Here is a 144,179-nt window from a genome sequence, read left to right on the forward strand (position 1 = left end):
GACAGCCCGCTTGGAGTTTTGCCAAATGGCACCTAAAGACACTGCCAAAAGGTGCTTCAACAAAGTACTGATTAAAAGGTCTGAATACATATGTAAATGTGATATTTCAGTTATTTTATTTAAATTAGCCTGTTTTTGCTTCATCATTATGGGGTATTGTGTGTAGATTTGAGGGGGGAAAAAACGATTTAATATATTTTAGAATAAGGCTGTAATGTAACAAAATGTTAAAAATTGGGGTCTGAGTACTTTCTGAAAGCACTATAAGTCATAAAACGTTTGGAGTAGCTCTTCAATCCATTCAATTCTAGTTAAGACATGTTGTTAGACCTACACATTTTTGGAGGGCAATTTTTCTGCAATCTAATGTAGTCTTTGGGTCAGGTACATTTTTCATGTTTCAAACATTTTAAATATGTATGGGTTCACTCCTGGGGTGATTGCGAAAATAACAAAGCTCAACATATGACAAATAGATCGCCATCTGTTTATGCATTAGCTGCCAAGTTTATTTCATTAAATACTGATCAGTAACTTTTGTTTTACACAACGATTTTGGAATGATCACCTAACGAAGTGTCTTCTAAATGCGTTTTGTCCATTATTATCTATGCTTAGTGTGGTCTACTGGTACCAAGACGAGTGTAGGATAGGCAGACGTTGATGCTCTACAAAGGAACTACTTTTGAATATATCTTGGCTCAGCACAGAAGCCTATTTGCTTTCATGAAAACATTTTCAAGAGGATTCAGATGTCATTAACTTCCACTTATCAACGTTAAGATATCTAGTTAGTCTAAGTATACGTGTGGGGGCTGCTGAGGGGAGGACGGCTCATAATAATGGCTGGAAGAGAGTCAATGAAATGGTATCATACACATCAAAGACGTGGTTTCCATGTGGTTGATCCACTCCACTGACTCCATTCCAGCCATTATTATGAGCCATCCTCCCCCCAGCAGCCTCCACTGTTGTACATTGACTTGCAAAGTGATCAGGGTTAACACATTTGATCAAGGCTATTCTTTATTGGATTGAACATCTACTTAATCTATCCTATACAATGTATTGATGTCTGAGGGTGGAGTGCAAAGCACTTTTTTCTTAAATTCTATTCACCTCTTCTGTCCCCCTTTCTATTTGATTGGTTTGTATTTTTGAAATCTAGGTCCTCATGTCACCTGGGAAATGTCACTAAACTCTCTTCCAGTGAGGCTGGCTGATCTCAAGAACATCAACAAATCCTGTTAAGGCTATCTTGGTATTTTTAGATTAGAATTAACACATCAAATATGTCTGTCTATAGAGTAGAAGTTAACTTTAACTTATGTGCTAATTCGTGCAGGGCTACTGTCCCTAAAGGAGGGAACCAGTTTAAATGCTGCATGGTAAGTAATTGCTCCATTTTCCATATTAAATCATTACTGTATTCACTCTTATTCCTATAAAAGAATCCAGTCATTGCATTACAATATGTTGTAGTGTTAAATCATCAAATAATATGATTGCCATTGTTTGGATTGTGTGGAAACATTTGGCTGTATTAGCACAATTTACCATATACATTTTACTCCGATCTCAGTGATTAGTCAACTCTGAAGTAATATTCTCTATTTACTAAGTGTTATGGTGTGTTCTTCACAGAGAAGATGAGCTCTCCTTACCTGTGCAAACACCACCAGTGTTGGGGTTCTCCTGCAAAACGGCACTCATCATTTTCAGTGTACTTTTCCATCCTCAGTAGGCAAACACTGTTTTCTGAGAGGCTGCATAGTCTGGCCGCTACAGAATGACCGAGAGAATGGGACAAAAATCCAAGCAAGCTGGTCCTGGGGCTCTGTTCACAAACACAAACAGAGCCCCAGGACAGCAACACAATTAGACCCAACCAAAATCATGAGAAAACAAAAAGATAATTACTTGACACATTTGGCCCGAAACAGAGTACACAGTGGCAGAATACGAGAGAGAGAAGTTGCATTAGAGAAACTAGTTTGGCTTCTCTGCAAGGCAGCACAGTTCCTCAGTGAGGTAATATAGTGCCATGCATGTACCTTTTTGAGTTTCTTTACAGGTCAGCTATTCTGGAACAATGTTACACAATCGAATTATGACACATACATCACTGTTCTGCAGTTGTAATATCGCTAAGATGTATTTATTTAACTAGGCAAATCAGTTAAGAACAAATTCTTATTCACAATGACAGCCAAACCCTCCCCTAACTCGGACGGGACGATGCTGGGCCAATTGTGTGCCGCCCTATGGGACTCCCAATCACGGCTGGTTGTGATACAGCCCAGGATCGAACTCAGGTCTGTAGTGATGCCTCTGGCACTGCGATGCAGTGCCTTAGACCTCTGTGTCATTCGGGAGGCAAAATAAACCAAGTTAAGGTTGGTCGTAAGGTATCTGCGTTGCATCATGCCAAGCCTATTTCACACAAGCTCTTAGACTGTTCACCAAAATCACACCCACTTGTTGGAACATCAAATAGCCATATTGCAAAACTATCACTATCAGATAGAGCAGCTGCTGAAGATGAATACAGTAGCTACCTGAGATAGGTTTTGTTTGAGGACATTTTAAATGTTCTTCTTTCATATGCGGCAGAGCGGTGGGTGAGTTTCTCAAGGAAATCTATTCCTCAAATATTTCATGTGTCTGCGCAACCACGCACTCAAGAAGGGATGGGGGTTTGTCGTCCTGGAATGTTTTGGTGTGCGCGCCCCCGATTGTGTCTGATCGTGTGGCGCGCCAGAGGGCGAGGGTACGTACGCGCGGAAGCGCGATTTGTCTGTATCTGGAGTACAAGGAAGGAGGAAAACTGGAAAGGGGAGTGATGGCGGTAACGAAATGACAAGTTCGGGAGTATAAATTACACAAGAGTTGCATTATGAGGAGCCTTCAGCACCTAGGATGAAGAAACAAGTATCGTAAGAGGTAAAATACAACGGAAGTTAATTTGCGTGCGGTAAAGCTCTGAAATGTTTCGCTCACAGTTTACTTGTAATTGGTAACATGAAACTGATCACCACAAAAGACGTTTGGTATCTAACGTGTTTTGCACAGTTAGCTTATTTTTGTGTTTCATCTTTAGCTGACTTTTATTGTCAGTGTTTGACCGGCTACGAATTATCATAGGCTCTTAAAAGCCCACTCACGTTCAATGATTAAAGAAGTTGGTCTACGACAATGTAGTGGTGAGGGAAAAGTAATTTGCTTTGAAGCCGCCGGAAGAATGCGATTGCAAGGTATATAGGAAGTTGCTTTGGATAGGCTCGAATAGTACTAACAGCTAGGTTTTGAATGTGTATTTTCCTCTTGTCTCTGTAGATGACCACCACATTACGCATGATTTAGACTCCCTGACCAAGACGCCGAATAATCTGAGGGATCCATGGCACTGGTCGACTGAGAACAACAATAGGGGAACAAGAAACAGTCAGAAGTTTAACTTCTATCGCCTCTTCCCAAGATACTCCCAGTAAATATTTGAAAATGATAAAAGCCGAGAGCAAAGGAGAAAGGGCGCTGAGGAGTGCGTCCCCGCATAGAAATGCTTACAAGTCGGACTTCCACGCTATTAAGTGTACTTTTGATGGGACGAAATCGGACGGTGCTGCAAAGTCATATGCAAATGGCTCTAACGACACACAGGAGGATACGAGGGGGAGGCATTTAGGCAATCGGATAAACAAGATAAAGAATATTTTCCTCCAGATGGATGGCCAGCAACAAGAGATTCAAGAGGTGAAAACAACGTTGAAAGCTGATTTGTCCCTGGTCTCTCCACCAAATATGCCATTTGCAGTCACCACACACAAAACAAGTTTGAGCTGTGCCACTAGCCCAGAATCTCCAAGTCTAGACAAAACCCCCAAGGGAGAAGATGTCGAAGTTGACAAAACAGCTTTGGCAGAGAAGTTCTCTTCGACCAGGAAACTCTTTGAGAGGACTATCAAAGAACAACCCGCAGCGGAGAAGTCTCCCAACAGAGTTGTAAGCCGGGTGCCCCTGGGCAGTGTGTCTGATGGGGGGAAAAGTACCAGGAGATTGTCAGGGTCCACTGAAACTAGCAACATCAAAACAGAGCCTGGTCCCACTCCAGTGACGAGAAGCCAGCCAGATGAGAGGAGCGATACTGAGGAGACTAAACATGTGTCCAGGGTGTCCCTGAAAGCTGGACCCATGTCCAGGCAGCTAGACAACTTCATTGTGGACAGTGACAATGAGGCAAAAGCCACAGAGATGTTGTCTAAAGTATGCAGTCTCTCAGATCGCTCAATGCCTACATCTCCGACAAGGGACAGTTTTAACAAATCCACCATTCCAACTAATGATGCAACTAACAAACCTACCTCCATAGTTACCGGTGTCATTCTCAAACCATCTTCCCCATTCAATAACACTACTCACAAAACATTCCCAACAACAGCCAATGCCACTCCAAAGCCCATCTCCCCAGAGCCCGTATCCCCAGGTGGCCAAAGCGCTTACAAGCGCTCCCCCTCAACCAGTGACGGTTTCAGTAGACCATCTGTGGGTAGCGATGGAGTAAAACCCTCCAGTCCACCCCCAGGGATCAAAAACAGCCTACTGTGTTTGCCAATAGCTTTTACAGTAGCAACAGGGCCAAAACCTCCAGTGCCAAGAGTGATGGGCACATGGCACGGAGTCCCACCAGGGAAAAGCCACCTACCCAGTCCTCGTCTCTCCCTGGCACGGTCCGGGCTGAGCTCGTAGTGGTACAGAATGAGTCATCAGAGAGCGAGGAGAACGAAGAGGAGAATATTGAAGACGATGTTTTTGAGGAAGTGCATGTTCAACCCCCAAAAGAGATCAAAGTTGAGCTAAAAGAATCGCCACCAAAGGCAATCAGTCAGAAGGATGACCACCGTCAGCTGATCTCAGAGAAAGATGACGGCAAGGAGACAGAGATTACACTGGAGAAGGAAGAAGGAAGTCGATTTGAGGAGTCACGGCATGAATTGAAAGAGGAGTGGAGAGAAGACACGAATCCTGTAAATCAAACCGTGGATTACGAGGAGGAAAATGCTGAGGAGGAACAGGACAGAAGGGGCAAGATTTCCCCAGTGGCATATGGTAGAGAGAACACAGCATTTGTGGATGATGGGGATACTGACCAGACCCTCGAAGAGGAGGATGAAGAGCAGTTCTGTGAGGAGGAGTATGAGGAGGCCCCTGGGCTTTCAGATGATGAGGAGGAACCGGAACCACTGAGGAAGATCAAGTTTTCAACGTCACCGATACGGGTAAGCATTGAGAAGAGGGAATGTTACATTGATAATCTGAAGTGAAGTTGATGTTAATTGCTTTCATTTTGGGGTCTTAGAGAATGTGAGCCTTACTATATGGTTTCTATTCATGGTAGTTAGCTAGCTTTTGTCTGGCCTAAAAGTTCTGAGAGAGGTCAATTGTACATGTGGTAATATACTGGACAGCTGGCACCCTTTTGGATCAAATTTATTAACCAATGAAGTCTGCTTTCGCTCAGGTTGTTGACTTATTTGTGGAGGGCATTCTTTGGTGCCTTGATTGACAGATCACACATAGGAAATGAGTGTCTTTGTTACACATGATGATGTTATGGCTGCTGTAGCACTGTATCAGGTGAAGCGTGTCATGGATGAGAACCCAAGCTATGGGGTGTTTAAGCTTCTGTAATTACTGAGGCATTGCCTAAAGCTGGTGTGTCTGAGGGTCACATATTTCTCTTGTTAACAATGTCGTGGATCTAGGCTAGTAGTAGTGGAGACATTTCCAAATATTAGTCCAGAATGCTCCACGCTGTATTTATGGAAACATTGTTGACATTACGTAAGGGGTCTGTGTGAACCCCAGCTGAATGAGGACAGTCGGGAGGGAACTGGAGTGACATGGTGGAACCCTGACTTAACTGTACTGTACAGTATAAACAACCTCATCATGGCTCTTTCAGTGACTTGTTGATGGCTGGTTGGAGGCCTACTCTTTGGGAATGATGATTTCCATTCACTGTGAATCAGCCTTTGAACATTAGGGTTGGGCAGTATTCAGACTTTCATACTGTTTCTGTACCATATATATAAAAAAATATATATATATATATGTATCTCTATAGTACCAGTCAAAAGTTTGGACACCTACTCATTCAAGGGTTTTTCTTTATTTTTATACATTGTAGAATAATAGTGAAGACATCAACACTATGAAATAACACATATGGAAGCATGTAGTAACCAAAAACGTGTTAAACAAATCAAAATATATTTTATATTCTTCAAAGTAGCCACCCTTTGCCTTGATAACAACTTTGCACATTCTCTCAACCAGCTTCACCTGGAATGCTTTTCCAACAGTCTTGAAGGAGTTCCCGCATATGCTGAGCACTTGTTGGCTTATTTTCCTTCACTCTGTGGTCCAAATCATCACAAACCATCTCAATTGGGTTGAGGTCATGTGATTGGAGGCCAGGTCATCTGATAGAGCAATCCATCACTCCTTCTTGGTCAAATAGCCCTTACACAGCCTGGAGGTGTGTTGGGTCATTGTCCAGTTGAAAAACAAATGACTCCACTAAGCGCAAACCAGATGGGATGGCGTTTCGCTGCAGAATGCTGTGGTAGCCATGCTGGTTAAGTGTGCCTTGAATTTTAAATACCTCACAGACAGTGTCACCAGCAAAGCAACCCCACACCATCACACCTCCTCCTCCATGCTTCACGGTGGGAATCACACATGTAGAGATCATCCTGCGTCTCACAAAGACACGGCGGCTGGAATTTTTTTTCTCCCAAATTTGGACTCATCAGACCAAAGGACAGATTTCCACCGGTCTAATGTCCATTGCTCATGTTTCTTGGCCCAAGCAAGTCTCTTCTTATTGATGTTCTTTAGTAGTGGTTTCTTTGCAGCAGTTCGACCATGAAAGCTTGATTCACGCAGGCTCTGCTGAACAGTTGATGTTGAGATGTGTCTGTTACTTGAACTCTGAAGCATTTATTTGGGCTGAAATTAACTTATCCTCTGCAGCAGAGGTAACTCTGTGTCTTCCTTTCCTGTGGTGGTCCTCATGAGAGCCAGTTTCGTCATAGCACTTGATGGTTTTTGCGACTGCACTTGAATAAACTTTCAAAGGTCTTGAAATTGACTGACCTCATGTCTTAAAGTAATGATGGACTGTAGTTTCTCTTTGCTTATTTGAGCTGTTCTTGCCATAATAAGGACTTGGTCTTTTACCAAATAGGTGCTGGTGCGCGATGAGACAAGGACATCCCTACCGACGCTAGGCCAATTGTGCGTCGCCCCACGGACCTCCCGGTCACGGCTGGTTACGACAGAGCCTGGGCGCGAACCCAGGGACTCTGATGGCACAACTAGCGCTGCAGTACAGCGCCCTTAACCACTGCGCCACCCGGGAGGCCCTAGAACATGTAAGGACTCTTGACCAACAAGATGTGTAGATGTTAATTCAACTTGTATGATCTAATTTTACTTACCGGTGCCAAGTCATTTCATGATAATAGTGGGGATAGTAAAACCAAGAATTCCCTATTCACTCTACTTTTTACGTGCGGAACTTAAATCCTTTTGGGAACAAACACATTCCTGCCCTCAGAACTCGCTCCTATCTATTGTGTTAATGATGCACCTGGTCAATATGCTCAGTTCACTGCTGGTGAGTGACTTGGAGATGGTAAGCTAGAGGGTATTCTTATCTGTGCATGGCATTCTCCTTTACCACTGGCACTCATGGGAATGTAGGGCTGGGCGATATCAAGTTAATTTGAATTTCTGTTCATTCCAAATGCCTGTATCGCAGAATAGTATGTACGCTTGTACTCACGTTGTCTTTTCGGTCTTGTTCGCTCCTTCTGTGCTGTGCACCTTCCCATTTACACCAGAGATCTGTATATAATGACGAGATGCCCCATGTCTCCGCCCTAACAATGGGAGTCGTTGTCCCAAAGGCGGGAAGGCAGGTGACAATCTTAGGTTCAAAATAAGAGCATAGAAATGCATTGGGCTTATTTTGGACAGATTTTGGCGAGACTGAAACCTCTTGCTTCGCCTCTTTCACCCAAGCCTCTTCTCCTACCACTCACAACAACAACAGATGGGATATCCCATCTTCCTCTCTGACAAACTATTTCAACTTGCTATTTGGATTTGAGGTTTGGTCCAACAGAATGGGTCACTACTGAAACAGATGTACCAATGAACATTCTGGAAAATGAATGCTCAGTTAGTCGCGCGCGCATTATGGTACCACGTATCGCTAGCAGATTTTTAGTCAAATAAAGATTGTTATACTAGCTGTGTAGTCTGTGTTTTATAAATGTGCAATAAGCTTAAAACAATTTATGTCATGAATTGGCAACTTGTTCTCATTCTTTAGAAACAAGGCAGGCCACTTGATTTCAACATTTGAACAAACTGGAAAGGCAGAAGGTTGTGTTCATAACAATATAACTGTTAACCAAATTAGCCAAAGTTGAAATACACTGCTCAAAAAAATAAAGGGAAGTGGAAATTATAAGCAATTAGCAAGACACCCCCAATAAAGGAATGGTTCTGCAGGTGGTGACCACAGACCACTTCTCAGTTCCTATGCTTCCTGGCTGATGTTTTCGTCACTTTTGAATGCTGGCAATGCTTTCACTCTAGTGGTAGCATGAGACGGAGTCTACAACCCACACAAGTGGCTCAGGTAGTGCAGCTCATCCAGGATGGCACATCAATGCGAGCTGTGGCAAGGTTTGCTGTGTCTGTCAGCGTAGTGTCCAGAGCATGGAGGCTCTACCAGGAGACAGGCCAGTACATCAGGAGACGTGGAGGAGGCCGTAGGAGGGCAACAACCCAGCAGCATTGCCTTTGTGCAAGGAGAAGCAGGAGGAGCACTGCCAGAGCCCTGCAAAATGATCTCCAACAGGCCACAAATGTGCATGTGTCTGCTCAAACGGTCAGAAACAGACTCCATGAGGGTGGTATGAGGGCCCGACGTCCACAGGTGGGGGTTGTGCTCACAGCCCAACACCGTGCAGGACATTTGGCATTTGCCAGAGAACACCAAGATTGGCAAATTCGCCACTGGCGCCCTGTGCTCTTCACAGATGAAAGCAGGTTCACACTGAGCACGTGACAGACGTGACAGAGTCTGGAGATGCCATGGAGAACGTTCTGCTGCCTGCAACATCCTCCAGCATGACCGGTTTGGCGGTGGGTCAGTCATGGTGCAGGGTGGCATTTCTTTGGGAGGCCCCACAGCCCTCCATGTGCTCACCAGATGTAGCCTGACTGCCATTAGGTACCGAGATGAGATCCTCAGACCCCTTGTGAGACCATATGCTGGTGAGCAGTGTATAAATATTAGCTGGCTACTCACTAGCACGTGGACTTGTTTATGAGAATGGTGTTAATTTTCTATAATGCCTGCTCCATTATTAGTGAATGGTAAAATTTCGAATAAAAAGGGTATTTTTTTATAGACCAACCTGAAAGCCTGTTCAGTGATTATTTGGGGGAAAAAAGCGGATATAACTATTTTGATAAATAATGACATTATTAGTGGGTCTTATGGTTGTGGAATGCGTACACTACCGTTCAAAAGTTTGGGGTCACTTAGAAATGTACTTGTTTTTGAAAGAAAAGCACTTTTTTTCCCTCCATCCCTCCAAAATTGATCTGAAATATAGTGTAAATGTTGTTAATGTTGTAAATGACTATTGCAGCTGGAAACGGCTGATTTCTAATGGAGTATATACAGGGGCATATAGAGGCCCATTATCAGCAACCATCACTCCTGTGTTCCAATGACACATTGTGTCAGCTAATCCAAGTACTATTTAATGAAGCTGCCAATTGAGGACTTGTGAGGTGTCTGTTTCTCAAACTAGACACTAATGTACTTGTCTTCTTGCTCAGTTGTGCACTGGGGCCTCCCACTATTTCTATTCTGAGCCAGTTGTTTTGTGAAGGGAGTAGTACACAGTGTTGTACGAGATCTTCAATTTCTTGGCAATTTCTCACATGGAATAGCCTTCATTTCTCAGAACAAGAATAGACTGACTAGTTTCAGAAGAAAGTTATTTGTTTCTGGCCATTTTGAGCCTGTAATCGAACCCCCAAACATTTGAACGTAGTGTACGTTCAGCCTAATTTCACAAGGTCCGAATTCATTAGATTATTGCTGACTGTTTTTAAATGCAGTGTATTTGACCTTTTAATTGTACAACAAAGCTTATTTAGAGAACGTAAATTGCCCATAGGTTTGAAAATATTGAGATAGGGCTGGGCTATATGGCCTAAAACTAATTTGTGAAAGGCGTCAAAATGAAGTGGGCTGGGCATGGGGGGTGTTGGGTGATATCTCCCATCAACACAGCTTATCAACAATTCTGTCAGATCAGGGGGGAAAAAATCACTTCAGGGCATTCCACAGCCTATATACTGGTCAATGTTTATCCAGGGCCTCGTGTGTTATCTCAGGGTGTGGATGGCCCCAATTGGCCTGACATAGGGTCCTAGGGAGGGGGTCCTGTGAGAGGGGGCCAGTAGCTGACCTGGAGGACGACACAAACAGTGTGCTGCATCTGTCCTAGGGACGACATAGCAGAGATTAGCCTAGCTTTACACTTCACGTCATTGTGTTACAGTAACGGTTCACATATTGATAGAGCTCAGTAACAGTGTGAGTGAAGAGAGATACACAAATGTGTTCAGAAATTCAAGCCATTGCAAACTCCATTATCAAACACTGTTTCAGTGAAGAATGCGTTACTTCTAAACTCCTGTACAAACGATGGATTGATTTATGATCACCAGTCTTTTTGTCCAGGTAACGCATCTCCTTGTAAGGGCGTCTCCTTGTTAGGACGAGGTCGTAAGTGTGACGTGATATCTGTTGGTTGACAGTGTTCTTCCCGTGGTTGTGAAATGGTGGATTCTTCCTTTTGGTCTTGCCCTGGCATGTGCTGCTCATCATTCTTCCCTCCTTGTTTCTCAATTCTAACAGGCTGAAGGTAGATAGCATGTCATGTGTCTGGGACAAAGTGTTTACTAGTTATTAATGAAAGATTGTTTTCCGCAAGCTTTTTTGCACCCTTCATTTTTTTAGCCTTCTATACTCCTTAGGGTGCCATCTGTAAAATGGTGGGTGTCCTATTTTAGATGAGTCATGATTGAACTGCTTCCAGACAGTTTGAAGTGGGCACGGCACTTTAGGTTTTCCTCAAGCATGCACTTCCTGAAAATACTCCACCCTGGAGTATCTCTTAACAACACGAGGATGAGATGTGTCTTCTGCTATGTGTTGACTCGAAAGTGGAATGCTTCCTCTGGTCTTTCCTTTAAACGTCAACGATGATATTACAAGCAGGGATGGCCTCTGTTACAATACTTAACAATTTGTTTCCACAATTGTAGCCTTACTTGCCTAGAGAGTAAAGTTATGTAAGCAGAGTTCTTTCCCTCTCAAACAGGCCTCTCAGGAGAAAAGACACTCTCCTTTTGCAATGGGGGTAATTTCGGTGACAGGTTGGTCCTTGCTGTTGGTGTTTGAATATCGGTTGAAAAAGGGGATTGACTGTTTAATCAATCCCAATTATTACAGTTTGGTCTTTTAATTACAGTTTGGTCTTCAACCGAAGCGTCTTTCCATTTCATTTTCAACACCAGTTTCTCCTCACCTCTAGTGGCACAATACAGAATGATTCTAGTTTACCTCACTAGTATTGCTTGACTAGGGTATTCAGTCGACAATGCCTCAGACAGTGTGCTGGTTTGAGCTGGCCCTGCCTGGAGTGGCATGGTGGGCCACTCTGGAGCCCTGGCCTGCTATCAGAGGAGAGTTGAAGTGCTTTGTGCTACAGCCTGCAGCAGGATTTAGGTCTTTGTGTGCAACCTGAGTCTGTACAGGGGACCTGTCGTCTGAGGAAGAAAGGTCTTCTTTGTCAAGCTGCTGTAGGAGACTTCCATTCTGAACATGTCCCTTGACCGAGGCTCAAAAGACAGTTAGCAGCTGCACATATGGAGAGTTACTGTTTGTTTTTCGCAAATGAATGGATTGTAAATTCGTTGAGACTAATTTTCAGACACCTGTACTCCTATCCCATTAGCTCTGTACTTAATCTGCTTGTTCTGCTTTGATGCATCTTTAAAAATAGAGGTTGTGCATTACTTAAGGAATCTCAACTTAAGTTGATGCTTTGTACCCATCAGAGGCTGAGTATTCCGGGCCTCCCGAGTGGCACAGTGGTCTAAGGCACTGCATCGCAGTGTTGCAGAGTCACTACAGCCTGGGGTCATAACCGTCCGTGACCGGGAATCCCATAGAGCGGCGCACAAATGGCCCTGCGTCGTCCGGGTTAGGGGAGGGTTTGCCCAGGGGTGCTTTACTTGGCTCATCTCGCTCTAGCGACTCCTTGTGTTGGGCCGGGTGCCTGCAGGCTGACCTCGGTCATCAGTTGAACTGTGTAACCAGTAAAATACTGCAATAATGCAATAAATACTGTAATAATGCAATATTTTCTTGTTTTTAAAATGTATGGATAGCCAGGGGCACACTCCAGCGCTCCGAAGTTATTTACAAAAGATGCATTTGTGTTTAGTGAGTCCGCCAGGCCAGAGGCAGTAGGGATGACCAGGTGTTCTCTTGATAAGTGCTTGAATTTGACCATTTTCCTGTCCTGCTGAGCACTCAAAATGTAGTGAGTACTTTTGGGTGTCAGGGAAAATGTATGGAGTAAAAAGTACAATATATTCTTTAGGAATGTAGTGATGTAAAAGTTGTCAAAAATATAAATGGTAAGTAGTTTTTTTGGGTATCTGTACTTTACACCACTGACTCCGACACATTGTTGTAGCTGGTTTCCGGGTTAAGCGAGTGGGTGTTAAGAAGTGTGGCTTGACGGGTCATGTTTCGGAGGACACATGACTCCACCTTCGCCTCTCCCACAGCCAGTTGTGGAGTTGCAGCGACGAGACCAGATCGCAATCACAAAATTGTGGAGAATAAAGGTGTAAAAAAATGACTATCTATAAAAACAACAACAAAGAAGCTGAGTATTCCAACCTGAAGTGCTATAATGGTTATTTGAAGGTTTGGCTTAATTACAAGGTGACAATTGTGTCAAAGTTACGTTGGACCTTTTTTGTTTACTGCCTGCTATACTACCCGGAGACTACACACTGGCTTGTTGACACGTGCACACTGTCATATTTCTGTATGCCAGATAATATAGGGCAGGCCACTTCTGCTCCTTGATTTACTGTAGTCTAAATGTCTGTATTGCTGCAGGTTCCTCAGTCAGTCAATGCATTAATGCAATGGTGGGGGGGAAATATCTTCATGTTAATATTTGGATAACAGATGGGCCTAGATGGGGCGTTGGATACGATATACTGCATTCCCATAGCAGCTGAGTCGGTAGTAGTCTGTTGCTGCAGCAGTCTCAACCTTCTGTACAGGCCTCGTGATAAATGGTCAACATAAACACTGGGGTTATACCATAGTCTTTTCCACACGTTTTATCTTCAAGATATCTCTTTGCGCAATCTATCGTTTTCTGTCATATTGCGTAGCTTTTCTTCTTACTTCAAAGAATAGCTTGGTGATCAATCAAATGAATTTGAATGCATGTTTTGGTGCGCTCCAAATGCCTGTATTGCAATCATCCTTAACATTCTCATCTGTTGCATCAGACTAATTGCTTTTTAAGGTAACTGGTTGTCTGAATTTGGACTCTATCATCTCACAACTGTCCCAGAGTCTGTTTGGAATAGGCTATTTCTTTCTTGACAAGCTGACCAATAGGATAGGTCAACTTTTCTACTATAGGGGATAGTAGGTTGACAAAGGCCAGTGATTTTGCTGTTCGTTACTCGTCTTGCTGGCTGAGAAAAATACAGTTATTCTAACATCTTCAAAGTGCACATCAGAATTCGGTAAGAAGGACCGCACATCGTTCATCCTCGACTTGAATGTTCTGATTATATGAATTACCCTAATCTAAATGTGATTTCTGTCATTCTGAGAACCGTAGGTGGATGCCCTAATCAGGTTACGCAACCTATGCATATGGGTACGGTCAATTTCTCAAATGTCCGGTAAATTAAAATGCTGCTGGTCAAATGTCCGGCGCCATGTTTTCCTAATTGAAACCCAGTCATAGACAGACTTGAAAGCGAGATCGGTGATTATTGCAAAAAAAACAGGTTAAACTAATTTGATCAAATACAATGATTAGTGGGTCTTATGGTTTTGGCTGGCTTATTTAGCCTCAATATAATTTTACAAGCCCTGAATTAATTTGATTATACCTGACTGTATAGCTGACTGAAATGCAGTGTATTGACCTTTTTTTAATTGCGCAACAAAGCTTATTTAGATCTTGAATCGACCATAAAAAGAAAAATGCAATATGATTTTCAGGACATATCTCCCAGCCCTATTTCAAAGGGTTTTTGAAATATTTGATTGTGTCATAGGCAGAGGTAAGGAAAGGGTTAACTCCTCTGTTCTCCGTACAGTTGGAATTGTGTTTTCTAGGTGTGGCCTAATCTGAAGAAAATTATGGAGTGGTGTGACACACAGAGCTATGTTCAAACTGTGAACCACAGGTCTAACAAACAGCACACCCGGCAATCTGTATCTGCTGACATTCACATTCACCTTGACACCAATGCTATGACCACATGTTGTAGAATTATAGTAGAGAGCGGTAACACTCCCCAGTTCCCGGTGTGTTATTATCCTGTTGTAGATACTGTGTCTAGTACCGAGGTAAGTACACTGTAGTTTATCCAGTTAATTCACTGTCCAGAGAGGCTGACTAAACTATTGTACTGTGCTGCTCATTGCTGTTGAAGTCTGGGTAGACATTTGGAGTTGGGAATGAGTTAATCTTCAGAGAAAAGGAAAATGGCACTGAGTATGGATCAACAATATTGTAGTTACTCCACAATACTAACCTAATTGACATTGTGGAAAGAAGGAAAACGTATGTATCCTGTTTGCAACAAGGCACTAAAGTAATACTGCAGTGAATGTGGCAGAGCAATTACCTTTTTGTCCTGAATACAAAGTGCTATGTTTGGGGCAAATCCAATACTATAAGGACAGACGCTGGAGATGAGAAGCAGGTACAGGGAGTGAACATTTAGCCAACGGACAGCGTCTGGACAGGGGAAACATAAACGACAATAATGCTGACACAGGGAACAAACTGAGGATCAGACAGATATATAGGGACAATCAACAAAGTAAGGGAGTCCAGGTGAGTCTAATGAGCGCTGATGCGCGTAATGATGGTGACAGGTGTGCGTTATGAAGGGCAGCCTGGTGCTGGAGAGCGGTAGCAGGCATGACCGTTCCACCTGGGCGAGCCTGACGGGCTGGCTGAAGCGTAGAAGCCCGACGAGCCAGCTGAATCGTGGAGCCCGATGAACTGGCTGAGGCATGACGTGGGTTGGGCGCCTACCGAGCCAACCGAGGCAAATAAACCACTCGGGCCAACTGAGGCACCCCCAGTTCCATCGGCGACGGAACCCGGACCCAACGTCACCAACAAAAATAAAAACATTTAATAACCAACAAACAGAACAGAATACGGACAGGGGAAACTTACGCGACAATGCTGACATGGGGAACAAACTGAGGAGCAGACAGATATAGAGGGGCAATCAATAAAGTAAGGGAGTCCAGGTGAGTCCAATGTGTGCTGATGCACGTAGTGATGGTGACAGGTGTGCGTAATGAAGGGCCGCCTGGCACCCTCGAGCGCTAGAGAGTGAGCGGGAATAGGTGTGACAAATAAAATAAATTACAGAATATGACTATCCATATTTTCAAGCTTAGTGGTGGCTGCATGATGTTATGGGTATGCTTGTAATCATTAAGAACCGGGGAGTTTTTCGGAATTAAATAAAAAATAAATGGATTGGAATGGAGCTAAACACAGGCAAAATCGTAGATGAAAACCTGGTTGCCTACTTTCCACCAGACACTGGGAGATTAATTCACCTTTCAGCAGGACAATGAACTAAAACACAAGGCTAAATCTACACTGGAGTTGCTTACCAAGAAGACAGTGAATGTTTCTGAGGGGCCGAGTTAAATCTTGAAATGACTTAAATCTACTTGAAAATCTATGGCAATATCTGAAAATGGTTGTCTAGCAATGATCAACAACCAATTTGATAGAGCTTGAAATTATTTGAAAATAATAATTGGCAAATGTTGCACAATCCAGCTGTGGAGAGCTCTTACAGATGTACCCAGAAAGACTCACAGACGTAATTGCTGCCGATGGTGCTTCTACCAAGTATTGACTCGGGTGTGACTCCTTATGTAAATTAGATAGATCTGTATTTCATTTGAAATACATTTGCAAAAAGAAATTTAAACATGTTTTCACTTTGTCATTATGGGGTATTGTGTGTAGCTGGTGAGAAAAACATAACTTTCATAAATGTTGTATTCCAGCTGTAACCATATGTAGTAAGTAAAGGGTTATGAATGCGCATCTGAAGGCACTGTACAGTGTCAATGTTTACGATCACTATGTTTGATGTACAGTTACCAGATGACATGTCGTCATACCCTGGGTTGTTATGAACAGAATGAATCTATGACTCAGATTGCCAATTATAATGGACTGTTTTTGGATAGCATAAACAACAACTGGAATTGTGTGATGGCAGGGATGCAGTGCTGTGTTCCAAATAAAACTATGTGTGCTTGCTGTAGTTCCTCAACGGCACAGCTAGGAGAGCTCAAAAAACACCTTATAGTTGAAGACTCTTCTTTGAGTCATAAAAGTGCATTGAGATTACTGTGCACACTTTGAAAAGGTGTGTGGCCACTTGGAGACACCAGTTTGAACTCATTCAAGCCTTGTCATTTTTTGTCTTAATGTTGCACCGACCCCACATTTTCCAGGAATGTTCTCATGATTTTACTCAATGTATCCAGTATATTTTCTGACTTATCAACAAATGCGGCGAAAAGTATAGTAAATGTACAATTCTCAAATCAACAGTGTAATGTTTGGATCCAGTCTTCTGTCAGGTGAACTGTCCCCAAACAATTTGATTTGTTGGTTCTAAGCATTAAACTTTCAAGTAGTTCTTTGTTGACTGTTGCTGGGTGCTATCGTCCTCCATCCTCACCGGCCTGTACCCCACCTGCCCTAAGAGCTCTCCTAGCCCCTTACACTGTCTGAATTTGTCCTGCTCGGTGACCTTACCTGGGACATGCTTAAAACACCTGACCAAGTCCTAAAGAAATGGGGCTCCCTAAATCTTTCTCAGATTATTACCAATCCCACAAGGTATGACTCCAAATACCCAGAAAAGGGTAACACTCTCCTCGATGTTATCCTCACAAATAATTCTGATAGGTATCACTCCAGTGGTTTCTCTAATGACCTTAGTGATCACTATTTAACAGCCGGTGTTTGTAATGACTGCTCAGTGAAACAACCTGTCCTGATTTGTCATTGACACTTGCTAAAAAACTTAATGAACTGGCCTCTGTAAAATGGTAAAGAATCAGCTTGAAGACTGTCGTCTGTCGAAGACGCTTGGATCTTCTTTTTTTAATATTTTCAGTGGTATTATTAACAAATACGCCCCATAAAGAAAATTAGAATTAAAAACAGGTTCAGCCCCTGGTTCGACCGTGATCTTGCAGAGTTACTCCACCTCAACAATTGCATTTGGCGAAAATGCTCAGGCAATTGAGAAATGAGTGCACTCAGGCTATCCGGAAGGCCAAAGTTAGTTACTTTAACCTCTCTGGGATATGTGGGACGGGAGCGTCCCACCTCGCCAACAGCCAGTGAAATTGCAGGGCGCCAAATTCAAAACAACAGAAATCCCATAATTAATATTCCTCTAACATACCAGTACTTTACACCATTTTAAAGATAAACGTCTTGTAAATCCAGCCACAGTGTCTGATTTCAAATAGGCTTTACGGTGAAAGCACACCAAAAGTTAGGTCAGCACCTAGTTACAGAACCATATTGCCATTTTCAAGCCAAGGAGAGGGCTCACAAATATCAGAAATAGCGATTTAAATGAATCACTAACCTTTTGATGATCTTCATCAGATGGCACTCACAGGACTTCATGTTACACAATACATGTGTTTAGTTCGATAATGTTCATCTTTATGTCCAAAAACCTAATTTGAAATTGGTGTGTTATGATCAGAAATGCATTGTCTCAAACAAACATCTGCTGAAAGTGCAGAGAGCCACATCAAATTACAGAAATATTCATAATAAACATTGATAAAAGATACAAGTGTTATACATTGAAATAACTTTAACTTCTCCTTAATGCAACCGCTATGTCAGATTTCAAAATGGTTTTACGGCAAAAGCACACCTTGCTATTATGTTTGGTCAGCGCTAGTCACAGAAAAACATCCAGCCATTTCCCAAAGAAGGAGAGGTGTCAGAAATAGCGTTATTCACTTACCTATATTCACTTACCTTTTGTTGATCTTGATCGAAATGCACTCCCAGGAATCCCAGTTCCACAATAAATGTTTGTTTTGTTTGAAAAAGTCCATAATTTGTCCAAATACCTCCTTTTTGTTAGCGCGTTTAAACCAGTAATCCAAATGCATAATGTGCGATCACTTGTTCAGATGAAATATCAAAAAGGTTCTATTACAGTTCGTAGAAACATGTCAAGGGATGTATAGAATCAATCTTTAGGATGTTTTTAACATAAATCTTCAATTATGTTCCAACCGGAGAATTCCTTTGTCTTTAGAAATGCAATGGAACGCAGCAACCTTTCACGGGAGCCGCGGGATCAGCTCACGGTACTCTGCCAGACACCTGGTTGAAACAGCTCTCATCCGCCCCCACTTCACAGTAGAAGCCTCAAACAAGGTTCTAAAGACTGTTGGCATCTAGTGGAAGCCGTAAGAAGTGCAATATGATCCCATAGACACTGTATATTTGATAGGCAATGACTTGGAAAAACTATAAACCTCAGACTTCCCATTTCCTGGTTGGAGTTTCTTCTCGGGTTTTTGCCTGCCATATGAGTTCTGTAATACTCACAGACATCATCAAACAGTTTTAGAAACTTCAGAGTGTTTTCTATCCAAATCTACTAATTATATGCTTTTGGGCCTGAGTAGCAGGCAGTTTACTCTGGGCACCTTTTTTTATCCAAGCTACTCAATACTGCCCCCCCCCAGTCCCAAAGAAGTTAAGGAGCAGTGCTCTCTCTGTGGGTCCTAACCCCAAGAAGTTCTGGAAAACAGTTAAAGGCCTGGAGAATAAACTTTCCTCCTCACAGCTGCCCATGCCCCTTAATGTTGATGACGTGGTTGTTACTGACAAGCACATGGCTGAGCTCTTTAATCACCACTTCCATTAAGTCAGGATTCCTATTTGGCTCAGCTATGCCTCCTTGCACGTCCAACAGTTAATCTCCCACCCCTTCAAATGCAACTATCAACACTTCTCCCTCTTTTTCCCCTGCCCCGCTACAAAGTTTCTCCCTGCAGGCAGTCACTGAGTCCGAGGTGCTAAAGGAGCTCCTTAACCTCTTGAAACTAACGTGCCCAAAGTAAACGGGCTATTTTTCAGGACCAGATAATAGAATATGCATATAATTGACAGCTTAGGATAGAAAACACTCTAAAGTTTCCAAAACTGTAAAAATATTGTCTGTGAGTATAACAGAACTGATATTGCAGGCGAAAGCCTGAGAAATCCAATCAGGAAGTGACTCTTGTTTAGAAACCTCTGCGTTCCTATGCGTCCCAATTGAGCAGTGAAAGGGATATCAACCAGATTCCTTTTTCTATGGCTTTCCTAATGTGTCTAGTGTCACAAGACATAGTTTCAGGCTTTTATTTTGAAAAATGAGCGTGAGCGACAACATTGCGTCAGTGGTCAGCTGGTGGCTCTCAGAGTGATATGTGCGTAATAGACAAATGCGGCCATTGTTTCTCTCGCTCCTACTAAGAAGCCAACTGACCCGGTTGATATACACTGCTCAAAAAAATAAAGGGAACACTTAAACAACACAATGTAACTCCAAGTCAATCACACTTCTGTGAAATCAAACTGTCCACTTAGGAAGCAACACTGATTGACAGTTCGAACTACTAATTTTGAAAATTACTCTCCAGAAATAAGTCTCTCACTGTTGCCGCCTGCTACCAACCCCCCTCAGCTCCCAGCTGTGCCCTGGACACCATTTGTGAATTGATCGCCCCCCATCTAGCTTCAGAGTTTGTTCTTTTAGGTGACCTAAACTGGGATATGCTTAACACCCCGGCAGTCCTACAATCTAAGCTAGATGCCCTCAATCTCACACAAATCATCAAGGAACCCACCAGGTACAACCCTAACTCTGTAAACAAGGGCACCCTCATAGACGTCATCCTGACCAACTGGCCCTCCAAATACACCTCCGCTGTCTTCAACCAGGATCTCAGCGATCACTGCCTCATTGCCTGTATCCGCTACGGAGCCGCAGTCAAACGACCACCCCTCATCACTGTCAAACGCTCCCTAAAACACTTCTGTGAGTAGGCCTTTCTAATCGACCTGGCCCGGGTATCCTGGAAGGACATTGACCTCATCCCCTCAGTTGAGGATGCCTGGTCATTCTTTAAAAGTAAATTCCTCACCATTTTAGATAAGCATGCTCTGTTCAAAAAATGCAAACTAAGAACAGATACAGCCCTTGGTTCACTCCAGACCTGACTGCCCTCGACCAGCACAAAAACATCCTGTGGCGGACTGCAATAGCATCGAATAGTCCCCACGATATGCAACTGTTCAGGGAAGTCAGGAACCAATACACGCAGTCAGTCAGGAAAGCTAAGGCCAGCTTCTTCAGGCAGAAGTTTGCATCCTGTAGCTCCAACTCCAAAAAGTTCTGGGACACTGTGAAGTCCATGGAGAACAAGAGCACCTCCTCCCAGCTGCCCACTGCACTGAGGCTAGGTAACACGTTCACCACCGATAAATCCATGATTATCGAAAACTTCAACAAGCATTTCTCAACGGCTGGCCATGCCTTCCGCCTGGCTACTCCAACCTCGGCCAACAGCTCCGCCGCAGTCCCTCGCCCAAGCCCCTCCAGGTTCTCCTTTACCCAAATCCAGATAGCAGATGTTCTGAAAGAGCTGCAAAACCTGGACCCATACAAATCAGCTGGGTTTGACAATCTGGACCCTCTATTTCTGAAACTATCCGCAGCCATTGTCGCAACCCCTATTACCAGCCTGTTCAACCTCTCTTTCATATCGTCTGAGATCCCCAAGGATTGGAAAGCTGCCGCAGTCATCCCCCTCTTCAAAGGGGGAGACACCCTGGACCCAAACTGTTACAGACCTATATCCATCCTGCCCTGCCTATCTAAGGTCTTCGAAAGCCAAGTCAACAAACAGGTCACTGACCATCTTGAATCCCACCGTACCTTCTCCGCTGTGCAATCTGGTTTCCGAGCCGGTCACGGGTGCACCTCAGCCACACTCAAGGTACTAAACGATATCATAACCGCCATCGATAAAAGACAGTACTGTGCAGCCGTCTTCATCGACCTTGCCAAGGCTTTCGACTCTGTCAATCACCAATTCTTATCGGCAGACTCAGTAGCCTCGGTTTTTCGGATGACTGCCTTGTCTGGTTCACCAATTACTTTGCAGACAGAGTTCAGTGTGTCAAATCAGAGGGCATGCTGTCCGGTCCTTTGGCAGTCTATGGGGGTGCCACAGGGTTCAATTCTCGGGCCGACTCTTTTCTCTGTATGTTGTGCAACAATGAGCAACAATGATGTTGCTCTTGCTGCGGGCGATTCCCTGATCCACCGCTACGCAGACGACACCATTCTATATACTTCCGGCCTGTCCTTGGACACTGTGCTATCTAACCTCCAAACGAGCTTCAATGCGATACAACACTCTTTCCGTGGCCTCCAACTGCTCTTAAACGCTAGTAAAACCAAATGCATGCTTTTCAACCGATCGCTGCCTGCACCCGCATGCCCGACGAGCATCACCACCCTGGATGGTTCCGACCTTGAATATGTGGACATCTATAAGTACCTAGGTGTCTGGCTAGACTGTAAACTCTCCTTCCAGACTCATATCAAATATCTCCAATCGAAAATCAAATCAAGAGTCGGCTTTCTATTCCGCAACAAAGCCTCCTTCACTCACACCGCCAAACTTACCCTAGTAAAACTGACTATCCTACCGATCCTCGACTTCGGCGATGTCACTACAAAATTGCTTCCAACACTCTACTCAGCAAACTGGATGCAGTTTACCACAGTGCCATCCGTTTTGTCACTAAAGCACCTTATACCACCCACCACTGCGACTTGTATGCTCTAGTCGGCTGGCCCTCGCTACATATTCGTCGTCAGACTCGCTGGCTCCAGGTCATCTACAAGTCCATGCTAGGTAAAGCTCCGCCTTATCTCAGTTCACTGGTCACGATGGCAACACCCATCCATAGCACCCGCTCCAGCAGGTGTATCTCACTGATCATCCCTAAAGCCAACACCTCATTTGGCCGCCTTTCGTTCCAGTACTCTGCTGCCTGTGACTGGAACGAATTGCAAAAATCCCTGAAGTTGGAGACTTTTATCTCCCTCACCAACTTCAAACATCTGCTATCTGAGCAGCCAACCAATCGCTGCAGCTGTACATAGTCTACTGGTAAATAGCCCACCCATTTTCACCTACCTCATCCCCATACTGTTTTTATTTATTTACTTTTCTGCTCTTTTGCACACCAATATCTCTACCTGTACATGACCATCTGATCATTTATCACTACAGTGTTAATCTGCAAAATTGTAATTATTCGCCTACCTCCTCGTGCCTTTTGCACACTGTATATAGACCCCCCTTTTTTTCTACTGTGTTATTGACTTGTTAATTGTTTACTCCATGTGTAACTCTGTGTTGTCTGTTCACACTGCTATGCTTTATCTTGGCCAGGTCGCAGTTGCAAATGAGAACTTGTTCTCAACTAGCCTACCTGGTTAAATAAAGGTGAAAAAATAAAATAAATTTAAAAAATAAATGTCACATGCTGTTGTGCAAATGGAATAGACAACAGGTGAAAATTATAGGCATTTAGCAAGACACCCACAATAAAGGAGTGGTTCTGCAGGTGGTGACCACAGACCACTTCTCAGTTCCTATGCTTCCTGGCTGATGTTTTGGTCACTTTTGAATGCTAGCAGTGCTTTCACTCTAGTGGTAGCATGAGACGGAGTCTACAACCCACACAAGTGGCTCAGGTATAGCAGCTCATCCAGGATGGCACATCAATGCGAGCTGTGGCAAGAAGGTTTGCTGTGTCTGTCAGCGTAGTGTCCAGAGCATGGAGGCTCTACCAGGAGACAGGCCAGTACATCAGGAGACGTGGAGGAGGCCGTAGGAGGGCAACAACCCAGCAGCATTGCCTTTGTGTAAGGAGAAACAGGAGGAACACTGCCAGAGCCCTGCAAAATTACCTCCAGCAGGCCACAAATGTGCATGTGTCTGCTCAAACGGTCAGAAACAGATTCCATGAGGGTGGTATGAGGGCCCAACGTCCACAGGTGGGGGTTGTGGTCACAGCCCAACACTGTGCAGGACGTTTGGCATTTGCCAGAGAACACCAAGATTGGCAAATTCGCCACTGGCGCCCTGTGCTCTTCACAGATGAAAGCAGGTTCACACTGAGCAAGTGACAGTCTGGAGATGCAGTGGAGAACGTTCTGCTGCCTGCAACATCCTCCAGCATGACCGGTTTGGCGGTGGGTCAGTCATGGTGTGGGGTGGCATTTCTTTGGGGGGCCGCACAGCCCTCCATGTGCTCGCCAGATGTAGCCTGACTGCCACTAGGTACCGAGATGAGATCCTCAGACCCCTTGTGAGACCATATGCTGGTGCGGTTGGCCCTGGGTTCCTCCTAATGCAAGACAATGCTCGACCTAATGTGGCTGGAGTGTGTCAGCAGTTCCTGCAAGAGGAGGGCATTGATGCTATGGACTGGCCCGCCCGTTCCCCAGACCTGAATCCAATTGAGCACATCTGGGACATCATGTCTCGCTCCATCCACCAACGCCACGTTGCACCACAGACTGTCCAGGAGTTGGCATATGCTTTAGTCCAGGTCTGGGAGGAGATCCCTCAGGAGACCATCCGCCACCTCATCAGGAGCATGCCCAGGCGTTGTAGGGAGGTCATACAGGCACGTGGAGGCCACACACACTACCGAGCCTCATTTTGACTTGTTTTAAGGACATTACATCAAAGTTGGATCAGCCTGTAGTGTGGTTTTCCACTTTAATTTTGAGTGTCACTCCAAATCCAGACCTCCATGGGTTGATAAATGTGATTTCCATTGATAATTTTTGTGTGATTTTGTTGTCAGCACATTCAACTATGTAAAGAAAAAAGTATTTAATAAGAATATTTCATTCAGATCTAGGATGTTATTTTAGTGTTCCCTTTATTTTTTGAGCAGTGTGTATTATCGAATAGATATTTGAAAAACACCTTGAGAATTGATTATAAAAAAAGTTTGCTATGGTTCTGTCGATTTATTATGGATCTAATTTGGAATATTTTTCGGCGTTGTCGTGACCGCAATTTCCGGTCGATTTCTCAGCCAAACGTGAAGAAAGAAACTGAGCTATTTCGGCTACAACAATAATCCTTATGGAAAAAAGGAACATTTGCTATCTAACTGGGAGTCTCGTGAGTGAAAACATCCAAAGCTCATCAAAGGTAAACAATTTAACTTGATTGCTTTTCTGATTTTAGCATAATGCAACTTTTCCTATTCATGAAAATCGCAAATGAAATGAAATAAATATATTCAAACACAAGCTTAGCCTTTTGTTAACAACACTGTCATTTCAGATTTTCAAAATATGTGTTACAGCCAACGCTAGACAAGCATTTGTGTAAGTTTATCATGGCATAATGCTATGCTAGGCTCTGCTGGCAGCAGGCAACATTTTCCCGAAAATAAGAAAAGCAACCAAATTAAATAATTTACCTTTGAAAAACTTCAGATGCTTTCACTCAGGAGACTCCCAGTTAGATAGCAAATGTTCCTTTTTTCCCAAAATATTTTTTTGGTAGGCGAAAACGCTCCCGTTTGTTCATCCTGCTTGGCTGAGAAATCGACCGAAAAATACTTCAACAATAATGGCAAACTTTTTTCAAAATTTGCTCCATTATATCGACAGAAACACGGCAAACGTTGTTTAGGATCTATCCTCAAGGTGTTTTTAACATATGTATTCGATAATATATCCATAGAGGCAATTGGTTTCTCATAAGATGCGATTGGAAAAACAGTATTTTACGTAAGATTTTCTCCGGGAGACACCATGTGACCACTCGCTATATATGGTCCCTTACAGCCATTCTCCAATGGAAATGCCTAAAAAGACGTCACAATGCTGTAGACACCTTGGGGAATGCGTGGAAAACGTAAACTCATTCATAGCTCATTCACAGCCATATAAGGAGTCATTGGCATGAGGCGGTATTAAAAAATGCGGCACTTCCTGATTGGATTTTTATCTGGGTTTCGCCTGTAACATCAGTTCTGTGGCACTCACAGACAATATCTTCGCAGTTTTGGAAACGTCAGTGTTTTCTTTCCAAAGCTGTCAATTATATGCATAGTCGAGCATCTTTTCGTGACAAAATATCTTGTTTAAAACGGGAACGTTTTTCATCCAAAAAAATTAAAATAGCGCCCATATATCCAAGAGGTTAATTAAACTACCTGACCCCCCCAAAAAAAATCATGGTCAGATGTTTTTTTAAATGTATTTTACTTAAATAAAGGTTAACTAGGCAAGTCAGTTAACCTTTCTAGCGCAGGCTCAACAACATTCCGCTGAAAAGGCATTGCGCGGAATTCAAAAATATGTGACTTTCACACATTAACAAGTCCATTACAGCAAATGAAAGATAAACATCTTGTTAATCTACCCATCGTGTCCGATTTCAAAAAGCACAACGTGATTATGTTAGGTCAGAGTCAAGTCACAAAAACACACAGCCATTTTCCAGCCAAAGATAGGAGTCACAAAAAGCAGAAATTATAGATAAAATTAATCATTAACCTTTGATCTTCATCAGATGACACTCATAGGACATCATGTTACACAATACATGTATGTTTTGTTCGATAATGTGCATGTTTATATCCAAAACTCTGTGTACATTGGCGCGTTACGTGCAGTAATGTTTTGATTCCAAAACATCCGGTTATTTTTCAGAAATACTCATAATAAACATTGATAAAAGATGCAAGTTTTATTCACAGAATAAAGATCGACTTCTCCTTAATGCAACCGCTGTGTCAGATTTCAAAAGAACTTTACTGAAAAAGCATAATCTGAGAACGGCGCTCAGAACCCAATCCAGCCAAATAAAATTCTGTCATTTTGGAGTCAACATAAGTTGTTTTTTTTAAACACTATAAATATTCACTTACCTTTGATATTCAGCATTGGAACGAGAGCAAACTCTGTCGGGAGCGCGCGTCATGAGACCGAGGCTCTCTGCCAGACCACTCACTCAAAGAGCTCTCATGGACCCCTCCTTTATAGTAGAATCCTCAAACCAGTTTCTAAAGATGGTGACGTCTAGTGGAAGCCCTAGGAAGTACAACCTCATCCATATCTGACTTTGATTTCAATAGGCACTGTTTTGAAAATCAATTTCTCACTTCCTGTTTGGATTTCTTCTCAGATTTTTGCCTGCCATATGAGTTATGTTATACACAGACATCTTTCAAACAATTTTAGAAACTTCAGAGTGTTTTCTATCCAATACTAATAATAATAATATGCATATATTAGCATCTGGGACAGAGTAGGAGGCAGTTCCGTCTGGGCACGCTATTCATCCAAAAGTGAAAATGCTGCCCCCTATCCCAAAAAGGTTAAGAACAAATTCTTATTTACAGTGATGTCCTACCCTGGCCAAACCCAGACGACACTGGGCCAATTGTGCGCCACCCTATGGGGCGGCCTGGATTCAAACCAGGTACTGCAGTGACACATCTTGCACTGAGATGCATTGTCTTAGACCACTGCATCACACGGGAAGCCACTTGTTTAGACCCTTTCTTCTTTAAGGTTGCTGCCCCTATCATCGCCAAGCCTATCTCTGACCTTTTTTAACCGGTCTCTCCTTTCTGGTGAGATTCCCATTGCTTGGAAGGCAGCCACGTTTCCTCCTTTTTATTTAACTGTTATAGGCCTATTTCTATTTTGCCCTGTTTATAAAAAGTGTTGAGAAAAACTTGTCTGTAATCAACTGACTAGTTTAATTGATATCTATAGTATTCTCTGGTATGCAATCTAGTTTCCGCTCAGGTTATGGATGTCACTGCAATGTTAAAGGTCCTCAATGATGTCATCATTGCCCTTGATTCTAACAATGTTCTGCTGCTATCTTTATTGACTTGGCCAAAACTTTTGATGCAGTAGACCATTACATTCTTGTGGGCCGGCTAAGGAGTATTGGAGTCTCTAAGGGGTATTTGGCCTGGTTTGCTGACTACCTCGAGTGCATTGTATAAAGTCAGAACATCTGCTGTCTCAGCCACTGCCTATCACCAAGGGAGTACCCCAAGGCTCGATCCGAGGCCCTAAGCTCTTCTCAATTTGCATCAACAACATAGCTCCGGTAGTAGGAAGCCCTCATCCATTTACATGCAGATGATAGTCATATACTCAGCTGGCCTGGACTTTGTGTTAAATGCTTTACAACAAAGCTTTGTTAGAGTTAAACAAGCTTTCTCTGCCCTTTAGAACATCTCCAAAACAAAGGTGATGTGGTTTGGTAAAAATAATTCCCTTCCCCCATAGGTGTGATTACTACATCTGAGGGGTTGGAGCTTGAGGTAGTCACCTCATACAAGTACTTGGGAGTATGGATATATGGTACACTGTCCTTCTCTCAGCACATATCAAAGCTCCAGGCTAAAGTTAAATCTTGGTTTCCTCTGTCGTAATCGCTCCTCCTTCACCCCAGCTGCCAAACTAACCCTGACTGATGATGATGACCATCCTACCCTTGCAAGATTACGGAGATATAATTTATAGATCGGCAGGTAAGGGTGATCTTGAGCGGTTAGATGTTCTTTACTGTTCGGCCATCGGATTTGCCACCAATGTTCCTTATAGGACACATCACTGCACTCTATACTCCTCTGTAAGCTGATCATCTCTGTATACGTGTCTAGTTGATGCTAATTTCTAAAACCTGCTTAGGCCTCATTCCGCCCTATCTCAGATATCTACTGCAGCCCTCATCCTCCACATACAACACCCGTTCTGCCAGTCACATTCTGTTAAAGGTCCCAAAGTGCACACATTCCTGGGTCGCTCGTCTTTTACGTTGGCTGCAGTTTGCGACTGGAACGAGCTGCAACAAACACTCAAACTGGACAGTTTTATTTCAATCTCTTCATTGAAAGACTCAATCATGGACACTCTCACTGACAGTTGTGGCTGCTTTTTATGATGTATTGTTGTCTCTACCTTCTTGCCCTCTGTGCTGTTGTCTGTGCCCAGTAATGTTTTGTGTTGCTACCATGCTGTGTTGTCATGTGTTGCTTGCTTGCTATGTTGTCTTTGGTCTGTTATGTAGTGTTGTCGTGATCTGTGTGTTGTCCTATATTTTATTTTTGTAATTTTTAATCCCAGCCCCCGTTCCGCAGGAGGCCTTTTGCCTTTTGGTAGGCCGTCATTGTAAAAAATAATTTGTTCTTAACTGGTCTAGTTAAATAACTGTTTTGTCCTAAACTTTGGTCTAATAATTTTCCCATCTCCAAACTGTTGCCTTTCAATTACTACCATTATTTTCAGGTTACTTCCTTAAGAAACATTTACATTTAGTCTATCCATATAGGCCAATTCCCACGTGTAAAGGGTTCAAATAAATAATTGTTAAACATTTACTTTTTTGCCCAGATGCACTTTTAAATTTAGATTTTGGAAAATATGCCATTTTTCTACTTACCCATGAGTTCATCTGATTCAGGGTATAATTTTTATGTCTGCGCGCAGTTTGTAGGAAGTTGCTAACTAGTGTTAGCGCAATGACTGGAAGTCTATGCGAGCAGCTAGCAAGTCTATGGGAGCAGCTATTATAGATGTCCAGTCATTGCGCTAACGCTAGTTAGCAGTGGTTCACAAAACTCATTTTAACTTCCTTAATTCAAACTGCACACGGAGACATTGTATCAATGAGTTCATCTGACTCTGGGTAAGTATACGAAGGGCTTGATTGCCAAAATATTGCACTATCCCTTTAAATCGGTGACAAGTTACAATGTATATTTGTTGCCAACAGAATTAGCAGTGGTGCTAATGAGAGACGTGAATCAGTTATATCTCAGATGGTGTCAACATAAATAAGTTAACTTTTTTTTGAAAGTCACCAGAAGTGACTTTCTCAGTCGTTCAACAGAAAGAAACATTATGTTGTGGCATGCCCTTTGTCCTGCTTGATTTCCTGTGTGTGAATCCTGGAAAGTGGAGAGAAGTGAATGTAGATACCATTCGGCCCCACTACTCTAGTCATGGACACTCAAGGGGGGGCGGCTCCTGTACATCTCCCTCCACAAAGGTTATACTTTAATTTCCTGTCTCTGTTTCGTTCTCTTTGGTTGCCAGAGGAATGTGTCTGTCACACTCCACCAACATTCCCTCGAAGCTGTGCGCGCAGTAGCCCTGAGACTGCCGCGCAAAGCTTACAAGAAATATCAGCCCACGGAGAGACGAACGAGATTGAACTTCACTCAACTTTCTCGAGTTTTCCCCGTTAACACTATCGACGTTTCCCTGGCAATTGGGATCGAATCAATGCAATATTACCCACTTTCAATACGACATACCGAAACAAAACATATTATGCACGAGAGTTTGTTGTAGGCAGAACGAATCGAAGTAGGAATTTATTGGGCACGACAACCATTGCCATATATGGATCTGGGCCATTTACTTTGAACTGGACTGTGTTTACAGCTGTGGCCGTGATAGAGATGAGCTTGTTTTGAGATCAAAGCAAGAGCTGCATGTAGCCATGTGTGGACATTTTGTTCATATATTTTGCTAGTTAGTGAGTTATTAGCCCAGTTATATATAATTTGTAGTCAGCGATAAGGGAGTGATTGCTTCCTACAAGAGCACAAAATGTGTACATCTCTAGACGTCTTTGAAAAGCGAGTCAGGTAAAGAGCTTTTTTGTCTTAAAGGCAGTGTTGTATTTTTAGACAGGCTTAAATAAGCTAAGTAGCCAATAGGCAGAGGGTAGCATAATTTGTCTGATTCTCTGTATTAATGGTATGGGAATAATAATGAATTTTATTTTGTAAAGTGGTTTCTTGCATCTAGCAACACAACATGTTTTCAGGCATCTCTTTGTCTGAAGGACAAGTGGATAAACAGGTTAATGTCAAGCCCTGCATGTTTTTTTTCCTTCTCCAACGTCCCATGGAATGCCTACGTTGAACTCAACACATTCTCTGCTACTTTAGGCTGAGTGATAGAACAGCTATTTCCATGTTTAAAATGTTGTGGGATGCATCATTTTCTCCATTGTTTTTGATGGTCGGCAACTCTGGTAGGTCTACATTATGATCAAATAGCCACAGTAGCCTACTTGGCCACTGCTTAAACTGTAACTTAATGCGGGTTCAGCCTCAGTGTTCACAGTAAACACACGCTGGAAGTTGCACAGAATTTTCATAATGTTCAAGACCTGAAATTTGCTCAGTGACGAAAATATTTTGAGGGAACATTGCACTCCACCCCTTACCCAGCCAGTAGAGAAGCCAGAGAGGAGAGGTGAGGAGAGGAGAGGGAGGCCCGGCCTGCCAGCCAGGATCTGTGCTCCCTCCAGACACCTGGGCTGGAGACTGGAGGGATGGGCCTGAATACTAACACAGCTGCCTCAATGCTGCCTTTTCGCTCTTTGGCACAGGGAGACTCCGACTAGTCTGGGGCTGATTGTGATTGCCTCATAATGCGTTTCATTGTGTGATTTTTAAAAGTAAGTACATCAATAACTGTTGTTTTCACTTAGCTGGTTGACAGAAGATGAAGTGGTATCGGAGGGGTTTTAACAGCTGCCCATTGCAGGGTACGAGAGGTGCCTGTTAATCTGAGTCTGTGGGCCGTTTCGAAGCAAACCTGTTCAACCTGTCTTTACTCCACGCTCCTTTGAATATGATTCCAAAATGGAACCGAGCCGCATTCTATCCATCTTAATCCACATCACCAAACACAAGGTTAGGGTATGGCCTCTTTCTCACAATTAAACAGTCAGTCACTTTGCTTTTCCAGAGTGATTCATTGTTTATTTCTTCAAAGGTAGAGTTGAAAAGGAGGCCTATTTAACTGATTTTTTGTTGTTGTTGTTGAACCAATGTCTCTTTTTTTATCTGGTCTCATCTTTTTGTAGAGCGTGCTAGCAGAAAGTATTGAACCGATTCCGTGCTCTGTTTATTCAGGACTGAATAACTTGGCGGTATGCTTTCTTTCCTAATTACTGTATGATCTGCACCAGGCCCCTGCCCTGCTCCCACAGCATGTTTTCATTTGTTGTCTTTGTAGAGCTGCTTACATTATGTGCTCGTCCCGATCCAGCGCTCGGCGCTCGCTTTGGTGCCCTTGCGTAGCTCGGGCTTCTCTGGTTAGCTTCCCTCCCAGCTGCTGACTCATTTCCCACAGTGGTATGTTTTGGGGGGAAGGGATAACGGGAGAGGGGGAAAATGTGTGTGTGTGTGTGTGTGTGTGTGTGTGTGTGTACAGCAGGCAGGCCTCTGTAGTGGTTGAAGGTGGATGAAGTGTAATTGTCAAGCCAGGCGTGCTGGGAGACAGGCTTTCACAGAAAATATGAAGCAGATGGCACTACGGTTTACCAAGCCACATCACAGCTTCTGCCACTCTATTAAAGATTTAGTGGCACAAAATTACAAAAAATAAAATGCTACATTAATTGCCAAGCTTTCAGCTCAGTAGTCAAAGAGAATACTATGCGCTTGACCGATTTTGATCTGAATCTGCTTGTCCTTGCCCTCCAGAATGGAACAAATTGCAACTCTTACCTGGCCAACCACCAGGCCTGCACACAGAGATAAAGGTAAATGGGTGTTTCACATGGTAACTGGAGATTGGTGATCACAACAGCAAGCTGTTTTTTTTTTGGTTGGGGGGGGTTAATAAAGACATTGATTCCAGAGTCTCTATCTTGTGTGGAAGACGGTGCTTGAGTGATTAGGTTTCGGCAACAGAGAAAGGAACATTGTTCCGAATAGCTGGAGTATTCCATGGCAACAGGAAAATGGAACAAAAGAAGTGAGAGGGGAGAAGCCAAGCAAAACCACTGCAGCGCTACTGCAGAGTCCAACTGAGGCCTGGGATGCATCAGTGGGTTCCCGCCGTTCTACAATTTACATTTTCTATTAACGTTTCTCCATTTAATTACTGTACACCCCCAAAACCAGGCCTTTTTTTAATACTTAATGACTTTTGTCTGCTTCGGTTTTATTGATTCTTTTTTGGGGATTTTAACTGGCTATTAAATCCCAAACCAATCTGATTCGGTTGTTCACATAGACTTTTTCTAGCGCACACTGTTCTCAGCCTTAGTAAATGTGTGCGTGTCAGATAATCCAAGGACTGGTGTGCTCCGACTAAACTATTTTCATTTGAAATGGCAGAGAGCACTTGTACTATACATCCTGTATTAATTGGCAGATTCACTCAATACCAAGTGAGATGGCATTGCTTGTGTCCAAGCTTAAGCAATGTCTGTCCAGCTAGGAGAATAAAGCCAAAGCAGGGGATGCAGGCAGGGGAAATGGTATTCAGCTATGAGGTTATACCCACGGACGCGGTCAAAATCTACATCTACCTCTAGTAAAATGAGGGCTATTCTTCCTTTCCACAAAATTCCAATAGTGTGTACAAACCCTTTTGGATTGTAATCTGTCTACATGGGAATGTGCTTGTGAGAACCCATAGCGGTTTACACGGAGACGGACGGTCGGTCGTCTCCTACTCCCGCTGAGCTCCTGCCAGGTTCCTCAAGTCCTGACATGCTCCAGCACCCAGACCTCAGACTGGGCTTCTCAGAGTGGAAATGTTTAATGGATTACATCATGCAGCCTTCACACTACTCCTCCATCCAAGCTTCCAAAGGGATCTACTTCTAATCATGTAGCTTTCCCCAGTCACTCTCTGCCTACCTCGGCAGACAGCAAACATCTGCCTTTTTCTGAGAGCTGGCTTGTGTTGTCTCCTGGACCGTACTTCCTTACCACTCGCAACATTTGGGGAGGACTTTGAGATCACAACTGCCATGAACCGCCATGAAGGGAGAGGATTAGTCTCCCTCAGTTAGACATCTATTTTCTACATTTTAGAATAATAGCGAAGACATCAATATTATTAAATAACCCACATGGCATCATGTAATAACAAAAAAAGTGTTAATAAACAAATCAAAAATATATTTTATATTTGAGATTCTTCAAAGTAGCCACCCTTTGCTTTGATGACAGCTTTGCACACTCTTGGCATTCTCTCAACCAGCTTCATGAGGTAGTTACCTGGAATGCATTTCAATTAAAAGTTCATTTGTGGAATTTCTTTCCTTAATGCATTTGAGCCAATAATTTGTGTTGTGACATGGTATGGGTGGTATACAGAAGAGCCCTATTTGGTTAAAGACCAAGTCCATTTTATGGCAAGAACAGCTCAAATAAGCAAAGAGAAAGAACAGTCCATTCCTTTAAGACATGAAGGTCAGTCTGTCCGGAAAATGTCAAGAACTTTGAAAGTTTCTTCAAGTGCAGTCGCCAAAACCATCAAGTGCTATGATGAAACTGGCCCTCATGAGGACCTTCACAGGAAAGGAAGACCCAGAGACACCAATAAGAAGAAATCTTACTTGGGCCAAAAAACACAAGTAATGGACATTAGACCGGTGGAAATCTGTCCTTTGGTCTGATGAGTCCAAATTTAGATTTTTGGTTCCAACCTCCATGTCTTTGTGAGACGCAGAGTAGGTGAACGGATGATCTCTGCTAGAGGTCAACCGATTATGATTTTTCAACGCCGATACCGATTATTGGAGGACACACAAAAAAGCCGATACCATTAAATTGGACGATTTTTATATATATATTCGGAATAATGACAATCACAACAATACAGAATAAACAATGAACACTAATTTTTTACTTAATACATAAATAAAAACAGTTTAGTCTCATAAATAATGAAACGTTCAATTCGGTTTAAATAATGGAAAAACACAGTGTTGGAGAAGAAAGTAAAAGTGCAATATGTGCCATGTAAAAAAGCTTAAGTTCCTTGCTCAGAACATGAGAACATATGAAAGCTGGTGGTTCCTTTTAACATGAGTCTTCAATATTCCCAGTTAAGAAGTTTTAGTTTGTAGTTATTATAGAAATTATGACGCGTCAACTATTTCTCTCTATACCATTTGTATTTCATATATTTTTGACTATTGCATGTTCTTATAGGCACTTTAGGATTGCCAGCGTAATCGCGGGAGTTGATAGGCTTGAAGTCATAAACAGCGCTGTGCTTCAAGCATTGCTAAGAGTTGCTGGCAAACGCAGTAAAGTGCTGTTTGAAGGAATGCTTACGAGCCTGCTGCTGCCTACCACTGCTCAGTCAGACTGGTCTATCAAATAACAAATCATAGACTTAATTATAATAAACACTCAGAAATACGGGCCTTTGGTCATCAGTATGGTAAAATCAGGAAACTATAATTGCGTAAACAAAATTTTTATTCTTTCAGTGAAATATGGAACCGTTTTATCGAACGGGTGGCAACCCTAACTCTAAATATTGCTGTTACATTGCACAACCTTCAATGTCATGTCATAATTATGTAAAATTCGGGCAAATTAATTACAGTCTTTGTTAGGAAGAAATGGTCTTTACACAGTTCACAATGAGCCCGGCGGCCCAAACTGCGGCATATGCCTTGACTCTGCTTGCACAGAACGCAAGAGAAGTGACACAATTTCTCTAGTTAATATTGCCTGCTAACATGCATTTCTTTAAACTAAATATGCAGGTTTAAAAATATATACTTCTGTGTACTGATTTTAAGAAAGGCATTGATGTTTATGGTTAGGTACATTTTGTGCAACAGGTGTGCTTTTATTGCGAATGTTTTTGTTAAATCGTCACCCGTTTGGCGGAGTTGAGGTAGGCTGTGATTTGTTGATCAATTAACAGGCATCACTTTGATTATATGCAATGCAGGACAAGCTAGTTAAACTCGTAATATCATCAACCATGTGTAGTTATGTGAATATTAATTGGTTTTTATATGATAAGTTTAATGCTAGCTAGCAACTTACCTTGGCTCCTTGCAGCCACAAGGAGTCCTTTTGATGCTGCACTCGCGTAACAGGTGGTCAGCCTGCCACATAGTCTCCTCGTGGATTGCAATGTAATCGGCCATAATCTGCGTCCAAATAATCTTTGCATGTGTGTTTCCCACTGTGAAGCATGAAGGAGGTGGTGTGGGGGTGTTTTGCTGGTGACACTGATGACACAACAGGGCAATGACCCAACACACCTCCAGGCTGTGTAAGTGCTATTTTACCAAGAAGAACAGTGATGGAGTGCTGCATCAGATGACCTGGCATCCACAATCACCCGACCTCAATCCAATTGAGATGGTTTTGGATGAGTTGGAGCGCAGAGTGAAGGAAAAGAAGCCAACAAGTGCTCAGCATATGTGGAAATTCCTTCAAACTATTGCTCAGAACTGTGTGAGAAAATTCCCGTTAGTAGATAGCAGGCTAGGATACATCTGTCCTCTGGAGAGTAAGAGAGACAGTTTTATGTCTGTCTTTGGTGTTCGCTACTATACTGAACAAAAATATAAACGCAACATGTAAAGTGTTGGTCCCATATTTCATGAGCTGAAATAAAAGATCCCCGAATTGTTCCATACGCACACAAAGCTTATTTCTCTCAAATTGTGTTCACAAATTTGTTTACGTCCCTGTTAGTAAGCATTTCTCCTTTGCCAGGATAATCCATCCACCTGACAGGCATATCAAGAAGTTGATTAAACAGCATGATAATTACACAGATGCACCTTGTGCTGGGAGACAAAAGGCTGCTCTAAAATGTGCAGTTTTGTCACACAACACAATGCCACAGATGTCTCAAGTTTTGAGGGAGCGCGCAATTGGCATCCTGACTGCAGGAACGTCCAAAGGAGCTGTTGCACAGAGAATTTAATGTTCAATTCTCTACCATAAGCTGTCTCCAACATCGTTTTAGAGAACGGCCTCACAAATGTAATAATGCCATTTTGTGAGGGGAAAAACGTATTCTGATTGGCTAGGTCTGGCTCCCAAGTAGATGGGCCTGGCTCTCAAGTGGGTGGACCTATGCCCTCCCAGGCCCACCCATGGCTGCGCCCCTGCCCAGTTATGTGAAATTTATAGATTAGGACCTAATGAATGTATTTCAATTTACTTATTTCCTTCTATGAACTGTAACTCAGCAAAATCTTTGAAATTGTTGCATGTTGTGTTTTATATTTTTGTTCAATATAGTGCCTGCTCTGACTAACATTGGGCCTCACTTTTCTGAGCTCGTCATTGGGTTGTCATAACACAGTGGGTCATGTTTAAGACTCTGTAGTGACATGAGGTAACAACTACCCTGTCCATGTATGGAGATTGCTGTTGTTACAGTGAGGTCACACTTGAAGCTGACCCCATGCCTTAAAAATGAGGGAGAACAGAACAATTCTAGACTAGAGTTTATTCCCTTGGCTTTGCAGTTGTAGACTCCGCATTCCAACTCTTTTAAACCTTGACATATCTTCCCTTTCCTCCGTTTCCTGTAGCTTGCAACACATTTAATTTTGAGTGAGTTTCCTGCAGTTCTTGACATAGGATGTCCGAAGAATATCAAAGCTGAAGACTAATGTGTGGTCCGATCTATTCCATCCCCACCATGAGTAGAGCTCCCTTCTCTCTGAGAAGATCTGAGATCATCTGAAAAAAGAAGCCTTGAAATCTCAGCTGGCTGTGCTGCTTGCTCTGGCTCTGTCTCTTTGGCTGGATATCACATTGTGACTGAGGAGAGGACACCATACAGACCTGGGAGCCCACAGCCCAAGCCGTTTTAGATAGATTGGATTCATACCTTTCTTACTACATCCTGGTAACGTAGTCACTGTAGATGGTTCTAAGAGTGTTTCACAAATTCGATTATGGAAGGCGGCCATGCCAGCTGACTAATACACGCGGTATGCCGGGCTAAATGAACTGTGTGATGTTTGATTTAATCACAGATATGGTGGGATAACGCCCACCTGCAATGAAAGCTGGCAGAGGGCAGGAGATTGCTGACTGAATACAGGCTTTCTGTGAGCTATTCATTTTAGCGCTGAGGATTGCCACCTGTTGCCACAGAGCAATGATCTTTGCCACATCCACTCTTTTCCTTCCAGCTGTGGCCTGCTTTTTCTCGAGGCAGGGTGTGCTTTGCCTGCCACACTTTGTGCGACTAGGATCCTAACACGGAAACCACTACATCGTCTCTGAACTGAACAGAGACTGAACTAGTGCTCTGATGTTATGCCTGCTGAAATCGTAGATTCTTTAAACCTTAATGGAATCCCTGTAACAGTGTGTCTTGGTGCATACTGGCATTTGCATGCCTCAGTGCTTTAGTTTGCTGTAAACTAGGGAGACTGCAAGTTACCTCACCGTCTGAAAACTAAGACACAGAAGCCTCTTTCACTGGCAAAGGGTGAACAAGAGTTGGTGGCACATGGACTGCTTTTTTTAATTGATAATTAATGGAGGGTTAGAGTTCGAGACATCAAGGCCTAGTCTGCTTAATATTTATTGAAATGCATAACCACAGTAGAGACAAAAACAAATACAATAGTTCTGAGCAGAACAGACTTATTTTAGAGAATAACATTAATTCTATGAGTACAGAGACAGAAAATGTGTCTGTCCCATATTAGGTCCATTGCTTGTTGTTGGAGTGTGGGGAGTGGTTTACCTAGTTGTAAGCCCCGTGCTTGTTGTTCCCACACTGCAGGTGTTCAGCACCTACTCTAACGAGGATTACGACCGGCGTAACGATGAGGTGGACCCCGTGGCGGCGTCGGCTGAGTACGAGCTGGAGAAGAGGGTGGAGAAGATGGACGTGTTCCCTGTGGAAATTGAAAAGGGTCCGTTGCCTTGTCTGTCTTTCATCTTTCCTTTATTAATCCATTTGAGTACCATTGGGCAGCCCTGGGCAAGATGCATCATCACAAGGGTCCAGAGAATCCATCCATTCTAACTCCCCATCTGTCTTTGCCCCACAGGAGACAACGGCCTGGGCATCAGTATCATAGGGATGGGAGTGGGAGCTGACCAGGGCTTGGAGAAACTAGGAATCTTTGTGAAGACCATATCTGAGCGTGGTGCAGCTGAACGGGATGGCAGGTGATGCCCCTGCCTTTGGGGAAACGCGCTCCGCTCCACTGTGCTTAACCGAACAATTACAGTTTTAACCTTGGCATTTAAAATGTGTTGTGAATTATAGGCGTATCACGATGATCCACAACGCTGGAAGAATTTGTGCATTTCAAAGAAATTAAGGAAAAGTGTCACTATAACATAGTTACAGTACATTTCTCAAATATCCTCCCCTGTTGATTACACTCCCTCTTTCTAACATACAGTATGTCTCAAATGTCTTGCCTTATGATTGCATTTTGTCCTTTCCAACTAGAATCCAGGTGAATGACCAGATAGTGGAGGTGGATGGGATCAGTCTGGTAGGAGTGACCCAGCTATTTGCAGCTACAGTTCTGAAGAACACTAAAGGAACAGTCAGGTGAGCTCAGTCCAGCTCTAATAGACCCTTTGATAGAATGGTGCCGGAGGAGATGGCTGCCGTTTTACGTGCTCCAAACCAATTCTGCTATTGTGTGTTTTTTTAATGTTGTTATTTGTAACCTATTTTGTACATTACGTATTTTGCCACCGTCTCTTATGACCGAAAAGAGCTTCTGGATATCAGAACAGTGATTACTGACCTCGTACTGGACGAAGATTTTTTCTTTAACGAGTCGAACGCAAAGGATTTACTTCAGACACCTGACATGGCCCAAATCCCCATCATTCATATGAGAAAGAGACAAAGATATCAGGGATGTAGGTCAAGGGGCCTTGTAAGGATCCGATGGCGAGTGGGTAATCTGCCTCTACCATCAGTCCTATTAGTCAACGTACAATCATTGGATAACAAAATAGATGAGCTACGATCACAAATATACTACCAACGGGACATTAAAAAATGTAATCATTTATTGTTCACTGAGTCGTGGCTGAACGACAACATGGATAACATACAGCTTCGTAGCTGTAAGCTAACAAGAAAAGGCTCAACCAGAGGCGGCGCTCCTATTGGCTGGGGACTTAAATGCAGGGAAACTTAATTCCGTTTTACCTCATTTCTACCAGCATGTTACATGTGCAACCAACTCGAGACCTCCTTTACTCCACACTGAGAGGCCTACAAAGCAATCCCTCGCCCTCCATTTGGCAAATCTGACCATAACTCTATCCTCCTGATTCCTGCTTACAAGCAAAAACTAAAATAGGAAGTACCAGTGACTCACTCAATACAGAAGAGGTCAGATGACACAAATGCTACGCTACAGGACTCTTTTGCTAGCACAAACTGGAATATGTTCCAGTATTCTTCCGACGGCATTGAGGAGAACACCACATCAGTCACTGGCTTCATCAATAATTGCATTGATGACGTCGTCCCCACAGTGACTGTACGTACATCCCCCAACCAGAAGCCATGGATTACAGGCAACATACTGAGCTCACTCGGACACTTATAACCATCAAACAGACAAGCATCAATACAGGACTAAGATTGAATTCTACTACACCGGCTCCGATGCTCGTCGGATGGGACAGGGCATGCAAACTATTACGGACTACAAAGGGAAGCACAGCAGCAAGCTGCCCAGTGACACAAGCCTACCAGACGAGCTAAATTAATTCTAACGACCTGTAGCACTCACGTTTGTAGCCATGAAGTGCTATGAAAGGATGGTCATGGCTCACATCACACCATTATCCCAGGGTGGTGTGGAGTGCAATCTCTATTGCACTCCACACCGCCCTTTCCCACCTGGACAAAAGGTAACAACACATCTGCCATGCTGATCCTCAACACAGGGGCCCCTCAGGGGTGCGTGCTCAGTCCCTTCCTGTACTCCCTGTTCACCCATGACTGCATGGTCAAGCACGACCCCAACACCATCATTAAGTTTGCCGACGACACAACAGTGGTAGCACTTATCACCCATAACGATGAGAGAGCCTATAGGGAGGAGGTCAGAGACCTGCTGGTGTGGTGCCAGGATAACACCCTCTCCCTCAGCGTGACCAAAGGAGATGATCGTGGACCAGAGGAAAAGAGGGCCGAGCACACCCCCCATTCTCATCGACAGGACTGTAGTGGAGCAGGTTGAGAGCTTCAAATTCCTTGGTGTTCACATCACCAACGAACTCTCATGGTCCAAACACACAAAGACAGTTGTGAAGAGGGCACGACAAAGCCTATTACCCTCAGGAGACTGAAAAGATTTGGTATGGGTCCTCAGATCCTCAAAAAGTTCTACAACTGCACCATCGAGAGCATCCTAACTGGTTGCATCACCACTTGGTTTGGCAACTGCTCTGCCTCCGACCACAAGGCACTACAGAGAATAATGTGTACGGCCCAGTACATCACTGGGGCCAAGCTTCCTGCCATCCAGGACCTCTATACCAGGTGATATCAGAGGAAGGCCCTACAAATTGCCAAAGACTCTATCCACCCTAGTCGTAGATTGTTCTCTCTGCTACCGCACAGCAAGCAGTACCGGAGCGCCAAGTCTAGGTCCAAGAGGCTCCTTAACAGCTTCTACCCCCAAGCCATAATACTATATATCAGAGGAATATATGTCAGAGGACTCCTGAACAGCTAATATTTTTTACGCTGATGCTACTCTGTTTATTATCTATGCCTGGTTACTTTACCTCTGTACGGATTACCTCAATTACCTCGACTAACCGGTGCCCCCTCACAATGACTGTACCGGTACCCCCAGTACATAGCCTCGTTACTGTTATTTTATTGTTGTTCTTTATTTATTTGTTCTTTTCTTCTTTTTTTCTTTTTTTGACTTATTTGTTTATACTTCAGTTTTATTTAGTAAATACTTAACACTTATTTTTCTTTAAACTGCATTGGTTATGGGCTTGCAAGTAAGCATTTCACTGTAAGGTCTACACCTGTTGTATTCTACGCACGTGACAAATAAAACGTGAGCTGATTTGATTTTGAAATAAGTCGTAATCATCCTAGGTGTGGCTAGCCTCGCCCCCAGAGTTCTAGGTTGCCTGGCAACACGAGATTAAGGCGTGACAGTAATGGAACATCCCACAAAATACCTCATAGCTTTCTTCAAGTGATATGGTATGACTGGAGGAAAATAAATATCCTTGAGGAATGTCGAAATATTGAATAAATCGGTTGTTTTTTATTATTGTCTACTGCATGTGCCTCAGGCCTCCACACAGAGAGTAGCCCACATGGGACACGGGTGATTATGTTAATGATTTACTGTACACAATTGAAACGAGAGCACACACACACACACACACTCTAGGAAAAGTTCAATAAACAGGCTTCACCCGTTTGCCTTACATTACAACGACTCATATCAGTATGAGCCCGCTATTATGATTGAAACTACGCTGGTATGCCAAGACTTAGAGCAAAGTACATCAAATCGACAAGGCAAGGTGTCTGCCAGATACTAAGGCGTCTGCTGGTACTACCACTCTCCACGCTGACCCACTGCACTCTCACACAAACAGCTTTCTGATTGGCCGGGAGAAGCCGGGGACGCAGAGCGAGGTGGCACGTCTGATCAGTGAGACCCTGGAGCAGGAGAAGAGCGAGCAGCAGCACCTGGACGACCCCTATGAACAGTCCACTGAGGAGGTGAGTCACCTGGCCCGTTGGTTAGCCCAATCCAGTTACACTCCATCCGGGAAGGGAGCAGTGAGTAACCCTGGTGCTGTGTGGGTGGGGTGGCTGCTGGAGCCTGCTGGAATTGTGCAATGTTTGCTTTTCAAAAGCCCAGGCAACCACAGGCCTTTATTTGTAGAGGGAACTGGGCATGAAAAGGTAGGGCTCCTTGAAAAGAGACTAAGCTTAAACCTATTGGGTCTGTTAAAAGGCGATATACACTGATTATACAAAACATTATGATCACCTGCCCTTTCCATGACATAGACTGACCAGGTGAAAGCTATGATCCCTTATTGATGTCACGTTAAATCCACTTCAATCAGTGTAGATGAAGGGGAGGAGACAGGCTAAAGAAGGATTTTTAAGCCTTGAGACAATTGAGACATTTATAGTGTATGTGTGCCATTCAGAGGCTGAATGGGCAAGACAAAAGATTTTAGTGCCTTTGAACGGGGTATGGTAGTAGGTGCCAGAAGCACCGGTTTGTTTTAAGAACTGCAATGCTGCTGGGTTTTTCACGCTCAACAGATTCGCGTGTGTGTCAACAATGTTCCACCACCCAAAGGACATCCAGCCAGCTTGACACAACTGTGGGAAGCATTGGAGTCAACATCCAAGTGGAACGCTTCCGGCACCTTGTAGAGGCCATGCCCAGGCGAATTGAGGCTGTTCTGAGGGCAAAAGGGGGGGTTGCAACTCAATATTAGGAAGGTGTTCTTAATGTTTTGTACATGCAGTGTACATGTCTCATTGTGGAGCATATCATGTAGATACAGTGCATTTGGAAACTATTCAGACCCCTTGACTTTTTCCACATTTTGTTACGTTACAGCCTTATTAAGAAATGTATTCCATTGTTTTTTCCCCTCATCAATCTGCACACAATACACCATAATGACAAAGCAAAACAGGTTTTTAGAATTGTTTGCAAATGTAAGTATTCAAACCCTTCACTCGGTACTTTGAAGCACCTTTGGCAGTGATTACAGCCTCAAGCTACAAGCTTGGCGCACCTGTATTTGGGGAGTTTCTCCCATTCTTCTCTACAGATCTGCTCAAGCTCTGTCAGGTTGGATGGGGAGCATCACTGCACAGCTATTTTCAGGTCTATCCAGAGATTTTAGATCGGGTTCAAGTCCGGGCTCTGGCTGGGCCACTCAAGGACATTCAAAGACTTGTCCCGAAGCTACTCCTGCATTGTCTGGGCTGTGTGCATAGGGTAGTTGTCCTGTTGGAAGGTAAACTTTCGCCCTTTCATCAAGGATCTCTCTGTGCTTTTCTCCGTTCATCTTTCCCTCGATCCTGACTAGTCTCCCAGCCCCTGCTGCTGAAAAACATCCCGCAGCATAATGTTGCCTCCACCATGCTTCACCGTAGGGATGGTGCCAGGTATCCTCCACATGTGACTCTTGGCAAAGAGTTCAATCATGGTTTCATCAGACCAGAGAATCTGGTTTCTCATGGTCTGACTCCTTTAGGTGCTATTTGGCAAATTCCAAGTGGGCTGTCGTGTGTTTTACTGAGGAGTGGCATCTGTCTGGCCACTCTACCATAAAGGCCTGATTGGTGGAGTGCTGCAGAGATTGTTGTCCTTCTGGAAGATTCTCCCATCTCCACAGTGTAACTCTGGAGGTCTGTCAGCGTGACCATCGGGTTCTTGATCACCTCCCCGACAAGCCCTTTCTCCCCCAACTGCTCAGTTTGGCCTGGCGGAAGTGGTTCCAAACTTCTTCCATTTAAGAATTGATGGAGGCCACTGTGTTCTTGGGGACCTTGAATGCTGCAGAAATGTTTTGGTACCCTTCCCCAGATCTGTGCCCCGACACAATCCTGTCATGGAATTGTCCTTCGACATCATGGCTTGGTTCTTGTCTGACATGCACTGTGAACTGTGGGAACTTATATAGACAGGTGTGTGCCTTTCCAAGTCATGTCCAATCAATTGGATTTACTACAGGTGGACTCCAATCAGGTTGTAGAAACATCTCAGGGATGATCAATGGAAACAGGATGCGCCTGAGCTAAATTTAAACTATCAAAGCAAAGAGTCTGAATACTTATGTAAATATGGTGTTTCTGTTTTTTATTTTGAGTTAATGTGCAAACATTTCTAAAAACCTGTTTTTGTTTTGTCATCATGGGGTATTGTGTGTAGATTGAGGGAACAAACGTATTTTAACCCATTTTAGAATATGGCTGTAACGTAACAAAATCTGGAAAAAGTAAAGTGGTCTGAATACATTCCGAATGCCGGACTACTCCTGTCCAAGGAGCTGTTGGTAGTGGTGAACAAATTTGGCCATTTCAATGTGGGTATGCAATTAATCTGTGCAGTAGTGTGATGGGGCTTTTTGTGTTGTTTTTTTCTAAGTGTGTGGTGGCTCATGTTTGGGGTTGTGTGTGTGTGTGTGATGGAACATGTTGATGAGCAGAAGATATGAATTTCCTGCTGATACAGGCCTCCTGCTGAGCTCTCTGCAGGCTACCACGGTAACACTGAGATATGATGTAGTGATTACCCATACCTCTCCCCTGGGCTCTGAGACGAGCTGCTGGGCGCCACGTGGGCAGGTGATTGGCTGCGTCATTGTGTGGTTGTGGTTGTTTTGTGTTTCAGGAGGAGCACTATGAGGAAGAGGAGGGAGAGGGAGGTATCCTAGGGTCTAGTTTCTCCGGCGGAAGGACAGTGGAGGTGTTTGACCTCCCGAAGACCGAGGCCATGTTCATGCCCTCCAACGTGGACTCCACACAGATGGGCTTCAAATTCAAGGAGGTATTTCTAATGTTAGAATTATTACAAGTTTACAGTTTGGTGGCTGTGTTATTATGTGTGTGATATGTGCTTGTTTTTGTTGCTTAAATTGTTTCTTTCTTTACCTTAGCTCCAGCTGAAACACAACACAGCAACAGCTGAAATAAACCAACTGAAGGAAAAGGTAGGTCAATCTGAAGAACAAACGATTGTTTTATAAACACGAGAACTTATGGATAAATGCTTGGAGCGTAAGCCTACGCCAACCCGGTGACTACCACCATGAATGTCATCAGTCACACTGTCTGTCTCTGCCTGTCAGTCACCTGACTGACCGTAATGATTTGAATATGTTGATTGTACTAGTAGACGAGAAGCCCTTACGTTTAGGTAGTAAAAATACCTTTCACTCTTCCTTCACAGCTAAGGGTGTCTGAGGAGGACAAAGCATCCAGGGAGTCCATGGAGGTTGAGTTGGAGCAGAAGATTGAGGAGAATAACGAGAAGATGTTGAAGCTGGAGAAGTACTGGCTGGAGGCCCAGGCGCTGTGTAAAACTGTCAACAAGCAACTGTCGGAGACCCAGAGCCAGTACGGGACGCTGGACAAGAAATACAACAAGGCCAAGAAACTGCTCAAAGACTACCAGCAGAAGTGAGTTTTTTTATTCTATTTCTTTCTTTAACTTTTATTTAACCAGGTAGGCCAGTTGAGAACAAGTTCTCATTTACAATTGCGACCTGGCCAAGATAAAGCACAGCAGTCCGACATACAACAACACAGAGTTACACATAGAGTAAACAAACATACAGTCAATAATACAGTAGAAAAAAGAAAAGTAATATATATACAGTGTGTGCAAATGAGGTAAGATAAGGGAGGTAAGGCAAGAAATAGGCTATGGTGGCGACGTAATTACAATATAGCAATTAAACACTGGAATGGTATATGTGCAGAAGATGAATGTGCAAGTAGAGATACTGGGGTGCAAAGGAGCAAGATGAAAAAAGAAATACAGTATGGGGATGAGGTAGTTGGATGGGCTGTTTACAGATGAACTATGTACAGGTGCAGCTGGTGCTTAAAGCTAGTGAGGGAGACATGAGTCATCAGTTTCAGTGATTTTTGCAGTTTGTTTTGCAGTTCGAGTTGAGTTCACTAAGTTAGACGTGCATTTTTTTATTATTTAGAAGTCGCTACTTCAGCTAAGTAAGTTTCTGTGTTGACCAGGCCGAAGGCTTCCTTCCACTATGCTGAGTCACGTTGTGTAGAAAGTACAATATGTTTATACGTCAGTGGAATGATTTCTGAAGTTTAATGCTCTGATTCCTTTCCAGGGAGATTGACTTTGTGAAGAAGGAGGAGGAGATGAGGAAAGTTCTAGACGAGAAGGATCGATGGTACAGGGGGCAGCTTGAAAGCCTGCAGGACAGGGTAAGAGGGACATATTGGAATAAAGAGACTTCAACATTAGAACAGACCTAGTGGAGAAGAAGTTGACTGGCCATTCTGTGGTTCTCTCCTCAGATAGCGGTCCTGGAGGGCAGCGGTCCACCTGCTGACCGTGAAGAGACCCAGGCGGGTCAGGACTCTGCTGTGGAGAGGAGACGGAGCAGCCAGGAGAGTGAAGGCCCTCTCATCAACACCCAGTCAGTGGACTCTCTAGCGCTAGGTAGGGCTCCAACGTACACTTGACGAACAGGATAGAAGCCACCCATTATTTTCTACCACTGGAAAGCGTGACTGCCTCTGTGACTGCCTCTGTGACTGCCTCTGTGACTGCCTCTGTGACTGCCTCTGTGACTGCCTCCGAACACCAGTATGTCTGAGAATAGGGTACAGTTTGCCTTATGTTGTGTTTACTGAGCTGTTTTGTCTCTTCTCCACAGATACAGACTGGAGCGAGCTGGTTCCGGAGACTGAGCGCTTGGACACCAGTGCACACAAAGCCAAGTGCCTACTGGCCCCAAGGAGGAATCGTCCGTCTCGCAACAAACTGAAGGAGAACCTTGTCATGTCCCCTTGCCACTCACAGGTCAGCTCAGAAAGTTCTCTCATTCATTTTGAAAACAATTTCAGGGTTCAATAGTACTAGCTATTTCAAAGATTTCTTCTTCCGCAATCTCTTTCTATGGATGCATGTTCAATATCAATATTCACATGTTTCAGTTCCATCTCCGAGCCATTGTTTGTCTGCTCAATTCACTGCTGACTGTTTTTCCCCTCCAGGAGAACGAGGAGGAGGAGGAGGAGGACACTGCCAGCAGGAAGAGGTGCATCCAGGAGAGCCTGTCCCTGCCCGGGCCCATCTGCTGTCCTAGGAACGGCCAGAGGGACGACGCCCCCGAGGCTGTGAGGAGCAAGTTGAAGCTCTCCAGCAGCCCCTCCCTGCCCCCGTCCCAGAGAGATAGTGTCGAAAGCGGAGGCAGTCCTTCCCTGTCCCCGCCGAAAGACACCTCTTCGCCCTCGCCACACTCCCCCCCAGGGTTCCTTCGCAACGTCAAGAAGAGGGAGTCCAAGGGGAAGGGCAAGGAGCTCAAAGGTACCGCCATTAATCTGCTACCCAAAATATGCTGTTTACACAGTACATTTATAAAACAAGTTGTTGCTGCTACCTCCACTGACTGTCACCATATTGATATGCCTCTTACTGGCTCTCTGCTTGTGGCAGTTCATTACTTTGTAAAAATAAAAATTAAAAAATGGACTCTGTTACAGATGAGAGTTCTTCCGTCGGAAAACCCAAGAAGACGATTTTTGGGTAAGTGCCTGTAATAAAGATTAGTTTCCAGTTTGACAGTCCTGTTAGTCCCTGCGCAATCTAAAGCTTTTGAATAACCAACAGTGGCCTTCGGAAGTCTGGTGGCAAAGGGAAGAAACATGACAAGGAGGCGATGCGAGCATCTCTGGACAGCAGGTATGTCACATGTCATGTTACCAGGCTGACTGTTTCACCACATCCTAGATACGTCACCACAGTACACTCACAGCTCTGTTAGCAGAGGACCTTTCTCCTATTAAAGGGACAATATGTAACTTGGAGACTTTTATTTTTCTTCATTTTCCTAATGTCCAGGGGTTCTGCCGAGCTCCTGGAGGAATCTGGGGGAAACTTGTCCCCTTCTGAGTCCATGACCTCTATTCCCACATGTATGCCCTTCTCCTGGTTTGGGGACCGAGATAGGGACAAGGAGCTTTCGTCCACCAGCAGCAGCCTACCCTACGCAGCCACTGAGACCAGCAGTGAGCAGAGCCAGGACCGCAAGAACAAAGTGAGCACACACACACACAGTGTCAACTCCATCAAAAGACAGAATGAAAAAGTTCTCATCATCTAGACATCTTTATCCAAGAGGTAGAGATTTTCAGTCACTTCAGAAACAAACGGAAGCAGAACATATAAAGGAATGATTGCATTAGGACATTTTACTGTAATGAAAAGTATAGCCGGGATTCGAATTACATTGAATTTGCTACTACTAAGTGGAATAAAAGAAGTTGAACTGACCCCTCTCAGTCATTTCCTGACCGTTTCATGGTGAGTTGGCCAGTAATAAGCCAGTGATTCATTGGTCAGTAATCCACTAAAGCAGGTTTTTGCTCTGCGTGGAAATACCACATTCAGTCAAGAGATGTGAAGCAGCCGGCCGGTAACGTTTATCCCAGAGCGTGACGATGACATTGCTGTGGAGTGGCTGTTCTGTCTCCTATAGCTCCTCCCATTCAGGAAGAGAGCAGAACAGGGCTGCACTGCTGATGCTCCTGCTGCCGCCTGTGGAACCATATGGGGGCCATGGTTACGTCCCAAATGGCACCCTATTCCTCTATGGGCCCTGGTCAAAAGTAGTGCACTATATAGGGAACAGGGTGCCATTTGAGACGGTACCCGTCATTAATCTGAGAGCAAGAGGAGGATTCACTGGCATTTCAATGGCTTAGCAACCAGATAATTATCCCCATTAAATGCATCTGCACAAATAGGCCTGAGTAATTCCCAACCAGGCTGCCTGGGGAGAAAACGGAGGCCAACAGCACAAGGGCTGTGGGGAGTGGGCGATGTGTACCACAAACAGGGCCTCCCCTGGTTCCTCTGGCTGGAATTCTACTCTGTGTGGTCCCGTGGCAGCTAGAGGTGGGTGTCAACCCCAGGGTACAGTACGGAGAACGACATGACAATCTCTCCAACCGTTCTTCTTTTAAACAGACAAATCTCTCCTGGTCCTCTTTATTCAGTCGCTCGTTAGATTTGGTACAGTATGATTTCCTTTTTACAACCCCAGTCTTAGAGCTGGTAGATTAGAACTAACCAGTCATCTAGTTTAGTGTTGTGATAGTTCATTTCACATCTAGATTGTACTAATAACCCAACATTGATTTGTGGTGTTGTAGTGGAATTGGGTTTTGTGGTAGTGTGTCAAGCACTTACAGTGCCCTCAGAAAGTATTCACACCCCTTGACTTTTCCCCTCGTTTTGTTGTGTTACAGCCTGGATTTAAAATGGATTTACATTTAGATGCTTGTGTCTACACACAATACACCAGAATGTCAAAGTGGAATTATGTTTTTCCAAATGTTTACAAAAGATGTAAAAATGAGAAGCTGAAATGTCTTGAGTCAATAAGTATTCAACCCCTTTGTTATGACAAGCCTAAGTAGGTTCCGGAGTAAAAATGTGCTTAAACAAGTCACAGAGTAAGTTGCATGGACTTCGTCTGTGTGCAATAATAGTGTTTAACATGATTTTTGAATGTCTACTTCATCTCTATACCTCACACATATAATTATCTCTAAAGGCACTTCAGTCAAACAGTGCATTTCAAACACAGATTCAAACCATGAGGCCAATGGTGACTTTAAAACAGTTACAGAGTTTAATGGCTGGGATAGGAGAGAACTGAGGATAGATCCACAACATTGTAGTTACTCCACAATATTAACCTAATTGACAGAGTGAAAAGAAGGAAGCCTGTACAGAATAAAAAATATTCAAAAACATACATCCTGTTTGCAACAACATCACTAAAGTAATACTGTAAAAAATGTGGTGAAGCTATTCACTTTTTGTCCTCAATACAAAGTGTTATGTTTGGGGTAAATCCAATACAACACATTACTGAGTACCACTATCCATATTTTCAAGCATAATGGTGGCCTCATCGTGTTATGGGTATGCTTGTGATCGTTAAGGACTGGGGAGTTTTTCAGGATAAAAATAAATGGAATGGCGCTAAGCATAGGTAAAATCATAGAGGAAAATCTGGTTCATTCTGCTTTCCATCAGACACTGGGAGATTAATTCACCTTTCAGCAGGACAATAACCTAAAACACAAGGTCAAATCTACGCTGGAGTTGCTTACCAAGAAGACTGTGAATGTACCTGAGTGTCCTAGTTAAGTAGATTTTCTTCTACTTACATCTGAGGCAAGACCTGAAAATGGTTGTCTAGCAATGATCAGCAATCAATTTGACATTTGAGCTTGAAGAAATGGGCAAATGTTGCACAATCCCGGGATGGAAAGCTCTTAGATACTTACGCAGAACGACTCACAGCTGTAATCGATGCCAAAGGTGCTTCTACAAAGTATTGACTCAGGGGCGTGAATACTTATGTAAATGAGATATTTCTGCATTTAATTTTCAATAAATGTGCAAATATTTTTTTATGAGGTATTGTCTTAAGATGAGTGAGAAAATGTTGAATTTGAATTCAGGCTGTGACACAACAAAATGTGTGAATACTTTCTGAAGGCACTGTTGATCTAACTTCACATTTATGCTTCCTCGCCGTACCTTTCATATCACACATGATATGATGAATGTTATCAGTTCGGAATTCATCACAAATGATTGAAAAACGTACTCTTGATACAGTACCACAAAGGTTTTTCGAGTGCTGCTGTTAGTGCTGTACCAATCGAAATTGTGTGTCATCATTGTCGTAGTTGAAGTCGTTTTGTCATGATTAGCAATTCTGTCGAGTTATGTTTGCCTTGAGCTCAGTTGGTAATCCAGTTTGATTTATGAATGTGAAATCATTGACCTGATATCTTCTTCTTCCCGTCTGTTATGATGCAGATGCATTTTGACACAGTATTCCCAGTGTTGATATCACCATAGACCAAATCATGTCAATGATAATCCCTATTTAATTCTCAACTTCAATTTCCACGTTTACAGTACAACTGCTGATCGTCTTCCTCCCTAGAGCTTTAGGTCACTGAACTGTTGTTTACCCACCCATGTGTTTGTCTAGTTAATGCGTTCTTCCTTGTTTCCTCCTTGTTCCACTGCTCTAGAGTTTGTCAGTCATAGATGATTCGAACCTTGGCAGCCCCAGTTCAGACATCTCTGGCTTAGTTGCAGAGCCCAATCTGCCTGGGCGCTCACATACTTTAGTCTTCTCGTCCAATGAGGTGAGTGCTCTCTCTCTTTGTTCCACAAACCCTTGTGCGGGATGGTGCTGCTCTCAGATTTCTCTGAAAGGGGACAGTCTCAAGCATGCTTTTTGAGTTTACCCACCAGAGAAGGAAGTTGCATGTGTGTGCTGAAGTTGTCTGTGTGGTGTTAAGACAAGTGTCTTTAGCTTTGGGTCCTTGTTGTGCTAGCTGAACCAGCAGTAGAGGCTACTTAGTTACTCCAGTGGTCTTCCGTTTTTCTCATCGACCTTTAGAACAGGGATCATCAACTAGATACAGCCACAAGTCAACTTTTTTTTTGACTTGAGCGGATGGTCGGTGGGGCGGAACATAATTACAAATCATATGTAGAAGCCCAAACAGAAATAACATTTGACTAAAACATGAATCATTTCAAACCTTGCTTACATTTGTATATGATCACGTGTCTCTCTAATATGCGTGGAGATACTTGGGAACAGATTTCCCAAATTAAAATCACTTGGAGCTGATTTCCTGGTGTTTTTACAGTCTTTTATGTCCAACAATGATCATTTAAAATTCACAACAATAACAAAAGATATGTTTGGGGGCCAAATACAACCACACCGCAGGCCGTCCGCCCGTTGGGGAACTCTGCCATAAAATGATCTGTGCCGCTCCTGTGTCTGTTTAGTGGAGCTCGTCTTACATTCCTTTTCATATGGTTCTGGAGGGTGTGTATAATTGTGTTTTATGACTGTTTGGCTTATCTTGTTGGGTGTTTCAGTGATAGGATTTTACTCTGATAAACACTACACCTAAGCCCTGCCTACTATACTCAAACAAGCGGACGTATGCCAGGTAGAACAAAACAGACATGCTCCCACTGCATGTTCTGGCCTGTTCCACTTAACAGAGTTGTGATGAACTCTGAATGGACCATTGGACACAGCTTTTTTTTTTTAAATGTGATTTCAGTCACTGGATGTGCAATGCATGTACCAAATGCTTTGCACTGTTGCCGTAGAGTTTTAATATTGTGCTTAAAACATGAATTTGCTATTTCATCCATTATACTGTGCTGTAGGTTAGTTTTCTTGGGATGTCATGTGTTTCTTGGCGTTCCGTAGAACCTGGATGACGAGCCAGTGCCCACGGGGAAGGAATATCAATGGCAGAACCGCCCTGTTTCCGAGTGGACCAATCAGCAAGTCTGTCACTGGTTGATGGGCATGAACATGGACCAATACACGCCCGAGTTCACTGCCAAGGGTGTGGATGGCCATCAGCTCATGCACCTGGACAGTGACAAGTTGAAGGTACGAGGGCATCACAAGCAACAAGACCACAGTTCAGAACTCATATGTAGGCCACACAGTTTCAGTCAGAAGGAAGAAAGTACAATTGAAGTGATTTTTCATATCATCCAAATGCAAGCGCTTCCATTTACAGCAGCGGTCAGGTTTAAAGCCATAGACTTCCACCTTATAGCCCCAAATAAACCGGCTGAATTCCACAATGATTTACACTAAAATGGTACATATGGAAAACGACACAATAAATGAGAGGATATTGTCCGAAGTGTATATACATTTCATAGAGGTGTGTTCTAAAATGTGACCAGTGATGTTTGTCCCCTCAGGCCCTAGGTGTGTCCAGCCAAAGTGACCGGGCCACCATCAAGAAGAAGCTGAAGGACATGAGGAAGGCCCAGGAGAAGCTGGAGAAACAGAGGGAGAAAAGGGAGAAGGAATCACGGCGCAGCGGGAGACTGCCTCCCAACACTGACTCTGTCTGCTGAGCTGCCCCAGAGGTGACCCACTCTCTCTCTCTCTCTGAACATAACCCAACACATTCTCCCTCAAGTGAGGCAGGACATTCAACGACCCTTGTATCTGTTCTGTTTCACATATATGTCTACGTAAGTGCCATCCACCTCAGTTCACCGCAGTTACTTAGAGAGCACTAAAGCTGTCACTCATCATGTCAGTTTATAATGACCAGTAACAATAATGTTAGCACACCAGTGTTGATTTACCATGCCAATTGGAAGAATCATCTGAAAATAGCCCGATTTGTCGTTGGCTATTGATACCTTTCCTAGTTTTTGGTTATTCACAAGAACACACGAGCTGGCTCTGCTTTATAATCAAATCAAACACGCTGACAGTCCTGTCGCCAGCAGTATCTGTGTCACATCATTGTGGTAGATTGGGGGGGGGGGGGTGATACTGTAATGACAAGTGTTGGGGACATGACCAAAGGCAAAACCCAACATGTTTATTTTTACCTTTATAAAGCTATAAAGCAGTAATTTTATCTCTTTTTGAGTTTCCAGATATGTAGTTCCAGGATTTGTATACATTTACCCATACAACAAGTGGAATGAGTTCAGTACTACTTTTTACATGTTTTATAGTGTATTTTTGCTAGCGTAACTTTCCTGTAGCCATGTACAGATATTTTGTTGCAGGAACTTTGTACAGTTGAGATAAAAGTACTATACAATCTTTTAAGCTTAAAAGGGTGACAAGGTTTTAGGTGTATAAATTAACTTTTCTACATATCAATTAACCGCATAACTTTTTAAAATCAAATTATTAAAGGTTCATCATTTATAATACTTTTTCTACTAAGTAGAATAGCCACTAGGATGAAAACATCTCTGCTAAAGGCAAAAGAATCAAGTAACGACAACGTAAATGCTGTTTATATATATAACCCGTTCCCAACTGTGCCTGTTTTGAGAATGGATGTACTACTCCGTGGTCCTATTGAGCCGGAGAATTTGACGTGTTGCTGAAATGGTACCAATACATGCAATATTATTCTACAGTGCATGCACTCCTTGCTGACAGGGTGTGGGGTCCATGAGAACACGAGGTGTGTGTGTGCACCTATGACAGTAAATCTGTTGAATAGCTTGCCGTCTTGTCAACATGAATGATGGGTGCATGTTAAGCAGCATAAAATAAACAAATTCTCACATCAGATTCTTTTGTGGGTGTATTTTGTGCTTTATTGGAAGGTCTAATGGTTTCCGCAATCATGAGATGGAAGTTCCACTATAAGGTCAGTAACACTTGCCAGATATAACACATATCGATTAGAACAAGGACTATATTTTTATTTCTCTGATGTCATGTATCACTGGAGGACAAAGAAAACATGTACTTCTATACTGTCGATAAAATAATATTCCTTCAGCGATAGCAGAGGACATGGAAAAAGACCTCGTAGCTGCACAACTTTAACAAACATCTTCAGCCAGTGGAGAACATTCTATAAATAACAAGCAACATTCACACTTGTTCCCCTTTCAGCAAAATGCTAGAAACCAAGCAATCCTTTCACATAATAAACATGTCAGTTTTGAAAAAGCAACACTCCCAGAAACAAACATATGGCACTAGAACTTTGCTAGTTATGTATCCATACAACCAGTAAAGGTGCAAAGGGTTTTGACCTATTGCTTCCCACAGTGGAACAGCTATAGCGTCACTCACAAAGCAATTAATGTACAGTAAGTCATCTAGCAAATGACACTAATCTAACCAGGAGGCATCTAGGCCTAAAAACTACGGAACGTTGTCATGTCCTTGGGCTCCTTGCTTGGAACACACCAGTCGTCTGCCTCGTGCATGGTCTTGTAGTGCTTCCAGACTGACTTGTTGTAAACAGGAAGCCTCTCGATGGACTCCGTGGACAATGCCTGCACACAATTGTAGAGGGAATAATGGGAGAAATGAGTTTCAAGTTACTCTGAAAAATATCAGCACTTGTATACAATGCTTTTAACGTCTCGTTTTTGTGACTTACCCGGATATATATCACAGCATCGGTGCCATAGCCCTCCAGAGAGTACAGCTTCAAATCACCTTGGAAGTATCTGGCATATAATCGAGAGATGGGCAGGCCGTACCCATATCCAGCCTACAACACAACAGATAAGAGAATGCTTACAATACTGTAATGAATATTAATACTATGTGCTCCTTGTTATGAAGTGGAAAGTCTCACCAGAGGGCTGCGTTGGCCGTCCATGCTGGGCGGGGGGGCGGTGGAGTAGGTGTAGGTGAACAGCCTCTCAATCTTCCTCAGAGGGACCCCTCCTCCGCGATCACTCACCTGGAAGAGTAAATAGCATCGACTAAAGACTCACTGATAAGCCTGATATGATATGGCGTCTTTCTAGCCATATAAGAGAGGACAAATGAGAAGCAGCACTGCAGAGTAGTTGTACCTTGACTGTCAGGTCTTCACTCCCCAGGGCCACCTGGGCATGTACAGGAGGATAGTCCATAGAGTCGCCATACAACTCCATGGTGGCTCTCATGGCATTCTGGAGAGATCGAATCCACATTTAAGGTTACATTTTTTTCTCAGAACTTAAAAAAAACAGAAGCTCATAAGTCTGAATTTTGAAGTTTAAAAAAATAAGGCATACCTTGAAAAGTTCAAATACCATGTGGTAGAGATGGGATGGCACATACACTACAGTCACTGGCTTTCCATCATCTTTCACTGTAGGGACAATTGGAAAATGTAGGAACTGTCATGCAATAATTTCAGAAAATACATGTAAATGCAGTCTAATATCATAGAAATGTCCACCAAGTTTATTATTATGCATAAGTCAGGAATGAAAACTAAACATTTACCATTGAATTGTTCCAGTACCAACTCAGGAGAGTTCATGTAATACCGATCACATAGGTTTCTTGCATTTTCATACGCATCTGGGGTAAAGGCAAAGCAGTTAGGAAAGTAATACTAAATTGTTGCCATCAATTTAGGCCTATTTCAGTTGTTTAAAATTGTGCAGCACTTACCCCTAACTACTTCAGTAACACTGCAGTGCGGATCAATACTGCCAATCTGTTTAGGATGCGCTGGGTTTACCCTCACCTTCCCACCAAAAAGCAGGGCTAAAATAGAAGACGTGCAAAACCGTCACCACTAACATTTAACAGATGTTTATATAACGAGTTTGACAGCTCTGCGCCCGTTATTTGTCCATTTCTTTCCGATATTCTGGTCGTATAATGTAAGCTATTTTTCGCCTTAAAACAGAAATGTCTTTAAACTTCTGAGCAATGCTGTAGCTTTTGATGTCAGTGTGGGTGCTATTACAGGTGATATGCTCACTGTGCTGGTTAAGCAACATCCTGATGGATATTCTGCTCATGTAGAAGCGATCCAGGAAATACTGAACGTTCTGGCTGACGATGGGGTCTGTGCCATAGGTCTCCTTGTACTCCACAACCCCCTGGGCCATTGTCGGGATGACGTCATTGTGACGGTTTCGGATCTTTATAACAGCATCAGTGAAACTGTGTGAAGACAGACACCAAAAGGAATTATGATCCACAATGGGGCCCCGTTTTATATCAGTGATATGTCAGCATGAATAACGAAACGTGATTATAATCTTACTCATATGTTACTTTCTCATCATCGGCATCTTTCTCCTTGAACTCAATAATGTCTTGAAGACTTTGCATGTACCTAAAAAAAAAAGAGAAAATGACCCAATACATTGGTTAAGCTATTCATAGGCCTGATGAAAATGCATAACAGGAGAAGATGGGAATTAGCCTGGTGGAATTGATTTCTGCATTCACCATCCTGCTTTACTGAAGTGAAATGCAATGGAATGGTAAAAGCAGCATTCAGGCTGGTTCCACAATGCTAGATGGGGGTCCGTTGGGTCTAAAATGACAGTACTCACCAACTCTGTACCAACCGGACTGATGGAGTCTTTAGCAGATTATCAGGTAACAAGTTTATCTCCTTCATTATGTTTGCCAACCTCACAGGTAGCTCCTGTCTGAGGAATGCAAACGATGTTTTCTCGCATGCATTTTCACCAGACCCTGAATGAGGAACAGAACAAACATGACTGTTGGTTAGTTCGATGAAAGATATGAAACAGGTGAAGCAGCCATAATAAAGCCTATGTGCCACATATCTCAATAAAGCTAGTCAACAGTTGGCTAAAGACATTGAAAATCAAGTACACATACCGAAGTCCAAGAACTGTTTCATTGAGAGGGGAGAAGGGGAGAACCTGGAGTAGTAATCAATATGCTTTCCCATTGAAGCGGCGTTACTCATCAAGGCCCGTAGAATCCTCATTTTGATCGACTTAGCTCACAGTTGATAAACGGGCGTGGATAGAAATGATTCAGTTGACGGTGTTGAACAGCTGATTGTCCATGGCATTGTTGACATCTGATGAACGCAGCGAGATATGTAGCTAAGCTAGCTACATTACTAGCTAGCTTTTAACAGCTAACTGGTTAGCTTAGGTAGCTTTTGTGAAGTTCGTTTGCAGCCATCACGATCCACAAGTAAACAATTAGGCTAGGTAACGGTTACAGTTTACAATAAATGACAAAAGCTCCGTGGAGATAGCTAGCTTATTTAGCTAGCTAACGTTAGTACTCCAGCATGTCATTCATTCAAGTCGACTGGAACTGTTCGCAAACGTTCCTAGAAAGTGAGCTATTTACACTATCTTAAAACATGTATTTATACGTATTAGTTTAGCGTATTATAACGTTACTTTCTACATTGAATAACCCATATATCGCTTCAAGAATCATGCAGTGGTTATGTTGTGCTAGCTAACTTCCAACAGCATGCTAGCAATCAAAATAAACACGAACGCGCTTCATCTTCTTCTTCGGTGGGGTTTTGTCGGTGGTTGGCATCCAACGTTATGGTGTATTACCGCCACCTACTGTACTAGAGTTTGGTCCATGAGACAGGGAAAAACAAAATCCGACCTGCCAGCCCTTTTTCTCTTAAAAAATATAAAATATTTGAGACTGTAACTAATGAATTCCTCCACCCACTGCAAGGCTAACAGCATGGCCATCACACTTTTTAAAAAAATGTATAAAAATGTAAAACTGAAATACCTTATTTACATAAGTATTCAGACCCTTTGCTATCAGACTCGAAATTGAGCTCAGATGCATCCTGTTTCCATTGATTGTCCTTGAGATGTTTCTACAACTTGATTGGAGTCTACCTGTGGTAAAATCAATTGATTGGACATGATTTTGAAAGGCCTGTCTATATAGGTTCCACAGTTGACAGTGCATGTCAGAGCCAAGCCATGAGGTTGAAGGGATTGTCTGTAGAATGCTGAGACAGGATTGCAGCGAGGCACAGATCTGGGGAACGGTACCAAAACATTTTTGCAGCATTGAAGGTCCCGAAGAATCCAGTGGCCTCCATCATTCTTTTTTTTTTTTATTATTTTTTTTTTATCTCGTTTTCTCCCCAATTTCGTGGTATCCAATTGTTTTTAGTAGCTAATATCTTGTCTCATCGCTAAAACTCCCGTACGTGCTCAGGAGAGATGAAGGTTGAAAGTCATGCCTCCTCCGATACACAACCCAACCAAGCCGCACTGCTTCTTAACACAGCGCGCATCCAACCGGAAGCCAGCCGCACTAATGTGTCGGAAGAAACACCGTGCACCTGGCGACCTGGTTAGCGTGCACTGCGCCCAGCCCACCACAGGAGTCACTGGTGCGCGATGAGACAAGGATATCCCTACCGGCCAAACCCTCCCTAACCCGGACGACGCTAGGCCAATTGTGCGTCGCCCCACGGACCTCCCGGTCACATCTGGTTACGACAGAGCCTGGGCGTGAACCCAGTACAGCGCCCTTAACCACTGCACCACCCGGAAGGCCGGCCTCCATCATTCTTAAATGGATGAAGTCTGGAACCACCAAGACTCTTAGAGGTGGCCGCCCGGCAAAACTGAGCAATTGGGGAGAAGGTTCTTGGTCACCTCCCTGACCAAGGCCCTTCTCCCCCAATTGCTCAGTTTTGCCGGGCGGCTAGCTGAATATCACTTTGACAGAGCTCCAGAGTTCCTTTGTGGAGATGGGAGAACCTTCCAGAAGGTTAATCATCTCCGCAGCACCCCAGCAATCAGGCCTTTATGGTTGAGTGGCCAGACGGAAGCCACTCTTTAGTGAAAGGCATATGACAGCCCGCTTGGAGTTTACCAAAAGGTACCTAAACACTCTCAGACCAACAAGATTCTCTGGTCAGATGAAACCAAGACTCTTTGGCCTGAATGCTAAGCATCACATCTGGAGGAAGCATGGCACCATACCTACAGTGAAGCATGGTGGTGGCAGCATCCTGCTGTGGGGGATGTTTTTCAGCAGCAGTGACTGACACCAGTCAGGATTGAGGGAAAGATGAACGGAGCAAAGTACAGAGCGATCCTTGATGAAAACCTGCTCCAGAGTGCTCAGGACCTCAGACTGGGGCAAAGGTTCACCTTCCAACAGGAAAACAACCCTAAGCACACAGCCAAGACAACGCAGGAGTGGCTTTGGGACAAGTCTCTGAATGTCATTGAGTGGTCCAGCCAGAGCCCGGACTTGAACCTGATCAAACATCTCTGGACAGACCTGAAAATAGCTGTGCAGCGACACTCCCCATCCAACCTGACAGAGCTCGAGAGGATCTGCAGAGAAGAATGGGAGAAACTCTCCAAATACAGGTGTGCCAAGCTTTTAGCATGATACCCAAGAAGACTCGAGGCTGTAATTGCTGCCAAAGGTGTTTCAAAAAAAGTACAGAGTAAAGGTTCTGAATACTTACGTAGATGTGATATTCCATTTATTTGTGTTTTTATAAATGAGCAGAAATGTCTACATCTGTTTTTGCTTTGTCATTACAGGGTATTGTGTAGATCTGGGGGGGTAATCAATTTTGCAAAAAGGCTGTAACACAACAAAATGTGGAAAAGTCAAGGGGTCTGAATACTTTCTGAAGGCACGGTACATGGTCCTCAATGAGGAACTCCCAGCCCACCATTCTTTTCCCATCAGACAGCGCATGACATTCAGCTCATTACTTTCCCACCACTCTCTCAATGTGTTCTGCCCAGGTTAGCCTGGTGTTAAGAGTGAGCTTCCTCTTCGGTTCAGGGTCCTTGACGTCACACATGGCCATTTAGTAGACTCAGAAGTGCCTGTTTCCTTAGTCTATATACTTTTTAAGCATTTATTTAATCAAAACAAGCACATAGTGTTGGGCCAGTAGCCAAAATGTCGCTCGTTCGAATCCCAAGCCGACAAGGTAAAAGAAATCAGTCGACGTGCCGTTGAGCAAAGCAGTTAAACCTTATGCTCCAGGGAAGCTGTTGAAAATGGCAGACACTGGCTGTCACCCCATTCTCAGAGGTTGTCTCAGGGAGACTAAAGTATGCAAAAAACACATTTCCCAAAAACAAAACAAAAACTTTGAGCCATTTATTCTCTTTTTATTGCAATTTGTCACAAAACACAGTATTCAAAACATCTGACTAGAGGAATGAATGAAGAGCCAGTGATGAGACTTACATTTTTTTTTCAAAGCATGTTTTAGGTAGGCCTAGTACTAAATAGGCCTTTTCACACTGCATTGTTCTTATCCCCAGGCTAGATTGGCCCTGGGCTAGCTTAGTCGGTGTTCACACAAGCATTTGTTAACCCTGAGCTAAGGTGCAGTGTGAAAGCGCCTAATGCTTCTCATTTGATCACCATTCCACAGCAATTACCCTTTGAATAGCTGTTAGGTCAGTTAGGCCTACAGACAGCATTCATCAAGAAGATCACTTTCCGAAGTCGGCATTTTGGGGGTTTGTATTATGATTCTTATGTCAGGTGGCATCTCAACCTTCAAGACACACATAACAAATACCATTACTGAGTGCCTTCCTTCTTACTCAGGAATGCTCAAATAAAATTTGCGAAACAATAAACTGCATTTTACTGCTTCTTTCGAGCTCCAGTTGTCCCAGCTGCATGCTACTGAAGTATTACCCAGTACAGTATTTGCGTATATGAAATGGCTTTGACAGGGGCACTGTATAGGATAAACAGAGGTTTGGTGGGAATCAGTTAAATATCTCAAACTCATATAACTGTCTTAGAAATATTCATAAAGGTGCTATTCTTTTCTAATTCGGGAATTAAGAGGCATTGCATAAACTTTGTACCTGTTTGACTTGTGTAGAAATGACATACCTTTTTTTAATAATCAAGTGCAAAGAATGAGTCCCAATTACAATATTATTCACATAATACCTGTAGCTACTTTTAAGTCTGTGCAGCACTAGAAAATCAGCAGTACCATTTACCCTTACTTATTATACTGAAAAGTAACTTGGGATAAATAAATGTAGAAAGACTTTGGCCAGTGCATATCTGTTTTTTATATACAGATAATGACAAATATAAATATACAGTGTGCTAAAGTATTTAAATATATACAAAACATACAGAATGTTCCAGTCAATTCATTGCAGGGATTATACAATATAGAGATTGGATAAAACTGACTGCAGAAAAACTCAGCAGAAAGATTATCTACAGCTAAACATTGGAGATTGAAACTCAATTCAAAAACAATTCAAAAACTGTATCAGTGGCAGATAATGGATTTCAAAGTCCCAATTTCCTTTTTCTACCCAAATGTAAGACGCGATGCTTCTAATTTCCTCAGATGCGACACAGGATAGATTTTCATCTGAGAGTCCTTGGGGAGAATAGAAAACGTTTCTTTTGTAGTTTGCTTCCCAAATGCAGTCATTGGATGTTTAGAAAAATAGGAGATTACTGTATCTGACCGTATCCCAACAGTCAAGTGTCTCATGAGTAGCTCTCGTTCTCATTCCAGCTTGTCATCCACTGCTTTTTCTCAAAGGAATCCAGCTTGGCTTTTCCGTCTTTAAACTGACAAGCCTCCTTCTTGATCCGTACGGCATGGTATCTTGGAACACTGTCATCATGTTTTGAGCGTTTGAAAAATCCACACTGGCAAGAGAAAATATACAGTGGGGCAAAAAAGTATTTAGTCAGCCACCAATTGTGCAAGTTCTCCCACTTAAAAAGATGAGAGAGGCCTGTAAATTTCATCATAGGTACACTTCAACTATGACAGACAAAAGTACGAAAAAAAATCCAGAAAATCACATTGTAGGATTTTTAATGAATTTATTTGCAAATTATGGTGGAAAATAAGCATTTGGTCAATTACAAAAGTTTATCTCAATACTTTGTTATATACCCTTTGTTGGCAATGACAGAGGTCAAATGTTTTCTGTAAGTCTTCACAAGGTTTTCACACACTGTTGCTGGTATTTTGGCCCATTCCTCCATGCAGATCTTCTCTAGAGCAGTGATGTTTTGGGGCTGTTGCTGGGCAACACGGACTTTCAACTCCCTCCAAAGATTTTCTATGGGGTTGAGATCTGTTGCCCAGGCGGTGTGTTTAGGATCATTGTCATGCTGAAAGACCCAGCCACGTTTCATCTTCAATGCCCTTGCTGATGGAAGGAGGTTTTCACTCAAAATCTCACGATACATGGCCCAATTCATTCTTTCCTTTACACGGATCAGTCGTCCTGGTCCCTTTGCAGAAAAACAGCCCCAAAGCATGATGTTTCCACCCCCATGCTTCACAGTAGGTATGGTGTTCTTTGGATGCAACTCAGCATTCTTTGTCCTCCAAACACGACGAGTTGAGTTTTTACCAAAAGGTTCTATTTTGGTTTCATCTGACCATATGACATTCTCCCAATCTTCTTCTGGATCATCCAAATGCTCTCTAGCAAATGTCAGATGGGCGTGGACATGTACTGGCTTAAGCAGGATTTGAATCCCTGGGGCGTAGTGTGTTACTGATGGTAGGCTTTGTTACTTTGGTCTCAGCTCTCTGCAGGTCATTCAGGTCATTCAGTGTGGTTCTGGGATTTTTGCTCACCATTCTTGTGATCATTTTGACCCCACGGGGTGAGATCTTGCGTGGAGCCCCAGATCGAGGGAGATTATCAGTGGTCTTGTATGTCTTCCATTTCCTAATAATTGCTCCCACAGTTGATTTCTTCAAACCAAGCTGCTTACCTATTGCAGATTCAGTCTTCCCAGCCTGGTGCAGGTCTACAATTTTGTTTCTGGTGTCCTTTGACAGCTCTTTGGTCTTGGCCATAGTGGAGTTTGGAGTGTAACTGTTTGAGGTTGTGGAAAGGTGTCTTTTATACTGATAACAAGTTCAAACAGGTGCCGTTAATACAGGTAACGAGTGGACGACAGAGGAGCCTCTTAAAGAATAAGTTACAGGTCTGTGAGAGCCAGACATATTGCTTGTTTGTAGGTGACCAAATACTTATTTTCCACCATAATTTGCAAATAAATTCATTATAAATCCTACAGTGTGATTTTCTGGATTTGTTTTTCTAATTTTGTCTGTCATAGTTGAAGTGTACCTATGATGAAAATTACAGGCCTCTCTCATCTTTTTAAGTGGAAGAACTTGCACAATTGGTGGCTGACTAAATACTTTTTTGCCTCACTGTACATTATTATAAATGAGACTTGTATCAACCTGCACATATAAATACAACACTTAGAAAATATAATGCTCAAGCAAATCAGAGGCAATGCAAAGAGAGTGATTTGTGAGAGAGCATGCTTCCCTTGGAAAGAGTAATATTCAAAATAGCATTTCCAAACAGCCAGGCGGGCAAAGCAGAAACCTAGAAAAATAAAGAAGCTGGGATAAAAAGTTTAATAGGTTTGAAAATAAGGGAAATAGAATAACTGCTCATTCGGGGAAAAAACTTTAAATGCTGACCAAATTCAAACACACAGATACTGTATCTGAATAGTGCATAACCTTTGCACATATTCAAATTAGATCGATTCCAATGACCAGATATAGTACACTCCCATACGTATTTATTTGGACAGTGAAACTAAAACTTTTAATTTGGTGTCACACTCCATCATTATGGTTTTGAGATCAAATGTTTTATATGAGGTGACAGTACAGATTTCCCCCTTTTTTTAGGGTGTTTTCATTCATATCTGTTTTACAGTTTAGAAATAAAACCCCTTTACGTATCTAGTCCCCCCATTTGAAGGTATCATAAGTATTTTGACAAATTCACTAATCCTGTATTCAATTTAGTCAAAAGTTTTAGTGAGAAAGTTACAGAGGCATAAATATCATGCTTTTTGGGGGGGGGGGGGGGGGGTGTATGATATTTATGCCTCTAACTTTCTCACCAAATTGTTTTGGGGGCATGATCTTTGTGCATTTGTAACTTTCTCACTCATCATTATTCACGATTCATTCATGATTATCCGTAATCATGGTGGCGTTCAAATTAATGTAGAAGTGTTCAGAAACATATTCTATTCTTATTGACAATAAATGTGACTCCAAAATGATATAATGCATTATTTACCATTAATTTCTATTGGGCACAACATAATCCGAAACACAACCAAAACAAACTGCAAATGCATCCAACAAGTTTGTAGAGTCACAAGCTTGGTGTAGTCATTGCGTGCTAGGAATATGGGACCAAATATTAAACTTTTGACTATTTAATATATATAATTAGTGAATTTGTCCAATACTTATGACACCTTCAAATGGTGGGGACGAGATACATAAAGTACATTCACTTAGGGAGTATGGGAGTGTGTCCATTCAAATATTTTCACACGAGATGTTCGAAAGTAGCTTCGGAAGTAAGCATTTCCTTTAAAGCCAAAGTGAGTTAGTCTTTGTTAAGCCCACATTCCATGCTGACTGCAATGTCCATTTTACCCCAGGTCTAAGTGCAGAGATCAGGCACTATGCCTCAGTAGTGAGTTCCTCTTTGTCAGAGGGCTGAACATGGATCTGTGCCTTGTGATACGCTGCATCATACTGTGGGGCTCTCTTGAAGAAACCACACTTAAGGAGAGCAAGGGTGATGAGAATCAACATGAGAATGGAAATATACTGGAACACTGCAAGTGTGAATAAAATCAATTTTATCAGAAAGATACGTTATAATCACTGTATGTTATGATTACCACCTGAATGAATAATGATTCACTGTTACATGCATCTACTAATAGCAGAGTACACCACAGTGAATATATTAGTAAATGTGTTGCAGCTAGACTGTCCTTACCTTCCAGAGTAGAAACACTAGCAACGCCAACATCAGAATACCAGCCAGGACAGCCACGAGGATGATCCACCATGGGACTCCACCAAACTGAGCTACTGCCTTCTCCGGAAACACTGTGACTCTCACCTGCATGGACACAAGAAGAAACTGTATGCTTATTTTGATTTGTTACATAGAAACTCTTCGTTGTATTGATCAGTGAAGGAGTCATTGTGTGAGTGGACTGTGCAACTCACCTGAGTCTCAGCATTCCTGAGGACCATATTCTTTGCAGGAGAATCAAGGCTGATGGAAGCTTTCACAATTATATCAAGATAGTTCAAAGTCGCGTAATTCTGTTTCAAAATAAAGGTTTTCAATGTTAGAGAATGTCCGAATCAATCGTATCGGCTAGTTACGACTATTTTGAAAAGCAAATAGCAACAGACATGTTGTTTCTCACCTCAAGGAAGGTAGCATTCCACAGACGGGACCTTAGAGAAATCACTGCACTACTGTCCAAGCCCAGTAGAGGGCACTTGATCACCACACATTGAGAGTCATAGCCATTGCCACACATCTGAGAGGAAAATACTTTTTGTCAGACAATCGAGCTGTCATTATTGATCAAATATTTTTTTTAAATGCAAATGAAAGTGTGTTTACCAAAATCTTGTGCTTTCTTTGGTCTGATACCAAAGAGATTTTGCCTCCAGATGTTTTGCCTCCAGCTTCACGCTTTTTCCTAGATGTGCTAGACTCCTAAAAAAAAAGATTTCATTAAGTGTTTTAAAACCTCATCTATGGACATTTTTTGCTTCTACAAAAATGCATAGAGTACAGTGAAACTGCATTAGGAAAGTATTACCTGAATGTGTTTGAGAGAGTTGATCTCAGTTTCTGGGGAGCAGGGGATCTCTTCCAGGCCAGTGGTGCTGATCTTAACCAGATATAACAGCCACTTCCCATCCACATTCTCTTTGGGCCACTGAATGTTCAACGAGGCTGTGCCAAAGGACTTCAACGGCTTACCCAAATTGATTATCTGGAGGTATAATATTAACATTTTCAACATCACAGTCCTCAGATCCGTCCTCATCACAGTCCTCTAACCTCAGATCAAGATATATTGAGAAACTCAGTGAGATAAGCAGATAACGATAATTACCCTAAATTCATAATCGATCAAACTCCCAATCTCCTCTTCTGTCTTGATGGCACTCTCTCCTTGCACATCGCCCCCAAAATACACCTGGGAAGGTCTCGCAACTCTGTTGATAAACAAACCACATGTTAGAGGACCACAGTGCTCACAATAGCTTTCAAAACTAATTGACGCAGTAGTCAAAAAGTGTAAATGTTTGAATACTTACCCTGCAACAGAAAGTAACATCTCAATCACTACTTTTGCCCTTGCTTTCAGACTCCCTGTTCTTTCCTGTGTACTGGTCCTGAAAGAAGAGAAATGACACATAAAAGTGTTTTACAAGGCCACCAAGTCAGTCATCAGTCACGTTTGTGCGAAAACTATAGTGCTACTTACGTTTGAAGCTCAAGGTCAATGTCGATTTCTGTGGTATTGAGAGAGATACCAGCAGTGCTCAAGATTATGTAGAAAGTAACCTGGAAACACGTTGCATCCAAATATTAAACAACCTTCACCATGAGTGAGCCACACAATGACAGAATAAGAAAAATACTGTAAAGAAAACTACTTCAGAGCCTACCTCTGAATCTCTTTTGAATGGATTTCCCAGTTCACACTCTGTCTGGGAGCCATTCTGATTGGCTAAACAAAGCACCGGTTTATCCCTCTGGAGAACAAGAGCCCATTACAATGTTGTTACGTGACTGATAGCAAATCTATGCTGAAATCATGCTGAAATAATCCAGTGTCCCTCCACTTACCGTAGTTTTCTGAGAGCGAAAGCCGGAGAATGAGAGAGCATTAGGGAACATCCCCACCAGCTTAGCCTCATGGGCATCATCCCCATTTCTGTTCTTCACTGTCACCTCCAGAGCTATGTCCTTCTGATCACTGAGGGAGATCACTGGTAGCCCATTCTGCCTGGATAAAAACAAAAACAAAACATTGCCTTATACCTCTTCCTCCGATTCATGGTTTTCTTTTTCCAAATCTTAGCATGAACATCCCAGAATGTTTATGCACTAAGAATGTTTGTTCATACTCACATCTGTAATGGAGGGAATACCTCTTGGTTGGGCTCTTTGGAGCAGAATCTGTACTCCAGTTGTAAATTACTCTGGCAAATATTATCATTTCCACATCCTTCCTTTAAGAAGTTAACCTGTAGTGAAGCACAATACATAAAAAGCGTATTTTTAATGCATCTGACGGAAAGTCCATTCTAAACTTTACTGAATTCCATTCGCCCTGAGACATTCAATGGCATCGTGAAGTATATGCAACAACGGGGACATGGAGATCCTCTCTCAGCTCTGAAGCAGTATGGTTACCTCAGTGACGACCTTGCTTGGCTGGGAGTTGTCAAGAATAGGCACAAGATGGGGGAGAGCGTTATGCCTCTTCTGACGCTTGGTACCCTGGATTCCCACTGACACCTCAATGGGAATACCACGCAGCTTGTCCCTGATGTTATCCTACAGACAGAGAACACAACCATGATGAGTACACCGTCTCCCTCGCCACATTCTAGGTGTTATTCTAAAATCTCAAGAGGGTTAGACGAAGACCAAATACTGTACCTGCAGTCTGATTTTTGTCTTGGTACACGCTCTTTTGTTTTGTCCCCGGAGGTCCAGAAATCCGGTGGACTGGAAGTCCTGGTCGGTGCGAGACTTGTTCAGAAACAGGACCCTAGAGATCAGCCCTTGCTTCCTGCGGTCTGCTTCAGCCTCAAATGCATAGCGGATAGCTGTAAGGAAACATTCCAGGACAACAGTATGTATTATGTAAGGACTAATGGATTCAGTAATTTCGGGACTACGACAAATGATCCCAATTGGGGTGGGGTTACTGGAGAGAGAGAAGCTTTGCTTACTTAGTTTTGGGCTGTAGGATGCAGGGTTTGCTTTATAGGTGAAGCATGCTTCCACGGTCAAACTATAGACAACAAATGGATGTCTTTCAGTTAAATTAGCAAACAAATGCACAGAAGTATAAAGATGTCAGACATATTTTCAAACATAGTAAGTCATCAAATCCCATCAACACCTTACCAGATACTGTTGCCACAGGTTTTCTTTGTGAAGTCAATTTCCTTCGGAGTAATTTTGACATCCTTCTTGATACTAATAATTGGCCTTGCCCTAAAAAAAAATGTTGTTATGTGTTATCTTGAAATGAATTTGTGAGGTCGAAACTAGACTGCTATATAGATAGCCTAACAAGATCATCACCTGTAAACGAGTACTGTATCTGAGAGTGACCCAATGGCTATATCAGGATAGGAATTCTTATCTAAATCCATGTTCCCAGCCAGAGAATATCCAAATAATCTGATGTTGTTGGGCTTTCCCTCAAGGATCTGAAATGACAAATGAAAATAGGATGCAGCAGAGATGTCATTTCACTATGTCAACAAGGACATTCACAACCAATAAAACACTGCAAAACCAACCTGTGCAGGCATGGTGTTGATTCCATTAGCAGAACCATGGTAAATGTACACTTTTCCTGCACCAGCGTCAGCGTAGGGCGCTCCAACAGCAATGTCTGTAAAAGAGAAGCCATTTATCTATGTGATTTGGTGGAAAAAGCACAGAAAAGGCCAGAAACAAGAACAGATACCAGGTTCCCACCTTGATAGGAGTCCTGATTGATGTCACCGATGTTCTCCACTGCCAGCCCAAACATTGAGTCTTTGGTTCCATTGAGGCGGATTGGGGTGATCTTGGCCCACTTTCCTGCCTGGTTGATGTAGACATAAACAGCTCCTCCAATGTCTCCTTCTTTCATGAAGAACTGAGGGGCTCCCACAACAATATCCTGCCACCTGGGATGCAAAAAAAACAACCATAAAAAAAAAATGGAATCATAACTTACAATATCCATGTAGGTTTGATTACATAATGTATGGATAAGCCACAATTGGAAAAGTAGAAGTGAACTTGTGTGACATACCCATCTCCATTCAGGTCGACCACAGCTACATCATATCCAAAAGACGATGCTAGTCCAGGCCCTTCTAGAATGTACTCTGGAGAGAGTCTTGCTGACGCTTCATTCTCTTTTCGCAACAGGACCACAGCCCCACAGTGATTGGCTCGTGGTGCTCCAGACACAATAGTTAGACCATGCCCCTTGGTGATGCTGAAGCCAGAATCAAGGGAAAATCCTGCAACATGAAATAACAGGAATCAAGGTATATCTCTTACACGGTCTATAATACAGATGCATATTTCATGGATAAATGAGTGAATTTGGGATGTAAAGAAAAACACAACTAAATGTACTAGTCATGTTATCTTGAAGCAACCTAGAAAACACATGTTGATGCACACATAATTAGACCAGTAATAATAACTGCAGTGCATTCAAGCATTATGTTAAAATAATGACATGCTAAATATTCACACTATAAACCATTCACTAGTTAGCCATCATGGAGATGGAATGGTTAATGTTTTAGGCACCTCGAAGGTCACAAACCTAAGTAAGTATTGGTCGTCACATCTAGAGTTCTCTCAAAGCTGACCTGCAGAGAAGGCGACTTATACACAAGCTGATCAGGGTTGGCAGCAGACAAACTGGTCATGAACAGGATACCTAAGCACACAAAACACACGATTCCCACATTCAAGGTTCAGACCTACTGTACCCACCTAGGTAGCTGTTAGCAGGCACAGGCACCAGGTCAGGATCCAAGCGGTTCTCATCTCCAACTTCATAAGGTCCGTCATCATAAAATCCCTTTTCCAACAAAGTGTTGTTCTTTTGCTCTACACGTACAATGCCTAGAGTGGTTGAGAGTGAGGGGTGAAGATGTCAATGGAATGCTGCTGGCTTAAATATGACCCTCAACAAAACAATAATGACACAACCTAAATGTAATTGGGTGAATTTATTCTACAAGTGAAATAAAAATTAAATTAAAGCACAGTATGGAAATGTCAAATGAAGAATGTTGCAATGCCTTTCTTTACCTCTAGAGGGCAATGTAAGTCACAATCACTACATGGTTCATTCAGCTGACAGTCAAATCAAAACATTGAACACCCATTTTCAAAGTAAATAGGTTTGGCAACTACAACTTAAGTTCTTGCCTTATGAACAGACTCCTACCTTTCCAGTTGTAGGCGCCAGGCGCTCCAAACACCACGTAATGGTAGTCCTTGGTGAACGTGGCAGCCAGACCCTGCTGGCATGAGCCAAACCTCTCATGGCCTCTGGCACGTCCCTCACAGAACTTCCAGTTCCCTCCGTCTTCATCAGAGGACGTATCAATAGTGAGGTCCTGACTCAGGACGTAGCAACGGCCTGTGATGTCACGGGACTCCTGAGCAGTGTCCACAAACAGACGTCTCTGGTAGCGATGAGCACAGGTCTGCAATGACAAGACAGTGGAATCAGGTTAATCTGGAGGCGAGAGAAACGCACACCTGTTTAGGCGAGATGCTGGCTAGCGGAGTAGAACACTTGAAAAAGAAAAAGAGAGCCGCACACTCTAGGAGCTCCGATGCAATAATTGAACAACCTAAATAACCAACGATTTGACAGACAAGCTGTCTTCATCAGGGTATAATGAAATCAGGTTAACATCCACCAAGTAAGACAGATCCTCAGCGAATGACTACTGTAGATCTAACGCGAAGTTCCACATGTGAGATATACAAAGCAAAATGAACCTGGTCAGGAAACCAACCAGTACATCCTCGGACACTGACTTACCACAATCTTCCCTCCGGGGCCCTGGCTGTTAACTGTCACCCCCATCCACTGGTTCTCCTTGTTCTCAACTCTCACATCCTCTGTGGAAATTCATCAGAAGGAATCAGGATGTTATTTTTTAATTCTTGCTTTAGAATAATTTATTACAATTACAGTATATTGTAAATAATAAAGCATTGTGTTAATTCATATGTTGTGTAGGAGAGAGAAACAGATATGAGTAACACCTCACCTTCATTGTCAAAATCGATGCGATCACAGTCATCGGATTCTGTGGTGACGTCACAACTGTACAGGCCTCCGGTTATGTTGGCTCTCTGGTTGGCCAGAGCTTTGGCTCTTGGTGCTCCAATCAACAGTCTGTAAGAAAACAATCCAATGACTGTATCTTTGTATGGTCTGTAGATTAATGTACTGTGACAATAGCAGATGTCAGAGATGTTTGGTAATCCTATACTGCAGCTGTTCTATTCAATAATTCATACTGACCATTTTTAGACATGGGATTAGATGCAGTCAATTTAGTACCCAGGACTGCACTGAATAACAGAAACCATGTCAAACTGGCAAACACATGTCCATTACTGTGTGCCTATACAAATGGCCAGACAAACGTCCAGCATTCATAATACTGTCTCAAGCTTTTTAAAATAATTGGGAACATGCCCTTTGAGACACAAATACAAACAATTTGTATATCAACTGGCTGTCAGTCCTCAAAATAATTATTTTGGTGGCTAGGGACAAATAAAAGAGATTCTCATGATCTATTTAGTCAGAAGTTTATATACACCGTAGCCAAATACATTTAAAGTCAGTTTTTCACAATTCCTGACATTCAATCATTGTAAAAAAATTCCCTGTCTTAGGTCAGTTAAGATCACCACTTTATTTTAAGGATCTGAAATGTCAGAATAATAGTAGAGAGAATGATTTATTTCAGCTTGTATTTCTTTCACCATATTCCCAGTGGGTCAGAAGTTTACATACACTCAATTAGTATTTGGTAGCATTGCCTTTAAATTGTTTAACTTGGGTCAAACATTTAGGGTAGCCTTCCACAAGTGTCCCACAATAAGTTTGGTGAATTATGGCCCATTCCTCCTGACAGGGCTGGTGTAATTGAGGCAGGTTTGTAGGCCTCCTTGCTCACACACGCTTTTTCAGTTCTGCCCACAAATGTTTTATATGATTGAGGTCAGGGCTTTGTGATGGTGACTCCAATACCTTGACTTTGTTGTACTTAAGCCATTTTGACACAAATTTGGAAGTATGCTTGGGGTCATTGTCCATTTGGATGACCCATTTGTGACCAAGCTTTAACTTCCTGACTGATGTCTTGACATGTTGCCTCAATACATCCACATCATTTCCCTGCCTCGTGATGCCATCTATTTTGTGAAGTGCACTAGTCACTCCTGCAGCAAAGCACCCCAACAACATGATGCTGCCACCCCCGTGCTTCACAGTTGGGATGGTGTTCTACGGCTTGAAAGCATACCCCTTTTTCCTCCAAACATAACGATGGTCATTATGGCCAAACAGTTCTATTTGTGTTTCATCAGACCAGAAGACATTTCTCCAAAAAGTACGATCTTTGTCCCCATATGCAGTTGCAAATCGTAGTCTGGCTTTTTTATGGCGGTTTTGGAGCCGTGGCTTCCTCCTTGCTGAGCGGCCTTTCAGGTTATGTCGATATAGGACTCGTTTTACTGTGGATATAGATACTTTTGTACCTGCTTCCAACAGTATCTTCACAAGGTCCTTCGCTGTTGTTCTGGGATTGATTTGCACTTTTCACACCAAAGTACGTTCCTCTCTAGGAGACAGAACGCGTCTCCTTCCTGAGCGGTATGACAGCTGTGTGGTCCCATGGTGTTTATACTTAGGTAATATTGTTTGTACAGATGAACGTCGTACCTTCAGTCGTTTGGAAATTGCTCCCAAGGATGAACCAGACTTGTGGAGGTCTACAATTTTTTTATGAGGACTTGACTGATTTCTTTTGATTTCCCCACGATGTCAAGCAAAGAGGCACTGAGTTTAAAGGTCGGCCTTGAAATTCATCCACAGGTACACACCTCCAATTGACTCAAATTATGTCAATTAGCCTATCAGAAGCTTCTAAAGCCCTGACATCATTATCTGGCATTTTCCAAGCTGTTTAAAGGCACAGTCAACTTAGTGTATGTAAACTTCTGACCCACTGGAATTATGATACAGTGAATTATAAGTGAAATAATCTGTCTGTAAACAATTGTTGGTAAAATGACTTGTATCATGCACAAAGTAGACATCCTAACCGACTTGCCAAAACTATAGTTTGTTAACAAGAAATTTGTGGAGTGATTGAATAACGGGTTTTAATGACTCCGACCTAAGTGTATGTAAACTTCCGACTTCAACTGTATGTAGTAGAGTAGACTATTGCGCAATACAATGAGCAATAGGCAGAGCAACAGTAGAGCCGACAATCTAATTTGCAACATATTCAATAATGTGATTGTCCTGTACAACATTAGCTCACTGACAACAACTTATCCAAATCATCCCCCAGTCCCTCAGAGAATCCTAACAACCGCCGGGGGACAATAGGCCTGTGTGAATACGTTAAAGGCTTGAATAATTTGTAGAGCCATTTACATTTGTATTTACTTATTTAACTGGGCAAGTCAGTTAAGAACAAATTGTGCGCCGCCCTGTGGGCCTCTCAATCACGGCCGGTTGTGATACAGCCTGGAATCAAACCAGGGTGTGTGTAGTTATGAGATTCAGTGCCTTAGACCGCTGCCTACTCAGGAGCCCATATATTTATGCACAATGCTTTATAAGACCTGTGACTGAATGAGATATTGGAATGAAACATTTCAAGTAATATCTTAGTAGGGCTTTTAGGAATTGGCTGTACTTGCACTTCACTAAATGAAAAAAAGTGTTCCTGTTAGACTAACACTATAGAGGGAAACACACAGGCAGCTTGCGCATTGTTGAACAACCACAGTGAGAGAAACACCTCAGCAGGACCACTCTGGGTCACATTTCCATCCTGGACAGTGAGTGAGAGCCACAGCTCATACCAGGGAGCACTGAGAAAAATGTGAGCAGAAGCATCAATATGAGAATGGTTCACTATGGGCGAAAATATTGCATAGGCCTATTGCATATTAACTAGAGGAAGTCGTTTTGTAATGCAATTAGGGAAATGTATTACAGTCCATACAGTACAAGTCCTCTGTTCAACTGCTTAGGGACCGATCTAGTGGACAACACATTTGGGTGATCGTGGACCACAGTGTGAATCCAATGGAAACATTGTAAGAATTTCCTCAAAGGGGGTCAGGGAATCCTCTTCACCCTCTTCCTTCACTCTGCATGATTCCACAGGCTCTTCCGTAAACCCCCTATTGATTCATTGGATAGTGTCATAGACCTCCAATTAACAAACAAGAACTCCCAAGAGGAAGCCTGTTGGGAAAGAGGAAGATAGAAGCCCAAATTCTGTCCCCTCCCTTCTATCAACAGCCAGTGAAATGCAAATACGAGCTTAGTCAATACAAAGATCGTAACTACAATTTCACAGTGCAGCTGAGCTTCAGTGCTAGGCACAGTTAGAATGTATATAGTTGAGGGCTTTCAGAATCACAATTTATTTATTGTAATGTTACTCTTGCACATCACACTCTCACTTAACCCGGGAGAAAACAACCCCATACACTTGTAGAAAAAAAGGTTCCAAAAGGTTTCTGCGGCTGTCCCCATAGGATATGTCTTTTTGGTTCCGGGTAGAACCAAAAGGGTTCTATATGGAACCAAAAAGGGTTCTTCGAAGGGTTCTCCTATGGGGACAAGCGAAGAACCATTTTTGGTTCTAGATATAACCTTTTTTCCCAGAGTATAGAGCTATATTAGGTGGGAAACAACACATCAATGCAGAGATAGTAACACAGAGATAGGGATTTGTATCTGCAAGAAAAGGTTTTCAGCATGCCTCCTCAGTGATAGTTGTAGAATTCGGCAAATCACTGAACAGTAATATTGACATTAACACGCAACACTTCAACCTTTGCATCCAAAGTCTGGTGCACACATGTAAACAAGCTGCTAATTTCTGATGACTTATGGACAAGCACCTTATCCTCCCTGTCATATTGACTACTAAACAGCTTCTGATGTAGATAAACTCATTCGGAATGACTAAGCCATTAGAACCAAAAAGTCAAAACTGCTACTTGGAGCTTCTGAAACTTTCTTCCCTCTGGTCTTCATAGATCTGAATGCCCTAGAGAAGTAATGGGAACACTGTGATGTGATATAAGCTACCGTTAAGCTACCTTCTTCGTAGCGAACTGCCAACAAGTTACATTTGCGGGAAATGAGACATTTTCGGACACGTTCAAAAACATAACGTTGCAAATCTACTGCCCCTGTTTCCCTAAAACAGAAAACATCCAGGTTATAGTATCAAGTCAGCATAACTACCACAGGTAATTAAAAGCATACATGGGAAGCCATATCCCTATCCCTGTCAAGAAGTCTAAAAGACAATAGGAAGAGCAAAGAAAGCCAAAACAGAGAACATGTCAAAGCATAGCAGATCAACCAACAGCATGGTTGGTTACAGACTAACAGGAAATGAATAGTGGTGACCAAATGATGGGTGCATCCTTTGTTCACATGTGTGACGCTGCCCCCACCACCGCGCACTCACAGTCCCCAGGACCCCTGCAGCTGTTCTAACTGTGTCCGTTTACCCACACCAACACTTGGCACTGGCCTGGAGTTAGCTTGTTATATCAGCCAGGCCATTACAAGAATTAGGCATGCTGGATTAAAGCAGAGATCCTGCTCAGTGAAAGCTCAGATAGGAACAAAACCCCTGTTAGATCTGGTGCAAAGAGTTCATATACATACTACTGTACAGTGTGATCCAAGAAAAGCCATGATTTCTAGTTGGTTTTGAGTGTCTTGTCTGAAAGAAAACTGCTGCACGCGGTCTATTGGGTTACATGTGCACAGATGGCCTGGCATGTACAATTCAATGGCCTTTTCTCTGGTTTCACTGTGGAGATATCCTAACCAAATCATCGACGTACATAGCTATTCACGGAGGTATCCAATTCATTGTTTTGAAAAGGATGCATTAACATGTTCAATATATACACTACCTTTCAAAAGTTTGGGGTCACTTAGAAATGTCCTTGTTTTTTAAAGAAAAACACATTTTTTGTCAATTAAAATAACATCAAATCGATCAGAAATACAGTGTAGACATTGTTAATGTTGTAAATGACTATTGTAGCAGTAAAACGGCAGATTTTTTAATGTAATATCTGCACAAGCGTACAGAGGCCCATTATCAGCAACCATCACTCCTCTGTTCCAATGGTACGTTGTGTTAGCTAATCTAAGTTTATAATTTTAAAAGGCTAATTGATCACTAGAAAACCATTTTGCAATTATGATAGCACAGCTGAAAACTGTTCTGCTGATTAAAGAAGCAATAAAACTGGCCTTCTTTAGACTAGTTGAGTATCTGGAGCATCAGCATCAGAATAGTAAGAGGAGTGGGAGGCCCCGGTGCACAACTGAGAAAGAGGACAAGTACATTAGAGTGTCTAGTTTGAGAAGCAGAAGCCTCTCAGGTCTTCAATTGGCAACTTCATTAAATAGTACTCGCAAAACACCAGTCTCAACTCGAAGTCGACCGATTAATTGGCATTGGCCGAATTCAAGTTTTCATAACAATCGGTAAATCGACCTTTTTGGATGCCGATTATGGACGATAACATTGCAATCCACGAGGAAACTGCGTGGCAGGCTGACCACCTGTTGCACGAGTGCAACGTCAAAAGGACCTCGTGGCTGCAAGGAGCCAAGTTAAGTTGCTAGCTAGCATTAAACTTATCTTGTAAAAAACAATCAATCTTCACATAATCACTAGTTAACTACACATGGTTGATGATATTACCAGGTTAACTAGCTTGTCCTGAGTTGCATATAATCAATGTGGTGCCTGTTAATTTATCATCGAATCACAGCCTACTTCAACTTTGACAAACGGGTGATGATTTAACAAAAGCGCATTCCCGAAAAAAAGCACAATCTTTGCACAAATGTACCTAACCATAAACACCAATGCCTTTCTTAAAATCAATACACAGAAGTATATTTTTTAAAACCTGCATATTTAATTAAAAGAAATTCATGTTAGCAGGCATTATTAACTAGGGAAATTGCATCACTTCTCTTGCGTTCACTGCAAGCAGAGTCAGGGTATATGCAACAGTTTGGGCCGCCTGGCTCGTCTCGAAATAATTTGCCAAACTTTTACATAATTATGACATGACATTGAAGCTTGTGCAATGTAACAGCAATATTTAGACTTAGGGTTGCCACCCATTCAATAAAATATGGAACGGTTCCGTATTTCACTGAAAGAATAAACGTTTTGTTTTAGAAATTATAGTTTCCGGATTTGACCATATTAATGACCTAAGGCTCGTATTTCTGTGTTTATTATATTATAATTAAGTCTATGATTTGATATTTGACAAAGCAGTCTGACTGAGAAGCGGTAGGTAGCAGCAGGCTCGTAGGCATTCATTCAAACAGCACTTTACTGTGTATGCCAGCAGCTCTTAGCAATGCTTGATGCACAGCGCTCTTCATGCCAATCAACTCCCAAGATTAGGCTGGCAATACTAAAGTGCCTATAAGAACATCCAATAGTCAAAGATATATGAAATATGGGCCTCCCGGGTGGCGCAGTGGTCTAGGGCACTGCATCGCAGCGCTAGCTGTGCTACCAGAGACTCTGGTTTCGCGTCCAGGCTCTGTCGCAGCTGGCCGTGACCGGGAGGTCCGTGGGGTGACACACAATTGGCCTAGGGAGGGTTTGGCCGGTAGGGATATCCTTGTCTCATCGCGCACCAGCAAATCCTGTGGTGGGCCGGGCGCAGTGCAAGCTAACCAAGGTCGCCAGGTGCACGGTGTTTCCTCCGACACATGCACGCTGTGTTAAGAAACAATGCGGCTTGGTTGGGTTGCGTTTTGGAGGACGCATGGCTTTCGACCTTCGTCTCTCCTGAGCCCGTACGGGAGTCGTAGCGATGAGACAAGATAGTAACTACTAACAATTGGATACCACGAAAAAGGGGTAAAAATTCAACAACAACAAAAAATATATATAAAATACAAATGGTATAGAGAAATAGTCGACTCGTCAAAATTCCTATAATAACTTCAAACTAAAACTTCTCTAAAACTTCAAACTAAAACTGGGAATATTGAACCACCAGCATTCATATGTTCTCATGTTCTGAGCAAGGAGCTTAAACGTTAACTTTTATACATGGCACATATTGCACGTTTACTTTCTTCTCCAACACTGTGTTTTTGCATTATTTAAACTAAATTGAACATGTTTCATTATTTATTTGAGACTAAATATATTTTATTTATCTATTATATTAAGTTAAAATAAAAGTGTTCATTGTTCATTCATTATTGTTGTAATTGTCATTATTACAAATATATATATATAAAAACCGTCTGATTAATCGATATCGGCTTTTTTTGGTCCTCCAATAATCGGTATTGGTATTGGCATTGAAAAATCATAATCGTTCGACCTCTAGTCTCAACATCAACAGTGAAGACGTGACTCCGGGATGCTGGCCTTCTAGGCAGAGTTGCAAAGAAAAAGCCTTATCTCAGACTGGCCAATAAAAATAAAATATTAAGATGAGCAAAAGAACACAGACACTGGAACTCTACCTAGAAGGCCAGCATCCCAGAGTTGCTTCTTCACTGTTGATGTTAAGACTGGTGTTTTGTGGGGACTATTTTTTTTACCTTTATTTTACTAGGCATTCTTATTTTCAATGACAGCCTAGGAACAGTGGGTTAACTGCCTGTTCAGGGGCAGAATGACAGATTTGTACCTTGTCAGCTCGGGGCTTGAACTTGCAACCTTTTGGTTACTAGTCTAACGCTCTAACCACTAGGCTACCCTGCCACCCCAATTTAATGAAGTTGCCAGTTGAGGACTGGACAGTTGAAGAGATCTTCAGTTTCTTGGCAATTTCTCGCATGGAATAGCATTCATTTCTCAGAACAAGAATAGACTGACGAGTTTCAGAAGAAAGTTCTTTGTTTCTGGGAATTTTGAGTCTGTAATCGAACACACAAATGCTGATTGTCACGTGTGCTCCCTCTCCGACCTCTAGGTCACCAGGCTGCTCATTATGGCGCACACCTGTCACCATCGTTACGCACACCTGCGTGTCATCAGACTCACCTGGACTCCATCACTTCCCTGATTACCTTCCCTATATATGTCACTCCCTTTCCTTCCCCAGTCATCTTTGTTTACATTTCTGTTTCATGTCTGTGTGTGTTTCTTGTTTTGTATTATTTTGCGTTAGTTTTTATAAATAGTCACGGCTTTCGTTGTGGGAAGGAGGAGCGGACCAAAATGCAGCATAGTTGTGATTCATTTTATTTAATAAGGAAACTATACACGATAAAACTAACAAAATAACAAACTAACAAAACTTTGTTTTGTCTTTTGTTTTAGTATTGTCAGGGCGTGAGTTGGGTGGGTTGTCTATGTTAGTATTTCTATTTCTGCGTTTGGCCTGATATGGTTCTCAATCAGAGGCAGCTGTCAATCGTTGTCCCTGATTGAGAACCATATTTAGGTAGCCTGTTTTCCTTTGTGTTTTGTGGGTGGTTATTTTTTGTGTGTCTGCACAAGACAGAACTGCTTCGGTTGTCACTTTGTTGTTATCTATTTTTGAAGTGTTCCGTTTCTTATTAAAAAGATGAACACTAACCACACTGCGCTTTGGTCCTCTCCTTCTTCCACCTCTGAATGCCGTTACAGAACCACCCACCAAAAAAGGACCAAGCAGCGTGGTAACGGGCAGCAGCAGCAGCAGCGGTCGCAGGACTCCTGGACATGGGAGCGAGATCTGGACTATGTCACAACTTGGGAGGAGATAGACAGGTGGTCAGTCGGCCCAGGGAGAGTGCCGGAGCCCGCCTGGGATTCTCTAGAGCAGTGTGAGGAGGGATACCGGGCAAATGGAGTCAGCACGGCGGCGCAGAAGAAAGCCCGAGAGGCAGCCCCAAAAATTTCTTGGGGGGGGGGCACACGGGAAGTGTGGCGAGTTCAGGTAGAAAACCTGCGCCAACTTCCCGTGCTTACCGGAGAGAGAGGGACCGGGCAGGCACCATGTTATGCCGTGAGGCGCACGGTGTCCCCGGTGCGTGTGCATAGCCCGGTGTGGTACATCCCAGCTCCTCGTATCGGCCGGGCTAGAGTGGGCATCGAGCCAGGTGCCATGAAGCCGGCTCAGTGCATCTGGTCTCCAGTGCGTCTCCTCGGGCCGGTGTACATGGCACCAGCTCTATGCATGGTGTCCCCGGTTCGCCAGCACAGCCCAGTGCAGGCTATTCCATCTCGCCGCACTGGCCTGGCTACGGGGAGCATTCAACCAGGTAGGGTTGGGCAGGCTCGGTGCTCGAGACTCCTGTGCGCCTTCACAGTCCGGTCTATCCGGTGCCACCTCCACGCACCAGCACTCCGGTGGCAGTCCCCTGCACCAGGCTGTCTCTCCGTCTTCTGCCTACAGGTGCTCCCGCCTCTCCAGCGCTGCCAGAGTCTCCCTCCTGTCCTGAGCTGCCAGAGTCTCCCTCCTGTCCTGAGCTGCCAGAGTCTCCCTCCTGTCCTGAGCTGCCAGAGTCTCCCTCCTGTCCTGAGCTGCCGGAGCCGGCAGTATGTCCTGAGCTGCCAAAGCCGGCAGTCTGTCCTGAGCTGCCAAAGCCGGCAGTCTGTCCTGAGCTGCCAGAGCCGACAGTCTGTCCTGAGCCGCCAGAGCCGCCAGTCTGTCTTGAGCCGTCAGTCAGCCAGGAGCTGCCAGAGCCGTCAGTCAGCCAGGAACTGCCAGAGCCGTCAGTCAGCCAGGAGCTGCCAGAGCCGTCAGTCAGCCAGGAGCTGCCAGAGCCGCCCGTCAGCCAGGAGCTGCCAGAGCCGCCCGTCAGCCAGGAGCTGCCAGAGCCACCCGCCACGCCGGCGATGCCGGAATCGCCCTTCACTCCGGTGCTGCCGGAATCGCCCTTCACTCCGGCGCTGCCGGAATCGCCCTACACTCCGGCGCTGCCAGAATCGCCCTTCACGCCGGCGCTGCTGGAATCGCCCTTCACTCCGGCGCTGCCGGAATCGCACTTCACTCCCGCCTGTCCGGCGCTACCGGAATCTCCCGTCCATTCGGGACCCATGGCTAGGGTCCCCAGTCGGAGGTCGGCGGCGAGGGTCGCCGCTCGTAAGAGGCCACGGGAGCGGTTGAGGAGGTGGACAAAAACTGTGGGAAGTGTGTTCCACGTCCCGCGCCAGAGCCGCCACCGCGGACAGACACCCACCCAGACCCTCCCCTATAGGTTTATGTTTTGCGGCCAGAGTTCGCACCTTTGGGGGGGGGGGTGCTGTCACGTTCTGACCCTAGTTCCTTTGTTTTGTCTTTTGTTTTAGTGTGGTCAGGGCGTGAGTTTGGTGGATTGTCTATGTTAGTTTTTCTATGATGTTCTATTTCTGTATTTGGCCTGATATGGTTCTCAATCAGAGGCAGCTGTCAATCGTTGTCCCTGATTGAGAACCATATTTAGGTAGCCTGTTTTCCTTTGTTTTGTGGGTGGTTATTTTCAGTATTTGTGTATCTGCACCAGGTAGAACTGTTTCGGTTGTCACTTTGTTGTTATCTATTTTTGAAGTGTTCAGTTTCTTATAAAAAGATGAACACTAACCACACTGCGCTTTGGTCCTCTCCTTCTTCCACCTCTGAATGCCGTTACACATCTAGTCTAAAGAAGGCCAGTTTTGTTGTTTCTTTAATCAGTACAACAGTTTTCAGCTGTGCTAACATAATTGCAAAAGGGTTTTCTAATGATCAATTAGCCTTTAAAATTATAAACGTGGATTAGCTAACACAACGTGCCATTGGAACACAGAAGTGATGGTTGCTGATAATGGGCCCCTGTACGCCCATATGTAGATATTCCATAAAAGAACAGCCAGTTCCAGCTACAATAGTCATTTACAACATTAACAATGTCTACACTGTATTTCTGATCAATTATTCTGATCAATTATTATTGTAATGGACAACAAACGTGTTTTTTTGTTCAAAAACAAGGACATTTCTAAGTGACCCCAAAATTTGAAAGGTAGTTTATATTATTATTTTACTAGGCAAGTCAATTAAGAACAAATCCTTATTTACAATGGCGGCCTACACCAGCCAAACACAGACCACGCTGGGCCAATTATGCGCCACCCTATGGGACTCCCAATCATGGCCGGTTGTAATAAAGCCTGGATTTGAACCAGGGTGTCTGTAGTGATGCCCTTTGCACTGAAATGCAGTGCCTTAGACCACTGCACCACTTGGGAGCCCTAATATAAAGTGTCAAATGGAAAAGGGTAGATCTCTACTTATCACTTCCACTCCACATGAAACTACATAATTAGAAGGAAGGAAAATACTTTAGTGTATCACACTTAAAACGAGGTTGTGCTTTCAATGCAACCATTGGGGAGTTGCAGTGCACAGAGACTGGTGTTGTAGTGCACAGAGACATTGGCAATAAGACCCTGAAGGGCTTGAATGTAACGGGTTTCTTCCAACTCCTCCTCTGACGAAGAGGTGGAACAAGGATCGGACCAAAATGCAACATGGTTTGTTCGATACATCTTTAATAATGAAGGACACGAACAATACAAAACAACAAACGTCGAAAGCCGAAACAACCCTGACTGGTGCAACAAACACAGAGACAGGAACAATCACCCACAAACACACAGTGAAACCCAGGCTACCTAAATATGGTTCCCAATCAGAGACAACGATAATCACCTGACTCTGATTGAGAACCGCCTCAGGCAGCCATAGACTAATCTGTACACCCCACACAACCCCAAGACGAAACACACTACAAACAAACCCATGTCACACCCTGGCCTGACCCAATAAATGAAGATAACATAATAAATATAGACCAGGGCGTGACAGAACCCCCCTAAGGTGCGGACTCCCGGACGCACAACAAAAACAATAGGGAGGGTCCGGGTGGGCGTCTGTCCATGGTGGCGGCTCCGGCTCAGGACGTGAAACCCACTCTATGAATGTCTTAGTCCCCCCTCCTCGTGTCCTAGGATTGTCCACCCTCGCCGCCGACCATGGCCTAGTAGTCCTCACCCAGAACCCCACTGGACTGAGGGGCAGCTCAGGACAGAGGGGCAGCTCGGGACAGAGGGGCAGCTCGGGACAGAGGGGCAGCTCGGGACAGAGGGGCAGCTCGGGACAGAGGGGCAGCTCGGGACAGAGGAGCAGCTCGGGACAGAGGAAGCCCAGCACTGAGAGGAAGCCCAGCAATGAGAGGAAGCCCAGCCAGGTAGTTGAATCTGGCAGATCCTGGCTGGCTGGCAGTTCTGGCAGATCCTGGCTGACTGGCGGATCTGGAAGAGTCTGGTTGACTAGCAAATCTGGAAGAGTCTGGTTGACTAGCAGATCTGGAAGAGTCTGGTTGACTAGCAGATCTGGAAGAGTCTGGTTGACTGGCAGATCTGGAAGAGTCTGGTTGACTGGCAGATCTGGAAGAGTCTGGTTGACTGGCAGATCTGGAAGAGTCTGGTTGACTAGCAGATCTGGAAGAGTCTGGTTGACTAGCAGATCTGGAAGAGTCTGGTTGACTGGCAGATCTGGAAGAGTCTGGTTGACTAGCAGATCTGAAAGAGTCTGGTTGACTAGCAGATCTGGAAGAGTCTGGTTGACTGGCAGATCTGGAAGAGTCTGGCTGACTGGCAGATCTGGAAGAGTCTGGCTGACTGGCAGATCTGGAAGAGTCTGGCTGACTGGCAGATCTGGAAGAGTCTGGCTGACTGGCAGACCTGGAAGAGTCTGGCTGACTGGCAGATCTGGAAGAGTCTGGCTGACTGGCAGATCTGGAAGAGTCTGGCTGACTTGGAAGAGTCTGGTTGACTGGCGGATCCTGGCAGACTAACGGCTCTGGCTGCTCCACGCTGACTGGCAGCTCTGGCTGCTTCATGCTGACTGGCGGCTCTGGCTTCTCCATGTTGACTGGCGGTTCTGGCTGCTCCATGCAGATTGACAGCTCTGGCGGCTTCTTGCAGACTGACAGCTCTGGCTGCTCCATGCAGACTAACAGCTCTGGCAGCTCCTTGCAGACTGGCAGCTCCTTGCAGACTGGCAGCTCCATGCAGACTGGCAGCTCCATGCAGACTGGCAGCTCTGGCTGCTCCATGCAGACTGGCAGCTCTGGCTGCTCCATGCAGACTGGCAGCTCTGGCTGCTCCATGCAGACTGGCAGCTCTGGCTGCTCCATGCAGACTGGCAGCTCTGGCTGCGCTAAACGGGCAGGAGACTCCGGCAACGCTGTAGAGGCGGAAGGCTCTGGCAGCGCTAAACAGGCGGGAGACTCCGGCAGCGCAGGAGAGGAGGAAGGCTTCAACAGCGCTGAACAGGCGGGAGGCTCCGGCAGCGCAGGAGAGGCGAGGCGCACTGTAGGCCTGATGCGCGGTGCTGGCACTGATGGTACTGGGCCGAGGACACGCACAGGAAGCCTGGTGCGGGGAGCTGCCACCGGAGGGCTGGTGTGTGGAGGTGGCACAGGATGGGCTAGACCGTAAAGGCGTACTGGAGATCTTGAGAGCAGTGTTGGCACAGGACGTGCAAGGCTAGGGATGTGCACAGGAGGCCTGGTGCGTGAGGCTGGCACCAACTTCGCCAGCCGACTAACACGCACCTCAGGACGAGTATGGAGCGCTGACCCAGGTGCCATCAAATCCCTGACACGTTCCGTCGGGCGAATTCCATGCAAAAAGCACCAACACAGCAACTCCCTCATTTCTCTCTCCTCCAATTTCCTCATTAACTCCTTCACAGTCTCTGCTTCGCTCACCTCCAACACCGGTTCTGGTCTCCTCCTTGGCTCCTCACGATAAACAGGGAGAGTGGGCTCAGGTCTGACTCCTGACTCTGCCTCACTCTCCCTGAGCCCCCCACCCCAAGAAATTTTTGGGGCTGACTCTCGGGCTTCCATCCGCGTCGCCGCGCTGCCTCATACCAGTGCCTCTCAGCTCTCGCCGCCTCCAGTTCTTCTTTGGGACGGCGATATTCTCCAGGCTGATCCCAGGGTCCTTCTCCGAACAACTTCTCCTCCCAAGTCCAGAAGTCCTGTGATCGCTGTTGCTGCCTTTGATGCTTCTCCTGTGGCTCCTGCCCGTTGACACGTTGCTTGGTCCGTTTGTGGTGGGTGATTCTGTAACGGGTTTCTTCCAACTCCTCCTCTGACGAAGATGTGGAACAAGGATCGGACCAAAATGCAACGTGGTTCGTTCGATACATCTTTAATAATGAAGAACACGAACAATACAAAACAACAAACGTCGAAAACAGAAACAGCCCTGACTGGTGCAACAAACACAGAGACAGGAACAATCACCCACAAACACACAGTGAAACCCAGGCTACCTAAATATGGTTCCCAATCAGAGACAACGATAATCACCTGACTCTGATTGAGAACCGCCTCAGGCAGCCATAGACTAATCTGTACACCCCACACAACCCCAAGACGAAACACACTACAAACAAACCCATGTCACACCCTGGCCTGACCCAATAAATGAAGATAACATAATAAATATAGGCCAGGGCGTGACATTGAGGTTGTTTTGAGTTCAAATCAGTTTAACACAATCGGTGCTAGACACCGAAGGTTATCTAACTAGAGAGGAAGGGTAAGTGAGTTAATCACTTTGGTTGAGTTGAGTTCAGACAGTGAGGATATTAGTCTGTTATATAGACACACCAGCTGCTCCAATAAGTATGGCCAGCTCATCATAATAGACTATATGCTCCTTTAAAAAAATTGTTCCAAGCCCCAATGTACTAAAAAGGAAGTGGTCACTCAGTACAAGCAATAGCCAATAAATGAGTTCCTAACATTATTAATTCATTCATATTCCCAAATAAATGTTGCTGATAATTTGGCCAGATTTGCATTTTCCATTAACGCCACTGACTGTGAATATCAGATGCTCTAGGTGGGGGAAAATATAAATAGAGTCAATTGTCGATTAGTTCCACAAATATTTGCGTTGACATTTGGTTTTCTGAGCTGTGTAATGAAATAGCGGGTTAATGAGCATCACAGCTGTTAGCCAGGGCTACACATTAACTATCTTTGTGATCAACTCTGCTTTCACTTGGTTTGTTCATTATCTAAAGGTCACATGAGGATTTAAATTTGAGATCACAGCCAGTTCTTGACTTGGGCAGGAGCTCACCAGAGCTGAGTACCGGTACCTCAAATGTTCTACTTCTTGAGCTCCTGTTCCGAGAATATTACATCAAAAGTATTGTGGAGCTCCTGCACCTAAAGATAAACTGTACCGGCACCCAAAATGAGTACCGGCACCTATTTCAGTTCAAGTAAAGCACTGATTACAGACAAAATGTTTACAAGACACTGTGTTTCCCTTCTGGTCTCAATGACCTAAAACGGATAGGCCTACACATTCTTTTTATGATACTATCTTCTTTGTAACAACCAACCAAGGACAAGAACCCAACAGGGAGGGGAAACTGTCATAAAGGCAAATGGTTCATTTTCCACACGTCTTCTTAGCCTTCATTGGAGTTCTGTAGAAGACAGGGACAGATTTACTAGAATGTTTGTCATTCTCCTAACATTGACTTGACTTTTTGTTTGAATTGTTATTCATTCGAAATGGCATTGCTTCGTACATCTGATCCCAATATGTGTGGCTTTTCAAAACACCAAGACTTGAGCTCTTCTATCGTTGTTAATAAATCAGTGGCTCTCTCTCTACCCAACCAAGGAACTCCAGCTTCCCTTTGAAATTGACTGGGACACAGCCAACTGCCAGGCTCCTGAGAAATACCAAGCTTCTGTTTGTCCAACAAATACCATGAAATTCACTATATATTTTAGAGACTGCTGCTTTGGGCCATCAGCAGGCTTCTCTTGAACGTATTTCTTGGACAAGCAGAGAGATACACACACTTGTAAAACATTAACATACAAGTAAGGACATTCAACTTTTTTTAACTAGTAATTTACAGCAGCCATTACGGTGAAAATGTGCTTTGAAAATAGAATTTAAAAAAAAACGTTTTAAAAGTTGTGTTGTTCATCTGTTTCCACTCCCTATCCATTTATGGGCACAAAGGCATGATTTTGTCTAAGATGAGCATTTTAACTGTCTTATACTAACCTTTATTCAAAGCACTTAACCTCAAGCGTGTTCCCTTTCAAATGACACTATGGTTATGCTTAACTGCATCCTCCTTCTTATAATAATTTAACTGTGGGTCCATATTGCTTAACCTAAAAATCTCTGGTGTTGTAGGTGATAAACATGTAGTAAATGTGTTAATAGTGATACCAAGAACTGCCGTACCTGAAGAGGTTCACATTGCATTCCTCAAAGCAGGATCTAAGTGAGGATCTAAGCAAAAGAAGGGCAATCTGAGTGATCTAAGGAATCCTGGCCAAAACGTTGTTATCAGTGCATTGCAGACTGGGCCTTTGCATCTCTAATGTACTGCAGCAAGTGCCCTCTGGCTGCCACCAAATGTGTGCTTGCTTGTTGGAGCTCAGCTAAGCTCACCCTGGCTACAGTATGTGTGTGGATAGGACATGCAGCAGAGCCCATCCCCCTGCTCTGTTCTTCTGGTGGGGAGCTGGAACACACACCTGTGAGGCATGGTTTTGTCCCGCACTGGATCATTGCACTCACCCCTAACTTTCCTGGCACCTCAGGGTTTGCTAAATGAAATGAATCACAGGTTACACACGGATGGTGCCCATCCTATCTATCATTAACATTACTAATCATTATTGAATGTCAGGTATGTTAAAATATTTTGCTCTTTCGGGAATAAAGCAATGCTGACCATAGTTAAAATACATCTTTATTTGATAAAGTTAGACTTCATGGATTGTTCTTTATCTAAATATATTCAATGTTCATGGCTGCAATGTTTTTAAATGGTGCACAGTGCACTGCACACACACAGTGTGTTCTGTCTGGGCCACTGCCCTTAGCACCCTGTTCTAAACCAATAATTCACCCCGACCCATGCCACACTCATCCACTCTCAGTTGGGACAATTACATCAGGTCACCAATCATTCCTCTTTTCAGAGGAATTCATCTAAATGGTGGATTACAGTTGAATAGATAAAACCATGGTTGCACCACTGCAGATGCCTGAGTTACTATTTAGTAGAATGACAACCATTTGTTATAAACTCGGGTTTATAACCATGTTATGAACTCATTAAATAAGTGCACAAGAATGGAGTTGCAGGCAGATATATTTTTAAGAATTAAAAACAGCAGAAGTAAATGCTGTTGGTTACTTGACACCAAAATTCTTCTGAAATGATAACAGTGATAATATACTTTTCAATAAACATCTGGGTGTGCAATCAAGTGTCCCATACTATGAAAAAAAACGTATGATATCCCGTGTGTATTCACTTCTTAATGTCCTTACATATTTCCTATTCATATTCAGAGGTCCCCATCTCAACCTCTCATTTGAGGGATAGAGTCACTTTCTTTTGAACAAATGTCATTAACATGCATGATTTCTCCAGTGACAAAGCCTCGTTACCTCTGGTTTTCCATTGTTAATTTGTAGCAAGGACCCTGTCAAAGGGCATTCTGAAACACACAATGACTGAACCCACGCACTACTGAATATAAATACTCAATGTGCTTCTAGCCCATTAACACGCATTCAACACTTAGGTCTCCAAAACATAGAGTAAAAAAATAAAATTAAAGTTTAAATGTTTAACTTTAAAATATTTAAAAACCATGTACGAATAGAAATAGTTAATTTCTCTCCATAACGAAAAAAATTGTGGAACGTTGCATTAATAGGAAACCTTTTTAAATGCACAGTATCGTTTTAAATGCACAATATTCTCCTCCCTTGACAAGAAAACGGTCCCACCGGAATTTGGTCAATGGACCTGCTACGATACATCAAGTGATGAACGCTCCAACTAACCTTACTGTAAAATGGAGACCGGAGACGCACAAGAAGTAGCCTAACCTACCCACACGAAGTGTAAGCCTAATAAATGTTACATAACTAATTCAACAACAATATCAACAACAACACAAAACTAAACTTACATTCTCTTATCTGAAGGAATAAGTTGCCGGTGCATGGCTAGAGAGAATCCAAATAAACTGCCCGGTTCCCCGTCTTTCCTCAGTACATTCAAGGTATCCAGGTTGAAGGCTGATATGGGAGTCCATTCTAGCAAACAAAAAAGTGCCACATGAATTGGAAAATATCTTATTGGGAGAACCATTGCGCTAGGAGCAAATGGTACCACTATAGTCCAACGTTGTGCCGCTGTCTCCACGTTCCACTACACCTCGCTCAGGATTCTCTGCTGAATGGTTCTGTTGTTTTCCCGGGGTTATGGATAAAGTTCGTGCAGTACAGCGCCCCTCCCTCCTCTGCTTGGTTGTCACTAGTTAACACATCGACAAAGTCTAAATTGGCTATGGTAATCATTATTGAAAACAAAAAAAACAGCATTTTGCTTTTAATTTAAGGTTAGAGTTAGGTTTAGAATTACCAGTGTGGTTACGATTAAAAGTTAAGGCTAGGGTTATGTTTAAATCACATTTTAAGAAGAGAAATTGTAGAAATAAACGGGGTTTAGCCATTTGTGGCTGTGTTGACTAGTGACACTCCTCTGCTGCCCTCCACCCTTTACTTACGTTACCTTGCAAATCCCCACAACATTTTTCTGGGGTTTGATTTTATTTAGATTTGCCCTGCAATGGCCATTCAGCTGTCGTCATTCATTCCAGTTTCCATTTAAGGTTTATTAGTATGTAACTTACCATTATTTTTAGACATTTTTCCCCTTGACGTGGTCAAATAACTATGGAAGCCCTTTCCCACCACCAAAAACAATATAAATGTAGATCAAAATGTCGAGATACTTAAGTCAAAAATTGGACATACTAAATCGAAATTTCGAGATACTAACAAAAAAAATGTAGATGCCCCAACACTTTTATTAGGTTAAAATAATATGGACACAAAAGCAAGTATTGTTGTTTAGACTGATTTGCCTCAGCACAATTAATCTGTGCTTCAGTCTGATCAACTGTAGTTTACTGATAACCACCACAGCTGCAGGTAGCCTAGAGCTCTGATCCCCCTGGCCAGGTGAAATTAAGCAGTAATGTCATGTATTTATAGCCTAAGCTATGCATTTATAGCCTAACAAAATGCCTATTTATTTGTGTTAAGAAAAATGGGAATGTGATAAAATGTTGTTTATATTCAAATTTCAGGTGGCTTAACTACCTTTTCAATCCAAAATCATTGACTGGAATTAATTAATCAACACAATAGTGATGACATACTATGTGAGTAACTTTTTAATTACAGATGCCCTGATAATTCTATTGTCGAATCACATTTGTTGTTTAGTCAAAAAAATACATATCACTTGTATGACTAGCCCATATAAAACAATTTTACAGCTGATTTATTACTATGTCATACTAGCGTCCGGAGTTTTACCTGGTTAGGTTAGCCCAGTGGTTCTCAAACCTCTCCTCGGGGACACCCAGATGTTTCACAATTTTGTTTTAGCCTTGAACTAGTTCACTTAATTGACCTAATCAAGGGCTTGATGATTAGTCGACCATTTGAATCAGGTGTGCTAGTTCTGGAATAGATCAAATACCGGCTGGGGGTCCCCAAGGAGAGGTTTGAGAACCACTGGATTAGCCTACCAGACCACTGGGTCAGCCTAACCAAAAATAACGGCACTGATTGGCCTATAGGTGGCGCTGTTATAAGCAGTCTCACTTAAATCCTCATATCCGCCACCCTGTTTGACCAAGAGACTGCAAACTTTGTAGGTAGAGGTCTTTCTTCTTGCTGAACACATTTGTCTCTGAAAAAAAACGCTGACTTATTAAGGAATCAGGAAATCGGGCCTCCCAAGTGGCACAGTGGTCCAAGGCATTGCATCGCAGTGGCATCACTACATACCCAGGTTCAATCCCAGGCTGTAACACAACCGGCCGTGATCAGGAATCTCATAGGGCGGCGCACAATTGGCCCAGCATCGTCCAGGTTAGGGGAGGGTTGGGCCGGGGGACCTTTAGTTGGCTCATTGCGCTCTAGAGACTCTTTGTGGTGGGCCGGGCAACTTCAGGCTGACCTTGGTTGTCAGTTGAATGGTGTTTCCTCCAACACATTGGTGCGGCTGGCTTCCAGGTTAAGCAGGCGGGTGTTAAAAAGCGTGGTTTGGCGGGTCATGTTTCGGAGGAAGCCTCTCGAGCCTGTTGGGGAGTTGGAGCGATGAGACAAGATCGAAATTGGGGAGAAATCTGATTTTACTTGTCCATTTAAATCCTTTGTAAATCCACTCCACAGTGGCCTATCAACTTGAAACAACTCTCTTATGGACATCCCTAAGATGAACCACACTGAATTTCGTATTGATATCACACTGAATTTGGCATTGATGCATATCGTCAAAAACTTTGTAACTAAATGTTTACCAATTACATTTTTTAATATTTATTGAAAGCAGTAACTACCCTCATGAAGAGCTTCATTAAATTAAATGAAAGTTCGCTATAGCCAGTATTGATCAGAAATGGCTATTTGGTAACGAGACTGGACTGAGAGATACATGTAGTCTATTCATCAATGTATATGTACCAATAATCACACTCTTATGCCGACAAATTATAATCAAAAGAGGTCCATATGTTTTAGGGCATCTAGCTAATAATGTCGAAGTGACCAGGGCTTTTTAGTATTACTAATGTTTGGACATGGATGGACAGCAGGTCAACTGTGAAGACAATCAGTTGGATAATGTACCTCCCAAATCCAGGCAGACAAAGAGATATAGTTGAAGTCGGAAGTTTACATAGACCTTAGCCAAATACATTTAAACTCAGTTTTTCACAATTCCTGACATTTAATCCTTGTAAAAAGTCCCCGTCTTAGGTCAGTTAGGATCACCACTTAATTTTAAGAATGTGAAATGTCAGAATAATAGTAGAGAGAAGGATTTATTTAAGATTTTATTTCTTTCATCACATTCCCAGGGGGTCAGAAGTTTACATACACTCAATTAGTATTTGCTAGCGTTGCTGTTAAATTGTTTAACTTGGGTAAAACGTTTTAGGTAGCCTTCCAATTTTGTTCCATTCCTCCTGACAGAGATGATGTAACTGGGACAGCCTCCTTGCTCACACACACTTTTTCAGTTCTGCCCACAAATTTTCTATAGGATTGAGGTCAGGGCTTTGTGAAGGCGACTCCAATACCTTGACTTTGTTGTCCTTAAGCCATTTTGCCACAACTTTGGAAGTATGCTTGGGGTCATTGTCCATTTGGATGACCCATTTGTGACCAAGCTTTAACTTCCTGACTGATGTCATGACATGTTGCTTCAATATATCCACATAATTTCCCTGCCTCATGATGCCATCTATTTTGTGAAGTGCACCACTCCCTCCTGCAGCAAAGCACCCCCACAACATGATGCTGCCACCCCCGTGCTTCACAGTTGGGAGGGTGTTCTTCGGCTTGAAAGCATCCCCCTTTTTCCTCCAAACATAACGATGGTCATTATGGCCAAACAGTTCTATTTTTGTTTCATCAGATCAGAGGACATTTCTCCAAAAAGTATGATCTTGAAAGCATCCCCTTTTTCCTCCAAACATAACGATGGTCATTATGCCAAACAGTTCTATTTTTGTTTCATCAGATCCCTTTGTCCCCATGTGCAGTTGCAAACCGTAGTCTGGCTTTTTTATGGCGGTTTTGGAGCAGTGGATTCTTCCTTGCGGAGCGGCCTTTCAGGTTATGTCAATATAGGGCTAGTTTTACTGTGGATATAGATACTTTTGTACCTGTTTCCTCCAGCATCTTCACAAGGTCCTTTGCTGTTGTTCTGGGATTGATTTACATGTTTCGCACCAAAGTACGTTCATCTCTAGGAGACAGAATGCGTCCTTCCTGAGCGGTATGACAGCTGCGTGGTCCCATAGTGTTTATACTTGCGTACTATTGTTTGTACAGATGAACGTGGTACCTACCTTAATTAAGGCATTTGGAAATTGCTCCCAAGGATGAACCAGACTTGTGGAGGTCTGCAATTGTTTGGAGTTCTTTTGATTTTTCCATGATGTCAAGCAAAGAGGCACTGAGTTTGAAGGTAGGCCTTGAAATGCATCCACAGGTACACCTCCAATTGACTCAAAGGATGTCAATTAGCCTATCAGAAGGTTCTAAAGCCCTGACATCATTTTCTGGAATTTTCCAAGCTGTTTAAAGGTAGTCAACTTAGTGTATGTAAACTTCTGACCCACTGAAATTGTGATAGAGTGAATTATAATTTAAATAATCTGTCTGTAAACAATTGTTCGAAAAATTACTTGTGTCATGCACAAAGTAGATGTCTTAACCAACTTGCCAAAACTATAGTTTGTTAACAATAAATTTGTGGAGTGTTTGAAAAACAGGTTTTAATGACTCCAACCTAAGTGTATGTAAACTTCCGACTTCAACTGTAGGTAGAATTGGCACACTGACTTGTCCAGTCTTTGCCTCAAGCCTTTTTTCTTTCTTTCATTAAGCTGCAAGGAATGGAGCTTCTCAAATTCAGGCTCCATAAGAAAACTTAAAGATTTTCATTTTAAAAGCTTCTTAAAACAAGGAATACTTTTGATAGACAATGGTCAATTTGATAGGCTCCTAATCCTTCATCAACAAGAGAATGGCTTCTAAAATATGTATGACCATTCTGACTCATAACACCTGGTGGACACAATGTTCATGAATAAGTAATTATTCCTAAATGTTGTGGTCTCTACACTTACAGTATGTCTCAAATGAAATGGCATCCTTCTCTCCCAGGAAACCATGCCAGCTCCTTGGCACATCCCCTTACAGGAAGAACACAGCTAATGTGCCAGCTATGCCCTGCTATCTTCTCAATACATTTTGGGAACATAAAACAATTGAATGATGTATGTAGTGCTGTCCTTGAGCTGTTCTGTCCTTGAGCTGTTCTTGTCTAATGATGTTCTGTATTATGTCATTCTGTATTATGTATCATGTTTTACGTGGACCCCAGGAAGAGTAGCTGCTGCTTTTACAACAGTAAATAGGGATCCTAATAAAATACCAAATACCAAAAATACCCAAATGATTCAAAGCCACTGTGGGTCAGAGCTGAGGACATCCTAAAATGCTGACAACACCGCCCACATCGTGCGCGAGCGATGCAAAATAAATGTACACATTTTTGTTATTCAATCATTGCACCCACACTGCTTGAGCGCATCAACGAGCGTCTGCGTAGCCAGGCGCTAAAATAGAACTTGGTTCTATTTGTGTCGCTTGACGCGCAACATGTCCTGCCTCTCCCATTGGGGGATTGTGTGTGATTGAAAGATGAACTGAGGTCCACACTCCAGTCCAGTTGGTGGTGGTAATGCACCTTAAAGTTGGTTGCCAACCGCCATATAAAGTCCAAAGAAGAAGAAGAAGATTCCTGAAGGAGAGATTACTAGAAACGAACTGGTTTATCCTTTTATACGTGGATTAATTGTCGGAGTACAGGACCATTTCAGGTCAAATAACAGCCCAACATTTATATCACAGGACAAATCAACTAGCAACAGCAAGCTAGCTCGCTAAATTGTCATAAATGTTTCATGCTTTTCGACCTGTCCCCAAATTAATATAGTTGGTTCAGAGTTCGTTTTGATATTTCAACCTTCGTGTCCTGATTGTGTCTGGTGTGGGTGGACAAAATCAACATGCGCACGATGGTACATGTACACGCGCGAGCGGTGTGGTCAGCATGTAAGGGGCACTCTGCCCACAGCCTTGTCTGATGAACTAGAGGACAACACTGTGCATAACACTCTTGTTGGAAGACTTCTGACTCAAAGTGTGAGCATTACTCTTCTCTCTGTTGGACAAAGGCGTGAATACAGTTTGTTGGCATGTCCTGCAAGAAAAGATTATTGATGAGTAGAGTGTACTTTAGCCTCAAGGAATACTTAATTTAAAAAAAAATTGATAACCCAACACTGTGTACATTTGTTCACACATATCAAATACACATGGTCTTAACATGTTTCAATGGAATGTTTGCCACCTACTTCTCATTCACAAAATATTGTGTTTGATCATGCCTTTAAGATGGTTTACAGATTGAACTGACCTGAGCCTTGTTCTCACTGCAGAGAACAAAACAATGTGGGCATTGTAGAGACCTCAAAGCTAAATATGTTCCCATTTCAGCTAGTCAAAGATTATAGGGAGAGAGAGTGAGTGAGAAAGAGAGAGAGAGAGAGAGATTCCATCTAGACACAATTGCTTTAGAACACACAAAAAAAATGATACAATCCTCGGCCTACACATCAGCGCCATAGGTAACTTCCAAAAGCTGTGAACGATCTGAGAGATGCCATCAAACGGAACATAAAATTTGACATACCAATTATGATCTGACTAAAAATACTTGAATCAGTTAGAGAACCCTTTGCCCTTTATTGTTGTGAGGTCTGGGATCCGCTCACCAACCAGGAATTCACAAAATGGGACAAACACCAAATTGAGACTCTGCATGCAGAAATATGCAAAAATGTCCTACAACGTAAAGCACAAAATAATCCACGCAGAGCAGAATTAGGCCGATACCCGCTGATTATCAAACTCAAGCTGGTCCTTGGCCTCTGTTCACAAAAACAAACAGAGCCCCAGGACAGCAACACAACCAAATCATGTGAAAACAAAAAGATAATTACTTGACACATTGGAAAGAATTAACAAAAACAACAACGTAAACTAGAATGCTCTTTAGCCATAAACAGAGAGTACACAGTGGAAGAATGCCTGGACACTGTGACTGCCCCAAATTTAAGGAAAGCTTTGACTATGTACAGATTCAGTGAGCATAGCCTTGCTATTGAGAGAGGCCGCCATAGGCAGACCTGGCTCCAAAGAGAAGACAGGCTGTGTGCACACTGCCCACAAAATCAGGTGAAAACTGAGATGCACTTCCTAACCTCCTGCCAAATGTATAACTATATTAGAGACACATATTTCCCTCAGATTACACAGACCCACAAATAATTTGAAAACAAATCCAATTTTGATAAACTCCCATATCTTTTGGGTGAAATACCACAGTGTGACATCACAGCAGCAAGATTTGTGACCTGTTGCCACAAGACAACCAGTGAAGAACAAAGACCATTGTAAATACAACCTATGTTTATGATTATTTATTTTCCCTTTTGTACGTTAGCTATTTGCACATCGTTACAACACTGTACTGTAGCCATATTATGATATTTGAAATGTCTATATTCCTTTGGAACTTTTGTGAGTGTAATGTTTACTGTTCATTTTTTGTTTATTTCACTTTTGTTTATTATCTATATCACTTGCTTTGGCAATGTAAACATATGTTTCCCAATCCAATAAAGCTCTTTGAATTTAATTGAGGGGGGGGGGGCTATGACTGGGAGGTGCCTATGCCAGGTCATTATAATGGAAGCATTACTGGTTACAGCAAAGATGTGTCAGAACACAAGGATTACAATAACGGAGATCACAATACCAAAGCAAGATACCATTAGGCAAGTCTCTTTACGAATGTAATCCATCTCATGAGGTAGAACAAATAGTACAGTGCATGTATGTACAGTATGTAACATTGTGCTCAGCATTTACTCAACAAAAAGATTAAAATAGTTTCCATCAAGTCAATGTATGCTTTATAATTGCAATAAAGCAGGATATTGAGTTCCAATACTAAGGAACTTGATTAACTATCCTCTCAAACTACAATCTTGTGAAACACAAAGTCATTTACATGACCAGTCAGGAACGAGAATTCCACATTACTTGTTGAATAGCTTCTGAGTCAAATTGTCCCTATTATGAACAACAATTATGAACTCTTAAGTCCAAGCGTCTTGGTGCCCGCCTATCTCTCATAGGGTAACCTCGGTCAATCTGGCTATCAATAACAATGTCTTTAGACGGTGGCATTGTCACAGGTGTAGGCATGCAAGTAGCCTGTGTCACAGTCTTGTCACACACTGCGTGGAAGCAGCTGAGTCAGTATCCTGAGAATTTGACTGTGAGCCCCCGGGTGATGACTGCTGGGTCAGAGGGTCACCCAGTAACAGTTCTGGACCACTCACGACTGGTGGTTCTGTCGGTGTGACAGTAACTGATTTGTGTGCCTTCTCCAGTTGACGTCCTCTGCAGGTTGAACAGTGTAGGACACAGGAACAGTCTGAGCAATGACTGTAGCAGGAACCCACATTGGTCCATTGAGGTAGTCCCTAGCTAGACCATTTCTCCAGGATTGAAAGCTCTGTCCTTTGCTCTCTGTTTACAACGTATGGCTTGACTCTTCTGTTTGAATTCACACTTTGTCTCTTTTGCGTTCTGAGGTTTGAGTAGGTTGAAGCTTGTGCGTAGCTCTCTTTCCACGAGTAGAAATGCAGGTGAAGCCTTGGTGGTTGCGTGCAGCTTGTTCCTGTAGGATAGCATAAAGCTGTTCAAGCGTCCCTTGACCCTAAGACACTTTCAAGGCATGTTTCATGGTCTGTAGGAACCTCTCCATCCTCTCCATTGGTAGATGGATGATACATTTCAGACCTGATGTGCTGTCTCACATTCACCTGTAGGAACATGGACATTTCTTGGGACATTAACTGTGGTCCGCTGTCGCTAACAAGTTGGAGTGGCGATCCTAACTGACTAAACACTTCTCCAATCTTCTTAATGGTCTTCTCAGCAGTAGTAGACCTCATGATTGCAACCTCTGGCCACTTGCTATAAGCATCCATGACCATGACAAACATTCTGTCTTTGATTGGACCTGCAAAGTTAATGCTTTCTCCTCAATGCTTCCATCCAATCTAGGCCACCAGAAGTAGCTTTGTGCGATTTCCTTCATGTGAACCATTCCACAATGACCTGAGTGTAGCTGTTGCAACACTGTTTTTTTTAGCGAAAACAGAATGATAACTCTCCTCCCCACAGCAGACAAACCGACAGCTCAGATTTCAGGTCCGGAGCATCTCCTGCAGCTTTACCTTTGATCATAATGTCCATCAGATCAGATAACACGGGTAATTTCTGGCGTTTCTCCACACGTATGTTGAAATGAATGGTGCATTTTCCACTTGTCTGAAGTAGAAGATGTCCACTTGGTGTGACTCTGGTTTGACCACAGGTAGTGGTAATCTGGAAAGTCCATCTGCCTTGCAGTGCAGTACTGACTTGCGGTTCTTGATGTCGTAGGTGTGTGCTGACAACAACAAAGCCCACCTTTGCATATTCCTTGCAGCAAGTGACAGAATCCCTGTATACGGTCCAAAGATGCTCCTCAGTGGACGATGATCTGTAAGAAGGGTGAACTTCCTCCCATACTGATACCGGTGAAACTTCCGCACTCCAAAAATTATGCCTTGGGCTTCTCGTTCTACCGGTGCATAACTAGTTACTTTTCTGCTTCGTTCAATGTCCTCAATGCGAAAGCGATCGGCTTCTCTTTACCGGAAGGCATGATATGGGACAAGATTGCTACCACACCATATGGACTACTAGCATCAGCTAGTTGGATGGGCAATGACAGGTCAAAGTGTGTCAGTGCCTGAGGTTTCAGGAGTGCATCCTTGGTTTTCATGAATGCTTCCTCGTGTTGTTTAGTACATTACCATGTTTTGTCCTGATAAAGCGACTGATGCAGTGGCTTCAGCTTTGTTGCTAAGCTCGGGATAAAGCGTCCATAGTAATTCAGTAACCCCAGGAAAGAAAGTAGTTGGCTCCCGTTCTGAGAAGCTAGGGCGTCCAAGATAGCCTTGACCTTGGATGGCGTGATGACATGTCCGGAGTATTCAACCCATGATTGGAAGAATGCACGTATGTCCTTACAAACTCACTGTCCATAGTCTGTCAATCTCTGTAAGGTCTCATCCAAGTTCTTATCGATGGTCTTCTTTGTCCTTCCCACTAACGAGGATGTCATCCAGGTCGCACTGTACTCCTAGCAATCCACACAAGATCTGGTTCACCGGCCTCTGGAACAGTGCTGGAGCACTTGTGATTCCAAATGGTAGATGACAGTACCTGAAGACCCAGCCCCTTGTGTACGACAACGGTCAGCAGCTCCTTTGACTATTCATCCACGTCCATCTGCAAATAGGCTTGGCAGAACTTTTGACCCCCAGCTAAATTCTCAAAAGGATTGTTGATGTGTAGTAGTGGATACTGCTCAGCGGACAACTCAGGGTTAATTGTGACTTTAAAGTCTCCACATATCTTGACACCACCGTCCTTTTTGAGGACTGGTGTGATAAGTGTCGCCCATTTACTCATGCTGACCGGCTCCAGTACTTTGTTCTTGACTAAAGCATCCAAGTCAGCCTCAACTTTTGGTCTGATAGCATAAGGAAACTTTGGTTTGCTGTCTGGCTTAATGCTAATCTTCACTTTAATATATTTCATACTACCCAGTTCTCCATTAAAGACTCCTCAACGTTTCTTTAACATGGAGGGTAGGTCTGTGTCTCCATGTGTCGTTGCAGTGATGGCCAGTCCAGTATGATGTTCTCCAACCACGAACGTCCCAATAGTGATGGATAGTATCCTTGTACGACGTAGAGTGGTAGCTTTTCAGTTTGTCTGAACTGAACTGTGACGTCAGTGAGGACTCTCACGGTGATAGTTCACCACAGGCTCTGCAATCCTTGTCCTTACACCAGCATGTAGACAGACGCCTGATGTCCCACTTTGCCACAGCGGAAGCATGTGCCTTGATTTCCCTGTCTCTGATTTTCAGTTGCAAGTCTATGCACTTTTCCTGATGAACTTAACTGCTGAGCCTCTTTAGCTGCTAGTTCCATGGACACACTGACTTCAATGGTCTTTGTCAAGGTCATATTACTTCTGCGTAGCTTTACTCCGTACCCCACATACTTGTTTGTCTCTAATGGTGTCATTTAGAACATCATTAACTTCACAGTGCACTGATAGTTTCTTTAACGCAGCAGCATTTTTTTCTGTGGAACCTTTCAGCAATAATTAGTGGTTTCGGGGGAAAAGTGCCATTTCAGTATTTCCACAATATCCCCATACATCTTATTACTGGGCTTCTCTGGCTGTATCAGGCTGCGAGGTGAATTGTTAACACAATTTTGTCCTGTAATTTGCAAGAACAAAATACTCTAACCATTCTGTATATGAGCTCCACTGCTCAATACTTTCATCAAACTGTCAAATGTTTCCAACAATTCCAGACATTTTTTTTTTCAATAGGCTCCTGATTGTCACTCACTTCAATATTGTCCTCAGCCACAGCAAGAGTTTCCTCAGTCACGTTCCTCAGTCGTCATTCACTTCACTAACTAGCGTTTCATCTTCAAATTTGCACATTTAGCAGTTTTCTTCTTCCCGTGTTCATCTTCATAGTTGAATACATTTTCCTTTCCTTTACTCACTGAATATTCCTCCCTTTTTAACCACATTGTTTTTCCGCTCTGATGTCCATAGTGAATCATTTTCTGCCATCCATGCCGATGCTAACTCTCTCTTAGCTAGCTTGACGATGCACTTGACACTGCTATCAATACACTGTCCTAACATTAGCCTAGACAGTACCACGGAAAACTCCTTCCGGACAGAATTGTCACTGCACTGTAGGTTCAGACTTACTCGTCGCCAATGTTTTGTTATGTCTCGTGGATATCATAACCATGTCTTTATAACAATTCAACAATGATGAAACAGGAGACAGGAATTCAGTTCAACCGTTTTTCTAAAACATGATCATATCAACACACACAACTCTGTTGATGCTCTGCTGCACAACCCCAATACACCACAACTGCGGCTACGCTACATTACCTGGGAGAATGTGATTTGGCTCAGTGGCAGTGAAGCATGAGTCAAATAAGTTTTCATTGTAGGTATTTCTAAGATTCCATTGATCCGGCATGGTCTGTGCATCTTCACCTCAGGCATACAATGAGTGTACAAAACGTTGAGGACACCTGCTCTTTCCATGACGTAGACTGACCAGGTGAATCCAGGTGAAAGCTAGGATCCCTTATTGATGCAACTTGTTAAATCCACTTCACTCAGTGTAGATGAAGGGGAGGAGACTGAATAAGGTTAAATAGGTTAAATAATCATTTTTAAGCCTAGAAACAATTTAGACATGGATAGTGTATGTGTGCCATTCAGATGGTAAATGGGCAAGACAAAATATTTAAGTGCCTTTGAACAGGGTATGGTAGTAGGTGCCAGGCGCCCTGGTTTGGATTAAGAACTGCGACGTTACTGGGTTTCCCACGTGTATCAAGAATGGTCCACCACCCAAAGGACGTCCATCCAACTTGACACAACTGTGGGAAGCATTGGAGTCAACATGAGCCAGCATCTCTGTCGAACGCTTTCAACACCTTGTAGAGTCCATGCCCCAACAAAAAAAGGTTGTTACGAGGGCAATATAGAGGGGTGCAACTTAATATTAGGAAGGTGTTCTTAATGTTTTGTACACTCAGTGTACAGTACTACCCTTTACGGTGATATTTTCTGAGCAGTGATTAATAACTGTACAGTATAAATATGTAATGTCACAGAATTGACAGGCCAGTTGAATATAATTACTGATAATGCTTAGAATTGATCTTGATAATTGGTTTAAGAACAATACAGGTAACTGCTGTGGGCCTATGAATTGTTAAGTTGGGTTGGCGCCCCCCCTTGGGTTGTGCCGTGGCGGAGATCTTTGTGGGCTATACTCTGCCTTGTCTCAGGATCGTTGGTGGTTGAAGATATCCCTCTAGTGGTGTGGGGGCTGTGCTTTGCAAAGTGGGTGAGGTTATATCCTGCCTGTTTGGCCCTGTCCGGGGGTATCATCGGATGGGGCCACAGTGTCTCCTGACCCCTCCTGTCTCAGCCTCCAGTATTTATGCTGCAGTAGTTTATGTGTCGGGGGGCTAGGGTCAGTCTGTTATATCTGGAGTACTTCTCATGTCTTATCCGGTGTCCTGTGTGAATTTAAGTATGCTCTCTCTAATTCTCTCTTTCTTTCTCTCTCTCAGAGGACCTGAGCCCTAGGACCATACCTCAGGACTACCTTGCATGATGACTCCTTGCTGTCCCCAGTCCACCTGGCAGTGCTGCTGCTCCAGTTTCAACTGTTTTGCCTGCGGCTATGGAACCCTGACCTGTTCACCGGACATGCTACCTGTCTCAGACCTGCTGTTTTCAACTCTCTAGAGACAGCAGGAACAGTAGAGATACTCTTAATTATCGGCTATGAAAAACCAACTGACATCTACTCCTGAGGTGCTGACTTGCTGCACCCTCGACAACTACTGTAATTATTATTATTTGACTATGCTGGTCTTTTATGAACATTTGAACATCTTGGCCATGTTCTGTTATAATCTCCACCCGGCACAGTTAGAAAAGGACTGGCCACCCCTCATAGCCTGGTTCCTCTCTAGGTTTATTCCTAGGTTTTGGCCTTTCTAGGGAGTTTTTCCTAGTCACCTTGCTTCTACACCTGCATTGCTTGCTGTTTGGGGTTTTAGGCATGGTTTCTGTACAACACTTTGAGATATCAGCTGATGTAAGAAGGACTATATAAATACATTTGATTTGATTTTGATTTGATTAAGTCAAATATAGATGTGAAACCAGCATCTCTATTAATAGTCTCAGGCATGTGCAGATTTTTCAACAGTGTTGTTTGAATCTGCTATAGAGCTCTAAGGCTGTGTTGATATCAGGCTGGAGGCTGAGGTAAAGTGAGAGAGGAAGTGCCAAAAAAGCTAATGATAGCGGTCATGCAGCTGGTATCAGCCCGTGAGAAAACCATCAATCTACGCATACAGAATACAAGATTTTAAGTCTACGGTTTCATATGCCATATGCAACTGAATATATTGCTATTGTGAAATTAAGATGTGCTTAGAAATGATTTATCTTTATCTATGTTGGCAATTTACCAAATTAGGTGGCAAATTAATGAATGGCTTTGTGACATGAATCAAGGCGACTGATAGTGCCCTATGTGCCGTACTGTATGTTATGCATCCTCATCAAGAATTATAGCCTACTTTTCTGTCTTACTGGCCAGAATTTTGATTTGATAAATGAATGGGTAGCAAAGGGTCATGAAGTCACCAGGGCCATGAAGTCACCAGGGCCTTTGACCTATGAGGTATGCCTCCCATTACCAAACTAGTATAGCAACCAAAAAAAGAAACCACATAAACAGCAGGCAGGGCTTTCATGTCCAGTATAGCCCTGGGTGGGTATGTAATAGGAGATGTCAGAAGAGGTCAGTTTGCTATGCCAGATTGTCTCAGGTCAACGGTATGGGGTAACCTGAGAGATATTGGGGAGAGACAGGTGGATCTCCACAGATGAGAGAGCCTTTCTTCACAGATTTGCTTATATTATAGCAAGAGCAGCTCATATACACAAAGATAAATGACATTTGATTGTTACTTTGAGACGTGAAAGTCAGTTAATACGGAAAAGTTCAAGAACTTTGAAAGTTTCTTTAAGTGTTGTCGCAACAGCCATCAACCACTATGATGAAACTGGCTCTCATGAGGACCGCCACAGGAAAGGTAGACACATAGTTCATTAGAGATACCAGCCTCAAAAATAGCAGCCCAAATAAATGCTTCACAGAGTTCAAGTGACAGACACATCTCAACATCAATTGTTCAGAGGAGACTGCGGGAATCAGGCCTTCATGGTCGAATTGCTGCGAAGAAACCACTACTAAAGGACACCAATAATAAGAAGAGACTTGCTTGGGCCAAGAAACACGAGCAATGGACATTAGACCGGTGGAAATCTGTCCTTTGGTCTGATGACTCCAAATTTGAGATTTTTGGTACCAACCGCCATGACTTTGTGAGACAGAGTAGGTGAACGGATGATCTCTGCATGTGTGGTTCCCACCATGAAGCACGGAGGTGTTAGGGTGTGAGGGTGCTTTGCTGATGACACTGTCTGTGATTTACTTAGAATTCAAGGCACACCTAACCAGCATGGCTACCACAGCATTCTGCAGCGACACACCATTCCATCTGGTTTTCATTTGTTTTTCAACAGGACAATGACCCAACACACCTCCAGGCTGTGTAAGGGCTATTTGACCAAGAAGGAGACTGATGGATTGCTGCATCAGATGACCTGGCCTCCAGAAACACCTGGCCTCAACCCAAATGAGATGGTTAGGGATGAGTTGGACTACAGAGTGAAGGAAAAGCACCCAAGGGCTCAGCATATGTGGGAACTCCTTCAAGACTGTTGGGAAAGCATTCCAGGTTAAGCTGTTTGAGAGAATGCCAAGAGTGTGCAAACCTGTCATCAAGGCAAATGATGGCTACTTTGAAGAATCTCAAATATAAAATATGTTTTGATTTGTTTAACACTTTTTTGATTACTACAGTACATGATTCCATATGTGTTATTTCATGGTTTTAATGTCTTCACAAATTTTCTACAATGTATAAAATAGGAAAAATAAGGAAAACCCCTTGATTAGGTGTGCCCTAGGTGTGAGTAGGTGTGTCCAAACTTTTGACTGATCCTGTACATTTGTATATACTTTATATTCCATAAAACATTATTTATTATGTATATATATTTTCCACTTTAAATATGTTTTGCCACCAGACTATTGCTTTGTTAAAGCGTCTTAATACCAGTGCTGTTTGGAACCCATGCTGCTTTTGAGATTGGAGGGCTGGCTTCGGGAAGTTACAGTGGTGAAATCAAAACTGACTGGTTGAAGAAACCAAACCCAGAAGTTATCGGACAGAGCCCAAAGAGCACAGCAGGCTTGGCACTCATAAAGGCATTTAGACAACTGCCGTTACACCCCATCTAACAATCCTGGACTAGTCACTGCAATGCAATGCAATGACAGATGCACCATTAGACCACTAAGGAGTACAGCACTCCTCATTCATTACCACGCCATCTGTTCACCTCATTTATTACACACTTAGCCTCTTGTCATTCTGTGTCTTCAAGTCTCAATATGAGGAAATGGGAGTGTAGTGTGGTTCAAAGGGATTTAAATGCATTCTAATTGATGACATCCATTTTAAGTTTGATTCTTTGGTGTAGCTCTAATAAATGGTCACATGATCGCATCATAATGATTTCGTTAGGATTTTGTTACATCTGTGTTTGGGGAGATATTTGGGCTACTGACATATCAGGTGGTTCTTTTGTCTCATAAAAACATCACTTGGACAGATTTAGCATCCTTATGTTTGCATACGCATCTTAATTCAGTCTGACATCTCCAACAGGCGAGATAAAGTGTCACCTGAGACAAATTCACCATGAAACTCCAGAGAGCACAGACTCACATACCATTGTGACCCCACTGCACAGTTCTCCCTGCATCACTTCAGATCAATCGATTTCTGAGATAATACAAAATGTGTAAACAAAAATATTCAACTCTGAAGCTTGTTATCAAGGTTATACATTTTAGGAAATGCGGTTGGAAAAACACAAACATCAGTCACAGCTATTAAGAATTGAGCTGCAGAGAGCTTACTGCTTTTCATTAAAAGTGTGTGAATGTCTGGTGAGTGAGTGTGTGTGACACTAAAAGCCACAGTGAAAAGTCTCCGGCCAGAGAGGCACCAGTAGCTGTGTGAAGCGTGGTGTTAAATCACACTGTGTGAAAGGGAGAGCTCCTGATATACTTCTGTTGTGACAGTGGCACAGCCCTTTGTGGAGAAACCCCTGGCAGTAAATCTGCTCTGGTCCCCCTCACAAAGGACTGCCTCCCTTTTATGACTCCTGGGAGGGTGGTGTGCCTCTGAATAAACAATGAGGGGAGTGGGACCTTGCGGCATTCTTTCTCAGGCAGGTCCAGCAGATGACGCAGGGAATTCTGGGGGACTCCCCTTTGTTCTCACTTCAAACTGCAGGATTGAGTTTCCCTCGATACAAAGCCATGCAATTTCTCCATGTGTCTCTCAGGTTGTTCTGGCATAGCATCGTAAGGCTCATCGCAGGTAATAAGGTCAATTTGTAATATCCCCAAGAAGTGCTAATTCTAAATGATAATACATTTAGAACATAATTATATCCTGTGCACTGCAATGACATATTCACCATTTAAATGCACAGAATGAATGCACTGCGTGAATAAATAATGCAGTTTCAAAGTGTCAATTGGCTAAACACAAATAATCCAATCAATGTTGACACTATCTGCTGTATAATATGCACTCAAACACATCGCTTCATCTGTAAGAAGGTAACCTAAGTATAGTGTTGTTTGAAAGTGAACACTTCCTTCCAGTTGTTATTCCAACTGCAGTTTGCCCATTTGAAGCTATTGTTGTAAAAAAAAGACCCTCTTATTCAAAGGAAACAGGTGCTCAATCATGGATGGTTCTAACATTAACTTCGGTCTCTTCCTGCACCTAGCAGAGGAACTCAGAGGTCTCAGAGAGCTACCCTGGCCAGAGACTGACCAGGAATGGTCTTACTAAGTTAAAACCAGTTGAGGAAATCATATTTTTGTTCAAATGATGCATGAATATGTGAGGTACATTGAGGAAAATCCATATACTAATGGTATTCATGCATTTTTCTTGACCAATGGTTATATCAATCATATGAATTGCATTTTCAAACGGCAGTTGGTGCTTGACTAAATCAGCAAAACAATATAAACATTTTCAGAATTTGGTGTGCTAAGACAAAGGGAAACATAAATCACCAATTGCGTATGGATGTCATAACCATAAAATCAACCATGTATAAACATCGGGTCCAATTGACTAAGGCATGACCAAGGGCGAGTTGCCATGGTGATGAATGCTGCAACCATAGAATTAGGAATTAGAATACTTAGCAATTTAACAGGATCTCTACAGCTGCAACACTCCCAGCAAGACAGGCTCAGCGAATCACACGGCAGCCAAAGCCCTTTTACTGAACTCGAAAGCTGCCTGCATTCATTGAGTGATCTCACTTATAGATTACTCAACCTTAAATGTTTGACATTGTCTTATAGTCATTGTCTTATAGTCATTGTCTCATACAGTATGATTCGGGTTATGGTAGATTTGAACTCCACAGTAGGAGAGAGAGAAGCCTTTTAGCACCAGGCAGGCTCAGTTGATTTATGGGGATCCTATGCACCACTGCTTCCTCAGCACTGAGTGAGTGAGTATTCAGAGCAGCAGGAGAACCCAGCTAACACAGTGGGGTTGCCCACAGTTGATTTGCCTCACAATGCACCACAATGAAAGTCATATCCTCCACTTTCTTCTATAATCTTGTTAGGTGCAGGAACAGTCCTTGGCCACTGAAGTGTTGCAAACTCAACTATACTTAGTGTGTGTGTGTGTGTTTTCTCTGTTGAAAGTTTAAACAGAAACAGATTACTCTTCACTGAAATGGGCCTGACCCCCAGGAAAAATCATTTGAATCTCCTTACTTTGTCTGTATTGTCCAACTTCAGAATAATTTAAAGGGTAAATAAACAACATGAAAACATACTAATAAAAGTAACCTTACCCATTAGGCATTGGGGTCTTCCCCTCCCCTCTCCCACTGCGAATCTCTGCCTGATGAGAGGAATGGCTGCTTTTGTAAAGAACATTGGAAGTGTAAACAGGCACTATTGGTCACCCTGGATACCTGGAATTCCAAACAGGGACCGGGGTGGACAACCAAATTTGGATCAAGGGTCATGTTTGCCAGGGCCCGAGTCACATGGTTTATCTACAATAGAAATACATAACTACAATTAAATATTGCACAACATATATTAGGAAGGCTGGAAGTCAGACATTTTTCCAGTTTAAGGAACATGCTCATGGACCATAATGTATTAAGTTGATTTTCAGCGATCCTGTGATCTGTCCACGTCCAATGTCTGGTCAGCTTTATTAGATCACTGATGAAGAATGTTGAACTGTTGACCGCGTCTATTCATTGGCGACCTAATTAATTGTGTGTCACAATTCTGAGTTGATGACTGATTTTATTTTTTAAAACCGCTCAGCATTTAATTGCCTCAGTGAGCGGCTGGACAGATATGGTTCCCATCCCCCTCACTTCTGCTGAGCCTGTTGGTTGTATGAGATGAATACCATAATTTGAAACGACTCAACTGTGCAAAATGAACGTCAGTGAGACCTACATGGTAGTCCCATAAGGGCTGTATCTACTATATTTATAGATTAAATCTACACACTAGCTTCAATCCAGCTCTTTAGTCGTCAAACTTCCTCATAAAAACACATTACAAAAAAATATATGTTTTTTGACATAACTATAGACTTTTCATTGGAATGCTTGTGTGTTGCCAGGGCGACCACTAATGAATTATCTTTATCTACTCCTAAACCATTAGTGTTGTTCCCACTGCAGTGTTGGGAAATAAACTGTGAAGATGTAGTTTACCAAGCTACCAATTACTTCATACTGGAAGAAGTTAAGCTACCAAAACTGCTCTTAAGAAATCTTTGACCCGTGCGTTAATTTAATTAACATAATAAAACAATTCCCATCAAACTCTGTCAGTTTAACCTAGAGATACAGTACAATACCAAAGTATGTGGACACCTGCTCGTCAAACATCACATTCCAAAATCATGGGCTTTAATATGGAGTTGATCCCCCCCTTTGATGATATAACAACCTCCACTCTTCTGGGAAGGTTTTCCACTAGCTGTTGGAACATTGCTGCAGGGATTTGCTTCCATTCAGCCACAAGAGCATTAGTGAGGTCGAGCACTGATGGTGGATGATTAGGCCTGGATCGTAGTCGGCGGTCCAATTAATCCCAAAGGTGTTCAATGGAGTTGAGGTCAGGGCTCTGTGAAGGCCAGTCAAGTTCTTCCAAAATGATCTCGACAAACCATTTCTGTATGGACCTAGCTTTGTGCATGTGGGCATTGTCATGCTGAAACAAGAAAGGGCCTTCCCAAACTTTTGCCACAAAGTTGGAAGCACAGAATCGTCTATAATGTCATTGTATGCTGTAGCATTAAGATGTCCCTTCACTGGAACTAAGGAGCCTAGTCCGAACCATGAAAGACAGCCCCAGACCATTATTCCTCCTCCACCAAACTTTACAGTTGACACTATGCATTGGGGAAGGTAGCATTATCCTTGCATCCAGTCCAATGGCTTCAAGCTTTACATCACTCCAGCTGACGCTTGGCATTGCGCATGGTGATCTAAGGCTTGTGTGCTCCTGCTCGGCCACGGAAACCCATTTCATGAAGCTTCCGATAAACAGTTCTTGTGCTGATGTTGCTTCCAGAGGCAGTTTGGAACTCGGTAGTAAGTGTTGCAAACGAGGACAGACGATTTATGCGTGCTATGAGCTTCAGCACTCAGCGGTCCCGTTCTGTGAGCTTGTGCGGCCTACCACTTCGCGGCTGACCTACCACTTCGCGGCTGACCTACCACTTCGCGGCTGACCTGTTGTGGCTCTTAGACGTTTCCACTTTACAATAACAGCACTTATAGTTGACAGGGGCAGCTCTAGCGAGGCATACATTTGACGAACTGACTTGTTGGAAAGGTGGCAGCCTATGACGGGCCATTCTACTGCCAGTATTTGTCTCTGGAGATTGCATGGCTGTGTGCTCAATTTTATACACCTGTCAGCAACGGGTGTGGTTGAAACAGCCGAATCCACAAATTTGAAGGCTTGTCCACATACTTTTGTTTTTTTGCATGGGCATATGCCTATGTCGGCCTTCTGCATCTGCAGTGAAAAGTGGCAGAGCTAACAGCGCTGTTTGTCAGACCAGGAGAACATGAGACATCCCAAAAATCGGTCTTCTCATGAAAACATCTTTAGTGTCTGAATGGTTTGGCCTACTAACTAATAAAAGAATACTCTTTCAAGAAAGATGATACTCTCACAAATACGTTTGCTCTAAGACCCCCACAAGTGTCACGGGACTCGTCTGAAGGTAACCCATACAAATGAATGGGAAGTATGGTGGTAGTTTTGTGCCAAAAAAAAAAAAAAGTTAAATATGTGTCCAAAATGTTTTTTACAATTTATTTTTGGACTGTCATTTTTTGCCATTTATGAATGTGTCATTCAATGACTTTCTATGGGTCAAATTAAATATTTTATCAAATGTTTATTTTTTTAAATACATACAGGGGTTCTAAGATTCCAAATCAAATAGCTTAATGATACATGCATGGTATGCCCATCTTAAAACAATTCCATATTTTAGCTTAGTAGAACTTCCCTCAGGCTTTGACTTTTAGAGGTCTAGAAAAATATAGTTTACTTAACTAAAGCTACCTTGAAAAAGTAGTCCACTACATCCAAACTACTTCGTGAAAAATTAGAATACAAATTGCAAGAACAGGTCACTCTGTAGTCCGATTTTAACATAATGTGTCATTTATTCTATTAAACACAAAAACTGTTTCAAGTGTGAACTAGGCAGAATTGAGCAACTTTTTGCCTACTTCATCCATATTTTATTTTATCTTTGCAAAAAAGCTAGTGTGTTGTTCCAGTAGTTAGCTACACTGCTAATTAATGACTGAAAACACTACCAAGATTTGAATTTCGTTCAACTACTACCAAGCTACTGTAAAATGTAGTTTAATTACTAGTTGAACTAAGTGTAGTTCACTAATCCCCAACACTGTCCCACTGGCAGCCAATAGTTTTGAGAAGACGTTCTGAGCTTTCTCTGCCAGGAATAGCTCATTAATGGCCATTCTGATAGATGGAGCCTGAAGTCTGTCTTTGTTCCAGCATGGGGATTTGGCTTCTGGTCAAATGAAGCATTACAGTGAAGACCCAAAGAAAGAGCACATCAATCTGAGAAATTTCCAGTAGCTGTGATTTCAGTCCAGTATACATAGACACATCATATTCTCAGGCCTCATGTTGGCAATAGCATGATGTGGTCATAGGCAAAGCCATGGCAGCCATGGCAGCGAAGCCATGGCAGGGCAGAGACCCTGCCAGATTGAACACTGGCCCACCCATAATTTGATTTCTTTGTATTGTCTCCTGGCAAATCAGAAATGTTGACAAATGCAGTAGGAGGTTCCTGGGATCTAATTGGTTAAACCGCAATCATATGGTACCCCTACCATCACTGCGTTGGTGTAACAGTATAACTTTAGACGTCCCCTCGCCCATACCCGGGCGCAAACCAGGGACCCTCTGCACACATCAACAACAGTCACCCACGAAGCATTGTTACCCATCGCTCCACAAAAGCCTTGCAGAGCAAGGGGAACAACTACTTCAAGGTCTCAGAGCAACTGACGTTACCGATTGAAACACTATTTAGCACGCACCACCGCTAACTAAGCTAGCCGTTTCACATCCGTTACATTGGGAAGGTCAGGAATTCCCATCCCTTATTGAAGTTTAGGACAGCTGACATTTTCCCTAACATCAATAGACTACTAAGGGCCTCACCCTTCCTACTGTGTGACTTCATGTACTGTTGAGAGACTCTTCACCACTACAGGCCGTATCAAAACATTCATCCGATCTTGCATGCTGTCTGCACCTCAACAACCTAGCCCTATGAAATAGGACGGCTGTATTCATACCTACCGTGGTATTATGTATAATGATTTCATGTTTTCATTTCTGAATGCCTATACAGTAGTTTTCTTATTCAAAGTGAGCTATTTATTTCATACCTGCCATAGAGCTCAAGATATAGGCTTAAAGTGTTGGTATTGTATTGTGTGTGGGTGTTTTCATATAGGAAAGGTGTGCACTTGGGGGCTTAATGAAAATACTTTCAGGGCTTTCTTTTCTTTCTTGCATCTTTGTGCAATAAACTGTTTGCACATATTCCAATCCAGTGCCGAGCTGGTGTCTGGCTGATGCACTGACCATGGTCCTGAATCCACCTGTTGTGCATGTACTGTAGATAGCTCCTTTTAGTGGGAGTGGTCAGTCTGATCTGATAATACATTGATTATTTCATGAGGTTCGACTCTCGGACTGAACACCAGCCATTATCCGTTTTTTAATACGGTATAATTTTTCACGTTTTGTCCACTGTACTTGTTTGCTGCTGTAGAATCTCTTTCTTTGGTTCTTTCTTTTCTTTCTCTCTCTCTCTTTCTCTCTCTCTCTCTCTCTCTCTCTCTCTCTCTCTGAATATGTAGGTGATAGACATGTATCAAATCAAATCAAATGTTATAGTCACATGCGTTGAGTACAACAGGTGTAGACCTTACAGTGAAATGCTTACTTATGAGCCCCTAGCCAACAATGCAGTTAAAAAAATATGGATTAGAATAAGATATACAAGTCAAAAGAAATTAAAGAGCAGCAGTAAAATAACAATAGCGAGACTATATACAGGGGGGTATCGATACAGAGTCAGTGTGCGGGGGCACCGGTTAGTTTGTCACGTCTGCACCTGGACTCACTTATCACCTGTTCATTTCCTCCCCTATATTTGTCAGTTCCCTGCTCTGTTCCCCGCTGCTGTATTGTATTGTTGTTGTCTTTAGTATTAGTTTACTGATGCTGTTCCTGTCTCATTCTATGTCCATCTTTATTAAAATGTTTTACTCCCCGTACCTGCTTAGTCTCTCCAACGTCATCTCATGTGACAGAATGCAGCAGCCAACATACTTCGGGGAGTGCTGGCGTTCCGGTTGGTACGGTGGCATCGGCTCGGGGGTGCCTAGCCAGCTCGTAGGGCTTCCACGCCCTAGCTGTCTCGAGAGCTTTCCTTGCCCCCGTTGGCTGGGATTGCGACCATCCCACGTCGTGCCTCGGTCGGATCGTCAGTTCTTGTTCGCCCAGCCAGTCCAGGAGTTTTTTGTTTTTTGTTTTGTTGGTGATGTCGGGGTGGATTGTGCCGCCGATGGAACTGGAGGTGTCTAAGCCAGCCCGTCTGGCTTCCACGCCCTGGCTGGCTCGAGAGGTCTCCTTGCCTCGGTTGGCTCGGCGACTTCCCATCCCACGTCACTCTCCACCGGATCATCGGGCTCCCTCTTTGCAGCCGGCTCGCCAGGCTGTCACGCTCCTACCGGTTCGTCTGGCTTCCACGCCCCATCATGCACATCAGCGTTATTGGACTCACCTGGACTCACTTATCACCTGTTCATTTCCTCCCCTATATATGTCAGTTCCCTGCTCTGTTCCCCGCTGCTGTATTGTATTGTTGTTGCCTTTAGTATTAGTTTGTTGATGCTGTTCCTGTCTCGTTCTATGTCCATCTTTATAAAATGTTTTACTCCCCGTACCTGCTTAATTTCTCCAGCGTCACCTCATGTGACATAGTTGAGGTAATATGTACATGAAGTACATAAATTACCATGCACAGATGATAACAACAGAGAGTAGCAGCGGTAAAAGAGGGAGTCTGGGTAGCCATTTGCAAATAGTCTGGGTAGCCATTTGATTAGGTGTTTAGGAGTCTTATGGCTTGAGGGTAGAAGCTGTTTAGAAGCCTCTTGGACCTAGACTCCGGTACCATTTGCCGTGTGGTAGCAGAGAGAACAGTCTATGACTAGGGTGGCTGGAGTCTTTGACCATTTTTAGGGCCTTCCTCTGACACACCTGGTATAGAGGTTCTGGATGGCAGGAAGCTTGGCCCCAGTGATGTACTGGGCGGTTCGCACTACCCTCTGCCGAGCAGTTGCCATACCAGGCAGTGATGTAACCAGTCAGGACGCTCCCGATGGTGCAGCTGTAGAACCTTTTGAGGATCTGAGGACCCATGCCAAATCTTTTCAGTCTCCTGAGGGGGAACAGGTTTTGTCATGCCTTCTTCCTGTGGTCCAAGCATCTTGGTGTGCTTGGACCAAGTTAGTTTGTGGATGTGGACACCAAGGAACTTGAAGCTCCCAACCTGCTCCACTGCAGCCCCGTCGATGAGAATGGGGGCATGCTCTGTCCTCTTTTCCTGTAGTCCACAATCATCTCCTTTGTCTTGATCAAGTTGAGGGAGAAGTTGTTGTCCTGGCACCACACGGCCAGGTCTCTGACCTCCTCCCTATAGGCTCATCGTTGTTGGTGATCAAGCCTACCACTGTTGTGTCTTCGGCAAACTTATTGATGGTGTTGGAGTCATGCCTGGCCGTGCAGTCATGAGTGAACAGGGAGTAGAGAAGGGGACTGAGAACGCACCCCTGAGGGGCCCCTGTGTTGAGGATCAGCGTGGTGGATGGGTTGTTACCTACCCTTACCTCCTGGGGGGCGGCCTGTCAGGAAGTCCAGGATCCAGTTACAGAGAAAGGTGTTTAGTCCCAGGGTCTTTAGCTTATTGATGAGCTTTGAGGGTACTATGGTGTTGAATGCTGAGCTGTAGTCAATGAATAGCATTCTCACCTAGGTGTTCCTTTTGTCTAGGTGGGAAAGGGCAGTGTGGAGTGCAATAGAGATGCATCATCTGTGGATCTGTTGGGGCGGTGTTACAACTTCTAACAGTGGTGAGTGGAGGAGTCAAGCGCAGAGAGCAGGTAATTCAGTTTGTGGATATTTTATTCCATAGACTGTGGAGCCACGACATGCAAAACACCAGGGCGCATGAAACAACCCGTCTCAAAATACAATGGACTAAAACTGTCCGGAAAAATACTGATTGCACTCATACACCAGATAACAGGAAAACAAGCCCGCACAAATAACCAGCGGGCCTAGTGCCCTTAAATAGCCTACGAACAAACACTAACTCAAAACAGGTGTACCCAATTACCCAATAAACAGAAACAAACGGAATCGATGGCAGCTAATAGGCCGGCGACGACGACCGCCGAGCGCCGCCCGAACAGGAAGAGGCACCATCTTCGGCGAGATTCGTGACAGGCGGTATGCAAATTGGAGTGGGTCTAGGGTTTCTGGGATAATTGTGTTGATGTGAACCATGACCAGCCCTTCAAAGCACTTCATGGCTACAGCCATGAGTGCTACGGGTCGGTAGTCATTTAGGCAGGTTACCCTAGTGTTCTTGGACACAGGCACTATCAGCTGCGGAGAGCGTGATCACACAGTCTTCCGGAACAGCTGGTGCTCTCATCCATGTTTGTGTTATATTTCATTATGTTTGTTTACTGTTGTACTGTTTTGTCAGTGGTGGTGTTGTAAGCAGTTGTGTAGTTGTGCACTTGCGCTGCTTACTTGGCAATAATAACGGGCTTGTTTGTGGTGTATTTGGTCACATTTATGATGTGTTATGTGTTAAATTATGCAATGTGATTGCGTTAATTTTCACTTGAATATGTCAGGGATGGAAAATGTTGGCCCAGCCACTTTTACTTATGCCCAGCCACACAGCAATTTCTGCCTGCGCCGCTGGGCGTGGTGGACGACATCTGGAAGAGATTGTTAGCATGATTGTGTTCCCATGCAGCTCCATTACCTACTAGGAGGGCTAATCCCCCACTGGTGTCTGAGGTGTGATCACAACAACAACTCTCCCACTTGGAGTGCTCAAATCAATCCAGGGCAAATTGGGATGCCATGGAATCAGGCCAAGTCATTTATTTTCTTCAGAAACTATGTGTCCAGCTAAAGTTTCTCAGGTGTTGCCTGCTTCAAACAGCTTTTACACCTCCAGTTGAGGCACAGTGACATGGAACTTGCTGGGATATGTTGGACACTTAAGTAGAATGTATAGATCGTCTTTAGAGGTCAAAATCGTTATCTGTCACATTGACATCCTGCTGTCTGAACTTTGACTGCTAACAGCAAGTATCAATACCAGCTGATGTTTAACTACTGAAACCTGTTTGTAACCATTTTGCATCATACAGAACTACAACCTACCTGCGGTAGGCTCTTGTATGAGGCTCTAAAGTAGCAGAGGTGGGTGAAGATAGGGCAGGAATGTGTTGTTGTGCCAGTGAGGGCAGTGAGAGCTACATGGAGTCAGAGAGTGAGGTTGTGGGTGGGAATGCAGGGGAGTGAGAGGAAGATATAGACGCCATTGCTTTGCCTTGATTGTACAGATTGTGTGCTGTGTGCATTAGTAGAAAGGACAGAGAGAGAGAGAGTGACAGAGACAGACAGACAGAGGCAGAGGCAGAGGCAGAGAAAGAGAGGAATATGACCCTGTTATCAGCATACCCAAGAAGTTAGAGGATAACAGAGCACAGCAACATTGTCTGGTCTTGTTGTGTCTTCATAAGTATTTAGAAGAGAATAATAGAGTCTAAATAAAACACACACTAACACAGTAATTTATAAATGCCCATTCACACCAAGACATATAAATCACAACTCAATGTGGCAATGACATTTGCTTAAAAAAAATGTTTCTAATATTGTCAGCCATCTTTGCTAACGTTCCCTATTGACTTACGCAGTAATACATAATATATGAGCATTTTAAGCATTCAATTATTGATAATGCAGCAAAAAAGAGAAGTGCTTCTATTACACATGATTTCAGGCTTTTATACTATAACAGATCCAATAGGAAGTCTGTACAGCATGTGAATTGGCCAAAGAAAAACATCCAATCAAGAAAGGTAAATTTTTCTCAGCCATTGAAACAATACATCTGGAAAAATCCTGTTAATCGAATTCTCCCTGCAGCTATCTGTTCTACTTACCATCAGCAGATGTTCACACTGTTTCTTATTACGTCAACACATTGTAACCCCATTCTCAAAATCAGAATGAAACACGTTGGGAGATGGATACTGTCAAGTCAGTGCTGCAAACCAACTAAAACAATAGTCATTGTGGCAAAGATCATCACAGACATTCAAACCAGACTGGTAAGTGAGCTTCTCCTTGGGTCAAGGAGGGTTATGAGCACAGGGGTGAAACACGATTGTTCTAGACGGCCTTGGCACCTGCTCCTTGTCTCTTGTCATTATCCTCATTTCAGTTAACACTGAGAAGATCCACTGTGCCATGCTGGAGCACAGCGCTGAGGGGAAAAACTCAGGAAAACAGCTAAATCAATGAGTTCAATACAACCAGGACCTGCTGTCCTTAAGGTAGTAGTGAGAAGAGTAGTCGTGTAGTAGCTCCAGTCCTGTAAATAATCCCCATGTAGGGTAAAACAACACTGAGATAGTGTCATGGCCGTGTGAAATCCCACCATTACACAATCTGAAAGTGATGACTCAAACATTCCCAGTGCCTCTCTGCTCCTTTTAACAGCTTCTGACAGTATTTATGTTTTTCATGCCAAGTATTTGCACCCTGTGCCTTGTTAGCTGGCCTCCTGAGAAAAACAGATGTTGAGACAATGGGCCAATCTATTCTAGGGACACTCTCGTGGCACACAACCAAGACTCAAGCTGTCACCTCTTCACACAGTGCCAAGCAGAGGAGAGTAGTGGGAGTGATAACTGCTAATCTTTTCACTCCAGACTACTTTATGATGACTGTCCTGGCTGAAAACACATTGTCAGTCTATTTCCGCTTGTTGAATCTTAACCCCCAACATATCAATAACCAAATGAATTTGTATGGAGCACATATTCAAACTAATTAGCCACTTAAATGTAGGAAACGTAGCGAGACTACTCATAACCATGCAATAGGTCACAATAGTTTTTTCCTAGACGTATGCTTATTTCAAAGAACAAACCCACACTTCTATCCTTAGAAAAAACATCAAGTGATACTGAAACAGATCAACTTCAGTGCTCCTACTCTAACTGCACGGGAGCAACTCATTCTGGCCACAGACTATTTGGTTGTTGCTGGCTGAGTGCAGTGAGACTGTGGAGATCCTTAATTGGCTGTGACAGGCAGTCCCCATCGGTCCAGCCTGGGAATGGAGTGCTGTGTCCCTGGAAACAATGGCAGACTGTATCTCCCCTCAATATGTGTGGAAGTGAGATCCCAGCAGCCTGGCTCTGAGACCAGGAGAACTCAAACTGACCATGTCCACCACAGCAGACGGCCAGGTCAGAGGTAACCTGGCAACAGAAGAGCATGTGTATGGCTTATTGAATCTCATTTTCCTGTTAACTTATTTATTTATTTTTTTATTTCTATTTACAACGTAACTATATTATGCCTTTTTACGTTTTCAATGCAAAGTGCAAATTGGACATCTTTCTGAGTAGGTAAAGTCTTTCTGAAATGCAGTAGCGGTGCGTTGATAAAATCACTGGAGAAGCCAAGCTAATAAAAAAAGCCATATTACAACCTATGTTGTGATATTTGTGTTATTTTCTCTATAACCCATTTATTCATACGCCACCTTGACATACAATAAGGGTGTGACAACAAAAATACAACAGTCACACAGTGGAGGAATAAAATCACAAAACTAGAGAGCAACATCTGTCCTGTGAAGTCGACGAAGCAAATATTACAAGTAACAGTTATATGACCTGCAACATGGTCAAGCAAGTTAATGTTTTTGACAGTTTACTAAACAACTGCTAATTTAGAACCACAGAGCTACCGCAAGTCAGTACAAAGACAACAGGAGCTCTGCCTCCACTATTGCAGCACTATTTCAACTTCAACATTTAAACATAATCAAATCAACAAGGCTATATATTGAATTAGAGGGTGATGCCTCTGGAATTTATACACTGATTGAGTAAATTAAGTTATGGAGATTGTACTCTTGTTAGAGAGACGGTGAGAGTGACAGTTCCTCCGTTCAGGGTTATTTAATGTTGATTGGACATTAACAATGTTTGCAATTTTGTGCCACGTCACCGAGCTGTGATTATCCAATTAACTGTCCATTTATCCATACAAGATGTGGTCTGGAAATAATAAACATGAATACAATGGCATCAATACTAAGATAAGGCACATTCATTTAGCAATAACAAAACAAGATAAACAGCTCTCATCTGTTATAATAATCCAATGACTGAAACGAAAATACAAGTAGCTAGCAACATCAGACTAACAAGCCAACAATGACAGGCGAAAATGTAGCTAACAATGTTAGATACAGTTGAAGTTCGGAAGTTTACATACACTTGGATTGGAGTCATTAAAACTATAGTTTTGGCAAGTTGGTTAGGACATCTACTTTGTGCATGACACAAGTAACTTTTCCAATAATTGTTTACAGACAGATTCTTTCATAATTCACTCTATCACAATTCCAGTGGGTCAGAAGTTTACATACACTAAGTTGACTGTGCCTTTAAACTGCTTGGAAAATTCCAGAAAATTGTGTCATGGCTTTAGAAGCTTCTGATAGGCTAATTGACATAATTTGAGTCAATTGGAGGTGTACCTGTGGATGTATTTCAAGGCCTACCTTCAAACTCAGTGCCTCTTTGCTTGACATCATGGGAAAATCAAAATAAATCAGCCAAGACTTCAGAAAAAGAATTGTAGGCCTCCACAATTCTGGTTCATCCTTGGGAGCAATTCCCAAACGCCTGAAGGTACCATGTTCATCTGTACAAACAATAGTACGCAAGTATAAATCCCATGGGACCACGCAGCAAGGAAGAAGCCACTGCTCCAAGACCGCCATAAAAAAGCCAGACTACGGTTTGCAACTGCACATGGAGACAAAAATCGTACTTTTTGGAGAAATGTCCTCTGGTCTGATGAAACAAAACTAGAACTGTTTGGACATAATGACCATCGTTATATTTGGAGGAAAAAAGGGGAGACTCGCATGCTCTGAGGACGCGGCTGGGGATGCCGTCTGGGCCTGCAGCCTTGCGAGGGTTAACATGTTTAAATGTTTTAGTCACGTCGGCTGCAGTGAAGGAGAGTCCGCAGGTTTTGGTAGCGAGCCGTGTCTGTGGCACTGTATTGTCCTCAAAGCGAGCAAAAAAATTATTTAGTCTGTCTGGGAGCAAGACATCCTGGTCCGCGACGGGGCTGGTTTTCTTTTTGTAATCCGTGATTGACTGTAGACCCTGCCACATACAGTGGGGCAAAAAAGTATTTAGTCAGCCACCAATTGTGCAACTTAAAAAGATGAGAGAGGCCTGTAATTTTCATCATAGGTACACTTCAACTATGACAGACAAAATGAGAAGAAAAATCCAGAAAATCACATTTTAGGATTTTTAATGAATTTATTTCTTGGCCCAAGCAAGTCTCTTCTTATTATTGGTGTCCTTTAGTAGTGGTTTCTTTGCAGCAATTTGATCATGAAGGCCTGATTCATGCACTCTCCACTGAACAGTTAATGGTCAGATGTGTCTGTTACTTGAACTCTGAAGCATTTATTTGGGCTTCAATTTCTGAGTCTGGTAACTTTAATGAACTTATCCTCTGCAGCAGAGGTAACTCTGAGTCTTCCTTTCCTGTGGCAGTCCACATGAGACAGTTTCATCATAGTACTTGATGGTTTTTACGACTGCGCTTGAAGAAACTTTCAAGTTCTTGACATTTTCCGGGTTGACTGTCCTTCATGTCTTTAAAGTAATTATGAACTGTCATTTCTCTTTCCTTTTTTGAGCTGTTATTGCCATAATATGGACTTGATCTTTTACCAAATAGGGCTATCTTCTGTATTCCTTATCACAACACAACTGATCGGCTCAAACACATTAAGAAGAAAATTATTTATCTTGATTTGCTTAACACTTTTTTGGTTACTACATCATTCTATATGTGTTATTTCATAGTTTTGATGTCTTCACTATTATTCTACAATGTAGAAAATATTAAAAAAGAAAAACCCTGGAATGAATAAGTGTGTCCAAACCTTTGACTGGTACTGTATATATTTATTTTTAGATAAAAACATGGGTCTCTGCCCCACCTGTCCTGAATGACCGGTCGCCACTGAGCTTGTGATAGCTGTGAAATCATCACTGAGTTCTTAAAGGGACAGGCTTTCTTGCATGTATGCTTAGTTTAATACACAGGAAATAAACATAATGATACCAAAAACTATTTAGTCCAATCAGTGTTGATAAACATCATGTGTTTGTTCATGGGACTAGTTTCTGTCAGTGTGGGCATGCTTGCGTGTGCACACGCAAGTAAATAATAAAAATAAAAGTTGACTCACCCTACTTGTAGACTAGTTGAACGCCAATGTCATCCTCCTCTCTTTTATGTTGGCAAATGGTCTATGGCTCTGTCAAACAGTATGCTTTTAGTTTTTGTTTTCATAGGCTAACTAGCTAAAAGGCTTGCTAGCCTGACTTCCTCACATGGGCAAAAATGAGCCAGCTAAGTAAGCTAGCTAGTTCGCGTGAGCCTACTAGGCTACATCTAGGCTACATATTGAACTTCAATAATCTCAAGCCTGTGGCAGGGTTAGAGAGTCGGACTAGTAATCGGAAGGCTGCAAGTTCAAACCCCTGAGCTGACAAGGTACAAATCTGTCGTTCTGCCCCTGAACAGGCCATCATTGAAAATAAGAATTTGTTCTTAACTGACTTGCTTAGTAAAATAAAGATATAAATATTTATGATTAGATCAGAATCGCCATCATAATCATTGGCCTGTACAGAGAATTAAGTCAAACCCACGAGTCCAAATCGCAATGCGCGCTAACCATGGTTGCCAGGTGCACGGTGTTTCCTCCGACACATTGGTGTGGCTGGCTTCTGGGTTGGATGGCGCTGTGTTAAGAAGCAGTGCGGCTTGGTTGTAGCGATGAGACAAGATAGTAGCTACTAAACAATTGGATACCACGAAATTGGGGAGAAAAAGGGGTAAAATTAAAAATAAAAAAAATAAATGCATCAAAGGAGGCCAAATTTAGCAGCAAAATGTCATATTCTTTTGTTCCAGGCAGCATCAGATACATGGGATAACCTTGCTAAGACAGAGGGGCGCTGTTTCTCTCGCTCTGATGATTTCTCCGGTGAGATTCAGACACTTGCCAATTTACGGGAAATTATAAAAACCCAGAGAGATGAAAGATAAATCATTTTATAATTTGTATTTTTTTATTGGTCAAATGATGAGGAAGCCTGGCTTCCCTTGGCATCCATGAATACACGCCACTGGTGAAAGGGTAAAGTTGACAAATTGATTGATTGGGTCATTCAGTGGATTATAGTCCCTTTCTATGTCAGTTTCCTCTTTTAATTTTGTAATTCAACATTTGCCCTACACACTGATAAACGGTGTTGGAATCGACCATCCCCAAAAAAAGAATAAGTGAGAGAGAAAGTGAAACCTACGTGAGAATGAATTAAGACAGAGGTCCATTGTGTAGGCGACCTGTTGGTACAGGTGTAGAGTGAGCCATGTATTTATCCTTGCCCATACCCCCAAAACGAATGTGTACTGACTATTACTGTATGCACCAGGACTTCATCTTCATTACCATATCTCCCTGTTTCTATACAGCAGTAAGGTCAAAAAGAGTAGGAGTGTTACTGAACCTAAAATGTACTGTACATAGCCATAAGCTTATTTTTATGATCATATGCACATAGTCTCATATGAATATTAAATGCTGTGATGAATGAATTTTGTATCAAAAACCATTGGAATGTGTATCACATTATTTCAAGAATATGTTGGCTAAATGAGATGACACTGACCCCTAGAGGGCATACCTGGGCCACTCTGAACAATCAAAATAATGCACTCAAATAATTTACAATATAATGTGTTGTCTTATTGACGTCTTCATGTCCTCTTGCATGAGTTCTCAGGTAGGAAGTACATGGTATAGCAATATGAGTTGCCTGCCACAACAACCATGTCAGGTGTTTTTGGACAATCTTGGACAATCATCCAAGATGATTTCGTAATAGAGGTGTGGAGTGGCCTCATCAAAAGAACGTTTATTTTTGTACTGTACCACCCACCCACAACATCGTTGTGGAATATTTATTATACCACGATCAAGATCATGATCATGTCACACTGCCTGGTGGAAAGTCTTTATAATAGTCTAAATAGTCTATCTGGAAGGGGTAGAAGATACGTTCTTGTACGTTTTACAGGACCGAATATGTATCACTTCAAATAGAGGAAGTGGCAAATACTTCAGTTATATTCTCTGGGAAACAAGACATATTTTTCCATTACTGGGATCACATCTTGACAAATCTCTTAAACACATAGATAATCTCTCCCTCTAAGTAAAAATAGCCTATATATAATGTTACATTCGATAGAACATGACTGAAAAAGCCTAAAGAACTTCTTAAATGCAGTAAATGTCCGTGAACCATCAGGTTGAACATGCTGTCATCTTGCGGTAGAAGTGGGAACTGCAAGTGATGCAAGAAATGTTGATCAAAACGGAGATACTTTTTATTTTATTTTATTTATTTCACCTTTATTTAACCAGGTAGGCAAGTTGAGAACAAGTTCTCATTTACAATTGCGACCTGGCCAAGATAAAGCAAAGCAGTTCGACACATACAACAACACAGAGTTACACATGGAGTAAAACAAACATACAGTCAATAATACAGTAGAAAAGTAAGTCTATATACAATGTGAGCAAATGAGGTGAGATAATGGAGGTAAAGGCAAAAAAAGGCCATGGTGGCGAAGTAAATACAATATAGCAAGTAAAACACTGCAAGGGTAGATTTGCAGTGGAAAAATGTGTAAAGTAGAAATAGAAATAATGGGGTGCAAAGGAGCTTAATAAATAAATACAGTAGGGGAAGAGGTAGTTGTTTAGGCTAAATTATAGATGGGCTATGTACAGGTGCAGTAATCTGTGAGCTGCTCTGACAGCTGGTGCTTAAAGCTAGTGAGGGAGATAAGTGTTTCCAGTTTCAGAGATTTTTGTAGTTCGTTTCAGTCATTGGCAGCAGAGAACTTGAAGGAGAGGCGGCCAAAGGAGGAATTGGCTTTGGGGGTGTCCAGAGAGATATACCTGCTGGAGCACGTGCTACAGGTGGGTGCTGCTATGGTGACCAGCGAGCTGAGATAAGGGGGGACTTTACCTAGCAGGGTCTTGTAGATGACCTGGAGCCAGTGGGTTTGGTGATGAGTATGAAGCGAGGGCCAGCCAACGAGAGCATACAGGTCGCAGTGGTGGGTAGTATATGGGGCTTTGGTGACAAAACAGATGGCACTGTGATAGACTGCATCCAATTTATTGAGTATGTTATTGGAGGCTATTTTGTAAATGACATCGCCAAAGTCAAGGTAGGATGGTCATTTTTACGAGGGTATGTTTGGCAGCATGAGTGAAGGATGCTTTATTGCGAAATAGCAAGCCAATTCTAGATTTAACTTTGGATTGGAGATGTTTGATGTGAGTCTGGGAGGAGAGTTTACAGTCTAACCAGACACCTAGGTATTTGTAGTTGTCCACATATTCTAAGTCAGAACCGTCCAGAGTAGTGATGCTGGACGGGCGCGCAGGTGCAGGCATCGATCGGTTGAAGAGCATGCATTTAGTTTGACTTGTATTTAAGAGCAGTTGGAGGCCACGGAAGGAGAGTTGTATGGCATTGATGCTCGTCTGGAGGGTTGTTAACACAGTGTCCAAAGAACGGACAGAAGTTGGTGAACCAGGCGAGGCAATGATTTGAGAAACCAAGGCTATTGAGTCTGCCTATGAGGATGTGGTGATTGACAGAGTCGAAAGCCTTGGCCAGGTCAATGAATACGGCTGCACAGTATTGTTCCTTATCGATGGCGGTTAAGATATCGTTTAGGACCTTGAGCGTGGCTGAGGTGCACCCTTGACCAGCTCTGAAACCAGATTGCATAGCGGAGAAGGTGCGGTGGGATTCGAAATGGTCGGTAATCTGTTTGTTGACTTGGCTTTCGAAGACCTTAGAAAGGCAGGGTAAGATAGATATGGGTCTGTAGCAGTTTGGGTCAAGAGTGTCCCCCCTTTTGAAGAGGGGGATGACCGCAGCTGCTTTCCAATCTTTGGGAATCTCAGACGACACGAAAGAGAGGTTGAACAGGCTCGTAATAGGGGTTGCAACAATTTCGGCAGATCATTTTAGAAAGAAAAGGTCCAGATTGTCTAGCCCGGCTGATTTGTAGGGGTCCAGATTTTGCAGCTCTTTCAGAACATCAGCTGACTTGATTTGGGAGAAGGAGAAATGAGGAAGGCTTGGGAGAGTTGCTGTTGGGGGTGCAGTGCTGTTGACCGGGGTAGTCAGGTAGAAAGCCTGGCCAGCCGTAGAAAAATGCTTATTGAAATTCTCAATTAAAGTGGATTTATCGGCCTCCCAGGTGGCGCAGTGGTTAAGCTGTGCTGCAGCGCCAGCTGTGCCACCAGAGACTCTGGGTTTGCGCCCAGGCTCTGTCGCAACCGGCCGCGACCGGGAGGTCCATGGGGCGACGCACAATTGGCCCAGCGTCGTCCGGGTTAGGGAGGCTGTACATAGCCGGTAGGGATATCCTTGACTCATCGCGCACCAGCGACTCCTGTGCACGGTGTTTCCTGCGACACACTGGTGCGGCTGGCTTCCGGGTTGGATGTGCGCTGTGTTTAGAAGCAATGCGGCTTGGTTGGGTTGTGTATCGGAGGACGCATGACTTTCAACCTTCGTCTCTCCCGAACCCGTACGGGAGTTGTAGCGATGAGACAAGATAGTAGCTACTAAAAACAATTGGATACCATGAAAAAGGGGGTAAAATTTAAATAAATAAATAAAAAAGAAAGTGGATTTATCAGTGAGTTTTCTATCCTTAGTGCAGTGTTCTTATTCTCCATGGACTTCAGTGTCCCAGAACTTTTTTGAGTTTGTGTTGCAGGCAGCAAAATTCTGCTTGAAAAAGCTAGCCTTTGCTTTTCTAACTACCTGTAAAGTTGCATATCACGGGGGCTGTTCGATGCTAATGCAGAACGCCATAGGGTGTTTTTGTGTTGGTTAAGGGCAGTCAGGTCTGGAGAGAACCAAGGGCTATATCTGTTCCTGGTTCTAAATTTCTTGAATGGGGCATGCTTATTTAAGATGGTGAGGAAGGCATTTTCTTTAAATAACCAGGCATCCTCTACTGACGGGATGAGGTCAATATCCTTCCAGGATACCCGGGCCAGGTCAATTAGAAAGACATGCCTGCTGAAGTGTTTCAGGGAGCGTTTGACAGTGATGAGTGGAGGTCGTTTGACCGCTGACCCATTACAGATGCAGGCAATGAGGCAGTGATCGCTGAGATCTTGGTTGAAAACAGCAGAGGTGTATTTAGAGGGCAAGTTGGTTAGGATGATATCTATGAGGGTGCCCGTGTTTACGGCTTTGGGGTGGTACCTGGTAGGTTCATTGATAATTTGTTTGAGATTGAGGGCATCAAGCTTAGATTATAGGATGGCGTGTGTTAAGCATGTCCCAGATAGATGGGGGGCAATCAGTTTCCATATGGTGTCCAAAGCACTGCTGGGGGCAGAGGGTGGTCTATAGTAGGTGGCAACGGTGAGAGACTTGTTTTTAGAGAGGTGGGTTTTTAAAAGAAGAAGTTCAAATTGTTTGGGTACAGACCTGGATAGTAGGACAGATCTCTGCAGTAGATTGCAACACCGCCCCCTTTGGCCGTTCTATCTTGTCTGAAAATGTTGTAGTTAGGGATGGAGATTTCAGAGGTTTTGGTGGTCTTCCTAGGCCAGGATTCAGACACGGCTAGGACATCTGGGTTGACAGAGTATGTTAAAGCAGTGAGTAAAACAAACTTAGGGAGGAGGCTTCTAATGTTAACATGCATGAAACTAAGGCTATTACCGTTACAGAAGTCATCAAAAGAGAGCGCCTGGGGAATAAGAGTGGAGCTAGGCACTGACTAACTTGCGTTAGTCACCGAGTAAAATACCACTTGAGTAAAAGTCTAAAGGTATCTGGTTTAAAACGTACTTTAGTACAGTGGTGGGAAAAGTACTCAATTGTCATACTTGAGTAAAATTAAAAAGTACAAGTAGATGTCATCAAATTCCTTATATTAAGCAAACCAGATGCCACAAGTTTCTTGTTTTCTAATTTATGGACAGCCAGGGGCACACTCCAACACTCAGACTTCCTTTACAAAAGCAGAAGCTGTGTTAAGTGGGTCTGACAGATCAGAGGCAGTAGGAACGACAATGCGTTTTATTGATATGTGCGTGATTTTAACCATATTGCTGTCCTGTCTGAGCATTCGAAATGTAACGAATAGTTTTGGGTGTCAAGGAAAATGTAAGGGAGTAAAAATAACATATTTTCTTTAGGAATATAGCGGAGTAAAAGATAAAGTTGTCAAAAATATCAATGGTAAAGTACAGATACCCCCCAAAAATACTTAAGTAGTACTTCAAAGTATTTTTACTTAGTTAATTTAATCCACTAAACTTTGTCAGTAAATTCGAGGCACTCAAATTAGCATGATACAGTATGCTATGTTTGATATGGTTTTTTAAACAAAAAAAGAAAGTAGGATGGTTAGTCTGGGTGGAAGGGTGGGTGCGTAACACAAAGTCCAGCAACCCAAAGGTTACAAGTTCAAATAACATCAACGACAATTTTAGCAAATTAGCAACATTTCAAATACTTACTACTTTGCAACCACTTATCAACTACTAACCCTAACCATAACCCTTTTAGCTAACCCTTTCCCTAACCTTAACCCTAACTTTACCCCTTTAACCTAGCTCCTAAACTTAACCTTAACCCTAACCTCTAACCCTAATACGTGTCACATATCAGTTTGCAAACAATGTCAAATAACATGTTGTCTTTTTCTTGCTTCTTGAGTAAGACAGCTCCAAAATGCATGTGTTTCAGCCTAATTTAGTGCTTTCTGTGGTGGTGGTGGGGCAGCCAGCAGAAAATACGGAGCGTTGGGGTTGCTAATGTTCTCTAGTTGCACAGTGATTTGCTCAGTGTTCTGTCACTCAAAATCTACTGGGAGAGCTCTTAAATTCAAGCCCCCTGGGTGCTGCCATAGAATTGACGTAATTATATCTGTGGCCAATGACCTTGCGCCTTCTTGGATGGGCACTTCAAATTTAAATCACGTTATATCTGCCGTAGCTTTGATTGGACTGATCAGGTCAACATCATACTTTCAAAATCTTAGCTAGTAAGCGTTCATCATCATGAATCAAGTTGACAATCTACTGGCAAATTCTTTTCATCCTTGTCATATGAATATAAATCATATCGGTACTCATCGGACATAAACCTTGCACAACATATTGGAAAACACAAATTCAAAAATGAGTGGTTTGGAAGGAATCAGTGGCTAACTGCAAACGTTTTTATTTTACTAGGCAAGTCAGTTAAGAACAAATTCTTATTTACAATGACAGCCTACACCAGCAAAACCCGGACAACGCTGGGCCAATCCGACCTGAAGATTATTGACATCATGATTCAACATTGTTTTTTTCAGAGTTCCCAGTTGTCTTGAAAGCACTATTAATCCAGAGAGTGACAGACTTGGATGACAAAGTTTCATGACAAAATTTCTCCACACGAAGGATCACTACACCACCTTCCTGTTCAAGTGAGCACAGAACAACCAAAAATGTATTGTATGCCGTTGTAATGATGTTGCCGTTGTGATGGACATCCACAAATTAATACATACCAAACGAAATGTAACATATCATCCTAAACGGAGTGTCTCGGATTTACGTACAGAATCATACATAATACGAAATTCTCTAAAGCCAGGTTGCACCACGGGCCAGCGGCTTCTAATGTTTTACCCCCAACGTCCTTAATTGTCTCCCCTATAGTTTTTCTCCGTGTAGGGCACTCGTATCCCTGTTCTCTGGGATCGAAGTGCATGCTGTTTTTGAGGGCGCTCAGCTGGTAGTTCAGTAGGCCTGCAGTAGCCCACATAATCTCTCAGGCATCCCCCTTTCAACGAGAAAAACTTCACAATTTATATTCTGCCACCACATGAGGACGCCAGCCTACCATGGCCGTCTTCAGGGGGCTTACAGATAGTATATCGATGATGAGAGCCCAGGAGTCCTAAATGTCAGGCTCCCTGTTGATCATAAACTCCACGTCAAAAGCAAAAGGTGAAGGGAACATTCTCGCTATCTCCCATCATCATATTTCCATTGCTGTGCTTTTTAGGTCTACACCTTGATCTGGTGAGTAGCCTAAATGTTTACAAGGCAGTGTGTGTGTGTGCGTATGTGTGCGCGCGCGTGCGATGGGCTCTTTTTTGCTTTTTTCTATTTGGCACAGACAGGTGGCGCACAGATGCCATGATTCCCTATGGCTATCGTTGAAATATGATCCTGTGTCAAGTAAAACTATAGTTGTCTTTGACATCTCTTAAAACAAATACAATCTTGATCCATATAAATAAAAATGGAATTCACTTAGGGTCGAATTCTAACGTAGATGCGCGCATAAAGTCATGTTAGTGGAACATTTGTGCAAAAGTTACATTTACACAAGGGTATCTGAAGTTCGGAATTGATTTTAGAGGTAAGGTGGAGGCAGAATGTTTTTCAAACAGCACATTTCTCTCTAACAGATACAAAAAAGCTAAAGATGATATTTTTTGAATATTTTATATAACTCTGCCTTTTAATAGCCTAGGCTTTACAAGTGTATTGTTAAATCATTTTTTACTTTTCAATCGGTGCAAGGCAATCAAGCGGGATAACTCAATAGTGGACTCTGAAAATCTGTGGAGTTGTCAGACATGCATCCTGTACTCATTGGCTGCCTCAAATATACCAGCTCTGCCTCCCACGTGATACTGGATAAATGCCCGCCCGCTAGCATCCTAGGTAACAGACAATCACAGACCACTGTGATAGGGACACACCTTCGTCGTTTTTTGGTAAAGTTCATGGGGATGCCATTTTAAACTCAAAGCGAATTCTATCCACGAGATATAAGCATTCATTGAAAATTTACTTTTTCAATTGCATTGCTTCAAGCACATTTAGCTGTGCAACTTTACCTACAAGATGACTGGAGTTTTTGACAGTCTCAGTACAGATATGCATTCGAACCAGATTACCTCGAACAGTTACCACAGCTTGCATAAATCGCAGGAGTCCCCAACTCTACCAGTATCGACTGCAACGGACAGCAGCTTTTACAATAGCCAACAGCCTGGATACTGCGCAGGGTCTCCATATGGCCAACTCGGAACTTACCAGTACCACAACAGTGGTATGAGCAACGTTCAATACAATACTAAATCATACGACCTTGGTTTCAACTCATATGGCACCTACGGCTCCTACGGTTCCAGTTCTTCACCGACTCCAACAGATGCAGGTAAATAACATGTCAATGCTTCCCTATTCACATTCGTATTCTATTATATGTAAGTTATACTAAGACCAGCCGTGATGTGTTTTAGTTATTGTTCTTACATGTATTTATCAGAGAAAGAAGAAAGTGAACCTGAAATCCGAATGGTTAACGGGAAACCAAAGAAGGTCAGGAAACCTCGAACTATTTATTCAAGCTTCCAACTGGCCGCCCTTCAACGGAGATTCCAAAAGACACAGTACTTGGCTTTACCGGAGCGAGCCGAGCTGGCAGCCTCAATGGGCCTTACACAAACCCAGGTTAGTGCAACTCTTAATGCGTCCCGTAGCTGTCAAATCCCGCATCAATCTGTGAATAATATAATCAAGCTCAGGCTGGCTACTTATTTTATATAGGCTTGACATTTCGCTTTAGACTGCTATTTAACTTTATCCAGCATTTGTTGTGTATACATAGTTAGTCTCTCACTATTAATCTTCGTTAGAATACGTTTTAAAATAAACTTCAGAACAATAATAACAATGTGTTCCTTTTCAGGTGAAAATTTGGTTCCAGAACCGACGCTCCAAGTTCAAGAAGTTGTGGAAAAATGGAGAAATCCCCCATGAGCAACATGTGACCTCCAGCGAGTCTCCCCCCTGTAACTCTCCACCCGCCACTGCCTGGGACTTTCCACAGAATCAAAGAATGAACAATGTAAACTCTAGTTTATCTCAGAGCAGCAGCCCTCCAAATACGACTGAGCCTTCTTTCTTGGCAAACTATTCTTGGTACTCATCAACGAACTCTGCAACGCATCTTCAGGCTGGCCCGCTTGTCCAGCACCATCACAACTCCGCCTTGAGCGCTGGGACAATATTTTAATACAACTGACTCTTACTCGGAGAATACTGGTGAAACAGACAAAATGTCATTATACATTTTTACAGACCTCACCAAGCGAACTTTACGCGTAACTTTGGCCTATAGCTGCTAGGGTAATTCAGAATGACACCGTGCTCGCACCGGCAAAATGGCAGACTACATATTTTTACAGTTATTTTTGTATTTATTTATTGTGTTTATTTTAATGGATGAGATTTATGAACCACTAATAGGCAAAACAACCACGTAGTAAGATGCTTTTACGAACGTGTGTTACTTTTGAATCAGCGCGAGTCCAAAGTTGATTGCAGGACGTGAACAACTGACACATATGTAGCACAATTTTCAACTGCGTCGTGGATTTTGAAAATGTCCTAATTTTGTTGTACGAGATCCATGTATTAGCCTACATGTACACAGATTTCTATATGGCCTATTCTTTAGGGTTGGTTTCCTTTTGTAGGTCAGAATTCGGCTTTGAGAAATATTTCACAAAATTATTTTGACATGCCATCATGGCATCATTTTTTTATTATTTTAATATTGGGGACCAATACTGTACCTATTCTTTACGGTTGTTTTATCCTTCATAAACTACTGATTGTCCCCTATTACAATTAACTTGTATAACATTTCTATGGTGTATTGTCTTTAATTTATTGTATGATTAGCAGTGTTTTCTTTATATGATCAGACGTTATTTAAATAAAATTGTGTTTTCTGTTCACAATGGGTTTTTCTCCATTTTAAGAACTTTAAGAAATTGGCATACGGAGTAAGAAGTGGATTTAGTTTTTGATTCAAGCTTAGCCCGATTCTTAATATGCTGTCAATAAACTATATTGCGCGTTCTTATTTAGCCTATAGAGAGAAGAAACCTATACTCCACTTCCATTCGGTACTACGGCGCCAGAAGAGTTCTGGGTCCGTCAAAAGACATGTTTCTAAACCTTGTAAATCTTTCAACGTAGCTCACAAAATGTGATTAACGCCACAGGTAGGCTAAGGGCTCGACACGCTTTTGGAAGATGCACCTTAAAATACCATTATTTGGGAATGCATTTGTATTCATTATTGGTTGCAAATGGTTTCCTCTTCTTAACTCATGTTTTATAGACTCGTTAAATCTAGCTGGGTATATGGTTCGGGGAACCTGATACAGACAAGATGATTAACAGAGCCGAGACACAGTGCCCAGGGCGCCGAGAGCGCTGGAGTATTCGAAGGCACGCAACACGCCTTGGCATGCGAAAGGGAAGATGAGGGCGTATGACTGAGCTCAACCCCTCAGACTCTTTGGAGTCAGAGTGCCGCTCTCCAGACATTTTATGAACTCAGCCCAACCAAAAAACTAGACCCAAGACCGCCTGAAGCTGAGCAACAAGGAAACATTTCTCACATCTTGTTCACTCACACAACACAAAGCCCTTCTCATCGGTTCTCATGAGCGAATCCACCTACCGTCGATTTGTCCATCGTAGACAAGGCAACATTATAAATAGTCAATACCATTTTCTTGTATATATAATTAGCTTATTATTATTATTATTATTAGCTTATGAGATCTTATTGTTTGCAAAATGTTATCTACTTTATCTCCTAGCCAAGTTTGTAAATACATTCCAGATAGTAGGTTAGGTCTAGCCTCTGTTTTGAAATGTAAGGATAAAATCAGGATTTTCTTAAATAGTAAATAAATATTTTATCATGTTTATTTCTATTTTATTCCCTAAAACAGTAGCATATATTCGCCGTGTTCTCTTAAGTGATATACAAGACATAGCCCAATAGACGAGCGTTTGCTAGGTTTGATAATCATGTCAACCCGTTGCTTTTTATGGTTGAGTGATCATAAGCCACATAAAGTGGAATCGTTTTGCATAATAAGGATGTACCTTGTCAGTGATTGTCACATTACAAGATGGAACATTCTCCCTGGGGCTGTCGTTGCTTTATCTTGATATGAGGAGTCCCTCGGGATAGCAGGCCTACCACATGTTGAGTGAGCCCGTGGAGCAAAAAAGCAATATAACACACATTTGGTTGTGGACTACGGTGAATATATGATTGCTTGGATAGATATATATATGCTTATATATATATATATATATATGCTTAATAAGTGGTGCTTTACATTTAGTAAGATTCACACATTAGGCTTGCGTAGAGCAAGTGCATGCGTAATATGCGTAAAAGTACTCATTCGTTTTGACGCTTTTCCCATGGCGACATTTTGATGGAACAAGAATTTCCTTAAAAAACATGCACTAATTCACCTGCTTCGGATAGGTCTTGTGTCCATATGCCCTTAGCTGAATTGCAGCATTTCGAGTCTTTCCTGTGTCTACACAAAAATAATAACGTTAATTTATGGAAACATATTTGTAGCCATTACGCACGGGATCAAATAAATTAAATATGACTGATTTAATAACATTGTATCTTTGTTGAATATAGACCTAGTGTATGTCTGTCAAGTAAAAAAGTATCGAACACACAGTGGTTAATGAAAATCACTACCACACTCTTAGAAATAAAGGTTCTGTATAGAACCAAAAAGGGTTACGTTGCTTGCCTCATATATGGCACCCCTAAAGGTTCTATATATAACTATTTTGTAGTGTTCTTTGATTGGAACCCCAAGGGTTCTTCTTCACTGAACCAACATTGTTTCCATATAGGGTTGTACATGGAACCAATTTCGGTTCTATATAGAACATAAAGACGTGCCATATATGAATCAAGCATAGAACCCTTTTTGGTTCTTTCCAGAACATTTTCTTCAAAGAGTGCATGATATGTCTTTCGCTCATTGGCCCTGCACCCATGTCTCTCTCATACGGATTAGCAATGATGTGGCTTTATACTTCCGGAATCCTGTAGACAATTTGAAAATGACATATTCCTATCCTAGTTAATACCCTGATCTGTTATTTCTTCCACATTTGCTCTAGTTTGAGAATTCTTGGCTTTCCGATCTGAAAGCCTGCAATTAGTATTTAATCCTTCGCAATTTTAGATGTCCTAATATGGTCTGTAATTTTTGCGCAAGATCATTTCCAGCTATTTTAAGCATCAACATTGTCAAAGATGTATGTATAAAATAAATAAAAATATCAATGCATAGTTTTTAGCATACCATCTTGACTCGACGATAATTATATCTGTGTGGAGCCTACGCAGATTAGTCTGAATTGCATGGTAACTGCTGCTTTAAATTTTTAAAAATTACTCATCATTTTCCCAAAGATTACCAAGATCTCGAGTGCACAATGTCATCAGCGTAATGAGGAGTAAACATTTATGCTAATAATCTACAATTTTTTCCATCCGCTATAAAAAGGGGAAATAAAGCAGAAATGTTCATTCATATTCCGTGCTGTTATAGCTGTGCTGTTATAGCACGCAACACTGCATGGTCAACAGTTTATGGGATTCAAGCGCTCAACCTATGGCCATGCTTCAGGATGCTAGTCTAATTTATCTGCCTCTCTCTAAATCAGGGAATCTTTGAATCCTGACAAAGAAAGAGTCCGCGTTGTTCCTTTTTAGAGATTTAGGTAAGTATGTATGGAGCGTTATTTCATATATTTTTACAGTTTATTTTTAAAATTGTAAAAGTTTTTTGGTGTCGACGGGCTATTTATTATGCACCAATATTTCATTAATTGATGGTTTAATAAAGATATCACAATTTTTAGGCTATAACAATCAAACGGATATTCCGGTAGTAGGTTAGTTAATGCCTATTCATTCAAATATTACACATCTATTTTCAATTTAATTGGACAACATATTTCTCATGCATTACATTTCTGGAAATGCCAAAATTATGCACGCATATCAAACTGTAATTTGCATATTCTAGGCAACTGGAAAAAAGACATTTGAGTAATTTTAAACAAGGTACTTATGTGGCCATAATGTGACACATTTTGTCATAAACGTCTCAAGCCTGTAGTGGGGTTTCTGATTATTACAAATGTGTTGAAAAACCAAGGATTCTCGATCATTATTCCAGAGACAAGACAACACTTACCATGTTATGTTAAGACTGATTCTACATCAGGAAATGGGTGCTCAATAGTCTATGGATTGGAAATGGACGGGGCATAGAATAGGCTAAGCCTCCTCTCGTTCTGTAATTTACCCGCAGCCTTCATTACTCTTACATTGTGCTTTGCTAATTTTGAACCTTCTTCGCATAGACAAACCCGCACTATACACCTGCAAGCAATTTACCAGCCATACATGTCAGGGAACAGCAGCGAGATGGCAGCTCACCTATTTAACTTTTTTCATTGCGCAGCAAATTTCTTTCAGTGCACTCTTTTGTTAACGCTGAAAGATTCACTATGCGAAAAAAATTGCTCATAATTACCCCAGAGATGGGAAACTGCATTAGAATAAATAAGGGCGAAATTACTGTAATTATGTTGGGTTTGATGGGCTCGGCTCGTAATCAAGAGGAGAATACAGTGAAATAGCACTGACCCTCTTGGATGTGCAGCTGCGCCTAGTCTTTTGGAGGGAGAGGGAGAGGAGATAAGTGCAGACACCTTACACTTCTTAAGGTTTATTATTTCACGGCTATATAGCTACTCCTCATAAAAACATAGGCCGACTAATACCAGGTGAATGGAAAACGCAACGATACATTTTTAAACAGAGTTTTAAAAAAATGCACACGCTAGCCGATAATATTGTTGATTGACAAAAAAATAAAATTATTTGTTATGCGTATTAGGCCCAATAGTTGATTTAACTGTTGACAAATGAACAATAATAATAGTAAAATCATACAGTAAATGGCAACGTTACAATAACAGCAATGTGATCAGGTTGTTAGACTAAATCAAACAATAAATAAAGGCGTGCACATGGATGATCTATGTATGTGTGAACTGTAAGGGCAATTTGTCGCCGTCTTTTCACCAGTTTGCACCATTTTTTCTGTGGTTTTCTCAGTCTATGGCTGGAGCCTTTTCTGCGCAGGCCAAGCCGGTTAACAAGAGAACATCCCTGCAGGTCACACAAATTATGTCAAATGTGTTAGCTTAATTACTAAACACTAACAGTTTAATATTCATGGACTCTACACACGCACGTTTGTGCATACACACATCGTCTAGCACAGACATCTATTGGATTTTTGTATTATGGTAAATAAGCAGAAACGTTTTGTTTTGTCATAAACAACTTGAGGGACACAACACGCAGTTTTGTCTGCAGTATATGTTTTTCCAGGCACCACATAATAGGCACATTTATATTTCTAAATATTTGAACTGGACGTGTAGGCCTAACGTTTATGAAATGGACAACTGGGTGCAAGCTGCAGGGTGCATGCACGGAATGATATTTGCAGTCTATTGTCTACCGTAGAACTGTAACGTTTTCACTCAATTGGTCCTTTCCTCAGCTCATCGGGTGCTTCAGAATTTTCTGTAAAAGCGCAGTTAAACCATCAACCCCAAACAAGAGGCCCTTTGAACTTTTCACTTTTACTTATCTACATTTAAACCCCACCCCCACCTCCTCGACCAACCAGTCTGTTTGCAGCACCTGCCTCTCGCCCAATTATTCACTTAACACACACCATTGCTCTCTCCTCTATTCATCGATGAAAACGGGGTTTGTTGGAACCACAGAAGCGAGAAAGGAGCTTATAGCGGCTAAATGAAACTGAAAAGAAACAAGCACTATATTGCTGAAGGAATTACAATGTTATAGAAACCGACACATTATTAATCGTGTCCAGTCTGAATTGACATGTCTCCAGCATGGCGATATCCAGCACACAGAAAGATATTATGAAAAACGGATAGGACTATATATATCCATTAGGCCCCTTGGGCTTCGGCTATGAACAATATTCCTGGCTAAAAACCTATTCCTAATCCCATGTAGGCTATACGGCCAATGCTGCACATTGTAGACGAATGAAAATGAAATGAGTAACCATAGAGGCTGTATTTTATTACATTGTATCTTACCACCGATTTCGTTTTAAATATAACGTCCTGAAGAAATAGCTGTCACATCGCAAGCCTACATGGACTTGTTTTAGGGTTTCACTTTACTTTCTAATCGTTACCACCACCCCACTGGCTAGGCCAGCACCATGCCTATAAACACAATATTACTGACACCGTTATACTGTCCTTTTAAATCATACTTTTTTTTTACTGTTTTCAACAATATGTACATAACTTCAATAAAACAAAGCAATAAATTAAAGTGATCAATACAAAACTAAATATTTCTATAGACTGCTTAACACATTCATCTTAATGAACACACAAAAACCCTATTTCACAATGTATCATTAGGCTACAGCATAAACCAAAGCTGAAAAAAAATCATATTATATCTTGTCCTTATGTACATCCACCCGCGCAACACATAACAAACAATGACAAACCATATTTTCATCTTCGGGATCAACTTAGTGCTCTTCTCAAGCAGCCACTAGCCATTTAAACTTTTTTCACATAATGTTTGGGGCTCCGTCGTAGAAGAGGAGTTTTGCTTGCATTAGAGCAGCATTTACAACACTTTGTTGTCGTTTCATAAGTCAAACACACCTGCATATTAAATAAACACACAGACTTTGAAAAAACTAAATAATTTAACTTAAATTAATACACAAAACAGCATGGTAGCAACATGTGGCTAGCGCAATGGCGCAGGAAAGAACTAAGGGACGGACTCGATATTCGATTCCATGCCCATCAAAATGATAAGACAATTAATTGGATTGGCCTACATTCGTTGGTCAAAGTTACATTGTAGACCAGTGGTAGTTTTGTCTGTTTGAAAGCAAGGTTTTAAGGTCATGGTCAAATCACTATGTTGACCTTCGTTGGAGATGCATGACCTACATCTGATACTTGGAAACGTGCGGCTTCATACGCCATTTTTTTAAATCATAATTGGGATAAGAAATTAAGCAAATCTTAAAATCAAACATAGGATACATAAATATAGCCTACTCTCACTGACTTGTTACAGCTCAATATATTTACTTTAACACATAGCCTATTAAAATGTCACAAAAGATAATAAGAGCAGCTTGAGGACCCATTTTTCATAACAATTTCCGGTGTCTGTCGGTGACATGAAAGGACTTGTTGCCCTCGGGCGCGAACGGTGCCTTTTCAGTCCCTCGGCTCACAGGGCTTTTGTTCTCTGTCCCGTCGGTCAGCATGAGGAGGCCGACATGTCAGCTGGCAACTTTGGGAGCAAACTCCGGATTACATCTGTGCATGGCTGCAGCGGGACAGTGCAAGTCCACGCTGGGTGGTTGACCCAAAATCTCCTGATATGGGCCATGATAGTATAGAGGGCGGGGCAGGTCTTTTAGCTCACTGTTATGTTCACATGAGTTGCGGTTGCTGCATAGACTCTTGGTGTGCAGTTGGATACCATGAGGTGTAACTTGGAATGTAAGACCCTGGTGTACCCACGGATGTTTTCACCGTGGTCGGTGAGCTCCAAACCGGTGCTACCGGAGAGCCAGTCGAAGATATGCGACCATTAAACTGGGCTAAAGTGTTGTTGTCAATTGTTCCACCACCTTGCTTCATCAGCTTCTTGAACTTCGATCGCTTATTTTGAAACCAAATCTTTACCTGAGAAGAAAGAGACAATCAACGTCATTAAGATTGTCTAGTTGGGCAATTTCAAGAAACTATACCAGGGGACAGTAAGGCACCATTTTGATTTGGAATGTCGAAATAATGTTTTGGTAAAAGCCTCGATTTCTTCCCAGCCTCGAAATATTTGTACACTTTTCATAGAATATCAGCATGATGATAATCAATATTAAACATTTGATAATACCCAACTTTATTCAAAACATGAAGACAGCGGTCTATAACACAACCAGAAAGAGAATAAATAGCCAATGTAACCAATTGGCCTACAATTGTTTAACGTGTTCAAAGGTACATTGAAATACAAGCGTTAAATGAAAGTAAAGATAGCAAACGTTAACTTGCCTGTGTTTGCGTGAGTCCCATTGAAGCTGCCAGCTCGGCTCTCTCTGGCAGTGCCAAATATTGAGTTTGTTGAAATCTTCTGTTTAGAGTCTGTAGCTGCAAACTGGAATAGATAGTCCTTGGTTTGCGAATCTTTTTCCCTTTCCCATTGAACCGTACCTCTCCGCCTTCTACAACTGTATTCTTCTCTGTCTCTGGTGCTGAGAAGGGGAGAAAATAGCAGAATAAGGAGACAGCTCGCCAACGTCGCTGCACAGCAATGCGCATCACAGTGCAAGTTTTACAGGCTGTAGTTTAGGTATAATTACCCTTAATTGCGTACATTGTTTATAGCATTACGCAATAAATAATTACCGAGCGTAATACCCCAACATCTGGGTTGCTTTACCAATCCAACGTTTGCTTGCTGGACCGAAAACAGAAACCAAATGGCTCCAATAACTTTATAGAGACAAAAAGGATGAAGTTGAAAGCTTACCTGTATCTTCTAACTGTGTCTGTGTTAGTGCTGAGCTGTTTTGGTACGATTGCACTGTACTGAGATATGGACTTGAGGAATGGCTGCCGACGGAGTTAACGTATGGATAACCTAAAGATCTAGGAAAAGATGAGGCTGGACTGTACGAGCTCTCGTGTTGAGTATGACCAGCAGAATGTAAACAGTGCATGGAATAGTGTCCGTGAGACATTGAGGAAGGCGACATTTGTTGACTCGGTGGCCCAAATTCCATGAAAACGGGTTTTCCTGTGACAGGGCTATTAAGACTTTCTGGTATTGTAGTCATTGTCATCTCTTCTGGCGGATCTCTCCTCTTCCTTTTTTGTTTTCTTCTATGATCTCAGTGAAGGATGGATCCCAATTTAAGCTGTACTGATTTTTTCTCTTTCCATTCATAAGAAAATGTAGTTTGTCTCTGTGAAAAGTCTAGGTATGATGCACTGGGTCTAGACAAACTCGCTCAAAGGTTTGAATCAGGGATCATGAATATTCATCAAAGACGGTCGCTGATTGGTCCACTCTATCCAAGAATGATGCCGATTGGCGATCCTGAGGTTGGGTCCTTTGGACCTGATAAACTCAAGAAAAACAACAAAACCTGAGATTCAGCCCGGAGATGTCAATAAAAAAATATTGCTTAGGTAGCAGAGAAAGGTATTAGCAAAATAGACACTGAAATCCTAAATATCTGCTTTAAAATAAACAACACACAATTCAATCCAGCCTATTTTATAATAATAACAATAATAATAATAATTCAATTGTTTCTTATAAAGAAATAGCCTATTTTATTGTCAATCACAAGTAGGCTATGGTTAGATCCTGTTGTATCGATAGGCCTGTTGTTCACTTAAACATTAAGAAACAGCCTGTGTTATTATTATTATTATTCTCATTTAAGAACTGTTTCATACAAATGAATCACACTACAACAAAACATAATAATGTTCAGAGATAGCAGTATGAATACATTGAATTGTAACTTTGAGGCGTTATAGGCATATTTAACAGAAAAGTTATGTTTTATTTCTCATTAGATATTGTTTTGATATCTCAAAACAAACTGTAATAGATTTACTAATTATTGACAGTCTTTTGGTGTTCACATGCACATATATATTACTTACAGGTCTATTTGATCAAATGCCAGTCTCAAGTGCTCTGAGCCACAGCTGAAGCAAGATGAATTAGCATAACACTAATGTTTAATTTTCATACGCATAATTAAACATATATTTAACACTCGCAATGGCTCATGGTCTCAAATATCGGAGTCCTGGTTGAATTGATAAATACAAGCAATGACTAACCTATGTTTTATGCTTAAAATATTGTTGTGAAAAGAAACACTTTCTTAACCTTGATATTTGTAAAACCATTGGGCTGTTTCTCTGCAACATTTATCCATATAGGCTATAGCCAGCTAAGTAGAAAACACTTGAAAGTATTACTTAAGTAGTTTTGAGGGGAATCTGTACTTTACTTTACTATTTATACTTTTGACTACTTTTACTTTTACCTCACTGTATTCATAAAGAAAATAATGTACTTTTTACTCCATACATTTTTCCCTAACATGCAAAAGTACTCGTTACATTTTGAATGTTTAGCAGGACACGAAAATGGTCCAATTCACATCCCTGGTCATCCCTACTGTCTCTGATCTGGCGGACTCACTAAACACATGATTCGTTTGTAAATTATGTGTGTTGGAGCGTACCCCTAGCTAGTCCTAAATTTGAAGAAAAAAAAACTACGTACGTTTGCCTACTATAAGGAATCCGAAATGATGTATACTCTCACTTTTACTTTTGATACTTAAGTATATTTGAGTAATTACATTTACTTTTGATACTTAAGTATATTTAAAACCAAATACTTTTAGACTTTAACTCAAGTATTATTTTCCTGGGTTACTTTCACTTTTACTTGAGCCATTTTCCATTAAGGTATATTTACTTTTACTAAAGTATGACAATTGGGTATTTTTTCCATCACTGGCTATACGCCTTTTATTGCTCTATTTTCCACATGTGAAATCATTTCATGACCAGAAACAAAATGCTTGTAGTAGCCTATATAACGTGCGTTATCAACCTACAAAATAATAATTGTACTAAGTAGGTGTATATTGTCAACCGACGTAAAAAACTACACCGCTGGCAAATCTCCAAATGTTCCATTTGGGGGTTAAACATATAATTCATTTGCGGCTGTTATTGAAGCATGGTAAAGCAATGTAAAACAAAAACAAACAAAAAAACAACAACATTTGAACAGGTTGTGTTGAGAGTTTACAATGATGTGATTATATTTATTATTTATACCTTAATTTCAAATTAAATATCACCCATTTCCAAATTATTGTCCAGTACATGTTCAATATGAGTGCATTATGCTATAGCTTTGATATAATACATATTGGGTGTCCTTGGCTGCCATAAATGTATTGCCCAGCTCTCACAATATACATATGATGCACCATCAGTTGCCATTAATGGGAAGTAAATCGTTTTATAATACCGTATTAAATATGGCGCGAGCATGCAGACCCATGCTGTTAGTCATGCTGCCCGCACCTCCTCTGTATCTATTAGTGCCTATTAATTGGCCCAGCAGTGGGTAAAACAAATGGCCTAGAAGATCATGATTTGTCGTGAAATTCAAACAAATAATTTTACAATTAACATTTTCGATTTACTCTGTAACATAATAATATAGGCTAGTTTAATCGTAAAACAGCCGAATATTAAACATAGTCTCAATCAATTAACATAATTCCCAGCGAGGTTGGTGGGGGTGCGGCCAGTTTCCCATTACGACTGTAGCCTATGTAGACATGAACAATGCTTTTCAGAGGACATTTGATTTAACCGAAACTAACGACTGACTAAAGATTAGGCCGTTTCCCTTTGTTATTGGCTCAGTTTTCGAAGGACATTTTGTTCAAAAAACCACGCTGATCCGTGGGCTATAACAGGCACGTTGAACATTTATGGTTACAGTAAGAATACAGGAGATCCACATTTCATTCAGCATTGAGATGAAGTGTTAACGACGATTAGTCATCCTTTTCACTTACTTAATATCGACAATCATGTGATGAAAAAGAAGAAAAAGTATCCCCAATATCGGAGATCAGAAATACTCCATTGCGCACCACTCACTGAGGGTGACGAAGATGCAGCAACCATCCTGATCTTCATTTTATTTTTCAATGTGGCCTATGTTGAGTCCTTCTGCTGTGGATGAGCCGAAAGCAAAAACACCACTAGCCTGTTCCCCCGGCAGCTCAAACTCCTCACCTGAATAACACATTAAAGGCGGTTAAATTCCGTCACTGTGATTATCAACCTAATTACATAATTGAACTCAAAGCAGATCAAGCAACTTACGAATGTGTTTTGAAAATGCGAGCGCTGACATCATGGTGAGCAATGTCTAGTCTGCGATGTGCATCTAACAGTGGATCTCTGGATTTGAAGAATTCTATAAAATATTAACGCTTATAAGGATAACTGGGCTTCTCTCCTTTAAATTGCCCAATTTAAAGCAATCTATTTCTGGAATTACGTTCGAAAAATACTTAAAGGGTTCCTCTATCAACAGTGAAAATGATAATAGTAGTACAACCAATAATTATCATCTTCCAGAACAGAGGACAGATTTTTATGGGCACTTGGTGGGTGCGACTGATAACTGTCATTATTTCCCCCCGATTATAGTATCTGCAAACTGGAATTCTGAAGATGAACATGCGTGTTCTTAGCAATAGGCCTACATTTCAGACCATTAACAGATGGAACATAGACTTAATTCTAAGGAAAAAAGCATGAAAAAGAGAAATAATCACAAATGCATTTCACTGACGAAAATGCCAAGTAGGCCTAATCTTAAACATATTGATATTTACATATAACAACATACATAATTCTTTACCATTAATATTGCCTTTCTCAAATGTCATTGTAATTACCTTTATATACAATAATATTTCATTTGACAAAATCCACAATAGCCCACTCAAAATGGGTAAATATTTCTTTGCATTTCATGTGACTAACTCTTTCCTTATTTTCAACCTATATTTTGATTAAGAATAACAAAGAACAATACAGGACATTTCTTTTAAACTAAATACTATTGTAACAATCAAACTAACTGCAACTCCAAATTAAAATACGACAGCTTTCAGAAACACTGCTGACTTGGAGAAGCATTTAATAACATTCCTCAGCCTTTACATTCTTGGCTCCTGCAGATGGAAGTACCTTGTAATGGCCAGTCTTACAGGATTTCTTCATCTTCGGATGGAATCATGGCATGGCTCTAACTGGCCTACACTAAAAACAAAGCCCTATGTGCATGGAAGCATCAGTGAGAGAGAGAGTTTAAGGAGACAGGACTCATTAGCAGTGAGTAGCTCTATGGCAGAGTGTGTTTTAACA

At 42.5% G+C, this 144,179-nt stretch overlaps 5 protein-coding genes across 7 annotated transcripts; 2 read left to right on the plus strand and 3 right to left on the minus strand.

The window, feature by feature from the left end:
- Positions 1-2,744: 2,744 nt before the first annotated feature.
- Positions 2,745-53,651, plus strand: LOC135519535 (neurabin-1-like). The gene is given in 21 exon segments (XM_064944765.1): positions 2,745-2,943; positions 3,337-4,573; positions 4,576-5,276; positions 38,161-38,293; positions 38,432-38,552; positions 38,842-38,946; positions 42,000-42,126; positions 44,774-44,929; positions 45,039-45,092; positions 45,332-45,561; positions 46,245-46,341; positions 46,435-46,579; positions 46,797-46,942; positions 47,137-47,449; positions 47,626-47,668; positions 47,753-47,824; positions 47,984-48,179; positions 49,112-49,156; positions 51,205-51,321; positions 52,416-52,604; positions 52,928-53,651. Coding segments are annotated over 20 exon segments (4,221 nt in total). The 5' UTR covers positions 2,745-2,943; positions 3,337-3,501; the 3' UTR covers positions 53,087-53,651.
- A 740-nt stretch (positions 53,652-54,391) lies between these two features.
- pdk1 (pyruvate dehydrogenase kinase, isozyme 1) lies at positions 54,392-57,987 on the minus strand. The gene is made up of 11 exons (XM_064944766.1): positions 57,312-57,987; positions 57,017-57,161; positions 56,722-56,793; positions 56,434-56,618; positions 56,118-56,213; positions 55,947-56,024; positions 55,733-55,809; positions 55,529-55,627; positions 55,306-55,413; positions 55,105-55,218; positions 54,392-54,997 (listed from the first exon to the last, which is right to left on the minus strand). The coding sequence occupies exons 1-11, from the start codon at positions 57,421-57,423 to the stop codon at positions 54,857-54,859; spliced, it is 1,227 nt and encodes a 408-aa protein (XP_064800838.1). The 5' UTR covers positions 57,424-57,987; the 3' UTR covers positions 54,392-54,856.
- Positions 57,988-60,577: 2,590 nt separating this feature from the next.
- On the minus strand, positions 60,578-89,688 carry itga6a (integrin, alpha 6a). 2 transcript variants are annotated; one of them, XM_064944768.1, is made up of 26 exons: positions 89,388-89,688; positions 71,362-71,489; positions 71,130-71,209; positions 70,524-70,785; positions 70,064-70,195; positions 69,363-69,576; positions 69,041-69,234; positions 68,860-68,954; positions 68,639-68,766; positions 68,459-68,548; positions 68,281-68,342; positions 67,985-68,154; positions 67,736-67,879; positions 67,451-67,566; positions 67,166-67,325; positions 66,985-67,071; positions 66,801-66,880; positions 66,631-66,708; positions 66,426-66,528; positions 66,126-66,302; positions 65,924-66,019; positions 65,721-65,837; positions 65,515-65,613; positions 65,279-65,404; positions 64,927-65,055; positions 62,035-62,123 (listed from the first exon to the last, which is right to left on the minus strand). In XM_064944768.1, the coding sequence occupies exons 1-25, from the start codon at positions 89,567-89,569 to the stop codon at positions 64,954-64,956; spliced, it is 3,222 nt and encodes a 1,073-aa protein (XP_064800840.1). In that variant the 5' UTR covers positions 89,570-89,688; the 3' UTR covers positions 62,035-62,123; positions 64,927-64,953. The 2 variants fall into 2 exon arrangements, with proteins under 2 accessions (XP_064800839.1, XP_064800840.1); XM_064944767.1 differs by lacking the exon at positions 64,927-65,055 and having other exon boundaries at positions 60,578-62,123.
- Positions 89,689-129,870: 40,182 nt separating this feature from the next.
- dlx2a (distal-less homeobox 2a) lies at positions 129,871-131,864 on the plus strand. Its single transcript, XM_064947107.1, has 3 exons — positions 129,871-130,368; positions 130,480-130,664; positions 130,903-131,864. The coding sequence occupies exons 1-3, from the start codon at positions 130,053-130,055 to the stop codon at positions 131,227-131,229; spliced, it is 828 nt and encodes a 275-aa protein (XP_064803179.1). The 5' UTR covers positions 129,871-130,052; the 3' UTR covers positions 131,230-131,864.
- A 5,323-nt stretch (positions 131,865-137,187) lies between these two features.
- On the minus strand, positions 137,188-143,173 carry LOC135519539 (homeobox protein Dlx1a-like). Of its 2 annotated transcripts, XM_064944770.1 has the most exons (5): positions 143,127-143,173; positions 142,814-143,036; positions 139,711-140,309; positions 139,233-139,432; positions 137,188-138,863 (listed from the first exon to the last, which is right to left on the minus strand). In XM_064944770.1, the coding sequence occupies exons 3-5, from the start codon at positions 140,021-140,023 to the stop codon at positions 138,609-138,611; spliced, it is 768 nt and encodes a 255-aa protein (XP_064800842.1). In that variant the 5' UTR covers positions 140,024-140,309; positions 142,814-143,036; positions 143,127-143,173; the 3' UTR covers positions 137,188-138,608. The 2 variants fall into 2 exon arrangements, with proteins under 2 accessions (XP_064800842.1, XP_064800841.1); XM_064944769.1 differs by having other exon boundaries at positions 139,711-143,036.
- Between the last annotated feature and the right edge of the window lie 1,006 nt (positions 143,174-144,179).

The sequence above is a fragment of the Oncorhynchus masou genome, chromosome 29 (assembly GCF_036934945.1).
Source record: "Oncorhynchus masou masou isolate Uvic2021 chromosome 29, UVic_Omas_1.1, whole genome shotgun sequence".
In the NCBI taxonomy this organism is placed as follows: domain Eukaryota; kingdom Metazoa; phylum Chordata; class Actinopteri; order Salmoniformes; family Salmonidae; genus Oncorhynchus; species Oncorhynchus masou.

Bases quoted from the DNA above. Each gene is read 5' to 3' on its own strand.
- pdk1 (XM_064944766.1), bottom strand. From the start codon at position 57,423: ATGAGGATTCTACGGGCCTTGATGAGTAACGCCGCTTCAATGGGAAAG. The intron at 56,619-56,721 runs GTAAGATTATAA...GTCTTCACACAG, and splicing joins GATGAGAAAGTAACATATGA to TTTCACTGATGCTGTTATAA. The intron at 55,219-55,305 runs GTGAGACTTTCC...GTTGTGTTGTAG, and splicing joins ACGGCCAACGCAGCCCTCTG to GCTGGATATGGGTACGGCCT.
- itga6a (XM_064944767.1), bottom strand. From the start codon at position 89,569: ATGGTTCTCCCAATAAGATATTTTCCAATTCATGTGGCACTTTTTTGT. The intron at 71,210-71,361 runs GTGAGGTGTTAC...GAATTTCCACAG, and splicing joins CATCGATTTTGACAATGAAG to AGGATGTGAGAGTTGAGAAC. The intron at 68,767-68,859 runs GTTGGTTTTGCA...TTGTCATTTCAG, and splicing joins TCAACACCATGCCTGCACAG to ATCCTTGAGGGAAAGCCCAA.
- dlx2a (XM_064947107.1), top strand. From the start codon at position 130,053: ATGACTGGAGTTTTTGACAGTCTCAGTACAGATATGCATTCGAACCAG. The intron at 130,369-130,479 runs GTAAATAACATG...TGTATTTATCAG, and splicing joins ACCGACTCCAACAGATGCAG to AGAAAGAAGAAAGTGAACCT. The intron at 130,665-130,902 runs GTTAGTGCAACT...GTTCCTTTTCAG, and splicing joins TGGGCCTTACACAAACCCAG to GTGAAAATTTGGTTCCAGAA.
- LOC135519539 (XM_064944770.1), bottom strand. From the start codon at position 140,023: ATGACAATGACTACAATACCAGAAAGTCTTAATAGCCCTGTCACAGGA. The intron at 139,433-139,710 runs GTAAGCTTTCAA...TCCCCTTCTCAG, and splicing joins GACACAGTTAGAAGATACAG to CACCAGAGACAGAGAAGAAT. The intron at 138,864-139,232 runs GCAAGTTAACGT...CTTTCTTCTCAG, and splicing joins TGGGACTCACGCAAACACAG to GTAAAGATTTGGTTTCAAAA.